This window comes from Malus sylvestris, chromosome 8, assembly GCF_916048215.2.
Source record: "Malus sylvestris chromosome 8, drMalSylv7.2, whole genome shotgun sequence".
Lineage (NCBI taxonomy): Eukaryota > Viridiplantae > Streptophyta > Magnoliopsida > Rosales > Rosaceae > Malus > Malus sylvestris.
The window spans coordinates 14,805,269-14,949,447 of NC_062267.1; the positions used below are offsets into that span (position 1 = coordinate 14,805,269).

The 144,179-nt window shown below is 36.3% G+C and overlaps 4 protein-coding genes, 2 long non-coding RNA genes, 2 other non-coding genes and 2 pseudogenes across 14 annotated transcripts; 8 read left to right on the forward strand and 2 right to left on the reverse strand.

The window, feature by feature from the left end:
• Nucleotides 1-6,585: 6,585 nt before the first annotated feature.
• On the forward strand, nucleotides 6,586-7,634 carry LOC126632917 (uncharacterized; annotated as a pseudogene).
• Nucleotides 7,635-13,876: 6,242 nt separating this feature from the next.
• Nucleotides 13,877-14,521, forward strand: LOC126632923 (uncharacterized). The gene is made up of 2 exons (XR_007626880.1): nucleotides 13,877-13,961; nucleotides 14,319-14,521. It is a non-coding gene; the product is annotated as an uncharacterized LOC126632923 (long non-coding RNA).
• Nucleotides 14,522-18,969: 4,448 nt separating this feature from the next.
• On the forward strand, nucleotides 18,970-25,268 carry LOC126632909 (replication protein A 70 kDa DNA-binding subunit B-like). Of its 7 annotated transcripts, none has more exons than XR_007626866.1 (12): nucleotides 18,971-19,189; nucleotides 19,662-19,723; nucleotides 21,174-21,331; nucleotides 21,723-21,996; nucleotides 22,094-22,190; nucleotides 22,400-22,524; nucleotides 23,060-23,141; nucleotides 23,257-23,389; nucleotides 23,522-23,679; nucleotides 24,185-24,340; nucleotides 24,436-24,598; nucleotides 24,688-24,811. XR_007626866.1 is itself a non-coding variant. In XM_050303446.1 (12 exons), exons 3-11 carry the CDS (start codon nucleotides 21,179-21,181, stop codon nucleotides 24,809-24,811), a joined length of 1,560 nt encoding a protein of 519 aa, XP_050159403.1. In that variant the 5' UTR covers nucleotides 18,971-19,189; nucleotides 19,662-19,723; nucleotides 21,171-21,178; the 3' UTR covers nucleotides 24,917-25,268. The 7 variants fall into 7 exon arrangements, 6 of the variants coding, with proteins under 6 accessions (XP_050159404.1, XP_050159403.1, XP_050159400.1 ...); XM_050303446.1 differs by adding an exon at nucleotides 24,917-25,268 and having other exon boundaries at nucleotides 21,171-21,331; nucleotides 24,185-24,598; XM_050303443.1 differs by adding an exon at nucleotides 24,917-25,268 and having other exon boundaries at nucleotides 18,972-19,238; nucleotides 24,185-24,598.
• A 4,480-nt stretch (nucleotides 25,269-29,748) lies between these two features.
• LOC126632912 (uncharacterized vacuolar membrane protein YML018C-like) lies at nucleotides 29,749-33,691 on the forward strand. The gene is made up of 8 exons (XM_050303450.1): nucleotides 29,749-30,226; nucleotides 31,239-31,640; nucleotides 31,902-32,116; nucleotides 32,304-32,374; nucleotides 32,474-32,575; nucleotides 32,722-32,839; nucleotides 32,953-33,088; nucleotides 33,301-33,691. The coding sequence occupies exons 1-8, from the start codon at nucleotides 30,143-30,145 to the stop codon at nucleotides 33,361-33,363; spliced, it is 1,191 nt and encodes a 396-aa protein (XP_050159407.1). The 5' UTR covers nucleotides 29,749-30,142; the 3' UTR covers nucleotides 33,364-33,691.
• A 6,815-nt stretch (nucleotides 33,692-40,506) lies between these two features.
• Nucleotides 40,507-43,104, forward strand: LOC126632913 (ER membrane protein complex subunit 7 homolog). The gene is made up of 7 exons (XM_050303452.1): nucleotides 40,507-40,832; nucleotides 40,933-40,979; nucleotides 41,538-41,646; nucleotides 41,803-41,866; nucleotides 41,962-42,078; nucleotides 42,174-42,282; nucleotides 42,741-43,104. The coding sequence occupies exons 1-7, from the start codon at nucleotides 40,522-40,524 to the stop codon at nucleotides 42,830-42,832; spliced, it is 849 nt and encodes a 282-aa protein (XP_050159409.1). The 5' UTR covers nucleotides 40,507-40,521; the 3' UTR covers nucleotides 42,833-43,104.
• Nucleotides 43,105-43,391: 287 nt separating this feature from the next.
• LOC126632916 (hydroxyproline O-galactosyltransferase HPGT3-like) lies at nucleotides 43,392-46,110 on the forward strand. Its single transcript, XM_050303456.1, has 5 exons — nucleotides 43,392-43,940; nucleotides 44,125-44,188; nucleotides 44,541-44,590; nucleotides 44,685-44,872; nucleotides 45,459-46,110. The coding sequence occupies exons 1-5, from the start codon at nucleotides 43,816-43,818 to the stop codon at nucleotides 45,548-45,550; spliced, it is 519 nt and encodes a 172-aa protein (XP_050159413.1). The 5' UTR covers nucleotides 43,392-43,815; the 3' UTR covers nucleotides 45,551-46,110.
• A 200-nt stretch (nucleotides 46,111-46,310) lies between these two features.
• On the forward strand, nucleotides 46,311-47,513 carry LOC126632921 (uncharacterized). The gene is made up of 2 exons (XR_007626877.1): nucleotides 46,311-46,993; nucleotides 47,239-47,513. It is a non-coding gene; the product is annotated as an uncharacterized LOC126632921 (long non-coding RNA).
• A 10,341-nt stretch (nucleotides 47,514-57,854) lies between these two features.
• Nucleotides 57,855-82,747, reverse strand: LOC126632967 (tricyclene synthase EBOS, chloroplastic-like; annotated as a pseudogene).
• A 24,377-nt stretch (nucleotides 82,748-107,124) lies between these two features.
• On the reverse strand, nucleotides 107,125-107,229 carry LOC126633623 (small nucleolar RNA R71). Its single transcript, XR_007627111.1, has one exon. It is a non-coding gene; the product is annotated as a small nucleolar RNA R71 (small nucleolar RNA).
• Nucleotides 107,230-125,415: 18,186 nt separating this feature from the next.
• Nucleotides 125,416-125,520, forward strand: LOC126633635 (small nucleolar RNA R71). Its single transcript, XR_007627117.1, has one exon. It is a non-coding gene; the product is annotated as a small nucleolar RNA R71 (small nucleolar RNA).
• Nucleotides 125,521-144,179: the final 18,659 nt, after the last annotated feature.

The following is a 144,179-nucleotide window of genomic DNA, read 5'->3' on the forward strand; positions in this document are numbered from 1 at the left end:
TATTATTTACCTCTAGCTTATTTGTTGATTGTGATTACAATTGTAGGAAGAAAAAAATAAGAACCATGTAAAAAATATCCAAAAATGCAAAGTAAATGAAATTGTGATCTTAGAGAATAACAAAGCATCATCATCCTTGGACAAACATATTCATGAGATGTAATGATATCAAACATTGTTAGTGTGTTTCTTTGTTAAGCATTCATATGGGAGCAGCTTGGAACATATTAATTACCCACACAAATGAGGCATTAACAGGTGTGCAGTATGTCTTTACAAATGACTTCAGGACTACTAAAACTCGATGAAATAGTGATATGCATGCTATTTATGTTTTAAAAAATTTACGCGATATGCGCACACTGACCCCCTAATATTATTTTTTGGCTTCACCACTACTTATAGGCTTTTTTTTTCAAACTTCCAGGTGATCATGGGACCAACTGGGTCCATATATGAATCCACCTTTGCTTGTGCCTTCAATTAGTTTACATATTGTTTTGTATTGAGACAACTTTATCTAGAAGTGTATTTTTTAAAACAACAATATAATTTGGTTTGGACTCCCTTTCAACGAAAATTAAAATTATGAACTCTCAATCAAGGATTTAAATATCAATAATATCGACGAAATATCGCCGATATTATCGTTTTTTTGAAGATCCGAAATTTTTTTAACTATCCAATTGATTTTCGTAAAAATATCCCGATATTATCAATAATATCACAATATTTTCAATATTTTCAATAAATATCGATAATATCGCAACATAATACTAAAAAATACTTAAATATGTTGAGAAAACTCAACATATACTTCACTTGATCATAGCCCAAAGGCCAATCAAGTTAGGATTTTCTCAGCTGGGGGAATGTAGATTTTATAGGAAAAATTGCTTGCTCACTGCCCTCACATGGGCGATGTGGGACTCCCCCAATGGGAGAGAAAATCAGAATTTTGGCCGAAATTTTACACCCACTTTAAACGGCCATAACTTTGTCAAAACTCAACGAACTCAAGCAAGACAAAGACGAATGTTGTAGCCCTCGAAGAGACGAAGAGAATGGTACCTCACACGACTTCTAAATCGTCGTGGTTTGGCCGGAAAATTCCTCGAAAGTCACTGAGATCGGCGGAAACTGGGTAAGATTCAAATGAGTATAACTTTTTTAATACTCAACGAAATTGAGTGAAACAAAAAGGAAAGTTGTACTACTCGACGAGACGAAGAGATTGATACCTTGTACGCCGGCCAACTCTCCGTGGTTTGGCCGGAAATTTCCTCGAAATCCACTGAGGTCGCCGGAAATTGGGTAAGATTCAAATGAGTATAACTTTTTCAATACGCAACGACATTGAGTGAAACAAAAAGGAAAGTTGTAGCCCTCGAAGAGACGAAGAGAATGGTACCTTACACGACGTCTGACTCGTTGTGGTTTGGCCGGAAATTGCCTCGAAAGCCACTAAGGTCGCCGGAATCTGGGTAAGATTCAAATGAGTATAACTTTTTCAATACTCAACGAAATTGAGTGAAACAAAAAGGAAAGTTGTACTACTCGACGAGACGAAGAGATTGATACCTTGCACGCCGGCCAAAATTCAATTGACACACTCCTGGCTTCCAAAATTCAATTCTTTTACTTTATATAAACTTGAAAAAACATAATCGGCATCCAAATTAAAGTTTAGTCTTATTCTTATGTGTAAGAAATTTAAAGTATCAAATTCGGCACATTATTCTTCATCATTTTATTCACTTCCCTTTTTTTTTAATATCCTAAATAAAACCTCCAAATATTGTACTAATTAATTATATATAAATGATTATGGTGTGTTTAAACTTCTTTCATTAATTACTACATATTTTCTATACTCACAATGTTTGCCAGCTCGCTATATAATCAACTTAAATCAGTTAAATCCATCATGCAATGCATTTCCTTCCAATTTTTTGTGATAAAGTAATAGATAATTGACTAAATAAACATCCTATAAAGTTTCATTAAAAATTTCCAAGTTTTTCTTACAATTTCCGTGGTTTCCATGTAATTTTTATCGATATCGATATTTTACCGATATTTCCATCGATATTTCCGTGTTTTCGGACTACCGATATTTCCGATATTACCGATATTTTCTTCCTTACTCTCAATCATAAATAAAGGTATCACTAAAATATAATACTAAGTCGTATATACTTTGGAACCCACTTCAACATCAGGACGGTGCATATAAAATATGTAACCAAAAACAAGAATAAATTATGTGACTAATTTCGTTTTTTTTTTCTATTACAAATAGGGTGAATTGCCAATTTAATCTCTGAATTATCACTTGATTGAAAATTAGGTCACTAAACTATTTTTTTTTTCTTCAGAAAAATCAGTCATTGAATTATAAAAATCTGCCAATTACATTCCTATCACTAGTACATAACAGCATATTTACCACATCAATTCCATCACGGGATTCAACAGCTCATGGTAGAACTATTTAATTACCACGGTTAAATGTAGCTCGTGGTAGATAATATTAATTCACTATGGTCAGATTTTGGCCCATTGTTAAAAGTGAATCATCTACAACGATTTTTAATTCCGTGATGGAATATCAAAACCACCATGCGATATGCTCGTTGTGGTTACTTCAAACAACCACACCGCCTTTTGAAAATTCACCACGCCATCGGCCCGTGGTGGATTTTTTTTGTGTTTTTTTTTTTAATATTTTGGAGGATATTAAAATTTAAAATCCCAATTATTTTCCCCCTTGCGTGATATCCATTAATGTAAATATTTTAAATTGAAGATCGAGTTCATTCATTGTATTCATATCGGGTCAAGAAGTGTAGCTGTAAAAAATCATCAAAATTGGAATTAAAATAACCGTTAAATCGGGATTTTTTGTTGATAATCGTCGAAAGGTTTTGTCCCGTTACTTGATCTCTAAATGTTTGTTTTTTGCGATTTTTAGCATATGTGATCTCGAAGTATATACAAACAAGTTTGACGATTGGATCGTTGAAATTAGTTTCGTAGAATGCATATCACATCAAAAAGATAGATTCACTAACACTTAAGAGTTTATTCACACTTTTATCATGTATAACATAAGATAATGTGGTATCCATTAATGTAAATATTTTAAATTGAAGATCGAGTTCATTCATTGTATTCATATAGGGTCAATGAGTGTAAATGTAAAAAATCATCAAAATCGGAGTTAAAATAACCGTTAAATCGTGATTTTTCGTTGATAACCGTAAAAAAGTTTTGTCCCGTTACTCGATCTCTGAATGTTTGTTTTTTGCAATTTTTGGCGTATTCGATCTCGAAGTATATACAAACATGTTTGACGGTTAGATCGTTGAAACTAGTTTCGTAGAATGCGTATCCCATCAAAACAATAGATTCACTAACACTTAAGAGTTTATTCATACTTTCATTAAGTATAACATAAGATTTTGTGGTATCCATTAGTGTAAATATTTTAAATTGAAGATCGAATTCATTCAGTGTATTCATATAGGGTCAAGAAGTGTAGCTGTAAAAAATCATCAAAATCGGAGTTAAAATAACCGTTAAATCGTGATTTTTTGTTGATAACCGTCGAAAGGTTTTGTCCCGTTACTTGATCTCTAAATGCTTGTTTTTTACGATTTTTAGCATATGCGATCTCGAAGTATATACAAACAAGTTTGACGGTTGGATCGTTGAAATTAGTTTCATAGAATGCGTATCCCATCAAAATGATAGATTCGCTAACACTTAAGAGTTTATTCATACTGTCATTAAGTATAACATAAGATTTTGTGATATCCATTAATGTAAATATTTTAAATTGAAGATCGAGTTCATTCATTGTATTCATATAGGGTCAAGAAGTGTAGCTATAAAAAATCATCAAAATCAAAGTTAAAATAACCGTTAAATAGTGATTTTTTGTTGATAACCGTCGAAAATTTTTGTCCCGTTACTTGATCTCTAAATGTATGTTTTTTGCGATTTTTAGCATATGTTATCTCGAAGTATATACAAACAAGTTTAACGGTTGGATCGTTGAAATTAGTTTCGTAGAATGCGTATCCCATCAAAACGATAGATTTACTAACATTTAAGAGTTTATTCATACTTTCATTAACTATAACATAAGATTTTATGATATCCATTAATGTAAATATTTTAACTTGAAAATCGAGTTCATTCATTGTATTCATATGGGGTCAAGGAGTGTAGCTGTAAAAAATCATCAAAATCGGAGTTAAAATAACCGTTAAATCGTGATTTTTTGTTGATAACCGTCAAAAGGTTTTGTCCCATTACTTAATCTCTAAATGTTTGTTTTTTGCGATTTTTAGCATATGCGATCTCGAAGTATATACAAAAAAGTTTGACGGTTGGATCATTGAAATTAGTTTCGTAGAATGCGTATCCCATCAAAATGATAGATTCGCTAACAGTTAAGAGTTTATTCATACTTTCATTAAGTATAACATAAGATTATGTGGTATCCATTAATGTAAATATTTTAAATTGAAGATCGAGTTCATTTATTGTATTCATATAGGGTCAATGAGTGTAGCTGTAAAACATTATCAAAATCGGAGTTAAAATAACCGTTAAATCGTGATTTTTCGTTGATAACCGTCGAAAAGTTTTTTTCCGTTACTCGATCTCTGAATGTTTGTTTTTTGCAATTTTTGGCGTATGGGATCTCGGAGTCTATACAAACATGTTTGACGGTTTGATCGTTGAAACTAGTTTCGTAGAATGCGTATCCCATCAAAACAATAGATTCACTAACACTTAAGAGTTTATTCATACTTTCATTAAGTATAACATAAGATTTTGTGGTATCCATTAGTATAAATGTTTTAAATTGAAGATCGAATTTATTCAGTGTATTCATATAGGGTCAAGAAGTGTAGCTGTAAAAAATCATCAAAATCGGAGTTAAAATAACCGTTAAATCGTGATTTTTTGTTGATAACCGTCGAAAGGTTTTGTCCCATTACTTGATCTCTAAATGTTTGTTTTTTGCGATTTTTAGCATATGCGATCTCGAAGTATATACAAAAAAGTTTGACGGTTGGATCATTGAAATTAGTTTCATAGAATGCGTATCCCATCAAAATGATAGATTCGCTAACAGTTAAGTGTTTATTCATACTTTCATTAAGTATAACATAAGATTATGTGGTATCCATTAATGTAAATATTTTAAATTGAAGATCGAGTTCATTTATTGTATTCATATAGGGTCAATGAGTGTAGCTGTAAAAAATTATCAAAATCGGAGTTAAAATAACCGTTAAATCGTGATTTTTCGTTGATAACCGTCGAAAAGTTTTTTTCCGTTACTCGATCTCTGAATGTTTGTTTTTTGCAATTTTTGGCGTATGGGATCTTGGAGTATATACAAACATGTTTGACGGTTGGATCGTTGAAACTAGTTTCGTAGAATGCGTATCCCATCAAAACAATAGATTCACTAACACTTAAGAGTTTATTCATACTTTCATTAAGTATAACATAAGATTTTGTGGTATCCATTAGTATAAATGTTTTAAATTGAAGATCGAATTTATTCAGTGTATTCATATAGGGTCAAGAAGTGTAGCTGTACAAAATCATCAAAATCGGAGTTAAAATAACCGTTAAATCGTGATTTTTTGTTGATAACCGTCAAAAGGTTTTGTCTCGTTACTTTATCTCTAAATGTTTGTTTTTTGCGATTTTTAACATATGCGATCTCGAAGTATATACAAACAAGTTTGATAGTGGGATCGTTGAAATTAGTTTCGTAAAATGCGTATCCCATCAAAATAATAGATTCGCTAACAGTTAAGAGTTTATTCATACTTTCATTAAGTATAACATAAGATTATGTGGTATCCATTAATGTAAATATTTTAAATTGAAGATCGAGTTCATTCATTGTATTCATATAGGGTCAATGAATGTAGCTGTAAAAAATCATCAAAATCGGAGTTAAAATAACCGCTAAATCGTGATTTTTCGTTGATAACCGTAAAAAACTTTTGTCCCGTTACTCGATCTCTGAATGTTTGTTTTTTGCAATTTTTGGCATATGCGATCTCGAAGTTTATACAAACATGTTTGACGGTTGAATCGTTGAAACTAGTTTCGTAGAATGCGTATCCCATCAAAACAATAGATTCACTAACACTTAAGAGTTTATTCATACTTTCATTAAGTATAACATAAGACTTTGTGGTATCCATTAGTGTAAATGTTTTAAATTGAAGATCGAATTCATTCAGTGTATTCATATAGGGTCAAGAAGTGTAGCTGTAAAAAATCATCAAAATCGGAGTTAAAATAACCGTTAAATCGTGATTTTTTGTTGATAACCGTCGAAAGGTTTTGTCCTGTTAAATAGAGTCAGTCTTTGGATAGCTGCTCGGACAAGAAAAAATGGTCAACCGGTAAATGAGATAGTGTCAAAGAAAATGGTACGAAGCTTCAGTTTGAAATTATCCTTGTGTTATTTTTTGTTCATTTTTCTTTTAATCTTGTAAATGATTTTTAAATGTATAGGATGACATTAAGTTGGCTAATGAAATGCCAAAAACACACAATGGTTCTATAAAAGATGATGCCTTATGACAAGCACTTGGACCTGAACATCGAGGTCGACTTCGTGGAGGTGGTTATGGGGTTACACCTTCTAGATATGATGCCCAAACATATGCCAGCATGAGTAATCGAGAGCTTAGAGACCGACTACAAAATGTCGAAGGAAAATTGCGGGAAGTGTTTGATCTTGTGTTGGCTAAACAACAAAATGAGGTAATTATATATGCAACTTTGTATATATTTATAAAAATGATAAAAGATTTACGGCATGATCAATTTGTATATAGTTAGAGCTTACTTGAGGGAAGCCAATGGTTCCACCGTAAATACCCACCAACACTGGATGAATATTTGTCAGCAATACTTGATACATCCAACTTTACCCTAGCAACCACATCTTTTATCGGAAGGGGAGATATTTGTTACAAAAGACTCATTGGATTGGTTTTTTAGTGAGTACAAATAAAACAACAACAGTCTAAAAAATATATTATAACTTCTAATCATATTGCTGCAGGGAAATGGTAAAGAAACTAATACCAATGATGCAATTCAAGTCTCCACAAATAGGCCTCAGGTAAAAATGTGTCATTAGTAAATATTGGTATTTTGTTGAATCTGAAATTGATCAACTTCTATTTCTTACGTATTCACTAGTCGCAGGGAGGCTGTATAGATCTCCAAAGAACTAAGAATGGTGTAAAACAGGTTCCCAATTCCAGTTACCAGGTTTCCAGATCATCTCCCCAGGTATGAAACTGATTTTGTTTAACTTGTCTCGATGTCTTCATCATTAGATAGAAAGAAAATAATGAACATGTTCACTTTCAGGCTTAGTTAGTCTATGCAGCTAATGGTATCTTTGCATCTATCTTGTTATCAGTTGTTTCATTTGATTTTGATTATTTGTATTTATCTTTTTATCAGTTACAATGTAATAAGAAAAGTGCACCAGAGGCTAACGATGGTTCTAGACACACTTCAAAAGCTAGTTCTCAGGTACATATATGATCCCAAGTATAGCACAGTGGAAATATAATAAGACATAGCAGATATTGATAATTAGATTGTTTTTCTTTTGTTATTACATATAATGTGATAGAAGAAGTGCACAAGAAGCTGACGATGCTTCTAGACAAGCTTCCAAAGCTAGTTCCCAGGTATACGAGAACAAGTACTAAATAGTTAGCTTATGAAACTTATGAGATTTTGATATAAACTGATCGAATTTTGTGTCTTCCATGTTTGGTTGTCACAGAGAAGTAGTCCAAACATAGAAAGAGACAACATTAAGAGAAAAGAAGGTTCTAAAGCATCTTCTCAGGTAGTAAACACACGCTTGATAATAATTGTTAAATAGTTTGATAACTTAATCATTTAAAATTGATGTTCTTATTTGATTTCTTTATGCTAGTTACAACCTGTTGGTATTTTACGAGGGTCTTCATGCAAGTTACTAAATTGGCTCGGAAATTGACAAGTTGTTGCAACTGGAGAAATAGAATCAACAAATCCTGAGGCGAAAGTTCATCACATGGTGCTTGGTCCTGATTGCTGGAAAGTTTGGGTAACTGTTGTCAGAGTGGAGAATATATCTTTGTACCGCCCTACAAGTGAATTTCGTGTCCTAGAGGATGCTGTGTCTAGTACAATTGCCTGGCCATCAAAGTACGTCCGAGTTGGAGAGTAATTTTAGTTCGTACTTAGACTAGAAAATGGTACTTTGACACTACATAGATAGTACTTTATGACTTCCGTTTATGTATTCATTAGGCACTACATGGATAGTACTTTATGACTTCCGTTTATGTATTCATTTGGAAACTCTAGTATTTTTAAATTATGCTATAATATTATCAAGTATTTTTTATGTGCTTATTATATTGTAGTAAATCTGCAATTTTGTTGGTTATTCTATACTAAAATATATAAATACAGATATATATATATATATATATTTGGTAAATATTTTTTTTAATTATGGAAAATAATTTATAACGGGCATTAGCTGTGGTTAATTAGTAATCGACAACGGTCATAGTACGTGGTGTTAGATCTCAATCTACCACGGGTACAATCCGTGGTCATATTGCAGTTGACAACAGGCATAGCCCGTGGTAGAAATGAGACTTTTTATCACATCCAGAATACTAACGGGCACAGTGTCCGTGATGGATTGCAATTTATCGCGGGTATTATCTGTGGTTAATTAGTAATCGACAACGGTCATAGCACGTGGTGTTAGATCTCAATCTACCACGGGTACAATCCGTGGTCATATTGCAGTTGACAATGGGCATAGCCCGTGGTAGAAAATGAGAGTTTTTATCACATCCAGAATACTAACGGGCACATTGTTCGTGGTGGATTGCAATTTATCACGGGCATTCACCGTGATAGATGAGCTTTTTTCTTTTAGTGTATATTAGATTCGAAGCTACTACGTCAATTTAAGTCACTTTATTTACATGTGATACACATTGGACGATAGATTGGTAATTTTACATAAAGAAATAGCATATGTAGTTAACTTTGGAGAGGAAATTAGACGTTAGTTTCACAATCTATATAAAATGTTATGGGCTCATATGCGAGAAAATGCCGGTATTACATTCTAAAGTGTGTTAAATGACTTAAGTTGATGAAAAATTGGATAAAATAGCTTTAAATATAATAGTTTGGATGAAATTAGCAATTTTTAATGAATTTAGAGACTTATTTTATTCAAAAAATAATTAAAAAACCTAATTTTTACTGAATTAATAGTTTAAGGACTAAGTCAGCATTTCATCCTTACAAATATAGTGAATAAATTAAGATCCCTTAAGATGTTTAGAAAGAAAACTAGCAAGAAAAGCCCCGCGCAATGCAGCGGGAATGAAAACCATACGTTACCCTAAAATCAAAGCCAGTTGAAGAATTTTCTTCGAATAGGGGGAACCGGGACGAGATTTCTTGGAAAACTATCTAGAGATATATATATAACACAAAATTCATTCAATTTGGGATTTCAAAACAAATAACTCAATGGACACAAAATTGCAACCCTTTTATGTGGTACTGAAGATAGTGGGGAGCAGGGCAACATACCATAGTGTCAACCAAAAAATATAAGATTTCTATGTTAAACTTCGCAAACTCAGCATGGTGGTTTCCGAAAGCGATGATTTCTGCAAGGTGGGGGCACAAATTTTAGCAAATCAATCATATTAAGTAGATAAACATCTAATAAAGATTAAAAATTTGTATGCAGAAATGCTGATTGTGAAAACATACTTAACTGTAGGACAAACAAATGTGAAGTGCAATAGATTAAAAAAGAGAGTCACATACTTCTTCCCAATGTATCAGAGAGGTTGACCTGAAATCCAAAACCAATTCTTCAATTTGCAATGAAACAAAGGGCTTTTTAGTTTGGAACCCCTTCTATACGAAGCACTTCTGCTAGAAGTGCATTTATTTGAAACATGTTTGAAGTTCCTATCCAAGTCCAAATGCTTCCTAAAAAACATAGAAGTACTTCTAGAAAGTAGTTATATAAACCTAAATATAAATTCCCAAACCGGAAAATCAAAATACAAAATGTGACTGCAAGACAATGCTTTTGTCTGATACAATATGGTCTTGGTTAAAATCTAGTATCATTTACAGAAAGGGAAAAAAAGTAGTAGTAATATTCCCATAATACACTGTAGCATGCTTGCATTTCTCCGCACCAAGTTCTCAAGGAACACCAACCTGTGGTTAATCATGTCAGCATCCAGAATCACAACTCTGTGCCTGATAAATAAAGCCAACCAGATACTCGAGATCAATAAAGGTGAAACTACATGCATAGAGAACTATAAATAAGATAACATACAAATGCAAAGGTGATATCAATTTTTTCAATTGTCCGAGAGGTATACAATTCTAAGCATTGGGTTTACTTCATATTGGGTGAAATCCTACTTAGAGAATGTGGATAATTGTTGGTCTAATCATTAATAACAACCTCCTTCCTAGCACTTTTTCAAGATGTCTAGAAGCACCCGGGTCCAAAGTCTCCGAACTCAAACACCATAAAACACATCATTGAAAAAATCACAACTTAAAAATGGTTGAAAAATTAAAACTTGGTAAGCAAAATCTACGAGGGCTAACAAATTACCTACACTTGGAGCAGAGATTGGCAAATCCGCCGAACTACAAAGATCAACCTTTCTTTCATTGGTGTGTATTGGTTGTTCTGCACAAATGATTCATGCAAACCTTGAACCGCATTGCCCCCAAATTCAAACTCGCCAAAACCCTAAAAGCAAATAAAACAGAGCAATCAAACCTAAATATCTAAACCCCTTTTGACCAAAATCCTTAAATTAGAACATAAAACCCAGCATTAACTTGGTTTTTTTTTTCTTCTCATTACTCATTTACAAAATATATTAAAATTCATATAAACTAATACAACCCAAAAAAAGGAAAACAGAGTTTGAAGTTTTTTTTATGAACTTACAACAAACAAAATAATTCTTTTTTCTGCAACCATGTGGAGTTTCTTGATTCAATCACATAAAACAAAATTCTTAAGTTAAAAACAAAAAAAATATTAGAAATTAAAGTGAAGAAATAGGAAGAATAAAGAAAGAAGAGCGTGCAAACAGAGGAGAATAAATAAAAGGGTAATTTTATTTGAACCCATATAACATATTTCTATATTCAGCTTACTCTTTGCACCCGTATTATTTTTAATGAAATTATTAATATCTCTTTAAACCCAAATTTACTACCTAAACCACCCTCACAAGCTTAGTTCAATAGGTTTACATTTATCTTTACACCCATTAAAAAAAAAATTAAAAACCACATAAATTCATTAAACTTTTAAACTTAGCAAGCTGACAATATGAAATTGCCGAAAAAGATTCATCTACCCAATAGATTAAAAGAACAAAACTAGAAAGTACGTGAAATTCCATGCCAAGAGTGAACAATTTCATTAAAATGTAAACAGAACTATTTCAAGAAAAAAAAAATTGATTCTGTCAACCTATCCCCAAACTTTGAAAAATGCTTTGTGCATCACTTTGGAATCGTCGATATGATTCTTGAGCACAAATCAAGAACTTTCCGCAATCACAAGATGCCACCACAGCTGCCATGAGGGCCTTAAATCTTGCATCATGCATTGCGGCTCTCAGACTGAAAAAATGAGTGTTCTTGCAAATAAACTAACACTAACTGGACTGGCCAAATGTATCACGAGTTTGTCCAGCACCCCTGTGAATCTGAGCTTAGGGAGGGAGATTGAATAAGTCAAATCTTACTGCATTAAATTTTTCACCACCAAATATGTGTTGTGGGATAGAGTTCATAACAGCTCGACTGTTGAGATCGAACTAAAGTTATCTGCATTTGTTGGTAACTAACTTACGTCGAATGACATAAAAAAAGGTCTATGTTGCTACTTACCTTTCCCTTCAGTTCTTCAGCTGTTCTTTTGGTACCTTTCCTTTCAGTTCTCCAGCTGTTCTTTCGGTCTTGATACTAGGATATAGGCAACCATTGCAATTCCAGGTTTGTTGGGTATGTTGGTGGAGAGCGGTGCGGACAATACCCTTATTTATGAGTGCATCTTAGGGTTTAGCCGTCATGAATACCCTTAGTGTCTTAGAGTTCTATACATCCATCTTTTCTCGAGGCATTTCTTTAGACAAAGACCTTATTTTTTCCTCTTTCGGATCGTAAATATTTCTTAGAACATGGAGTGTGTATCAAACCCATGTGCCTATGATAAAGATTGTGTGATGGGTGTGAGTTTATTGATAAATTTTAAATTTATTATTAATTTCATCTTATACTTGGTGGTAATTATGCAATATGGTAAAAAAGACAATTCATATTTAAAGTTTAAGTTGGGTGTAGAAAGAGGTTATATGCATTCAAATAAAATTTTCCTAAATAAAAACGAAGAAGTTCAAAATAAAATCATACAACAATCTTTAGATAGAATGAGAATGTAGGAATTAAAATTTGTAAAAATTTGGGGACAAATATTAATTAAACTACTGTAGCAACATGCTAAAAAGGGCGAAGTTGGAAATTCATGTAGCATTCGAAACGATCAGTATAATCGTTGCATGTCTCTTATCCTAATCTGCATGGAGGAAGCTGTCTCTTTTGCCCTTTGTTTCTGGGTTCTCTCTGTTTTCTCTCCCACCTATGCCTCTTGATTCAAACATAATGCTTGGAGCCCGGAGAGCAATCTGTGCAGGTTGATCAAGAGGTCACTAATTGGTTTTAGCCAACAGACAGTTAACCTATCACAAAAAAAAAAAAAAAAGAAAAAAAAAACAACGATAAATCATGAATTATATTAAATTTCTCACCTCCACCTCCACCTCCAGCAAAGCTTTCACATTCTCGACCTATCACAAAAAAATAAAATCAAATTCCAGTAAAAAAATAAAAAACACAAAGAGAGAACTTGAACTTCCAAATTAATTGAAAGAACTATAAAATGAATCGGGGGTTTCTACTGAAGTGAAAAGTAAGAACAAATAATTAATAAACATCATCCACATCTAGCGAAATAAAATTGAGAAATTAAATTATAAATAGGGAAACCAGAAAGATTGAAGGATGAGATCATCATCCATCTTGCAAAGGAATATGTATAGGGTGGAGTGCCTTCATCAAAGACAAATTCATCCTGCAACCTAATCCATTGTCCTAACAACCATAATGTGGAGAAATTTGTGGTGCTCCATTGCACATATGCAGCAGGCTGTTAAGTATATCAATATTTGCATAAGATGAACCAAAATTTGAAAAGTATAAGCAGATGGACCAACACAGAGAGAAAACATCTAAATTTACATCAAGATGAAAGCTTAACGAAAAAAAAAATTGGTAAAAAATACCTAAATTTACAAATATATGCGAAAATAGGTTGCAAACATAATGTGCCTTTTTTTTTAATGTGGGTCAGTGAGGGTAAGAGAGAGTGCCTTGGTGTTATCTCCCTCAGTGCGACCTTGCTTGACAGAGATATGAGACTTTACTTGACAGAGATATGACCTTACTACCAGAATGAAAAGAAGCCGGTATAACAACATTGGTACTTACATTGGATATATGCAACCTGCACTGGAAGCCATGTGTCCAAAGTGGCAGATCTCACCTACAAAAGCATCCAAATCATCAGAATAATGCAGAAAAAGATAGAACCAAAACTCATTAGCATAACGCATAAAATATGGAATTGAGTACCATACAAATAATAAAACGTATTTGAACCTTTGATATATGTACCCCAAGACTCCTATGGATCCCTGAACATTGCATGCATATGAAGATACCAAGATTCACGCTAGCCAATCGTGGAGTTTTGCACCAAAAAATGGAAACACTACAACAAATTAGAAAAAAAAATGTTTGACATATCTGTTGGAGGTTACCCACACGACATGCAATATGAAAATATATAGGATGTTGTTTAAATTGAAAATATATCTAGTATTGCTGCAATGGCATATCTGCAAATCAAAGTAATATTACAAAAATAAAATAAAAATTATATTTCACCCATCTTACATAAAAATAAAACTCTCTAAATTATATATATATATATATATATAAAGGAAAGCTAAAATTATATTTAAGACCTAATATCAATTGGCAACTGTTAACTGACTACTCTCTTTGATGACATGCTTCAACTGAAACAAGGGTTCTAGGCAATTACATCTTTTATATGCATGCCTCTATTTCTCCAAAGACCAGTGACGAAAAGCTTTCATCATCATTTGTAGATCTGTAATAGAAACAAACAATGAGAAACATGTCATTCAATTCTTGATTGTTACTAAGACAATTAATGAGGATGGAATTAGAAGTATGTCATTGCATTTCTCGATTGTCATTCCAATGTGAATGTTAATTGGACTCTATTAATATTGAACCTATCAGATGAGAAATTAAACAGAAGAAAAATCAAAAGTTTCTTAACTGAACATGCTCATGAATGGGTAATAGGTTGCTAATACAAAGAAAAAAAAACAGATTTTATATACACATCACCATAAGAAAGAAAACGATCACAAAGTACTTTTTTTCTTGGCAACTTCGTGGAACAGAAAGAAGCAGGATACATAAGAGGCAAAACAATCTTCTTACTTCTACATCAAGGCAAAGGAACAACCATTATATTAGTATGCCATCACCTTGTGCATGTGCACCATCAGCATGTCAAACATTTTCATTAAACATTTCTATTCCATTTGCAATGTCAGAAGTATGATCTTCTTGTATCCCCTGATTTCTTTTGCTATTTCTAGTTCTTTTTCGCATCATGTGCAAAAAAATTGTAAATGCCAAACTACAGATTGATAGCTAGGAAGAAAATAATGAAATTAAATTTAAAATTTTTCATCACACCTAAATTGTAATTAAATAAAGAAAATGTATAATATCATATCACAACCACATAAGCAAGAAATTTAAAATGCCACAACATTTAAATACTATGCATAATTTTTTTAGAAAGAGTATAAAACTAACCTGTCACAGCAGCTATTAATCACTCCTAAAAGTAGATGCTCAAAATATGGACAACAAGACCTATCCAAAGTAACAGAAGAAAAAGCTGACGGAAAATATGCAAAAATTTGCTTCAATAAAAGTAAGGCAGTGGTAACTTCTACCACATTATACTTTTTCTGATGCTCATAACTAAAATGTCATGGTCTAAAATCTCTCATGTTAATCATGGTCACAGCTATGCTAACCTTTGGTTTACAAATACAATTCTCTGTACTATCACAAATAAAAGGTGGATACATCCTTTATAATAATATTCATTCCTGGTTTTGGATCAAAGATGGATTGATACAAAACACATTGTAATTGTAATTGTAACTCTTTCACAGATTGTGATACTCTGCTCAGGATCCCATTTTGCGTATTTGGTGGCATTATTCTTAATTTTGCTTTTGATATTTCTTTTAATAGGATGTCATCTATTATTAAGTTTAAAGGTAAATTCCTAGGAAAACTTTCATATCTTTCTTATTTTTCTTTGTTACATAGATGCTGATTCTGCTTCATTTCAATGTCTTCTTTTAAGAGCTCAACCTTAATCTCTTTTATGGGCTCATTAGGCTCTTGTTCTATGGGTTCAATAATCTCTTTTTCTTTATTCTTATGCTGATCAATTTCTAAACCTACTTTTAATTCTCTTTTCAACGTGTCACTTGCCATTTGCTGCATTCTAAGATATTGGAGTTCTTGGTTCATTTTGGTAAACTTACTAAGTAATGACTCAAGGTCCCTAGAGATGACTTGAAAGTTGTGCTTAAGAGAATGAATATGCTGTTGGCTTTGATGGAAATTAAAATTAAAGCTATCAAACTCTTGTTCTAAGGCCCTAATTAATTTTTCATGACCTAACCTCATGCTTGATTGTTTAATTTGAATATTCCAAAAATTATCTAAGAGAACATGTTGCCTATCAGAAAGTCCTGGTACTCTTGGCCTATATTTTAGGGTTGGATTTCTGATTCCTTCAACAATATTGCCACTAAAGTTGAAAGTAGGTAATGCTGGTGATTCTAGTCTGCTTATGCTATTTTGAAATCCATTGAATGGTGGAGCTCTATGGTGCATCATTATGCTATTGAAATGTGATTTTCTACCTTGTGGTCTTGTGCTATTGAAGGATGATGGTCCACGATATTCCATTCATGTTCAACAAATTAATCTTGATAGGATATCGGCTAATGTATTGTCATTACCTTTTATATGTTCAAAAATTGGTTTAAAACCATTTCCTGTAATTGAATAAACAAAATTAACCCATTTTCAGGCTACTTGTTTATTAGCATGTATCTTGTTATAATGAGAAACTATATTTTAACAGTCTGTTCTAATCGTAAATATTTCATTATGTAAAAATAAAGAGAATGCTTCAAGTGAGTAAATTATTCCTAAAATTTCTAAATCTGTTGATAGTAATCTTGATTGTACATCACTAAATTTTCCTGATGAATATCTACAAACTTGTTCGTCAGACTTTTGTGACTCTTTATGCTTTTTCTGGTATAGTATGCATGCTCATCCTAATGATGAAGCATCTATTTCAACGATTTTGTAACTATCATCTAATGGTAATGTTAATGGCTTAAGTTGAGTAATTTCTTCTTTTATATTTTGAACTAATTTAATATCTTCACTATTAAATACTTTTGTCCAGTTTTGCTAGTTTGATTGTGTAACACTGATATTTTTCTTCCTAAATCAAGGATAAAATTTCTTGCATAATTTAACAATCCTAAAAATGCTTGTAACTGTTTTTTATCTTCTAACTTATCTGGAAATTCTAAAACTTTTTTAGCTATATGGTCTTGTAATTATATTGTACCTGACTTGATATACATTTCTAAAAATTCTATATCTTGCTTTTCTAATCCTATTTTATTTTTGCTAATCACAATTCTATTATTGATAAATTCTTTTAAAACTATCTCTAAGTGCTTCCTATGTTCATTTCTATTTTTACTATGTACTAAAATATCATCTACATAAACACTACAAAAATTATCATATTTCTTGAAAATTTGGTCCATCTTTCTTTCAAATATTGATGGAGCATTTTTTAGTCCAAATGGCATAACAAGCCACTCAAAATGTCCTTTTGGACAAGTAAAAGTTGTCCACTCAATTAATTCTTCTGCTAATCGTATTTACCAAAATCCTGATTTACAATCAAATTTGCTAAAATATTTACTCTTTTGAATTTTATTTATAAGCTCATCCTTATTTGGTAACTTATAACTATCTTCATATGTATTATCATTTAATCTCTTGTAATTATAAACTATTCTAGTCTTACCTTTCTTTAATTCTGAATATTTTCTCACAATAAATGTTGTTGATCTATGTTTAGACTTAGAGTGTCTAATTACTTTTAAATTTAACAACTCTTTTATTTGCTGCTCAAACTATTGTTTATCTAATAAACTATAAGGCATATCAGTTGTCTTAATGGTTAAATCTGAGCTAATTATATCTAATTTTGCTATTATTTTATTTTTACTCCAATGTAACTATGGGTCTTCTCCTATAATTCTACTTTGTTATGTTAATTGCAATAATTCTTCTAAACTCTTTGGTTTATCTAACTGTAATATTTCTATATTGGTTTATTCATCTAAAATTGGATATTCATGTTCAAATATTTCTTAATCAAACTCTTCTATGTTATTATGCTCTTTTGAGTTTTCCAAATAATAACTATTTTGACTACTAGATTCTTCTATACTTATGCTGTTATATGCTTCTACAGTATTATTTTGATCAGTTATTGTGATACCTCTTTTGAAAAATGTTATGTTAGGATTCATAAATAAAAAACCTTGTAAACTTTTCAAAAAGTTTCATCATACTGGTGAAACAAATGTTAATGGTAAATTAAATTGTTTTTCTACTTTAATAGACTCATTATTAATACAATGTGTTAAATAAACTGGTCTCTCATCAAATTGTGTTATTCTTACTAGTTTTGCTAATTTTTGTTTATATTTTTTTGGTATTAATTCTTCTTTTATGACACTCTTTGTACTCCCTGTATCTATCATATTTGTTGTTTGTATCTTATGTTCTTTTGCTAATTCTATTTCACAATTTATGGTAATTAAATAACTATTTTTTAGCTTTTCTATACTATGAAAAGTATTTCCTAATATTTTAGTATTTTCTTGTGATTCTGCTGAATTAATTTACTACACTTATAACATTTTTCTGGCCAACCTAAATTAATGTATTTTTACTCTTCTTCATGTTGTTCTTCTATGAATGCACACATTATCTATATACTAAAACCCGGTGGAAAAGCACTGTTCACGAGCAGTGTTTTGGCGGAACTGCCCTTGAGCTGCTGCCCATTCACAGCTATTTTTTCCGTTTTGTACAGTGAATTTACAATTTTACCCTTTGTATACACGTGTTGGTCGTCGTGGAAAAGAAACCTGCTTCTATGGGATCTCGACGCGTTGATGTGGTTCTAGAAATTCTGGTCCTTCTTTCGAAGCCAAACTCTCAGACGTTTGCTTCTTTCTAAAAAACCTCTAGCCCTCTCCTTCCCTAACAATTTATAACAGCCGTATGATTTATGAATGACAAAAATAAAATATTAAAAAATGTTGTGATAAAGATGCTGTGGTAAGACAATAACAATTAAAAAATGTGAAACGGCACAACAAATAATAAAAACTTATGAATGACAAAAATAAAATATTAAAAAAAAGTGAGTTGGCACGACAAACAATAAAAATTTATGTATGATTGCTCTTCTTCCCGACTTTTCATTGTTTGCTGTTTGGCTTTCTTCTCTGGGATACATCCACTTCATTGGTTTTTAAAACCCAAATCCTCTGCTGCATGTTCAGATGCTGTTTTTTAATTATTTTTTTTGTGGTGGATATGCCATACACGCCTCTCTTTATCCAATCTCAACATTTGTTTATCTCTCTTCTCTTTTCTATCCTTTGTTTTTCCTCCATCTTCCAGATGCTTTCTTGGTAGTATTTTTTAATTAATTTTTTGTGAAAAGGTGTGTATCATAGGTGCCAAGTGTCGATGATCGATGTGTTCTTTGTTGGGTTTGTTTGCTTTTTCTTTCCTAGATTTTCATTTCTCTTCTTGCTCTCACTTTCTTCTTTGTCGTTCTGTGTAGTTCTCAAAGGTTATTTCGTTTTGCTCTTCATTTTTTCTTCTGCTGCTCCCAAATTTTTGTTCAATCGTCGTTGTATTTTTGTGTGTTGCTGTCAGGTTTTTCGTCGGTGAAAAAAGGGCAGCACTTTAGGTTTCTTTCATTGCGATATCAGTTATTTAGAGTAATTTGTTTTTAAACTGTTTTTAAAAGGGCAGCACTTTAGGTTTCTTATAGTCACACGTTTATATATATTTTTGCCCATTTTTATCCTATTTATGACATTTTTGTGCTAGGGTTTTTGAGCTTTGTTACTTACCCTTTCGTTTTTTTTTTTTTTTTTTTTTTTGTTGTTGTTTGATTTGTTTTGCAGGTTGCATTTGCAAAGGGAGAACAAGATCTTGGATAGTCTCTGTGCTTATGAAACATTTGAGGGTAAGATTCACATGGTTATTTAAATCTGTGGGTTTTGTTTCTTCGATTTTAAAATGGAAAAAGCCTAACTTTTGTTTTCCTTAGATTTTAATTAGAATGTGTTGTAAAGCTTTTTATGTATTGATGTGGTTTATTGTAATAACTTGGCAAGTATGTATAATGAGCTATTAGTTTTGGATTTACAGAAATTAAGTGTTCAATTAGTTGAGGCTATTTGGTTGGCTTTCATTATTCTTTGTTCTTTTACTTTCTCTTATTGTCATGTATTTTTGTGGCTGATTCTTATTCTGCAGTTGCAGTATTATGTTAGTTTTGCATAACATTATTAGTTAGTCAATGATGGTGCTGTTAAAGCCCACAAAATGGTTGGCTAAAGTGTATTGAGAAATGGTCTTTTTTATCCATGTGTTGTAAATCTTTTTACATGTTGTTGTGGTTTATTATGATAACTTAGCAAGTATGTATAGGGGGAAAAGCTTTTGCCTTCCCCTGTTTCCTTTTTTTCGCAGAAAAAAAAAAATTCATGCAATATTTTTCTGTTTTTGTTAAAATAATGTGCTGCTGTGATTGAGTACCTAAAGCTTACACATTTGGTCTATGTTTTATACTCTAATATATTAAATATACATGAAATATCTAATTTATCTGATTTGTTGGCTATGTATATGTTGCTTAGCAATTTGATTACCTGAAAATTTAGCCACCAAGGCAAATTTTTTTTATACCAAAACTGTTGCACAAATGTTTGTTAACAAAAAGTGGGTCACTGTTTTCATCTTCTCAATTAACTTTTACAGAAAACATTTATAATTTTTAGAGGCATTATTTGGTCCTTTTTTCATTTAAGTTTTAATTGACATTTCATCTTTATTTGAAAAAAAAAATTTCATTTCAAATTAACATTGATGCTTCCCACTTGAATACAGGCTTTCTTTACAGATTTTCATTTTGTGGCAAAAACATTTCTCCGTGTACATTGTTGAATAGGTTGTTGAAACTAAACCAATTCATAAACTTTTACAAAAAATAGTTAGAATTTTTTTAAACATTATTTGATCGCTTTTCCATTTAAGTATCAATTGACCTTTCATCTTTATTTCTAAATTGATCATAAACTGTAACGAGATGCTCAAGGATTTGCACCAATTTGTTTAAAGTTTTTTTGGTTCAACTTCCTTTCCGATAATGCTCTCTGAGTTTGTGAACTATTTACGTGTGTGGTTAAACTCAATGCAAAAAAATGTTTGCTGCCAATATATAGTAGACAACAACCTACAAATTCTTGACCCTTGGCTAATAATAGGGGACATATTTTGGTCAATGTTTTTTATGCATTTTTTTTTTCATTTTCATAAACAAATTTTATTCTCTTTCATGATTTCAATGTTTCTTTTAAGTTTTCTATCATAATTATTTTTAGACTTATAAAATTTACATTTGGTTTTAGCAGCCTAAATGGAAAACACAGCTGCTACTCCTATCCATTTACTGCGCCCTTATACAAAAGTGCTCAAAATAAAAGTTCGAGTGTGCAGAATATGGAGACCAAGATTTCCTGGAAGCGTTGAAAAATATTCGGGCCTTCATTGTATATTAGTTGATGAAATGGTGAGAAGTCATTATTTTATTATTTTAATTAAAATTTATGATAAGAATAATTAACAATGGACATGACATTTTTCTTTTTTATCATTTTTTTACATATTAACCAATAAATTTTATGTTTTTCAAATTAATAAAAGATTTTTGCAAGTATTCTGTACTTAGTTTCAAGTGGTTGTTTGGTTTGGTAAAGTTAAGATTACAATTTTTTTTCGACGGAGTGGTACGCTGTCTTCAGTTTCAACCTGATTAGGAAAATCGTATACATTCTGTGTTTCTATAATTACTATTCAATGTATACATGCTAATGTTGTTAAAAACATTATCTTCATTTTATTTCGTTTGTTAATTATGCTTCTGACTTTTTTTCCTTTTTCTGCTTTAATGAATTGTAAAGCAACATGCTGTTGAGGCCTGTACAGCTAACATAGACTACGAGATCATAGCTTCCAAAATCGAAGCTGGTGGTTGTTATGAAATCATGGATTTTCATGTGAATAAAATGAGAGGTCAATATAGAGTTGTCCCGCATGACACTCAAGTTGTGTTCACTGGAAAAACAACTTTAAAAAAACTAACAAGTGTATTCCCGCCCATCCCTCGACATCGATTTTACTTGCAAGACTATAACAGTCTTTATCCTCGGCTGAATAGGGTTGATATTCTAACAGGTAAAAATAATAGATATATACATGTATTAAAACATTTTGTCTTTATTTTTTAAATGAATTTTGGCAATCTAACAATATTTATTTGTTAAATTACGAGATATCATGGGTCGTATAACTGCTGTACAACATCTGGAACAGAAACAAATTAATCAGAGAATCGAACCCAAGTGTGATATAATCATTCAGAATATCAGGTTACTTCTTCTTTTTCAATGTTGTATAAATTATTTTGCATATGTATTATATTCACAATACACCAAGTTTTAAATATTCTCTTACAATTCTAAATTATTAAACAATTATATCATCTTCATAATATTGACTTGATAGCTATTAATAGAAAAGCACACATTTTTCACTACCTCTAATTCAATTTTTTTTTTCAAATTTACTTCTCCTACAGGAGAGAAGAGTTGAGAGTTACGTTATGGGCAAATGTTGCAGAAAGTTTTTCTTCTTTATCAGCTGAAGCGTTCAACCCACCAATCATGATTGTTTTAGCAAGTTTGAAAGTAAAGTTGTACCTAGGTATTTAATTTGATTAAAATCCAATCTATTAAGTCTTTTTTTTTTATTAAGTTGAAATATTTTTCAATTTAGACTCTCTCAATGTTTTATTATGGAGCAGTTTAAACATATTTACTGTCTATGAAACCGGTGTTCATATTTTTGGTTTACAAATCGATAGTTGTCATCACAATTCTGACTACAATTGTTATTTTTTTTCTTGCTGCTTTCTGGCATTTTACTTTCGATTTAGTGATTTCTTTGTCTCTGAGTAATTGGCATAGAAGTATTACAGTGTATAGGTGCTTATTAACTATAGTTAATCATTTTCTTGGTTCCGTTAACTTTCTGTGCACCGTTAACTTTCTGTGCAGCTGTAAATACAAATTGAAATGCTGCTGATCTAATCAGTTGTTGCTCAGCATGTTATAATTATTTAGACAGGCGTTAACTTTCATGAGACAATTTTTATTTCGTTTTTAAAGTTATATAAACGTGTTTAAAGTGTCTGTTAATATTTTCTTCTTGCTTTTTACATTATTTTTTCGATGTGTAGATAACATTGTCTTGAACAGTACTGGTTCTTCACTCTTCTTCATTGATCCAGACATTGAAGAACTAAATGCTTACAAATCAGTGTGAGTGTATTTACCATTTTTAAAATGAAGTAAAAAAGTATTCATTATTTTTGTAATCAAAGACATGTTATTTTCATTAAAGAACTCAAATAATATTAAATTTTAAATTTTGCAGGTTTGCCAATTGCACAGAGGCTGTGAAAAAACTGCCACCCTCTTCAAAACATGCCAATGAAGCTAAAGTCTTACAGGCTGCCAAGAAAGTGACCATCGAGGAATTAGCTTTTCTAGATCCAGATTTACACAAGGTATAAAAGCTTTTACATCTCTATCTTTTTTCTTTTTTTTTTAATCTATAACTACTTTTTTTATATATTTGGTTAAAACTATGTATATTTTCAATTATCTTTATACAAATATTTTGTTAAAATATTTTACAGGACGATACATTTTTGTGCAAAGCGTGTGTAAAGCGTTTTGACACACGCTATGATTGGTGGTATAGCGCTTGCCCAAATTGTGCCAAACAAATGCAGAAGGATTCCACAACTGGGCAATTGGTTTGTCAAAAACATGGAAGCCAAATTCCGACTGCTTGGTAATATTTCAAATGCTATAGCTTAGTTTTGTTATTTATCATTTAAAAAATTTGCAATGTCTATTTTTTTTTCTTTTCAAACTTCTAACAATATGGTGAATCACTTATTTGTTTGCTGATTTCATGTAGATAACATTGCACAATTAACACATTGGTATAAAACATTCAAACTTTTTAAAATATTGTCCAAAATTGTAAGCCCTTAAACAAAATTAAAAAGTTAATCATCTACTCCGTTTGAAAATGCATGAACTCAACCTGTGTTCCAATTTTTTACCATCTTTGTCTACACATAATATTTGTATGGTTATGTAAAGTGATTTTAGGTGTTTAAAACACTTGGACAAAAATCATTTTCACCTATATGTTATTCAACTTAAAATTACTATGTGTATGCACATTTTATCCCATCATGCTTAATCATTTGTCACAGCTCTAGGTTTTACTAATTCTGCTTTCATGTACAAGCCGACTTGCAAAGGCTAATCATAATTTTTATACACAGGTACAAAGTCAACTTAGTTCTTGAAGATGAAACTAATGAAACAAATGCTTTGATAATTGGTAAATCTGGTGAAAAGCTATTTGGCTCAAGCTGCAAAGATTTAGTGATGAATCAAAGATTGGTGGATCAACAGCAACTCCCAAATGAATTCTTGAGGTTGATAGGACAAAAGAAAATTTTTCATCTATGGTTTGGAACTAGGAAAAATAATTTGAATACGAATGATGTTTTGATTTCCAATGTTTCTGAAGACACAACCGTGCAACCAACAACTCCACAGGCCTTGCTAACAGAAATTACAGTGTCTTCAACAACGGTTTCATCTTCTACTTCCACACCTGAAACAACTGCCCAATCGCATAAAGGAAAAAGAGAAGCAGTCAGAAGGTCTCTTTTTACCAGCAGTGAACAAAGGTTATAATCAAACAGTATTTTTTACAATGTTCAGGTTTTTAACTATCATGCATTCATATTTGTTAATTTTGCTTTTGCATTTAAATTAGTGACGTGGAAGAAAATTCAGAAGAAAATCCAACAGACATTGATGAAGTTCCAATCAAATTGTTAAGAAAAAAATCATCACTGATTTGTACAACGACAGATCCTCTTGCTTTAAAAAAAGACTAGGTAAATATCATTCATCCTTATTTTTTTTCTTTCGGTGTAAATTTATTCAAAAAATAAATTTGCCACATTGATCTAAATGTTTAGTTTTCATTTTCCTTTGCCCAGGTTGCTTTCCCAGTGGTGAAAAGTGCTTGACCAAAACTTCAGTTGTTTCAGACATCAAATTTACAGTCCTTTGTCAATATATGTATCAAACAATCTCTCTAATATTTTTGACCATGTAAATAGCTCCCTCTAATCTAGACAGCACAATATTTGTTGGTATGTAAATAATTATGTCTAACCTAGGGAGCATAATATTTTTTGCATGTAAATAGTCTAGCACTTTACAATCTTTAGTATCTAAGTGCTTTCATGCAGCACAATGGATGACTATTTTTTGTATGTAGATTACCAAACATTCTACAATCTTTTACCCTATAGATTACACATAAGCTAAACATTTTGTCTTTTAAAATTTTCCATCCTTTTGATTGTAAATAATTTTAATGCTGTTACACTGTTTTTACATGTTTCAAGCCGTGTCTGGTGCAATTGTTAATCCCGCAGCAACGCGCGGGTAGCTTTTTCTAGTATATTCTTTTAAATCACTATTTGTGCTACTTGAATCTTCAGAATTTGAATCTATTATATCAATACTCTCTATACTATAAATACTTTCATTATCACTTAAATCATCTAAGCTATATATTGGTTGTATATCTTCATCTTCTTCTAACTTAAACAACTCCATCAAATGTACTTTTTCTCTTGGCTGTTTTCCTAATTTTGGACATTTAGGTCTAATATGTCCAGCTTCTCTACATGAATAACATTTACAACTAGTCTTATCTTTTGGTGCTTTATATTTTCTAATCCAAGGTCTACCACTTTTTTTCCTAAATTGTTTTGGAATATATTTTCTCTTTCTATATGTTCTTGATGGTGTTATGCTGAAATTCTTATGTTGTTTGTAGGGTTTATATGACTTATATTTTTTTTTGTATATTTTCTTATGACAACCATAGTGTTGTGGTAAATCTATATTTTTACAACTCATATAAAATTGTTTCATAATTTGTCTCTTAGCTGTTATTTGACTACACTCTTGTCTAAGTATCATATACATGTTGAATCTTAGGTCCTATTGCAATATCATTTTTCTTTGGATGTTTTTGCCATTCATTCCAAACATTTTCTCCTATTGGTCCTTTTATTTTTGTCATATAAATATCTAATAAATTAATATCACTAATTCTACATGTTCTTCCTAAATATTTAAAGAAATCTGTGGTATACTCAGTTATATATTGTAAAACAAAACTTTGTAATTATTCTAAATTTCTAATTGCTCTTATTTGTTCTTGTTCGCTTCTGCCATCTAACATATTATGATCTAAAAATTCTTATTTAATCAAAGTAACAAAACCATCAATATTAAATTATGTTTTGGCTGCCTGATGCTGTTCTGGATTTTGAACTTTCCATGATTGAAAATAATAAAAAACTAAACCATCTAAAGTATGTTCAAAATAATCTAATATATTTTGTAAATTACTAAAATCTAACATTAATTATGCATGTACGCAACCTTTTTCCCATCTCTCAATCGTTCTTTCCCAATCTTGTGGATCTACGTTATCTAAGTTTAATATATTACCAGCTACATTAATTTATTCTAACCCCCTCAAATATGGAATCCTATTTTTTCTAGATGATTTTATCATACTTTCTTCTACATAATCTACTTTTGCTTTTTCATTATATTATTCATTTGTTGGTCTAAAAAATTGTTGGTCAGTTCTACTTGTGTATCCTGGATTTGGATTTTCTACTCCTTATGTGTTACTTTCTTCTGCTGGATTACATTTAGCTTTCACTTCTAATAAATTATTATATTCTTTTGATCCTAAAATATGTTCCTACTTCTATTTCTAAGATTAATTTTTCATCTCTTCGTCTGAAATTCTATGTAGTTCTAAATGATATGTCTTATATTTTTCTAAATATTGTTCTTCCTTCTATAAGCTTATCTACAATATGATCAAAATTTTGCTCAACTAAATTAATATCTAAATTATCAAAAGCCATATGAATACTCTCATTTTCGATCTCACTTTCATCTATTTTTTTTCTAGTTGCTTGTAATTACTAAACCTAATTGTTGCTTGACCTGTACTAGTTTCATATATTTGTACTTTATCTGGTTGTCTATTTCTTCCTACTTGTAAATTAGGTAATGTCCACTGAGTTCCTTCTAAAAAGTTATTATCTACGGATTTTACTTCCATCATATTTACATGTTTACTACCAAATGTTTGAACTAAATTTTGAAATTCTAAATTAAACTTATGATTATATCTATAAGACACTTTACCAATACATATTAAGCTAATCCACAAATTTTTATACTCTCATTTCATATTATAATTTTTTGTTCTTATGCTTACTTTAATATATTTTCTAAATTCATTAATTGTCATAACATAATTTGGAATACAACCTATGACTGCTAAGTTTGAACTTAAATCTAACTCAGCTGTTGATATTGCTGCTTGTTGGTGATTATCTCATCTATCGTCATATATGTATACTAATGCATTTATGCCTACTTGTGCTCTGGTTAATCCTGCTATTCCAATTAATATTGTTCCTATATGAATCTGACTAAAATGTGATTTTCTCAAATGCATAACTGCTTCTTTACTAATTAAATTAAGTGTGACTTCTTTATCAATGCAGCTAACTTCATGTTGACTGATGCTACTTACAATTTTGCTTCTATTTTCAAATAAACCTAATTGATGCAAATTATATTTATTTTTTTGTGTTCTCTCAAAACATCTTCGAATAAATTCTTGTGCTTCTTCCTCATTTGGATAAATATTTTTAGCTCTAACTACTTTTTTCCTTTTATCCTAAATAGTTCCATTTTCTATTATCAAAATGATTTATCTTAGGTCTTTTAATATGATTATTTGTACTTAAAGTTAAATTGTCTAATTTATCTAGCAAAGATGGTGGAAGTGATGAAGATGTGTTATGTAAAACTTGATTTATTTTTGTTATTTGTTCTTCAACTTGATCTAATTTTTCAGTAAGACTTAAAACTAATTGAATAATTAAATTATTTTGCCTAATGAGAATATTACTACTAGCTACTTGTGTTGAAAATTCTGTTAAACCTACTGGTTCTTTATCTAGCTTACTAATTTCTTTCAAAGCTTGGATATATTTTCCGCTAGTTCTAGAATCGGTCATTAAACTAATAATTTATCTATTTTATTATGTAACTTATCTACTTGTTCACTCAACTCTTTTTGCACTAATTGAATTTTTTGAATTTCGAATTTTAACTGCTCAACTATTTCTAGTAATCTAAGTTCTACTTATTTAGGCTTACTATCTATGAGGTCAATAAGTTCTTTTATCTCTCTTTTGCTAGGAAACCTTTGAATATTTTTATTATTATCTTCTAACTAAGATATAATATAGTATAAATTATGTCTAATTGTTTTTATGGAATTTTTCGGAAAATGCTCTAACAACTAGTTTAACAAATGATTATGCTTATTATTTTCTAATTTTATATTTTCTGCTTGACTAATAATAAGATCTATAATACTATTGGCTTGTGGATTTTCTTCACTATGCAAAATATGATTATGCTTTCTCAATGGAAAATAACAAACTAAACTATTTTATTCTAATGTTATTTTTCTTTTTTGTGGTTCACTAATTTCTAAATTAAGTTAATCTATCATAAATTACAGTCTACCTTTCTCTAAAGTTACGACTAACTGGTTTATTAGAAACTCTCTTTCTTCTCTCAAGGTCTCTAAAACTTGATATGTTGCTCTTTTTGCTTCTAAAGCCTTATGCTGCACTTCTGTGTTATTATATTCACGAATAAATGAAGGATGTTTAAGATAACCAAGATGAAACTTCAGCTTCTTCAAAGTCCTGCTAATTCTTTTGGATATATATGCTAATCTCCACTTTATGCTAATTATAGTTGGGTTATCTTCTCTTTATGCTATTTATAGTTGGGTTCCTAGACACCCAATAAATGCATGGTGGTTGTGGTTGACAAGGTCTACAAGGAAAATAATATATGTTGTTCATACAAAATAAACAAGTGTGATATCAGTTGTGTTAATGACTTTCGTCCTCAAGGTACTTTACTATTGTAATTATACTATTAAAATGCTAAACTTGGCTCTGATACCAGATTCGCAAAGCATGCCCGGTTAAATAGTCGGATAACCATTATAACAACTAGACATAAAACCTTGCACATGAAACTTGACATGTTTCAGTATGACGGCCACTCACAGTACAAGGCATTAATGATTGAACTCAGAGGTACGAAAGAACTCAGAAGTACCCTGGTTAATGTCCAGTTATTTGTATGGCAAGCATTTAACTATAATAGAGTGCTCGAACAAAGTATGATCGTCAGTTTAACAGGTTAATAATATAACTACAATAGTGTTTCCCTATTTTGGACTAGAAGTCTAATTAAACAAACACACTAAAGAAAGAAAAGAAAACTTACTTAAAACTTGAAGATTGCTTGAATATGTACACTTGAACTTTTATTGATATATAAAATGTTTACAAAGATAAATGTTTACAAGAAAATGTTTACAAGAAAATGTTTACAAGGATGCTACGAAGGTTACGGGTGAAGATGGTGTGAGTGAGAGTATGGTGTTCAGTCTTTGAGATGTTGAGAGGTTGAGGTGTTGAGGTTAAGAGGTGTGGAGGTGTAGAGGTGTAAAGGTGTAAAGATGTGTCTCTGCTGTGTTGAGATTTTTAGGTGTTCTGTATGGGAGGAAAAAGCTCCCTTATCCCTATTTTTTAATACGTACGAAACACGAGCTATATATTATTATACAAATAATTTTTTTTTAATGTTACTCAATGTAATGAGATAAAACGTACTTGCCGTATTTCAGAGAGGTTGAAAAATCTCTCATCTGTTAGCTTTCAAGTTTACGTTTGATCCCACAAGAGGAGGTTTTTAACCAAAAACAGCCAAAAACGTTTTCAGTTTTCTTTCCAATTTCGTCAACTTCCCTCCCCATTCTCTTTCTTCCCAAAGTTTCCGGATTTCTTTGTTGCAAGAAAACCAGCAGCCCCGCCCCAACCGGCTCTCTCTCTCTCCCTTTTCTATCACCTAAATACACGCCAGATATTGGAGTTAGGGACACCTTGTCACCCAGCACCCTAGATCTCACTGCTTATACGTCGGTGACGGGCAAAAATATCAAAGATCTGAGGAGCAACCACCAATCAATCAGATCTTTGAAATTCCTCTGATTTCTCTATCTGGGTTTTGCTGGGTTTATGATGGGGTGGAGATACAGAGCTGGGTTGTTCCTAATTGCTGCTGTTGTTGTCATTTGGGTCACCTCTGCAGAAGTTACCCAGGTTTGTTACTCCTTTCTTTTGACCTTTGTAAATTTGGAAACTTTAACATTAGTAATTTACTTTTGGAGTTTTGGGTCGAATTTGATTGATGGTAATGCATTTTTTCTGCGATTTGACTTTTTTCTCTGATGGTTTTGTGAGTTGTAGGGGTTGGAAATGATTGGAATTTGTTAAGGATTTGTACCCAACTGATGAACTTTATTAGAAGATTGTATGTTAGCTTGAACTTGTTTAAGACGATGTCGTCGGGCTTCACCCATTAGAGGAACATAGTTAAGATATTAGTTCAGTTATTGTTCATGAGTTAGTAGGGATCAAAAGAATAGTCAGTGAATGTTGTTCTTTTCCTTCGTTTTTACCCTGAGATCTATTGTAACCATGGGGTATAACTAATGGTTCTGGGTTTTATCAGCATAGGGAAAATACGAGTTGTTAGATTTCCTCTTTGCATTAGGTGGTGGTTCCATGGAGGACAGCCATTAGCAATACTAAGATTGAACTTTTTGAGTTCTTTGCCTTGGCTTAGCTGGTTGACACTGAGTTGAATCCGAAAACTCTATGTTTAACTGCTTTTGAGTCTCCTCCATGCCCTCACCTCAAACTTAGTAATGAAAGTTTTGATTGATTAGTTGGTAAACCAACTTTGTTTTTTGTTCTTGAATTGAGCTTGGAGTTTATGTAGTGGCCGAATATAATCCTTTAGTAAACAATTGTGACTATTTGATCATCTTTGACCATGGGGGAAGTGATGCTGCTCAAATTCGAGCTGCTTCCAAAAAGCTATGGTGAATTGAACCCTTTTAGAAGATGATTGTGATTGTATCTAATTGCTTCAATTGGAATCTTTCCGCATATATCCTCCTCAATAGTCGGATTTTTAGCTGCAAATTTAGTCACGCATTTTAGAAATTCTTTGATTAAGTTCTTTGATGTGGCGCATCCTATTTACCTATATATTTGATAATATTGTGCACCGTGAGGTTCTAGCTGACCAATATTGTGACTTCTGCAGGGTATATTTACGGACTATAAGCAGCCGTTTGCAGTAACATATCTTGGAGCTTCTCTTATGGTAGTTTACATCCCAATAGCATTCATTAAGGATTGGTTGTGTAATTTTCTAAAACGCCGCTCTTCTAAAAGTGGTAAAAATGCAGAAAGCGTGAATGAGTTTTCTGCTGGATTTAGTTCTTCTATAAAACTCAATGGATTGCAGAAAGAATTTGAATTGGAAATTCATGGGTCCTTGACCAGAAAAGACAGTGATGCAGAGCTTTCACCTCATATTGAAGAACAACCTTTGGTTTCTAAATACAAAGATGACTTGAATGTGCTGAAACATGATAAGGAGGTTACTACGAGGCAAATTGCTACTTATGGGTTTTACATTGCCCCTCTCTGGTTTATTACGGAGGTAAGGAACTTCCTAAAGCTACTCTTTTCAAGAATATATCCAATTGACTTTACGTGGTGTTGAGTCCGAGACATGTTTCTCATGGAATACACCCAAATCACTATTAGGATGTTCTCTTTTGCTTGCAGACAGGAAAATTTCCATATCAATTTTCATATTTATATGTGTTTATCATATGTGATACGTTTTTTTGAATTGATAATTCAAAATTATTGTGAAGGACATCAAGAAAATTCTTATTGATCTTTGTAATTGTTTCAGTACTTTTCAAATGCTGCTCTCGCGCGTACAAGTGTTGCAAGTACAACAGTATTATCCTCAACGTCGGGACTATTTACTCTTTTTGTTGGTGCATTCTTGGGCGAAGATTCTTTAAATATAGCGAAGGTGGTTGCTGTCTTTGTTAGCATGGCTGGTGTAGCTATGACAACTCTGGGCAAAACATGGGCTACAGATGATTCACAACTCAGTGCTGCGTATGTTTAATCAGTCAACCCTTGTTGTTCACGTCAAATTTATTCATGACTTACATGATATTTGTCTCGTTTTTTATGGAAGAAAAAAGATCTCTTTTTACATACCAATACCATTACCATTGTATATTATATCAAATTGCTCTTTGTAATGCATGTTTTGGCATTGACAGTTAATATTTTTGTTCAGCAATGGGAAACGCTCTCTTGTTGGAGATCTGTTTGGTCTTCTCTCAGCCATGTCATACGGTCTATTTACTGGTTGGGGAAATATCCTTTTTCATTTACTCCTTGGCACAAGTTTTTCATAGATTATTTTGACAATAATATTAACATTTCATCTTACTCTTAATGCTACAGTTCTTCTCAAAAAGTTTGCGGGCGAAGGAGGAGAAAGGATCGACGTGCAAAAGTTGTTTGGGTATATTGGATTATTTACACTTGTATCGTTATGGTGGCTTGGTAAGTGTTGCTTGAGTATTTATGATTCATTTCAGTTTTTCTCCTTCGGATCTGATTTCCAGAAATCAAGCAAGGCACAGTGAAAGGCAATCCATCACTTCTTTGATTGAATCATTATATTCTCTAATTTTTCTTTTATTTTCCAGTTTGGCCTTTGACAGCATTGGGCATTGAGCCCAAGTTTATGATTCCTCACTCTGCTAAATTGGAAGAAGTTGTTATTGCCAACGGCTTTATTGGAAGTGTACTCTCTGACTACTTCTGGTATGTTTAAACAATCATTTTTCAATCTGCGATCCACACACTTACGTTTTCACAGACTGGTTGCTTTAAACTTCAGCTTTCCTATTCAGCCAATAAATAGAAATTCCCTACAGGGCACTATGTGTTGTGTGGACAACTCCACTCGTTGCCACCTTGGGCATGTCGCTCACCATCCCCCTTGCTATGGTTGCTGACATGTTTATCCATGGCCGCCATTATTCAGCAGTTTACATACTTGGCTCTGCTCAGGTATGATGTTTTCATGAATAATTGTTATATTGTTGAATTATTTAGCATCTGTAGTTACCTTTGTGAAACTTTTTTTCCAGAAGGCGCTTTGTTTCAGCATTTCTTACTACCTTTGGGAGAAAATGATCTCTCAGTTGCAATATACTTATAAAAAACTTATGTCCTGTTGCATATATGAACCCTTTTTGTTTCTTCTGTGGTATATGTTGCAGGTATTTGCAGGATTTGTAATAGCTAATCTTTCGGATTGGTGCTCGAAGAAGTTGGGATTATAGCATTGTGTCGAAGACTACGTAATTTGTTTGGGAATCCTGATTCTTTTATGGGGCCATTTTCTCTCTTCTGTTCTGGTCGGACGTCAAGTTCTTAAGTTTACGAGCAGGAAGTTTGTCTCGAATAGGGGTGGTTGGTTTGTGGAGAGGGAGAGTGAGGGAACCGAATATAGTTGTATCATACTTGATTGTGTAAATCAACTCTGGGGTGAGGTTTGTTCTTTCACCTTCATCAGGTCCGAGTGTGGAGCCCTGAAATGTAATAAACCTTTTTGGGTTCAAAGTAAAATCTCACATCGCGCGCTCTGTTAACGTGTCGTTTGTTTCTGTATTCGTCTTGTGTTGATCACAAATCCTTTTTTTTTTAGGGAACTTTAATGAAAAGCATCCGGTACTGTTCACTTTAATGAAAAACCATATTTTTACACTAAAAAGTTAATCCTGGTACTATTCACTTTACCCTTTATTTTGTCCTTATCATTAAAATTCAAAGTTTTCAAGTTTTTTTCATTAGTTTTTCATTTTTTTTTAATGGGCCACTGCTAACAAATCGTTTTTAGACGTGAAAAGCGAGTAACGGATGCATTTATTGAGGTACCAAACTTCTAATCTGAGTTGAACTCTAACGGATGCATTTATTGAGGTCACTGGTTCTGTTTTGGCGGGGCTGAATGTGGGTATTTACTAGGATGTCATTCGATTTAACTGCGGTTTTTATTCCGAATCAATTTTTCATGCGAATGCACATCGTGCAAACAATTTGTGTACAATTTTGACAAAAAGAAAAACAATGTGTACAAATCTTTGGGGTTTTAAGAATGATTAACACGTGACGTTACAAACTTTGGGGTTTTAAAAAAGAAAAACTAATTAAAAGGGTTTGAAAATTTTAAAATTTAATGATAAGGACAAAATAAATGGTAAAATGAATAGTATCAGGATTGACTTTTTAATATAAAAATGTGGTTTTTTCATTAAAATGAATAGTACCGGGAACTTTTCGTTAAAGTTCTCTTTTAAAAATGATTAACACGTGATGGTTGCTTAGGCAGGAACTCCTAGGCCTCATTTAGCGGCTCGTATAAGGGATCGGATAGAATTAACAATCCAGATCCAGTTGTTTGGTGTTCTCTTGTATTAAATAGCCACCGGATTATTTAACCGGTTCCACTTATTTTGAACGGTGTATACCCGCTTAATAATACTGTCCAAAATGGTTGTATCATTAGTCAGGTCGCAATCACTTTCCTTCTCTCGCGAACCCTTCTGCACTGAAAAATTCATTTGCTGTTCTTCCTATTTCTTATCCGACCCAACAACAATTCTCTAGCTTTTTGACCGGCAAATTAAACCCAACCTAACATCCTACCGACCAACACACCAGAAAAGATCTTGAAATTCCTTGAATGTGTGTGGCCACAATCACGCCGCTCAGCAGCCACGCCGTCTTCGTTTTCACACCCATGATGGTGGATCGATAATTGAGAGATTTCATCTGGATTTTGGGATTAGTTGATGATAAATTTTGTTGTTGTAGGTAATTAAACTCAAAATTGGGAAAGTTTCATATGGGTTTTTTATTTCAATGGATTAGAAACCATGGAGAATTGGAGATGATAATCTGGGAGTACTGATTGGGAAGAGAGATGGAATATGAGCTTTGTTGGAAAATTAGTTAGTAGTTTATTTTTTGTTTATGGTTTTCTCGTGGGATAAGGATATTAGAATTTTCTATATCCTTTAAGGGTTAGGATTTATGGTTTATTAGAGTTTTTTATGTCCTTTAAGGATTAGGATTTTGCTTTAGTTTTCACTATATATAATAAAGCTTGTAATTTAGTTTTAGGCCCCGTTTGAGATTGAGGTGATTTTAAAAAAACCACTGTGAAAAAAAGCTGAGGGTCATTTTTGTGTTTGGTAAACTGAAAAAAAATGGCTTATTTTGGAAGCTGCTGTGAGAATAAGCTGAAAATCAAAGGAAAAGCTGAAGTTGCTATTTGCTGCTTTGAAAAAAAGCCAGTTTTTTCAAAGCACACGGAGCTACAATGCTCCTTTAATGAAAAGACACACTATCATCCTGCTTTTTTTTTTTCCAAAAGCACTTTCACAAAAAAGTTTACCAAACACTCTACTGACTTTATTTCACAGCCGCTTATTCTCACAGCAGCTTTTTTTCAAAGCACAGCAATACCAAACCAGCCCTTAATAAGTAAGTCATAATATAATCTCTTAGGGTTTTATAGCCGTTTCGTCATTCTCAGTTTGTTTAATAATATTATTATTATTTTGTTAATCTTGTTCGTTGCGCACTCTGATATTCAACTTGGTATCAGAGTAGGTTTGATCCTTCAGGATTTAACTTGCTTCGAGTTGGTATCTGTTTGCTTGTTCCGTTGTCGTTCGTGTTCAGATTGTTAGTTGGTTTGATTGTTTGCAAGAAGAAGGGACCACTCGGGTGACGTTACGAGACGTTACGAAAGTTGGATTTTTTGTTTTTTGTTCAAGTTTGTTCGAAAGTTGGAAATCTTGTATCGGCATCGGCATTGGCTGTGGCATTAGCACTGGAATTTGGAGTCTTGCATCCACATCTACTTGTTGGCAAGCTCATGACGTGTACCGCCATGAGTTTGACGGGGGGGGGGGTGTTGGAAAATTAGTTATTAGTTTATTTTTTGTTTATGGTTTTCTTGTGGGACAAGGATATTATAATTTTCTATATCCTTTAAGGGTTAGGCTTTAGGATTTATTAGAGTTTTCTATATCCTTTAAGGATTAGGATTTTGCTTTAGTTTTCACTATATATAATAGAACTTGTAATTTAGTTTTAATAAGTAAGTCACAATGTAGTCTCTTAGGGTTTTGTAATCGTTTCGGCATTCTCAGTTTGTTTAATAATATTTTTATTATTTTGTTAATCTTGTTTGTTGCGCACTCGGATATTCAACTTTGATTTCAATGGTATATGGTGGCGATGGTGAGTGCTAGGCGGCTGCCTAGTGTTGTTCTTCCTCTTTTCCGTGACCTTTTCTTCCTCTTTTCTAGGTTTTTTTTGTTGGTGTAACAATTTTTTTTAATTATTATGATTTAATTTTCTCTTTTTTTACTCCATTTTATCTTCCATGAGTTTTTGATTTTTTTTTCTTTAATTGTTTTTTCCATTTTATCATCAATTTTTCTTAAAAAAAAGAAAAAGAAATCTTCTTATCCGATGCAGTACCAAGCCAGTATAAATAATCTGTCGTTAGTTTGATACTGCACCAAACGCCCGATTATTTAGTTAGTACTATCTGATGTACAAATTATCTTATCCGACTGAAATAGTCAGTCCAGTCCGACCTGTCAAATGAAGCCTGAATGTCTTCAAACTTCCCAACAACTTTTGTCATGATATTGATGTGGCCATTGCTAGGTTTTGGTTGGGGGGGGCAGAAAGAAACCGAAAGACGTATCGATTGGGTTAGTTAGGCCATCTCCAACCGATGGCTAGCCATATAACTCGTTTTAGCCCTTTGGCCCTCCAAGATTCTCCAAGATATTAATATTTTAATGAACAGTACATGGTCATATTTGCCTCCATCTCCAATCGAGGGCCAGAAGACCAGAGGGCTTGTTTTAGCCCTATCACAAAAAACCGTCTCCAACCGAGGACCAGAGGGCCATAAGGCCAAACATAATTTATTATTTAAAAACTACAACTTAAATTCAAATCCAACGGCTCGTTTTTTTTATGTTGTGTAATTTGTATGTTGGTTAATGTTATTTAATGTTATTTCTGTTGACCCTAAAAACTACCAAGCCTACGTGGCGCGCAAGCCAAGTAATTAGTAAGTTAACTACGTCATTCGGTTGTATGCGGGGTGTGCTAACTCGTCGGCCGAGCTCGGCCGAGGAGTAAAATTTGTTGATATTGCGTTGGGTGCGCTGCTTACTTCTGAATCTCGCGACTGTGCGGAGGAAGGAACTTGTCTCGGCCTTCGGGTTCTAGAGCCTAAAGACAAGACTGCTAACTTAGCGGAGTTCAATATCAAATTCGGCTTTCAATGTGCCGAATGTAGTAACTTGTAACACCTCACTTTGCTGAAAAGGCTAATGAGATGACCTCGACCAATAAGGATTCGGAAATCCTTTTCGACTGAGACTTGGATAGATAACCAACCGTCCTCGCCGTAGTGCTGTTGATGCCAACGGAAGATGCTGCGAGATCGGCTGATTCTACGGTGACAGAGCTATTGATGCCAATGGAAGATGTGTGAGCGAAAAGAAAAAATAAAAAATCTCAAAGTTGTTGAGAGAGTTTGCGCAGGGCAGTTATGTATTGAATTGGAGGTCTCCTTTCACATTGCACATCGCCTCTGTATTTATAGAACTAAAGTCCTGGCTTTCCACGGTTAGATAATGTTGCAGAAACCGACTGAAACTCAAATTTGTAAAATGACTGATCCACGGCATAGGCGCTAAAGCCTATCTTTATATGGCTGACTTTTCAAAATAATAAAAGCTCATTCTGACTTATCTTATCATGACTAAAAACCTAGGCTAGCTAGGCTTTCCTATGTCATCATAACACCACCATAAAAAACCTAGTTTTTCTAGGTCTTGTCGCATCATCATCACCCAAAGTCACCATTTCCTTACCCATTGTCGCATGCAACCTGACCCTATGAATATTAAATTCACTTTTAATTATCACCATATTTAAATGGATAATAATCTGATCAGAATCCAATCCCCTCAGTAGTTTCCAAGTGACCTCATTTATCTGATGCTGTGCATATCTGTTAATCAAAACTGATCCAAACCACACTTCCACATCAACTTGAATTGTGTCGCCTGTTTAGCTTGGAGATATATTATTTTCATAAGAAAATGTCAAGATAAATCATTATTAAAAGATAATGTTATCTTTTAATATAAAATTATCTTCACTTTTCTATATAGAGGTATGCTTCCTCAACGGCCTCGATTGCTCGGGCCGATAGTGTAATTTTGGGTCTAAAAAGTTTCATATTGTTTAATGTTGTTTCATGTTACTTAATTTAATTTAATGTTGTATAATGGCTTAGGAAGTTATAGGAAAAAAATATATGAAACAAATTTTGTGAAATAGATGTTATAGAAAAAAAAAGAATTTAAAATAAAATGAAACAAATTTTGTGAAATAGAAGTTATAGGAAAAAATCGAATTTAAAAAAAATATATGAAACAAATTTTGTAAAATAAAAGTTATAGGAAAAAATAGAAGTTATATGAAAAATTTTGTAAATAAAAAATAATAATAAAACTGTAAAAAAAAATAATTCAAATGCAATGGCTAGTCAGCTAGCCATTGCATTTGATTGTTTTCTTAAGAAATCTTGTCGGTTATAACCGACAGGAAATCCGACACATTTAAAAAAATTCTGGCTAGCCTGGGGCTGGCTGGCTGGCTGGAAGTGGCCAGCCCTCTAGCCCTTTGGCCCTTTCTGATTCTGTGAGGCCCTCTCAGATTTCACAGCCCTCTGGCCTAGCCCTTGGTTGGAGACTGTTTTCAGGCTATTTTCGGCCCTCTGGCCCTTTGGACCTTTCGGTTGGAGATGGCCTTAGGATGCTTTGGGGGCCACAAAATGATGGGGGTTTGGGTTTTCAGAATTTGTAGTTCAACCTGGCTCTACTTGCTAAGCAATCTTGGTGTTTAATCCACAATCCTACCTCGCTTTGGGCCCGGGTTCTAAAAGACTGATACTTTCCCCAAGTATCATTTTTGGAAGCTAAAAAGGGTGGAAGGGCTTCCTGGTCTAGCTTGCTGGAAGGGAGAGATTTACTTTTGAAGGGAGCCATCGGCAAATAATGAGTGGTGATCAAACAAAGCTTGGGCTTGGTCTAGCTTGCTGGAAGGGATATATTTACTTTTTAAGGGAGCCATTGGCAAGTAATGAGTGGTTATCAAACAAAGTTTTGACTTGACAGGTAGGTCCCTAGCATTCCTTTAGGGGCACCTAACACCAATCCTTGGGACCATTGTTGATGTCAACCAACGAGTTTCCTCCATTATCTGCCATGAGGCTAGGTGTTGGCAGTTGGACAATATTCGTGACATCATTCTTGATGTGGTGTGTTCTACTATTTTTGACACTCACGTTAACAATTCCAGATGAAACGATCGGCTAATCTGGCCGGCAAATGTGGGGGGTCAATATACTGTTAAATACGGTTATGGGCGGCTTCATGCCAATGCTCTGTGTTGGACTAACATAAGTGGGACTCGCCTCGACTACGAGTCCCGCCGCACTTCACTAAAGCCGTTTATCTAATCCCAAGCTTTCGCTTGGTATTAACAGGGACTAGAAAGGAAATGAGGCCTACGTCCAATTCCCAATTTTTGCTTGCTAAACCCAGACACCCAGTCCCTCTGCGCTCGACCTTCTTCTCCGGCCCCGTCACCATAGCCAGGCTATCACCGTAAGCCTAGGGAGGACGACGACTGCCGCTGTAGGAAAACTTCGATTGATTTGGCGGTGTGGGTTTAATTTTGAGCACCGACCATGGCGTCCTCCTCGAGGCCTCAAGCGCTCCGCTAGGAAGATGCGCCGGCAAGTTTGTTGCTTTCTTCTGCAAGAGCGATTGACGTCGATTTGCAAAAATTGACGACGCCTCTGTAAATTGAAAAAAAAAATTGGGATTTTTCTGTGTTTGATTTGAAGAGAAATAAATTAAAAGAAGAGAAGGTTTGAATTGAAGAGAAAGAAAATGAAATGAAGAGAAAGTATGGGTTTGATTTTTCTGAGTTTGATTTTTAATGGGAATGGGAGCAATCTGGCATGCCAAGAACAGAAAACGTATGAAAGAAAGAAAGAAGAGAAGTAGAGAGACAGGGGAGAGAGGGAGTCAAATTAAAAAGGTGTGTATAATAATAATAAATTATTAAAAAAATGAATTAAAAAATGACAGAAAAATATTTGATCTACAAAAATAATTGAGTCCGTGATTTAGTCCGACACTGCACCAAACGCTTCACTAAGTTAATCCAGCTTAGTCTAGTCTAAGCCAATCCAGCTTAGTCCTTGAAGCTAGTCCAGTCCGAGATAGTCCGGCGCAACAAACGCCCCCTTATTGTATAGCATGTAATCAACTACTGCAAGATATTATTTATGTTTAATTTTAAATAAAATAATTTTAAATAATATGACCTCAATATGTGAGAGAAGAGAAGAAAAAGGAAGGAGGGATCCTACTCCATTCCGTAGAAGTACTCACCGCACCATTCGGATTAGAGTTAGAATAAACAAGTGCGGACCTGATTTCGCCGGCTACAACAAAAACACAGCAAGCTGCGTAACACCAGATCCTCAAAACTCTATCTCTATCTCTGAAACTCTCGCAAAACCTCTCTGTTTGGTTATGGCGCGGAGCTGGAGATCCAATCCGGTGGTTCTCGTGCTTTTCCTACAGCTCTTCTTGTCGCTCATCTCTTCGTCGCTCGCAGTTTCTCCCGGGTACGATTGAAAAGTTCTCTTTTATCCATACGAACTACGACTCACCGACGATTTCTGAAATTAATTTTGTTCAATATTCTAATTAAATTATCTGTTGCAGGTCTGCCGACGGATACACCATTCATGGCAGAGTGAAGATCCCACCCAGTAAGTCTTTCAATTGAATTTAGCTTCCTGTTGACTGTAATTTGTACCCTTTCGTTTTTACAGAAAAGTTTGAAAAATTATGATTTAGTGTGCAGTTTTTGGTGAATTTTTCGTGTTAGACGAATCAAATAGTTAGTTAAATTAAGAATAAGAATGTGAATTCAAAAAGACTGAAAATCTGAAATTTTGATTGATTTGTTGTTGTATTGGGATGAGGAGATAGATGTAAACTGTTTAGGGCTTGTGGAATAGGACTGGTTTCGTGTTAATTTGATCGGTTCGGGTAGTTTGTGAGGTTATGGATTTTTACCCTGATTTTGGACGAGTGGTTCCAGTGTGGACTCAGAACTAGCTAAATTTGTGGTAGAAGATTTGCTCTGGGAGGTTTAGTTTGGATTACCCTCTACACTTCAATCACCGATATTAAACTCAAATTTCTTCCAAGGAAAAAGTTCTTTTACTGTTGCATTCTGGCTATTAGTTAATCGGACTCTGTTTCTTTCTTCTATGACACAAGTGCGTAGCCCATGTGTTTTAAGTCATGAATTTTTTATTCAGGTCTCGGGGTGAAGGGGTTTGCACCTTACGGAAAAATATCAAATATCAAAGTCATACTAAATGGTGGTCAAAGTGTTACCTTTCTGAGGCCTGATGGATTTTTTACATTGTATCCTATTTGTTCTCTTGATAAGGATATTTCTAATGCTGTTTTTGTATGTGCCTTGTGCGTATGTGTTTGATATTATATCCCGTAATAGAGAATCAAAAAAATGATATATTGATTATTATGTATACCACGTTTCCTTAACGTGTGCGCTTAAAGCCATAATGTGCCTGCGGGGACTCATTTGATCGAAGTGTCTGCGATAGGCTATTTCTTTTCTCCGGTGAGATTCCTCTATATAATTGTCTCAATACTTTCTGAAATGGAAGGATCACAAATCTGATATCCCCATGTTTTTATTTTCCTAAAAATGTTAAGGTCCGAGTTGATGTTAGTGCTAGAAACCCAGGCAAGGTTCAGGCAGCACTGACTGAGAATAGGAGGCCTCTAAATGAGTTTGTTTTGGAGCCATTGAGAGAGGAACAGTATTATGAGGTTCGTTTTGGTTTTTTTCATTCTTCTTTTTATGTTCATCACATTTCTGTATTGTTATGACTGTTTCACTGCATGTCATGTTTGTGTCATTGCAGATAAGAGAACCCTTCTCCATAATGTCTCTTGTAAAGAGCCCCATGGGTCTGATGGTTGGATTTATGCTAATTGTCGTGTTCCTGATGCCAAAGTTAGTGGAGAACATGGGTAAGTGATGTATGCTTGTATAGGTTTTAAAATTTCATCTATAAGATTGAGACTCTGGTGTGCTTTAGATTTACTTCCATCAATAAGATTCGTAGGGACTCGGTATTCTCTTTTGAGAGTTATCTAGTCTGAATCCTCCCCTAATGGCATATAGCATGTTTTCTTACCTTCATCAATTTTTTACTTTTTACTCCTTAAATGACTGTACAGTATTTAAAATGCACTTGATTGTTACTTTTAACTGCTGATTTTTTCCCCTCTATATATAAGTGGCTTGCAATTTTATCTCCTCCAGTAATACCTTTGTTCAAATGAATGGCATCTGTTTTGATATTATTACACATGCCGTTCATATTCATCCCTTTTTGTGTCATATCATGCTTGTTGATGGTGGTGTGTTTTGGTAGAGTATACGTTTGTAAGAGTTGGTGAATAAATAATTTTTATGGTGACAACAGATCCTGAAGAAATGAGGCGAACACAAGAAGAAATGAGAAACCAAGGCGTTCCATCACTGACAAGTTTGTTACCTGGTGCTGCGAGGAGTTAAAGATTAAAATGGAGAAGTTGGAACCCTCTCTGCAATGGAGGACTTGTCTTTTCCTGTCCAGAAGCTGGGAGCTTGTGTATCTTTACGGTTACGAAAGAAATCCAAGAAATATTACGAATTGGTCTCTCTTTTTTATTTTTAGGTGTTCAAACGCTTTTTGTTTATGACATGTTTACTTACCAGAAATATGTATGAAATGTTTTTAATTGCTCGTAAACAGAATATGGCTTCAAATTTACGCTTTACTCCCAATGGAAGGTTCTTACGCATTACTCATTTTTTGCCACCAATATGTGAAATTCAAGACACTCTGACTGAACCTTTGAACTCAAAATTTGTATCTAACTCCTTTTTGTAAATTAGAATAATTTAGAACATAGCAAATGATGAATTGCCTTAGTGGTTAGAGGCTTAGAGCTTTTCTCTTCAACCCACTATGTTTGGATTTCAAACCCTCCCTTTTGCTCATAGTATAGATTAGTCTGAATATCGGTTGCACTAAAAAGAAATATAATTTTCTTGAACAAGATAAAGCTTTATAAAGCCTGGAGGCAACGTTGTCCATACCAAACTGCCTGGCAACTTAGGACTGCAGCTTAATATTATTTATTTTCACTGGTAAGTGAGATGTCTTAGTTTCGATTCATGTCAAAAAAATGAATTCAAACCACATTATTGCTAGGCGAGAGGAAACTGCCCACCCCGGATAATATGGATTGTTGAAAAAAAAAAAAAAAAAACTAATCGGCCCTAAAAGATAACCGCTCCAAATTTCCAACCAAGCCTCCACCCTTCTCTCTCTCTCGCGGAAAATTCAAAGTTTATGATTTCAGATGCCTTCCAAATTCCGCATAACCTAATGCAGTTTCAGAATCCCTGTCCGAATCAGTAAATCCGCCACTAAATCTGCCCCTCCGATTTCTCCACCGAATCATTGCTTTGCACTCTTCGCTGTCTCCGTCTCTGCTAATTCGGAATCGGGGATGGAAGGCTTGCCGACGATGATGAAATCAGAGCGGCGATGGCGATCGAAGCCGCTTCAGACCTCCAAGCCCTCCATTCTCATGGCCTTCTTCTCCTGCGTCGCTTGGCTCTACGTCGCCGGCCGGTACGTTATCTCCTTCCAAAATTGTTTCCAAAAACACACTCTTCCAGCTTTAAATATTCAAGTTTTACTATTCGAATACAAATTCCTGAGCTTTTTCTTCGATCTGGTACAATTCAGTGTCGATCGCGTGTTAAGAGTTCATGGTAATTAATTATCAAGTTGATGACTTGTTTGGGAAATGCAGGTTGTGGCAGGATGCGGAGAACAGAACAGTGCTTTCTAATCTTCTAAACAAGAACTTGGGCCAGGTTTGATTGCGGACCCTCTTTGTTTGGAATATTTTTTATTCGAGTGATATCGTAATTAATTTTATCTAAACTACGGGTGCGGGATTTCAAACTTGGGTGTATAGTTTAGAAGAACTCGGGGCAGGTTTGATTTTGGACCCTCCTTGTTTGGATTTTTTCTTTGTGCAATATTGTAATTAATTTAATCTGAACTACGGGAGGAGGATTTGAACTTGGGTGTAGAGTGGGCACGCAGCTCTTTGTTTTGCTTTTTTCGATTTTGATTTCCCAAGTTAATCCAACCCGTTGAGATGAAATTGCGAAAATTGGTGAATTTTGTTTTTAATTCAATATTACTTCTGTGATGTTTCAGAGACCAAAGGTTCTCTCGGTAGAGGACAAGTTAGCAGTGCTTGGATGCAAGTATGCCCCTACTTTTCGTTTCTCTTTAATCGGTTTATTTGAGTTGTGTGTAGTTTAGTGTCCGTATTAATGGTAGCGATTTGTAATTTTGTAGAGACCTGGAGAGGAGGATTGTGAAAGCTGAGATGGACTTGACGCTGGCCAAGAGTCAAGGGTACCTCAAGAACCACTTGCAACAAAAGGTGTCTTCTTCTGGCCGATTGCTCGCTGTTATTGGAGTTTATACTGGATTTGGTAGTCATTTGAACCGAAATATGTTTAGAGGGTCTTGGATGCCTAAAGGTCAGTTGGAATTTCTGATGGCAATTTATACAGATTTACCACGTGTTCTCTCTCTGACTAAACTTACAGTGGCATCGCTTGAATTCAGATGAAGTATTGATTCTCAATCTTTTTACATACACTCCTCTGGTTTGAGTTTTATGTTCCATCCTGTTAAAAGTAGCCCCTTTGTGAAAGTCAAGGTATTTTTCAATAATCCCGTAGTGTTCATTCAGGCACTCCCTTGGCCTAATTTGAGTAACCGATGTTAGAATGAGTTGTACTGTATGAATCAGGTTAACGCTGTTCGATATGCATACTAAGACAACCATTAAGGTGTAATTATTGTTGACAGTAATAACAGCTGGCAATGCCACATCAGCTTAGCTAATAGACTATTGGTGGTTATGTTGGTTAGAGGTGTTATAACTAACTGATATAGTTACTGATGTAAGTAGTGCAAACTATATAAGATGTAATGGAATTACTGTAATCTTCAAGTCAGATCAATACATAAGTTTCTCTCTCTAAACATTCATTTTCTCTCTAGAACTCTTCTTTCTTCTCCTTTTCTTGTTTAAGTATTCACTACAGATTTGGATTTCAGTATACGTTAACATGGTATCATCGCCGTGTACGTTCCTTGGTGGCTATCGTCTTCCGCTCATGGTGGTTGTTGCCGGAGATCTTTCTTGGTGACAGTCTGGAATTCGTGAAGCTTAATCAGTGTTGTGCGTTCAGTTGGAGGCTTGGTGTTTCTTGAAAGAACAGTATGTTTTCTGCACTCTATCTGTTTGTGAAAATGTCTCAAGGTTATTTCTTCTGGGTTTGTTGAATTTTGTGCGAAAGTAAACAAGGCCGATGCCATCTTTCTGCAATCTTGATTTGAGATATAAGGCCGAAGCCATTATCTCGGTGTAAACTGTTAGTTTCCTCCATAAGGCCGATAGCCGGAGTAACTTTCTTGCGAAGTTTGTTGTTTGTTGTTATTGGGTGCAACTCCATTAAGGCCGATTGCCGGAGTGTAGTTCTTGTGCAATTCTGTTCTCTTTCTTCATTAAAAAGGCTGATTGCGAAGAGAGGTGTATTTCTTGATTTCTGTGGTTATACAACTTGTTTGAAATCTTGGGTTGTACTTTTGATAATCTTTAGTGTGTGAAGATGGCTGAATCTAATGTTAGAATTGAGAATCTGTTAGGGATGTTGACAGGAAAGTTGCAAGATGATAATTTTGTGAAATGGAGTTATCAATTTTCATCTGTGTTGAGGGGGTATGATTTGTTTGATTTCTTCATTGGAGAAGCACCATGTCCACCTAAGTATGTGATTGATACAGAATCTGGGGTCACAAATGAAATTAATGCTGCTTACAAAGATTGGGTGAAAAAGGATCTAGCTTTGTTAAGTTTGCAAATTGCAACTCTTTCAAATGATGCTATGGAACATGTGATTGGAGAGATTGGGTGATAGAAAGAAATCTGATGGCCTAAGATTTGCTCCGTACTAGAGCCTCTCTGTGTGTTTGATGTCTGTAATACCCATATCTAGAGAGATTGTTTTTGTCAGTGATTTTTTGTAGAGTTATGTCATGTCTGGACTGCTAGTCCAGGATAAAACATTCTCGGTTTGATTGTTTTAATGCTGATTGAGAAAGACATAACCGTCCAAGAGCAAATTATGCATTATAAAGAGATTGACAAGTTTGACTATTCTGTATATTTCTAGTAAACATGTACAATACTGACAGGCTAAGAAGATTTTTGTTTAAATTTGACAGTTCTATGTACTGGTAGATTTGGTTATATCATTCTTACCACTTCTCTCCCTTCTAGGTACTTCCGACATGCAGGTGGTTCCCTCATAAACAGGTTTGTTCTCAATGCTATTGCTGGGGAAAAGGGTTCCCAATGTTATCAAGATGATCATATGCTTAGATTGTATTGCATTGTGGCTTGGGAGAGTGATTTTGTTGGACTTATTTATGCTTTCATTATCCTGTGACTTATTTCTGTTTCCTTTCGTATGCAATGCATCATTGAAGACTTATGCTCATGATGATGTATCAGTGGGTTCATGGATGATGGGTATCCAAGCCACTTATATAGATGACAACCGCCTTTGCAGCGGTTAGCATTAGACAAGGTAAATTCACTCCATCCTTTTTTTTTTGGTATAAAAAGTCGCCTATCTTGCCTGAACTGGCCTCGGTTTAGGAAATTTGAAATGATAAAAGTATGGATGCCTTTCAGGCCTTCTAGCTTGAAAGAAAATACTAAAACGGAAAGAAAAGGACACTTTAAATTGATGTAAAAGCATATGCTTAAATATTTGACTTGATGGATGCAACTTGTGTTGACAATTGCCATTTAACTCTTCCAATTTTGCAGACAAGGTGTGTTCTCTGGCTTGATCAAAGCGGAAATAAATCTTTCGGTAGAAGAGAAATTGATCTGTACATGCAACTTTTGCTTGAACATGAGAATGGTGTTTGAATCATGTTCATACTGATCGGCTGGAAATTTTAAACCGCCCGCTGCGGTAGGAAATAGCTGTTGAATGTGAGTGATAGCATGATACTTTGTAGGATGAACTTCATCTGTTCTTTACTCAGTGAATATATGATAGCTTGGTCTCCACGCGGTTCCATCTGGGCCGTCCATAAGAGCAATCCCCACCGCAGCTAAATCTTTTCTAATCGTATGTGATCTTTCATACTCTTTGTTCTTCCTCGCTGCATTTCTTTCCTCAATTTTTTGCAATACTTGACCTTGGGTTAACTTGGCACGCTTCAAGGCTTTATCCTTAAGCTCCTGCAGAAGCTGTAGCATAAAAAAGTTCAGTGTTGCAGAAAAAAATCGTATTCAACAGAAAAAATAGGCGTTCTGCGATAAGCCCAAGAAACTCATAGAAGTATCAGAGTACTGGGCTTGTTCGTAGAACCCTATCTAGATTTCTTGTGGCACCAACTTCTGTACCTCCGGCTATGTTATGATCTTGTCACCTTCATCACAAGTAACCAATTTGGGCGTTAATTTATAATTGTATGGTGTGGATTCTGTTTTAGTCATTTGGCTGTTTGTGCCCATGTGGCGGCTCACATCAGTGTAATGAGCTATTATATAAAGCTCCACTTTCTTTTTTTCTTTTTTTGAATCAAGAAAAATATATTAAAAGGAAAACTTCCGAGTACAACTGTTCCTTGTAGAATCAAACTAAAGAACATGAAGAGCAAATGAAGGAATACAATGATCCCAAATATGACAATCAATAATAAGAAGGCCTTGGCGAGCGAAGGCATCCGTCACAAAGTTGGCCTCTCTATAAATATGTTTCTAGTCAATGCAATCAAAATTGTTTGTCGTCTATCTTCAATAAAAGGAACCAGATTCTATGGCATGGCACCCTGGTCCAACACTGACTGAATGACTAACTTAGAGTCACTTTCAACCATAATCTTTGTGTAGCCCTTCCTTCGAGCAAAAGAAGGTCCTCTCTAAGAGCCTTAGCCTCCGCTTCATAAATAGTGGCACCATCTAGATTTAAAGCTTCACCTCCAATAATCTGTCTATTATGATTCCTTAAGACAAATCCCGCCACTGCTTGTCCCTAGCCACCGAACCATCAAAATTTAACTTAACAAAACTCTTATCCGGCAGATGCCTTTTAACAATTTTGGAAGTATCATAAGTATTTCTTCTCAAACCTTTACCATTGGCTTTAATATTTCTCTCAACCATAGATATAGCCAATACCTTAGATCTTGCTGGGATGGGAAATACATTTTTGAACACCATAATATTACGGTCATTCCAAATTTGCCAACAAAGGAGCAAACACAAGCTCAAATCACTAGGAACTTCCTTATCAACATGCTTTAAAGAATTTAGCCAGTCTATTGCCGAGTTGAAGTTAGCATTAGTGAAATTGCCTGGCTTAATTGAACAAAGGTCCCAAATCAATTTAGTGACACCACAATTAAAAAAATAAATGCATCTGGTCCTCGTCTACGGAATTACAAAAAGGACACATCTTATCACTATTAATTACAATATGACTTAATCTTTTTCTAGTTTGAAGTCTTTCACAAATGAACAACCATGCAAACATCTTAACTTTAGGAGGAATATTAAGTTTCCACATCTTATTAATTAACTTATGCTTTGTAGATTGAGTCAACGTCCCTTTCTGGATCCAAGTAGCTAATTTAACATAGAACTTACCATTTGTATTTGGACCCCAAACAAGCATATCTTTGGAATCCTGCAAGGGAATACAAATTTTCTTCACAATAAAGTTTTCTCCTATCCCAATAATAATTATCAATAAATTCATTAACTTTCAAGTCCCAATTAATGTTTTGGTTGTCAATATTGGGTAAGAGATGGAACAACAGGTAAGGAAAAACCCAATTGTGGGACCAGAACAAAATGTACTTACCATAACCCACTCTCCATCTCATACCCTTAAGAATAACATCCCTACTTTTCAAGATACATTTCCAAGTAAAAGAATGCTTTTGTCTAATTTTATTATCTAGAAAATTTTATTTTCTAAGATACTTACTTTTTACTAACTTCACCCACCAGTTATCCTCCTCAATCATTACCTTCCAACCCAACTTAGTGAGACAAGCATTATTAAAATGATCTAGTCTTCTAACTCCTAAACCTCCCATTTTCTTAGGAGCACAGACCGAATCACAAGCCAATAGAAAGATTTTCTTGTCCCTACCCCATAAAAAATCCCTACACTCTTTATTAAGATTATTGACAATCTTGTCAAGACACTTATAGCGAGACATAACATGATTAGGCATACCTGTTAGATTAGAGTTAATTAAAGTATGCCTCCTCGCTCTCGAAAGAGTGCTTGCTTTCCAACCAGCTAATTTTCGCTTAACCCTCTTAAGTAACTCATTACCATTAACTTGGTCTTTCCAGAAAACAATATTATGAATTCCTAGATACTTACCAATAGTACCTTTATGTTGAATATGTAAAATATTAACAATATCAATTCTAGTTGGAGAAGTGGTATTCTTGGAAAAATACTAGGACGACATATGAAAGTTTATTTGTTGGCCCGCCGCTTTAGAAAACATATTAAGGATTTGAAGAATATTCCTCGCACCCCTTGGTGTGGCCTTAGCAAACAGGAGATAGTCATCAGCAAACACTAGATTTGAGATTTTAAATCCTCTAGATGGGGACAAAATACCAATATGTGACTTCGGATGATTTTTTAGGGTATTGGGGTGTCTAATTAACTGTTTTATACAAATGATGAAAATATAAGGGGACAAGGGGTTCCCTTGTCTAATTCCCCGCTTCGGATAAAAATAACCATGAGGTCGCCCATTTATAAGCACAGAGAAGGAAGGAGAAGTAATACATTCCATAACTAATTCAACCCAATGATTATCAAAACCAAATCTAAGAAGAACATACCGAATGTAATCCTAGTTTAAGTAATCATATGCCTTTTCCAGATCCAGCTTGACACCCATAGCTCCAGTTCTTCCTTTCATCCTATTGAAACCAACAACTCAAGCAATAAGAATATTATCCTGAATGGCTTCACCCGGAACAAAAGCACCTTGATTTTGAGAGATGCAAAGATCTAACAAAGGTTTTAGTCGCTTAATGATGATCTTTGTGATAATTTTATAACTAACTTTACACAAACGAATAGGCCTATAGTTACTAATAGTTTCCGGATAATCTATTTTAGGAACTAAAGCGATGTTAGTATGATTTATGAGTCTTAAGCTGGAACCATTTTGGAATTTTTTTTTGACCAAACAAGAAACAAAGTCCCTAATTTGGTCCCAGTAACCATGAAAAAAGGCCACACTCAAACCATCAGGACCCAGGGCTTTAAGAGCTTTAATACTACTTGTAGCATCCCAAATTTCCTCATCAAGAGACAACAAACTTTCATTATGATGATTAGAAATACAAGGTTGAATGATATTCGCTAAATTACTTAGGTCAGCACCCAAGGGAGGACTGTCACAGGAAAAACGCTTTTTAAAATCGTGCACAAAAACCTGTTCAAGGCCTTGACCAATAGACCACCAAAAACCATCCTCATATTTGAATTTTGTAATTTCATTCATTTTCTTATGAATAGTAGCCTAAGTTTGAAAGAATTTAGTATTCTTATCCCCAAGTTGTAGCCAATTAGTTTTAGCTCTGTGGGCCTACATAATTTCTTCACAAAGTAACAAACACATGATTCAATTCATCTTGAAGAGATTTTTCCATCATCAAATCAAAAGAGTTGTTACTCATAATTTGCTTTTGAAGCTCATCAATTTCATTTAACAATTCTTTGTTTTTCTCCTTTAAATTGCCAAAAGTGTCCTTGTTCCATTTACAAACTAGAAATTTAAACTTACCAGCACACACTCTGAATTTATCTTTAGGATTAATAGTAGGGTCACAATGCCAAGAATTTTGCACAAACATTTTAAACTGAGGATGATTAAGCCACATAGCCTCACATTTAAACGAGAAGTAGTTATTCTTCTCCTCTTTAGAATTTAGAGATAATAAAATAGGACTATGATCAAAACAAAAAATAGGATAGTTATGCAAATGATAATTAGGGAACATATTTGACCATAAAGGGTTAGTCACCACCCTATCCAATCTCTAAAACATAACCGAATGACAGTATGATAATTAGTCCAAGCAAAAGGAACTCCAGACGCATTTAAAGACAAAAGGTTGCCACGATTAAGAAAATTGATAAAATTGTTCATGTCCATGGTATGGGTTTGATTACCTCCAACCTTCTCTGAAAGATCAACAATATTGTTAAAATCTCCAACTAAGCACCAATTGGATCACAATAAAAAAATATTGTCAAAATACTTGGAATAAAAGTTGCTAGGGACCTTATGAACAACCACCTTAATCTCCATCAAGCAAAAAAGGTCCAATTTAGCTAAACTACATATAAAACTAAAATTACTAGGAAATTCCTTTCTCCTAATACCCTTACAGTTCCATGCAAGACACTTCATCAATCTAATTCTTCAAGATAACTAAACTCTTCCTTAATTGCAATTTCCTCTTGGATTCTCTTTCTTGGACTTAGCATCCAACAGTGGAACAAGGGGCACCATCACTAGGCCCCACTTTAACAACATCCTCCTCACAAACTCTTTTCTTTGGACTCATCATTCCTATTTTGGGCCTTGCACTCACAGAGCCAACCTCTGCATTAAGAAAAGTAGAAACCATAATTCTAGTGTTCTCCTAGTTTTAGCCTCCTCACTTTTCACATTTGATATATCAACAACCAGGTATAAAGCAAGGTCATTCATAACATCAAAGAAATCAAAATTAACACTTTTATAATCACAAACAAGATTATTGTCACATTGCAAGATAAAGAACTCATCATCACCAAACATAGAATCAATAGAAGTAATACTAGAGATAACTATCCATCTATCCTCATTTTATCTAAAGATAAAAATATTAGAGATAGAATTTATAAACCCAGAGGAGCTGCAATTCACAAAGCTTACCCCCTAGTCATGTACCAGAATCCCCTCCATTACCTTAAGCATCCCATGAAAATTGAATCTTATTTTCACAATGTCGGGTTCCTGCATCAAACCTTCAAGGCTGCAATCATCTACTCTGCAATCTTGGTCATGGATCCCACCACAGCAACTCGGATTAAGATCTTTCAGGAGCTCGTCACATCTACGGTATGAAATGAATTAAATATAATTTTACCGAAACAAAAAACTGTTCTTCCTGCTACCACCTCCATTTATGTATCTCGCAGCTTTGATTAAGGTCGAATAGGCTCCCGGATTTGGATCCTATCATAGGTATCACTCATTTCCTCGATCTTGGTTTCCCCTTCCCTTGTAAGCCTCGTCATACCATCAACTCTAAACTCTCTGTTATGGACACTTGCGTAGCTTCCCTTAAAGCTTCCATGGCGAACCTTGACTCCAAAATCGATTTGGCAGTTTCCAACACCTTCGATACTTCGAGCAACTTTGTCATGAATTGCATTTTGGAGGTCATGGGGAAGGTCTTACTTCTATTGTCTTTGCAAACCCAGATCCTCAGGTTGTTAAGGAAATCCAACCACCTCATAGCTCAATCTTTGCATCTGGTGGCCACACGCCTCACCCGCAGTGGTCATCTCGAACTGACTTCCTTCATTTGTTGAGGGTGATGACTTATTAGCTTGGATCTTTAAAGCTGAGTAGTTCTTTGCATATTATCAAACTCCTGACTCTTAGCGTGTACTCACTACTTCATTTTGCTTAGATGAAGAGTCTTTACAGTGGTTCCAATGGATAGATTGTATCCATTCAACTCTACCTTAGGAGAATTTCACCAAGGCCCTGTGCAAAGAATTTGGGCTTGGAAATTCGAGGATAGTGCTGAATCTCTCATCAAACTATGCTAGACAGGCACTCTCAAGGATTATATCACTGAATTTCCCCACTTGGTTAATTGTACTAGTGATTTAGGTCCTATTTTAATCAAGAGTTGTTTCTTAGGTGGTTTGAGAAATGAATTAAAATTTGATGCTAAGCTGTTAAAACCTATCACTGTCTATAGGGCTATATACGTTGTTGTGTAGCTTGATTCTAAACTCACTTTGATGAAAACATTGCCACCCAAACCTTTCTAACCCACTAAACATCCACCCTTATTAACTGCACCCCCATTACACCCAATACCAAGGCAAGGTAACTTGGGTATCAAGAAATTATTTCCTAAGAAGATCCAAAAAAAGAGGGAGATAGGTAGATGCTGGTTTTGTCTTAATAAGTTGACTAGGGGTCATAAGTGTGGGCTTAAGCAATTGTTAATGCTAGATGTTAATGAAAATTGTTATGAGTCTGAGGAGTTCCAACTTGAGTTGCATCATATGCAACTTAGTGAGTGTGGGCACCACAACTAGACAAATAGTCCACACTATGAAAGTGCAAGGCATAGTGCAAGGTCAATCTGTTACTATTCTTTTGGACTCAGGTAACACTCATAATTTCATTGACTCTAAATGCTACAAAACGTTTTGAGGTTATGATAGTTGATGAAGGGAAATCAGAGCTCTAGTTACTGCAAGGCTATGAGATTAAATGTTGGATGTTACAATTGTGCGGGTTGATTTATATTCCTTACCCTTAGGTGTTGTGATATTGTTAGGGGTTCAATGCCTATCCATAGTCAGTCCAGTACTCTAGGATTTCCATTTACTCACTATGGAATTCTCCAAGCATAACCAACAATATAAGTTGTGTCTTAATAGCCTTCCATTTCACTGGTTCAGGAAGTATCTCTTCAGCATATTGACAAAAAGTTGTCCAATTCAAATTTGGGTTTGTTCTTATAGCCCATGGAGAGTTAAAGACTTGAGGCTTGCAATCTTAGTTATCAGCAATTGCAATAATTGCATACTTTTCTTGGAGATTTTGAAGAAATTGTTGTCCGACCTTCTAAACCACCCTTCCAGAACCCAGGATCATCATTTACCTTTATGTCCAGGAGTAAACCCCCTAATATCAGGCCCTACCATGAAGGTTAAAAAAAGAAGACACATTGACCTAGCCAAGGATGATGAGATTCGAAGTCCAATCCCTTCACGCATGAAACGTCGTTCAACATTAGATGTCAGTTCGGATGGTTAACTCAAGGTGAAACAATGTACAATCATACACACTAGTCAATCCTTAAATGCAACATCCCACATCGACCAATGGGGAGGGGGTGATGTGCCTTATATGTACATGCCCAACTCCTATAGCACGAGGCCTTTTGGGAACTCATTGGCTTTGGGTTCCATTGGAACTCCGAAGTTAAGTGAGTTCGGGTGAGAGAAATCCTAGGATGGATGACCCACTGGGAAGTTCTTGTCTGAGTTTCTAGAAACAAAACTGTGAGGGCGTGGCTGGGGCCAAAACCGGACAATATCATGCTACTGCGAAGTCGAGACTGAGATGTGACATTAAACCAATGAGCTGGAAAAGATGATGAAATGTGGTACTAGACGTCTACCATGTTGCAGTCAAAGAGGTCAACGAGGAAGAAGTCTTCAAATAAAACGTTCGAGAAACTCCACCACAACTCAATAACGGGAGGCAAGCAACTATCAACGACTTGAAGTAAGCACCACCACACTTGAAATGATGCTATGCTTAAAACTATGTATGACACAAAAAAATGAAATAAAAATGTCTGTTGAATTGAAAATCCGAAAGGGTGGCTCAAGAAAAATTTAGAACTAAAAAAAACCCTTTTGACTACGTGATGACTGAGATCCCTTCAAATCGAGGGTACATAGGCAGCTCGAACTTTCAATTTTGAGTCTAGTCACATTAACATAAAAGTAAGGGTTCATTCAGAATTGATACTTTTATTCTCACAAGGTTCGACTAGAAAATGTCAATCTTAGTATAAAAGAATGGGAAAATAAAAGGAAGAAGTACAATCAAGACACCATTCCACAGAAATTCAAAGTCAATTCCTTCCTCTTTGTCGTTGATGTCCCTGTGAATCCACTTCAACAAAATTTGTCAATGCATCATCCCAAGAAGAAAAGAAGCAGTCTATGCCACTTCCACAGAGCCATCAAGGTAGCAAGGTTGCAAGCAATATGCTTCAAGGCTACTAGCTGCAAGGCAGCAACAAAGCGACGACAAAGGTTGCAACGTAGTAACGAAAAAGCAACAGTGCAACAGACAATAACGGCAACGCGCATTAGTAGCAGTGCGGAGTGAGCAGCGGCAGTGCATCAGCAAAACAAAGCAATTTGCAACAAACACACACCTAGACGCTCAAACTTTCAAGCCCCAAACACTTTCAAAGACTCAGAAAACTTTCAAGCTCCAAACACTCTCAAACACTCGGAAGACTCAGAAAACTCTCTGTATTCTTCATCACACATATGAAGAATAATCAAGCACCACTGCACACGCCGATTGTGAAGGAAAAATTTGTGAAAACAAGTTCATTTAAGCAACATCTATGCATGCAATTAACAATTAAAGGCAGAATCATGCTTGTATCACTCAAAAACAAAACTTTACCCATGAAATTCAAGGCCTAGTAGTTGTGGTGAACCAAGACTCACTCAAAAACAAAACTTTCCTTTCTATAGCCACTTATGTTGAGCGGCATAATTGAAATTAAAACCAATTCTCCCTCACACTCTCTATGGCCGGCCATGTGGGTTCATTAGGCTTTCATGCCCTTTGTATTTTCAAGTTGTCATACAACTTGAGTTATTGGACTTGACATCGAAGCCCATTGGGTCTTGAGGCCTAAAACTAACCCGAGGTCTAAAATGAACTTATTTGTTTGATTAATTAACATATTAATTAATCATAGCCATAAGTAATTAAACCATTTAATTATCCTTATTCATCTCCGTTGTTTCTTCAATCTCTACCTTACTCGGTGTACGATCCATTAGGTTCCCTTTAGGAGTCAGTGAGCGATTATAAGTCTTCAAATTGATTGTGAATTGAAACTTACTTTTCAATTCTCCCTTTAGTGGTTATACACCTTTAGGGCTTCCACAAACCATGAGTGACACCAAGTAGTAGTCATGGCTACCCAAGCTAATAAGAAGAGGTGGAGAACCTATTCAGTTTGGGATTACAATGCAATATGGTATTTCTCTAATACAATGCTCTTGACCACATTGTTTGATTTGATAGTTTATTCATGTCTACTATCCAATGTGATTCTCTTACTTATATGATTACCTTGAATGTGATTTGGAAAGACTTCCTAAATCTCATTCATACTCTGGCCAGAGATTCTTAATCATATCATAGAGTATTCTCCCTCAAACAGTTTGAAGGTTAGAGATCCCTTGTTGGACATTCACTTGCCTCCATGGCTAAGTGGCTTAACCCTAACTATGCCGTGGACACCCTTATGAGTGACTTTGACATAGTAAAAAATCAAGGACCTAACCATAAGACAACTATGATGCCTCAGGTCAAAGGACTATTTTGCATTATCCCAACCATGAGTTTTAAAGTGACATGAGTATGAGAATTCCTCATTGATCGTGTTCAGTGGACTCATTCTCTATTGAGCATCTACATACTTATCTTGGTGTTAGTCACACCAATGACTCAAGACCAGTCACTCTCTCTAAGAGAAGACATAGCACGTACTGATCTTAACGGACTGTCAATGCCCAATTGTCAATCCTATGATCAGGAACATTTATGATATGTATACGAAAGAGAATGGTCTCATGAATCTAACTTTATTAGATCACATTCTCCCAATTACATATTCTTTTGACTTATCGTTTAAGCATATAACATTTATATGAGACGGCTTTAAACTATAATCTTTGCCCTTTATATTAAACTAGATTAGTTTAACATGTGAAATGTCCGTAAAGTATCATCATATGATTGGCTTTAGGGCACATTTCCAACACATTGTTCCATCGCCACAAGCCAAACCCTTGAGGCATCCATTCATCCGAGATAAATTCATCGCGACCCTTGGATCAACAACCATACACATACATCCTACAAACCCGGAGATCGAATTAGAGGATTCAAAGTTGTAACAGAGATTGTACCCCTAAACACTCATTAATACAAATTCTTTATTTTGTACACGTGTTTTAGTTTCATTCGTTTTAGGAATGTTGCGTATATGTATATATAAATATTCAATATCCAAATTATACATCTCCTTATATACAAGGACACATATAACTTAGGTAATGGATATTAATCTAGAGCACTTGGTAATGATTTTTCAATTTTTGTCAATTTGTTTTGATATGTAGTACCATCCAATCACACTTTTTGTATATATTAGTAAAACCAGTCAAATGGCTTTTAAGGGGTTAAAACGTTTGGAGCTTTGAGAGATTAAATATTAAATATTACATGACTTTTACATTGAATACAAACATTTTAGAAATGCCACTATGTTAGTGGCTAATAACAATCCAACATATATATGTGTATGTGTTATGGTCTTTAAATAGGATCAATAATCACCGATAGGATTTCATTCTTTGCTCTTGTGTCTGGAGCTCCATGCCCATCACCATATTGGTATATGCATTGGGAGATCCAAGCAAGGTTTATTGCTGCTTTTACAAATTCCTTGGTAAATGGAGAAGCAGAAGCTGCATCTTTGTTCAACTTCTTCCAACTATTTTCAACCAAATTACTTATATATTGACGAGCAGATTCCTCAGAAATATTCAGACTGCCACGCATCATGCATGAGATTGAGTTCGTAGTTTCTTTTCTCTCCACTTCTGCCTGCAGTGGGACAACAAATTAATACTTAAAATATTCAAGTGAAGATAAATTAATGCATGCATGATTAAAGTACAAATTAAAAATAAATTAAGGGATCGTTTGATAATTATTTCGTTTTTTGAAAATTGAAAACTTGTTGGTAACTTTTGTGAATTTTCAAAATGGGAGTTGTCTTTCACATTATTTTTATCATTTTCCTTAAATATTGGTTTGATTTTGATTTTGGGATTTTATTTTTTATTTAAAAACCTAAAAGCCGTAAAGAGTTCCCAAACAATTTTTTAATCTTCATTTTGAAAATGAAAAACTAAAATAGTTTTTAAACCGACTCTGAAATAAGTACATACCGCCGAAGTACTCAAATCATTGGAAAGCCGGAAAATAAGAGATGGCCAATGCAAGAGACCGTGGTGATTCTCTAAGCATTCAAGTCCTTGCTTTGTGATCTTTGGGTTGACGAGAAAATATGTATGAACTAATAGGGCCGGTCCAAAGATTTTTGAGGCCCAGGGCGACGTAAAAAAAAGTGCCCTAACTTCATGTAAGAAAATTATTTATTTTCACACATAAGACATCGAAAAAATTATACTTAGAAAAACACTTCAAACTCAATAATTTAGAAACACAGAAAGACTAATTTATTTTGTATTGAGAGAGGGAACAAAAAACTTCGAGCTTACAAGTAGATAGATGATGAGTTTTGTTTTCCATCTGAACTTTGAATGTGTTTTTTAATAAATCGTGAGATGTTTTTTTTTTCTTATTTACTAACCTTGTCAATATGGGACTAAACAATAATGATGTTTTCGAGTCTTTAATTGATAGGCATTATTAATGAATGGGCACTAAATTAAACATTTTGGTGACACGTAATATAATTTGCAAATTTGGTCTATGTATTATTCTTTGTTGAAGATTAGACTTGAATTAAAACAAATATTTAAAAACAACAACCCACATAGATACTCGATAGTAACTAAAAATAAATTATCAACCAAACAAAAATTTGTAAAAATTGAAAAAACTAAACATGCACATAGCATTTTGAACTTAGGACCTCTTGTTAATTGTAAACAACAAAAATCATTGTTTCTAATTTAACTTCTTGATCCTTTAACCAAATTTTATAAATTTATACTCTTATAAAAAGAAATTTGTAAAAAATGGAAAGTAAATAAGAACACATGGTGTTTTGAACCCAAGACCTCCTCATTATTTTCAAATGACAAACCACCACTTCTAGTTAAATTTCTGTGTCTTTAATCCAAATTTTATAAATTTATACTCTCATAAAAATATATATAAATATACCACCCTAATAATTTTGGTGCCCCTAATTTTTTTGGGCCATGGACGGTCGCCCTACCTGCACTGGGCCTAGGCCGGCCCTACTAAGAACACCACCCCTGAGACTGATATCCATGCATCGTCAATATATTTTTCAAATGTGGGTGTGTGCTTGTTATAACAGCATGTTGTCTCCTCTAAAAATGCTTTGCATAAATCAACCCACGATTTATATAATTCAAAAGATTGCAGTTAATTGACATTAGAAACTGAAGTTATAATTTAATTGGAGAATAATATGATATTATTAATGTAAAAGAAAATTGACTACACTGCACACATTCTCCAATACAATGGCTATATTGTGCGTTAATGTGGTTGATTTTATATGTCTAAGTAGCATTGTTGATGTATGATAAGATAAATGTAGTGTACGTACAACTTTTGTGACCTAAGGGAGGACGTTTTCTCCTTGCTCCTTTAAAGTTTCATAAACCATCTCATACACTGTGTTGTAAAGAGCTAGAAAACAAAGCTTCATGTAACCTGGGAGAATTTGTGTAGCTTTGATATCCCATCTAAGTACCATAAGTACGTAATTAAGAATTAATTAAGAAAATTGTTAATGAAACGCCAAGACATAAACACAAAAGAAAATTTCTAACCTTCAACAGCAGAAGTAAAAAGCTCTAGTTCATCCAAAGTACCATATACATCATAGACATCATCAATGGTGTTACCAGAGCAGCCACTTTAGTCAACCCTTTCCTGATATGACTGTGTTGAGGTTCAAAGATGATTCCAACCGACTAAAAAAAGCACTCCATCACTGTCTCTGGTGAACCTCAACTTTTTTGCTAACTCCATATCCACCCACCACCTAAATGAATTAATGAAGCAAACACTGATTGAATTAGGATTAATACTTACACTCCTAATTCTTTGTTTGATTCTCTCTTCCCAAATATTGCATGTATAAGAGGAAACTTGTTACCTTGATACTTCTTGAAGATCCCTTTGGAGTGTGCATTGCACCCTGTTAAAATCTCGCTTGGCAATTTCAAGTAGCACTTGATTTGCATCTGGCATTTTACTGTATGCCTCAATATACCGTCTAGCTCCTAATCTTTGCATTCTGTGGTGCAGTGGAAATTCCAGTGCATCACTCACTTGTTCTGCTAGTCCTTTGGTAACATTAACTCCACTGAGGTTCTTGAGATAAATGGTTGAGAACGCAAGGCTTTCATCCAAGGGGTTCTTTCCTTCGAAAGCAAAATATGAAGCTTCATACATACTCAACAGTCCTTTTATATCCTTACAAATCCATGCCTTCAAACTTCCATTACCGTACGTGAATCTGCTGAATACGTCTAGTAATTTAGATTAAGAAACTTTAATGTCTTAATTTTAAAATGACTAGAAGTAAATTTGAAAATTCGATGTTTAATGTCTTAATTTGTAGGGCATTTGTAATTTTGACGTGTTTTAGAATCACATTTCGAGTGCTTGAGCAGTTCATTGTTAGTGTTCTCTTCAAGTGCATTTTTAAGCATTAAGTCTACTACTATTTGTGCCACGTAGTACTACGGTTTAGTGGTATTCATCTTCACTGGTAACTGAGAGGTCTTAGGTTCGATTCTCACCAAATATGAATTTGAACCACATTATTGCTAGCCTATTGGGAGGCTAAACCCACCCCCCTCCCCTTAGCGTAGATAATATCGATTGTTAAAAAAAAAAAAAAAAAAAAAATCTACTACTATATTTAACTTAAAATTAGCGAATATAAACATATTGGAAGTGAGTTCATACATGGTACAGTGCTAATAACCAACACTGATGTTAGAGAAGCCCACATCTCCAAAACTATTTCTATTTTCTAGAAGCCTTGCACCTTATGTCTCGCATATGTATCAATCCTAGCTCGAATCCTACTAAATATAGTTTTAATGTAATTATACAGAATTATACCGAATGAAACTATGTGGTATCAACTGTAAACGATACAATGTATTTTTCTATACATCAATATATTACACTAAAACCTACTCAAACTCTTGAAGTAAAATTCAAATTTTAGGTTCCAAATCGACTCCAACTTGCTCCAATCCTTAGGGGCAAATATGAGTTTTAACCCAAAATTCAAATTTAGGCCAAGATTCTTCCCTGGGCCAGTGAGCTCACTATATATGTGTACTTTTTTTGTTTTATATTTATAAATGTGGATGCAAATTTCTTCCTCCTCAATCTTGGACAATTTTGTACCTACAAAACAACTAGCACCTTAGGTTAAGGCCAAAAGCCTCACGCGCCCACAATGAATGGGGGGGGGGGGCTTTGGCCAAAGAACCTCCAATGCCAAAGTTAGAATTTTAGAAAGAAAGAGTGTTTAGAGCATTTGGGATTTTTTGTAAGAGAATTGGAATGAATATTTGGTGAAAATAGGAGCCTATTTATAGGGCTAAGTTGGTTCACTTTAGAGAGGAAATGTGGCCGGCCACTAAGTAGGGTTTTTAGGTTTTATTTTGGTTTAATTAGATTGGCTAATTAAACATAAAAGGAAATGTTTTGGTAGTTATGGAATTAATTGGCTAATAAAAGGAAAGAAATGGTGAAAAAGGTAGAAAAAGTGATGGATTATGTTTTGAATGGGGATAGCCGGCCCTTTAGTATTTTTAGGTTTGAATTGGTGTTTCAATTGATAATTAAGGGATTGATTAGGTAATTAATCCCTTAATTAGTCAATTTTTAGGAAATATGAAAGGAATATATTATTTAGCTAATTGATTAGCTAAATAATGGAATATAAAACATATAGAATTGATAGGAGCATATTTATGCAACTTAATTAGCTTGTTTCCTTGCATTTACGTTGCTAGTACTTAGTAATTTTAGTATTTTAAGCTATTTTCGTGCAATTTCAGGTTTTAAGGACAAAGTATGCAAACATGTGCATTTTGGAGCCTTTTGGAGCAGTTTTGGGCATGGAATTGATAGCTTATGCTTGGAGCAAGGTGGATGGACGAAATTGAAGATCAAAGGAGGCTAGGAATGAATAATGAAATGAAGAAATGAAAATGAAGAACAAAGAGTTCATAATTGGAAACCAAAGTTTCTATTCTTGGAGGTTTCCATTCTTGAAAGTTTCTATTCTTGGCTTGGAAGTTTCCTAATCCTTCCTCACCTATGTTCCAGCCACAAAAGGGTTTCAAAACATGTTAGGTTGCCTAATTACATGTTTCTAGAAGTCCTAGAACTTACCCTAGATATTGCCGCACTATCCCTTTAATTTCTAGTTCTTTGTTGCACAAGACACAACCTTTCTTTCCTATTTTCTACACCTAAACCACATTCCTGTTTTGTTCCATCCCTTGCTGCACAAGGGAGAGATTCTCCTTCCTATTTTATGTCCTAAAACGTATTTCCTTTTCCCTAAAACCCTATGCCGCACCCTACATCTATTCTTACCTATTTTGTGCCTCAAAACACATTCCTAAATCTGTCCTACAAATTCTGCCGAATTTCCCTTTCCTTTTCTCTTTAATTCCTGCACCTTTCTTGCCTATTTTCTGACCCAAAATCACATTCCTTTTCCTACATAAATCCTTCCCTAAAACCACTTCAAATTCGTAGCCCTTCCTTCCCTTATAAATAAACGCCCTTGCTGACCATTCTAAGCACTCCACCCTTCACCATAACCTACCTACATCCATCCACCACCATAATTCACCACAAATCATCACCAAACACCCTTGTGTCGCAGCAAAGAAGAAAGGAGGAGACCCTTGGACGTGCTTGCCATTCAAGACGTTGGATTGTTGGAGCGTTTCTAGGTGTTTTCATTCTTTGTTTTCAATGTCTAAATTTATGTATCTTTGTTTTGCGTTTATGAGGAACTAAGCCCTTCTTAGTTAGGGGGTAATTCGAAACCATGTTCATGCTTGCAATATGAATTGATTACTTTTGGTTGTGATTTCATAAGTTGTGAATTCAATTCGTTTAACTGCTTGATTGATAACGTATTCGTGTATGTTTGTTAAGAGTGCACGCTTAGTTTTCATGCATGAATATGATGCTAGAATATAAGGGAGTTTCACCTAATAGTTACAAACTTATATTCACAAGTAGTGGAGGTCGCTTATAAACGATCGCGTTAAATGAATTCTTGGCATAAGTTTCATGCTCATCATAGTAACGAGTGCCTCGTCAATACTTATAGTTCTCATGTTGCTTAATGATCTTTGATTGTATCTTTATTGTGCTTTTCACGTAAAGGACTTTTGAAGAATGTGTTGAGTTGTTGTATGCGCTTTCCCATCCAATTCAATAACTTAAGGAGAACTTGAAGATTAATTTAAGTGGACCTAATTAACCTGGGGTGTTGAGTTTCATGATTTATTGAACGAACAACTGAAAATTGGTTTGTATGCAAGTGTGCCATGTGTGGAGAAGAACCCTCTAGCTAGCCCATCATCCATAGTTTGATCCAAATTCGTCTAGAATCTGTTTTCAATTTACAATCTGTTTTGCAAGTTTAATTTCGTACAAAATCAAACCCCCCCTTGACTTTATTGAGTCTTATTAGTTAGAAAGTACTTTAGTTTGTGTTTTTAAGTGTTTTGGTTCAAGTTATAACTCAATTTCGTCCAAATTAGTGTTAGAGTTCAAAAACTACCCAGTTTGTGTTTTTAGGCAGTTTTGAGTGTTTTTAGCTTGTTTTGAGTCTCTTGAGTTTGTTTTGAGTCTTTTGAGTCTAGTTAAGTGTTTTAAAGCTTAGTTTTATCTATCTAAGTCAGTTTAGAGGTTTTAGCAAGCCCTCCTAATCCCCGGTCCAGAACGATCTCTACTTATACATATACTACAATTGTCAACAAGAGGGTTTAATTTGTGTGTTAAGTTATTTTACGCATCAAATTTTGGCGCCGTTGCCGGGGATTAGCAACTTTGCTAATCCCTTGGTTCTTTTCTTTTTGTTTTGTTTGTTTCTGTTTTAGTTTCTGACTTAGTTTTGTTTTCCTTGTTTTGTGTTACTTTTGATATTTGATTTAGTTCTCTTTCTTTGATTTTAGGTACTAGAGAAGTAAGACATGGACTTTGCTAGCATTCAAACTCAATTGGCAAATCTTACTTCTCAATTGTCGCAGTATGCCGAAAGGACCACAATGCAAAGTGTCCCTACATTTGGTGCGTCTTATAGGCAAGGATATCAAGCCAATCAATGTCCACAAAGAGATTGGAGTGATCATTCAACTTCTATGTGGTGGGAATCTCAACAAGATCCACACGAAGGATATTGGCAGCCATATGAGGAGTTCTATTCAAGATCTATGCAATATGCTCAATCAAACTCAGGTTCGTCAATAGATTATAATCAAATTCTTAATGAATTAAATTCTTTGGTGCAGGTCTCACAAAATCAAGCCAAGGAGGCTCAACAAGATGCATATTGGCAGCCATATGAGGAGTTCTACACCACGCCTATGCAGCCACCACAACCTCCCCCACAACAATTCCAGTCAAGTTTAAGTATGTCCATGGATAATGATCAAAATTTTCAATTACTAACCTCTTTGGTGCAGGACCAACAAAATCAAGACAAAAGAGTGGATAACTTGAAGAATCAAATGGGAGAGATTATGGAGTTCATGGCACAAATTCAAGAGCAAAGTGAACTTTCCAACTCAACTATAGAAAATTTGAAGGAAAATTTTGAAATCCATGATGCTATCACTTTGGAAAGTGGCATGGAGGTTGGAACAAGCCCAAAAACGTCCAAACCAATCCAAAACATGGATGAACAGCTGTTGTTCGAAGAAGAAGAGGATGACAAGGCCACGGCAAGGGAAGAACCACCCTTGCCGCAGCCTCCCAATGCTCCACCACTGTCCAATACAGGTAAGTTGGGTCCAATTTTCGTTAATTCTAACCCTATTCCACCCAATGTCCCTTTTCCTCGCAGGTTTTTGATTCCCAAGCAAGAAGTGAGTGAAAAAGACATTGTGGAAGCTCTTTCCAAGGTGCAAAGTGATATCCCAATACTTGGCACACCAAATCAAGTTCCAGATTGTGTTGAAGTATTCAAAGAACCTTGTTCACCAAGAAGAATGATTCAAGAGAAAGTAGTGGCTGGAGAATATCAAGAATTCATCAAAGAGGACGTATTTGAAACAACAAAGTCCAAAGAAGTTGAGTTTGATGACACGGGACAAATCACAACCATCGTAGTAAATCTGGCCAAATTCAAAGTCCCTGAAACTTTCAAAGAAGTGGTGTTTGTCATTAAGTTCTTGTCGGACAAAGCAAGTAAGTCACCTTCTCCAATTTCCATTACGTTTTATACTTACATGTTGTTAATAATTCAGGCACCCACTCTCGAATTTAAACCATTGCCGGATCACTTCAAGTATCACCTTCCATTCAAGGATCAATTCCATGCTATGGGACCTACGGGAGCTTAAAGAGAAGTATCGTCCGGCTGCAAAACGTTAAAGCAAGCGCTTCTTGGGAGGCAACCCATGCATTCAACAAAGGAAGCCCTAGGAATCTCTCCAATTCCAGATTTGCGTTCCTAAAACCCTTCTCTTTGTTGATTCTTTCTAATCTGCCAGTTTATTTGTTTAGTTGCTGTTTATGTGTTTACTTTTATTTGGTGTGATTTTATGCTTGAAACATTGAGGACAATGTTTGATTTAAGTGTGGGGGGGGGGTAACTAAGTGTTTTTGATGCAAATTCGTGGGATTTTATCACCCATTACTTATAGACTTGTTTCTTGCTGTTTTTAAGTGTTTTTAAGCAGTTTTGGTGTGTTTTAGTGTGTGTTGACATAAAACTCCGAAAATCACATAAAATTTGAAAAAAAGTGTTTTGAAAAGCCTAAAAAGAGTGTTTTGAGTCGTTTTTGTGTGTTTGTGTCTAGGGTACCTTCCAACACAATGATGAGGATTCGGTTTGTAATTGCATGGCTGTTAAAAAGAGTTATTAATATGGATGGAAGTTTGAATTACTCTTTGCTTATGCTTGGTTGTGGTTATAGCTTATGAATTCACATGCAATCACAAAGGATAAAAATTAGTTTTTGTAACATGCTTGAAGGAAGGAACTCAGACAAACGCTACAACCTTGTGAGACTTGAGCTTAAACGTTTATTTGGAGAGTTATTAATTTGTGCATTCTTGTTTTCTAAAGTCGTTGCATGATCTCATCATTCTTTGCTTGGTTGCTACTTAGAATGCGTTTCATCATTATAGATCCAAATACTAGAACTCATGCCCGTTCCATTCAAAGCATGATATTGAGTGCATAACACATATTCAAGATGAAGTTGTTTAGTTACCATCAAAGCCAAAAAGCCTATCCCTTTTGTCATATGTTTTGTAGGTTTAACCCCCATTTGAGCCTTCGTTAGCCTATTTTCTTTGTTAACCACATTATCCCTACCTAGCCTAAATTAGGACTGTCCACACCCTTGTTCTTAAAGAATAGTGAAGCATGACTTAGAGGGAATTCCTTTTGATTTTTGCAGAAAAACAAGTGTGGGGGAAGGGTTTTCAAAGTGTGTTTTGTGTGCCAAAAGAAAGAAAAGGGCATAAAAAAAAATATTCGTGGAAAAAGAAAAAGAAAAAGAAAAGTGTGTGAAAAGAATGAAAAAGAGCTGAAAAATAAGTGAGAATGAACTCACATGTGTTGGTTGTTGAAGAAAGTGTCCAAAAGTTTGAATTTGACCCTAAGTGTTGCATGAATCTTCCCTTGTGTTTAAAAGTTGATTTTTGCATTCAAAAGTGAATTCTAAGTGTCAATTTCATTACTTTGCTTACTATTTCTTTAAGAACCTTTGTTTATCCCTACCTTCCTTTGTTAGCCAAAACCCTTAGCCCCGTTACAACCCTTAGACTTCAATCTTGAGTGTTGTGTATTTCAATATGTGGAGTTTGGAATTGGTATGAGCATATGATATCACTGGTTCTCGCTTCTAAGTAGTAGCATTCCGTTCATGAGATCATATATATACATGCATTAATAATTCCAGAAAAGTGCTTTCTTTGCTATAACATATGTGAGTACTAGTTTTCATGTTTACATCAATCTTCTAACATATACCTAGTGTAGGGTGTGTAATCAGAAAATCTGATTGAAAATTGAGTGCATATCTAGTAAGGAATTGAGGGAATTCTCTAAGGCATGTTACTACATTCAAAAATGTTGTTTTAATGGATTATATGTGAACTAGTGAATGGTGACTACGATTAAGTATGTGCTCGAGGGTAAGGATGACTAAAATCTGTGTAAGTAATGATTTTTAGCATGTCATATGCATTGGAAATCCCTAAGACAATTGTTGGAAGGTCTAGATTGTGTTTTGTTTTGTTTTGTTTTGCTCGAGGACTAGCAAAAGCTAAGTGTGGGGGAATTACCTTATAGAAAGGATTTGATGAAATAGGCTTTAAATTGTTACCTATTTTGGGCACTTTTGACTTGGTTGAAAGATGATTGCCCACTGCTTGCGCGTAGGAATCCCGGTATGCCTCAAGGGTAATTTTGTCCTCTTTTGTCCAAAAATCCACGTGTCGCTTAGTAAATATTTTTGGCTCCACAAATGCCCCCACACTTGTTGGGCTGCTTGCAAAAAAAGGGCAGCAGGTTTAGAGATCTTCTTCCTTTAGGAAACTTAGGAATGCTTCCTATTTTGATGTAGATTCTCTCTATAATAAGAAATTAGATCCTTCTAGGAAAGGGAAATAAATTTCTCTCAAAGTCTATTTAAGTCCACCTTAAGTGGGTTATTAAATCAACTTTGGAGAGCGATTTATTCTACCCTACAAGAGAGAGATAGCTTAGAGGATATTTGTTCCCCCTCCTCTAGCAATCTTCTACATCTTGCCCGTGCAAAGGACCGTTTTTTGTTGCTTTTTTCGTCTTCTTTATGCCACACTGAGGTAAGAAAAAAATTAATTTTCCTTGTCTTCTTCTTGGATGGTGCTATCGCGGAGCAGCTGTCGGGGTGGTGCGGCACGTCAGCTGGCATGGGCCAAGAGTCGGCTCGGCATAGGCCGATGAGGTATTGTGGCAGGGACCACTGCTTTAAGTTGCTTGACTTGGATAGAACTAAGGGCAGCTTGTGTGGCTGGGGCCGCGGATTGTGGTGCTGGGGCGCAATACTAGGCGAGTTACATGGCTCATGTTCTTTTAGGCTTTTGGACATGACGCGAGCTAGGCTGGTGATTGAGAGAAATGAAGAGGTTGCGGGCCTCATGAGCTGCTAGAATGTTGGGTTGAACTCCCCTGCTAGGTACCACAAATGGCATTGGCTACTTTAACTCTCTTCGTCAGGAGAAATGTGGGCTGCTCCCAAAAGAGGAGGTGAATAGGATCAAGACGGATGCATTGGCTCGTCCAATCACTGTTGTGGATCCTGCTGCAAGTGAAGGTGGGGAAAGAGATCTTCCCTGCCTGCTCAAGAGATGTCGGCTGAGAAAAAACCAAAGATTTCTTTCGCTGCTCGAGCGGGTTCACCGACTGCCTCCAGGCTTGTGATTGACTTGACATTTTCCAAGGGGATGAAAAATGAGGCTGCTAGATCTGAGCATATGGCGCCTGCCATGTCAAGAATGGCTAGTACGATTGCTGATAGGATTGTTCGGCATAAAGGTCCTACCATGCCCCTAGTGCCGAATTTTGTACCTAGACATCTGTTGGGAGCTAAGTCCGGTTCACCTTTGGAGAGGCTTGCTATTATGAAGAGCAATAAGGTGGACTCTGCTGCGAAAGTGATGCCAAGGCTTATTCCTTATGCTGTTGAGACTGATTCGCCTGCTGGGAATGAGGAGACTGCTCTCGTAGGCAGTTGTGAGAAATCCACTAAGCTTGCTTCTAGGGAGGCTGCTATGATCTATGTGCTTTTGAAACCATATCTCTTGAAAACATGTACGCTTGTGCCAAGTTTGTTGATGGCGTCAGAAAGGTGTTTGCCCAAGCTCATTTGCGAAGCATACGACCCAATATAGAAGGACTGCTCTACTTGCTATGATGCAGATATAGCAAGGCTGCTAAGAACATGGCAAATACTATGGCAGATTCTGAGCTCGTTGCTTTGAAGGGGTCTAATATTTCTGCCCTTACTTCTTTGCAGCTTGAGACCGCTCGCCAAGAGATCGTTGACTTGAAGACTAGGCTTGACGCAATCCAAGTTAAGCATGAAAATGCAGAGAAGGAGATCGGATCTCACATACCTTAGATTCAAGATCTTAAGCATGTCGTTTCTGAGCTTTGTTCTGCTATAAAGGATTAAGAGTTGATTGCTACTTATAACCAAGTGATCCACTTCAAGAGAATTATCGATATGCTTGAACCCCAAATGTTGGAACTTCAAGGTGTACTGAAGATCAACGAAAGTCTGAAAAAGGAAGTGGATAAGCTGTAGAGCATCCATGTTGGCCTGCTCGTGGAGGATGAGCAGCTGAAAGGTGAAAGGCTGGGCTCGAGGTTTCAATACCTTATCTATTTATCCTGAAGACTTGCTTGATTTTACTTTTGAGGCTTCCATTGGTGAAGTAGTTGGAGAAGTTAGTGCCCAGGCTGGGGCAGCCGGGGGTGAAACGCTAGATGATACCGCTACTAAGAGCGTCGCGGTTGCTGAAGGTGTGGCGACCGAGTAGTCGTGGGATGTCCAAGCTGCTATAGTCTTCTAGGTAGCCTTTAGGATTTTATTTGTTTTTCCTTGTAGCTCTTATTTTGCTTGAACTCATTCGGCCTTTGCTAGTTGTTTATAAACATGTTTTCCTTCACTTTTCTTCATCTTCGCTTCTTTTGTGCATGACCAGTGGCAGGCATGCTACTTTTTTATAAGCAAACAAGCCCGCATAGCTTATGCAGCCGTAGGTGTTGGTGTAGAACTTTGCAAAGTTGTTAGCCATAGGGTTGGCAGCCAGATGCCTTACTTATAGAAGAAAACAAGTTCGCGTAACCACTAGGCTGTTAACTTGACTTTCTCCAATTCCGTAGTTACGTAGCAAGTATCACAACACTTTAAGACTTGGTGTAGGTTGTTCCGCGCTTGGCAAAGGTGAAGTTTATCGACTACGTAGCATGTCGGCAATGGATAAAACTTCATATATGCGTGCTAGCTTGCCTAACCTTTCACAAGAATGTGTGGTTGTATAAGTCTAACGCGATTTTACTGCTCGAAGGGCAAGCCGTAGGCAGTCTTCTAGAATCCGTAGGCTACCTTAGTGCACTCGGTAGCAACTTTAGGATTCCAGGGCAACTGTCCATCGGATGTACTGCGTAATGTGCCCTTCCGTCTCTTGGGCCTGGTTCCCCACAGATTAGGCCAAGAGACCCAAAATCCTCAGTTAGATAAGCCTTGAAAAAGACCATTATGGCTACTTCTAGGAATCCCGGCGCAAGCCATCTGCATCTAATTATACTAGAGCAGCCAGGCTCATCCACGTCTGGATATTCGGAGTGTAGAGTTTAACGTCCCGTCTTGGAGAGCTGACCCATGTGGGTGTCGGGGAATTGGTTTACCCTCTCGTACTAGAGAGCATGGTTGGTCTCTCGGGGGGCGTAAGCGATCAGTTGTTGTAAGCATGCAAACGATCCAAGTTGTGATTACTTTTGAATTCCTCATTGAAAAATGAGTGAAACGAACGAGAACTTAGATGTAAGGTAGGAACTCCATAACAACTGGCTAGTTCTCGGCTTGTGAGGTGTTGCTTGTCGACCTGCTTGAGTTTTCAAACTTTGATGTAACGGGAGGTCACACATTGTAGTTCCTCATATTGTATGCGTTCCACTGCTTTTCAATCCTTTTGTCGCTTCATGTTGGCGAATGTGTAATTACTCTTGTCGCCTACTCTGCTGATCTTATACGAACCTTCCCAGATGAGATCCATCTTTTTGGACACAGATGGTCCCTGGCTTGAACTAATGGGATCCAGATTTGTATGGACTTCTAGAAAGGATGTTTCAGCACCAATTTAGGGGTTCTAGAAGGATAAGGGTGCAACATAAATGTAGGGAAAGGATAGGCCTTCTAGAAATAAGATATTTAGGTCCTCTTACAGCTAGATTTAAGGCACTAACTCATTTAGATAAGATAAGATAGGATAAGACTAGATTAGGAGAGGATAAGATAAGATTGGATAAGGTTTTGGATAATGTTTCTTCTTTTTAGCTGATTCCTTATCTTCTTTGTCTTGGATTTATTTTTGTCATCCTTTCAGCACATTCCTAGCCTCTTGAACTTCAAATTCGTCCATCTATCTTGCTCCACCCATAAGCTATCCATTTGATGCCCAAAACTACCTCAAAATGCTCCAAATTGCACTTTCTTGCCAACTTTGTCATTTGGACCTACAAAAACACGAAAATAGCTTAAATCACTATAATAAACACAAACTAACTACGAAAATGCAAGAAAACAAGCTAACTAAGTCGCATAAATATGCTCCTATCAATATTATTAAAAACAAGGATAGAAAACACCTTAAAAATAAACTTGAATTGTCAAAAGCGATTCTCCAAATTAGTGCATACCTAAGTTCTCCTCCAATGGCTAAACAGCCTTATTTTTATTGCTACAAAATAAAACCCTAGAGAAGGTCTTCGAATAAAACTAGGAAACAAAATAAATTAAAATAAACTAGGAAACAAAATTCTAAATTAACTAGTAAAATTCGTCCAAAATCTACACAGCCACGTTTTGGACCAATATCTGCTCCAAAAATGGCCCAAAGTGGATAGATTTAAAGCTTGGAATACTCTGAACACTTCTCCAGAAGGCCATGAACCCATTGGAGGTCATCTTGGGCTCCAAAAATTGCAATTAAGCCCGAAAACGTCACATTCCAGCAACACGCACTGCTTCTTTATTTCATCGCCAGAAAATAACCGCTTGGTGAAAAAATCTGAAACTTTGGTATGAACAACATGATAGACTCACAAACGTCCTCCAATTAAAATCACTCCAAAATTAGTCCATTTGGTCACGGTTTTTCCAAGAGCAAGTCAAAAGTCCTACATTGGAAATATATAACAAAGTATTAAAATTGTACCAAAATAACCAATAAATTATTACTAAGAATAGGGTAAAATATATAGTAAAATATCAACTCATTAATGACACCAGTTACTTATAAAGCCTGCACAAAGACATCCCCAAATGGTTACGTCTTTACCATTAAGGATAACACAATATCTTGGTGGTCCACTATATAGACATTAGTTGTGAAATCTTTGAATCGTTCCAAGACTCACCTCACTTCACTACGCCACACGTGAGATATGGTTAAGAGCTCTTGTTGAGCATATTCGAAGTACCTGCTGTTTTCATCCATCATTGCGTCCCAACTATGAAGCATGAGGACTATGTCGCATTTATCCACCCGACCAAGACATGATACATTGAAAAAATCAAGCCAAGACACATTGCGTCTACATCTATATCAACAAAGCATCAGGAGATTGAAGTCGAGCAATCTAATCCCAGGCAACATTGCTAACCTCTTCACGATATCACTGCATAAGTCTACCTTCCAGAAGATTGTCCAAGGAATTGATATACATAATTATCTTATATGCAATGTATGTAGTTCTCATTTGGAAGTTTTGTCAAACTCAGGGGGAGAATCCCGAAGTATACTCACTTGATCTTAATGTACTCTTTTTCTCATGATTAGGAGCATTTTCCCACTGTTTTTTGTTACATAACTAGGTTTTGATGAGACACCCATCCTAGGCTGATCAGACCCCTTGTGAGCTTGCTACTTGCGTCCAAAAGATGATAGTTTTGACTTAATGCAACTTCTCACATTTCTCCTTGGTTTAAGGGTTTTTATCCAACCTTGGGTTTTACCATAGCGAAGCTTTGTGAGTTTCTTTTTATGCGTTCTTCAGTTAATTTGATACTCACATTCGCTCATTGTACCGACAACTTCATCAACTGAAATTACTTCATCGTTGAAGACCTGATGTGCCATTTATTTGAGTATTTACACACTCAAGAGGGAGTGTTGCAGTCTTAATAGTTTAGAAATGTGATTGTGTAAATCCTATATTATCTTGGGATATCTTTGTGAGATTTTACCATATCTTTTCTTTATATATTATCCTATTATAGTTGTAATCTTATTGGTGTACGAAATCTACATTCCCTACTACTATAAATAAAGACACAATGGGATGAGAAATCACACTTTAGAATTCACCTAATTCTCTCCATGCTTGCCGCACCCTCTTTCTCAATCTCTATAATTCATCAGTCAAATAAACCTACAACAACAATTAATCTTTTAAAGAGTTATTTCTATTTTTATTGTTATTTTACACGTGTCAACGAGTAATTAGTGGGCAACACCACCTGTTATGCTTATGAGTACGTACCCGTCACCCTCAAAAACTCTTCCCAATGAAGTATTGAGTTAATTTAGCATTCAAATTACGAGTTACAATTCAAAAACAGTTTTATTTATTTTAACATCCTCCAGAGTGTTCAACATAATAATAAATACTTCTTGTTTTTTAACCTCAGTCATCCCACAGCTTTTATTCCAGCAAAAGAAAAGCATTAACATATATACACCAAAAGAAGAAGGAAAAATGGGAAGATTAAATAGTTCAACTATTGTTTTTATCCTCATTTTTGTGATTGAACAAGCAATGTTCATTCCAGGATTTGCAATCTTAGCACCTTCTCCGTCTAGTTCTGAGTTTTTAGAAGAATGCAGGAGACGTTTTTCTCCCAGTTGTGAAAAAGAAGTATTTGATTATGTACTCGTTAAGCCAGTGCCTGTGGATCTGCAGTGTTGCTTTGATCTCATTGACCTTGGTCAATCTTGTCAAAAAGCATTAGTGAATGAAGCTTTTCGCAAAATTCATGTCAAAGTCAACAATGATTATGCTTTGAAATTAAGTAGAGAAATGTGGGATGGTTGTGTTAACGACACAGATGCTTACTTGGGTTACCACTAATTCGATCATGGCATATATAATAAGAATCTTGCAATGGTATATTATCCTTTAACCAAGAATAATTAATTATGAGTTAATTATGTACTACATTTTGTATGAAGAAGGAAATACTTTTGAAAATCGGTAAATAAGTTTCGGTACGAATGTATTAGTTTTGGTACGAATGCATCGGTACATAAGTTTTGGTACGAATGTATCAGTACTTAAGTTTTGGTACGAATGTATTAGTTCATAAGTTTCAGTACGACTGCATTCGTACATATGTTTCGGTATGAATGTATCAGCACATAAGTTTTAGTACAAAAATCGGTACATAAGTTTCGGTACGATTGCTTCGTAATATAAGTTTTGGTACAAATGTATCGGTATATAAGTTTCGGTACGAATGCAGAACATATGTTTCAGTACAAAAATCGGTACATAAGTTTCAGTACGAATGTATTAGTACATATGTTTCGGTACGAATGTTTTAGTACATATGTTTCTATACGAATGTATCGGTACATAAGTTTCGGTACGATTGCATCGGTACATAAGTTTCAGTACGAATGCAACGATACATAAGTTTCCGTACGAACATATTTGTACATATGTTTGGGTACGAATGTATTAGTACATATGTTTTGGTACGTATGTATTAGTACATAAGTTTTAGTACAAAAATTGGTACATAAGTTTCGGTACAATTGTTTCGAAATATAAGTTTCGGTACGAATGTAGAACATAAGTTTCAGTACGAATGCATCGGTACATTAGTTTTGGTACGAATGCATCGGTACATTAGTTTTGGTACGAATGCATCGGTACATAAGTTTTGGTACGAATGCATCGGTACATAAAAAATTTAAAAATTTTAAATAAAAAAAAAACCATCAAACTTTATATGCGATACACTACGTAGGATTTATTTTAAAACTTCTAGGCCTAATTTCTGAAGCAAGGAAGATTTTTTGAGCAGACATTAAACAAAAAATAAATAAATAATTCTGCCCAAATTTTTACCACACAAGTTTTCTTTGGGGATTGACCAGGGACCATCTGTGTGCATGGAAAATTAGTTGTGATAAGAATAAGGCATGCCACACTTTTCTTTTTCGATTTCGTATTTTTCTTCTTGACTGACCATAAGTTTCGGTAGATTAGTTTCGGTACGAATGCATCGGTACGTAAGTTTCGGTACAATTGTTTCGGTACGAGTGCATCAGTACATAAATTTCGGTATGAATGCATAACATAAGTTTCCGTACAAAAATTGGTACATAAGTTTCGGTACGAATGCATTGGTACATTAGTTTCGGTACAAATGTATTAGTACATATGTTTCGGTAGATAAGTTTCGGTACGAATGCAACGATACATAAGTTTAAGTACGAATGCATCAGTACATAAGTTTCAGTACGAATGTATTCGTGGATATGTTTTGGTACGAATGTATTTGAACATATCTTTACGTACAAATGTATTAGTACATATGTTTCGGAAGCTAGGAAGATTTGTAGGGACTTCTAGAAAGGATGTTTCAGCACCAATTTAGGGGTTCTAGAAGGATAAGGGTGTAGCATAAATGTAGGGAAAGGATAGGCCTTCTAGAAATAAGATATTTAGGTCCTCTTGCAGCTAGATTTAAGGCACAAACTCATTTAGATAAGATAAGATAGGATAAGACTAGATTAGGAGAGGATAAGATAAGATTGGATAAGGTTTTGGATAATGTTTCTTCTTTTTAGCTGATTCCTTATCTTCTTTGTCTTGGATTTATTTTTGCCATCTTTTCAACACATTCCTAGCCTCTTGAACTTCAAATTCGTCCATCTATCTTGCTCCACCCATAAGCTATCCATTTGATGCCCAAAACTACCTCAAAATGCTCCAAATTGCACTTTCTTGCCAACTTTGTCATTTGGACCTACAAAAACACGAAAATAGCTTAAATCACTATAATAAACACAAACTAACTACGAAAATGCAAGAAAACAAGCTAACTAAGTCGCATAAATATGCTCCTATCAATATTATTAAAAACAAGGATAGAAAACACCTTAAAAATAAACTTGAATTGTCAAAAGCGATTCTCCAAATTAGTGCATACCTAAGTTCTCCTCCAATGGCTAAACAGCCTTATTTTTATTGCTACAAATAAAACCCTAGAGAAGGTCTTCGAATAAAACTAGGAAACAAAATAAATTAAAATAAACTAGGAAACAAAATTCTAAATTAACTAGTAAAATTCGTCCAAAATCTACACAGCCACGTTTTGGACCAATATCTGCTCCAAAAATGGCCCAATATCATCTCCGGGCTTCAATTGCCGATTCTTGGCTCTTTTGTTATAGTTAGTGAGGAGCTGATGTTGGTAAGCTGCGATACCGGTGATGGTCTGCTTGCGCTTCTTCTCTGCCATATCTAAGCTTGTGGCCATCTCCTTACTATTATGCTCAATGCTTGGTAGAAGAGTGATGATACTTGGCTTGATGACATTGGGATGAGTGATTGCTTCCTAGCCAAATGCCGAAGAGAAAGGAATCTCACTGGTTGCTCGTCTTTTAGTGGTACGATATGCCCATAGACATCCGGGAGTTCGTCTGGCCATTTTCCCTTCTTGTTGGTGAGGGATTTCTTGAGGCAGTCGATGATCATCTTGTTGGATGCTTTGGCCTGCCTATTGCCTTGAGGATATCTCGGCGTGGACATGTGCTGCTTGATGCCGTACTTTTGGAAGAACTTCGCTAAATCCTTGCCCACGAATTGCGGGCTGGTGACAATGGATTGAGGGATGCCAAATCAGCAAATGATGTTCCTCCATATGAAGCGCTCTATGTTCGTCTGAGTCGTGATCATCATAAGCTCGACTTCTACTCATTTTGTGAAGTAATCGGTTGCCACGATCATCATACCTTTTTCCCCAGTAGCAGGAGGCATTGGCCCTACCAGGTCGATCGCTCACTGCATGAATGGCCTAGGACTCGTCTGCGGATGTAGTTTGTTGGCAAGCAGTGCTGGTACCGGCTTGTAATGTTGGCAGCGATCATACTTTAATATTAACTCCTTAGTATCTGGATGCATGGTAGGCCAGTAGTAGCCTACGTTAAAAGCCTTCTGTGCTGAGGATTGGCCTCTGGAGTGATTCCCACAAATGCCTTTGTGGATTGAGCTTAGAACCTTTAAGACATTGGTAAGCGCTAGGTAGCGGAGATGCGGCCCAGTGTAGGATCCTCGAATAAGAATGTCCAAACGAAGTTGATTTAATCCCCTACTAGTAGAGCCTCGTACTCTTCTTTGTTGTTGGATGCTTTGAAGCTTAAAGTGATCGCCTGCTCGAGCATTAAGCCGTCTAGGGTGACAAGGATCATGCCTGCTCTCGAGCCTTTGTAGTTGGATGCGCTGTCGACATGCAAATGCCAGAAGTCTCCATCGGGTGGCGTAGGCGTGGCTAGAGTGTGCTCGGCTACTTCTGAGGCATCGTTGGGTTGTTCTGTTGCATCATCTAGGCTCGGCGTGAAGGCGCAGTAAGGAGCTGTGGAGATGGGGCCATGTCATACGCAGCAGGAGATGCTCAACTGCCGGTATTGGGCCACTCTAGAGTTGAATCATTGAATAAGTAGGGCCGTGTGGTACGCAGCAGAAAGTGGTACTCAACTGCCGGTACATGTTGCTCCTATGTAGAATCTTTTAGGGTGACGAGGACAAAACTTGCTTTCGAGTGTGTCCTTCCAGTGTTCATCTACCCTTGGCGTGTTTTTTGGGCCGAGTTGTTGTGTTCGTCATAAAACTTTACATTTGCCAGAGTCTACGCCTTTATCGTTGCGCATCTGGATTGGGCAGAATAGTACGTCATGAGGATGACTGCGTGTGTTTGAAAGTAAAACTTGTGCTTCCGGGTTGCAACAACTATCGCCAAAGTTAGTTTTTGAACATCAACAAAAGCTTTTAAACTGTTGAATACAGCTCATAACATCGAGGAGAGCTTTTAAACTATGGACTACAGGTAGTCGGGCCCCTAGGTCTTCTCGTATGATGGTAGAGCTTATTTCTGCTTCAGATGCGACTACTCGTCCAGTCAGACTTTGAATCTCTTTCAGAGTAATGAGGAACTTCATATTCAAGATCGCTTAGATAGGCTTTAAATGGGCATCGGCGAACTTCGTCCCAAAGTGCATGCTTTTCTGCCAGAGCGAAAGAGTCTACCAGAGTTAGATTTTCTTTCATTATCAGTTTTCCAAACAATGGGTGGTCTGCTGGAAGTCTTTTTTGGAAGGCTGCTCTAGCTATCGAGTCGTTGCATTCGACTATTTTTGCCTTCTTTACTTTGAACCTCCTTACATAATCGCGAAGTGACTCCTTTAGGTTCTTCTTGACGTCGAACAAATGGTCAGACTTCTTTTTGGTCGAGCGATAGGATGAATATTCTTTGGTAAAAACCAAAGAAAGTTCGCCAAAATTTTGGATGGATTGTGGCGGCAGGGTGTGGAACCAATCTTGCGCCTCGCCTTGTAAAGTGGTGGCGAATATCTTGCACATGAGATCATTGTTGTTTCGATAGAGGATCATTGTGCTTCTGTAGTGCTTTAAGTGTCTCTCCGGGTCTTCATCCTTTTTGAAAGATGTGAAATGTGGCATGCTGAACTCGTGTGGAGGCTCTGCCTGTTCGATCTTGTTCGTGAAGGGTGACCTGCTTATATTGGTCATGTTCCATCATAGTGCCTTATCGGTGACCTCATTACGTTGGAAATTGCGTAATCGCTTGGTCAAGAGTCTCTCTACTTATTCCTAAATTTGCCTTTGTTGGGGGTAGCTGAGCTCTCGGCTGCCTCTAGCTGTGACTTGCTGGTTTAGGCTGTTCTTCCATGTGTTTGGCTTGTCTATGCCGCGGATACAATGCATGTGGTGTGTTCCTAGCAGGCGAGCGAGTTCTTCGCAGGCTGCCTGTTGAACTTGAGCCAGATTGAGTGACTTCTTTTCTCCGTCCGTCGTGCTGCCTACTCCGATGTGAGATGGAGGATGATCCTCGCGGGCTTAGCCGCGAATGAACACTTCGCTTGGAAGGTTGCTCATGTTGACTATCAGAGTGTGACCCTAACCGTGAATGTATGATCACCTGTGGGCCTAATCGAGAATGCACGCTTCTCCGCGCTCTAAGGCGGGAGTATACGTTATCTCGAGGGCCCAATCGGGAGTGTACACTACTTGAATGCTTGGTTTGTGGCTGGTTGAGTGACTGCTTGCCGGGACGTTGCTGGAGAGGTTTTTTGTCTGCCTTTGTCCTACTTCGGGACATCTCGTCTAAGGCACGTTGCATCTCAGTGCGCTGCAAGAGCTGGTTCACCAAGGTCGTCTGCTGTGCGAGGGTACTCGTCAATTCTATGACTTGTCAAGACAAGTGTTATTTGCCACTTGGATTGGAAAAGCTTGGAAGGAATGTGCCTCCTTGGGCAATGGAAGGGTGGAAGACTTCGGGCGCGAGATTTGAGTTGGGAAATGTCAAATCCGCGAAAAAATGTGGTGAGAATGCCCCCGGCTCGATGGTAGGTTTGGATGGTTAAGATAATCTTAGGCCAACTTGGGCTGCTTGGAAGGCCACTAGAGCAGATTGGGCCGCATGAGCAGGTTAGGCTGCGAGAGTAGGCTGCTTGGCGGGAGTAGGCTGGCCCACGGGAGTGGGCTGCTCGGCGGGAGCAGGCTGAGCCACAGGAGTGGGCTGCTCGACGGAAGCAGGCTAGGCCATAGGAGTGGGTTGCTCGGTTGGAGCAGGCTGAGCCATAGAAATGGGCTGCTCAGCGGAAGTAGGCTGGGCCATAAGAGTGGGCTGCTCGGTTGGAGCAAGCTGGGCCACGGGAGAAGGCTGCTCGGAGTGTGATGCATATGGGTGCGAGGCTTGGGCTTGGCTTGGCAACGCGTTAAATTCGCGTTGGGCTTTGAGTGACAGGGCTTGGGTCGTGGCCTTGGCGCCGTGAGCCTTGGATGGCACGGCTCAGGCCGTGGTGAAGGCACCATGGACCTCGCCACGGGTAGCTACCGAGGTGGCCACCGCGGTGGTTCCCGTGGTGGAAACTTGTGGTGGTGGTGCCGCTCCACTTATTGTCGCATTTAGCCTCACGGATCTCCGCAATCCCATTTCTTGAATATTAGAATTTTCACTTGTGGAATTTTCTAAATTTCTAGCCATTATATTTTTCTTATACGTTTTATCAAAGAACCTTTGCAAGTAAAAAATTCTAATAATAAGAACGTATGAAAAATATTCAAATGGACTAGAAAATAAAGTAAAAACCTTTTTGTGAGAGTCTTCTACAAGTATGGATTTCAACTCTCAATGAAAGCACCAATTTGTGGATGCAAATTTCTCCTCCTCGATCTTGGACGATTTTGCACTTACAAAACAACTAGCACCTTAGGTTAAGGCCAAAAGCCTCACGCGCCCACGATGAATTGGGGGGGGGGCTTTGGCCGAAGAACCTCCGATGCCAAAGTTAGAATTTTAGAGAGAAAAAGTGTTTAGAGCATTTGGGATTTTTTTGTAAGAGAATTGGAATGAATATTTGGTGAAAATAGGAGCCTATTTATAGGGCTAAGTTGGTTCACTTTAGAGAGGAAATGTGGCCCGCCACTAAGTAGGGTTTTTAGGTTTTATTTTGGTTTAATTAGCCAATTAATTGGCTAATTAAACATAAAAGGAAATGTTTTGGTAGTTATGGAATTAATTGGCTAATAAAAGGGAAGAAATGGTGAAAAAGGTAGAAAAAGTGATGGATTAGGTTTTGAATGGGGATAGCCGGCCCTTTAGTATTTTTAGGTTTGAATGGGTGTTTCAATTGATAATTAAGGGATTGATTAGGTAATTAATCCCTTAATTAGTCAATTTTTAGGAAATATAAAAGGAATATATTATTTAGCTAATTGATTAGCTAAATAATGGAATATAAAACATATAGAATAAATTAGGTTTTGGGAATTACCTTATAGAAAGGATTTGATGAAATAGGCTTTAAATTGTTACCTATTTTGGGCACTTTTGACTTGGTTGAAAGATGATTGCCCACTGCTTGCGCATAGGAATCCCGGTATGCCTCAAGGGTAATTTTGTCCTCTTTTGTCCAAAAATCCACGTGTCGCCTAGTAAATATTTTTGACTCCACAATAAGTTCATTGAATCCAATGGCTAAAATCTAATATGATCAAATCCAACGAGACAAAACAGATCTAATGGTCCAATTTAAATTCAACGACTAAAGTAATTAAAAAAAAAATCTTTCATGTGTTTCATATTCTTTCATAGTGTTCCACGAATTTCATGTTGTTGGTTTAGTGATTTTTAAATATTTATCGCAATCTAAATATTTTTAGGTTTATATGTTCATAAAATTAAATTAAGATAGTCTACATAATTTTTTTTTTAAAGTTACTTTAAGGAAAAATTATCCTAAATTCATTCTTTAATAATCTCGGGTTAAAAATTTAACTGAGAATGATTGGAACAAAAAAACTGTTAAAGAGAATAAATTAGTTGCAAACTCTCCTTTTTCGCACCGAGAATTGAAAATGAACATCACTATATCCTAGTATTGAGTGGCAACGATAAAAAGATATTTGTGGGTGTATCTTGTTTAGATTTAAGGTAGGTGTTAGTACACAAATTAAGTACTTTCATGATTAAAATCCTATTAAATAATTTAGACGAATTTAGTATAAATTATCTATTGCTTGTAACAATAAATAACAAAACGTTCACATAGTACAAAACATGGGAGACCTCAAACCCATGTTGTCTAAGGAGCCTGAAGCTGAGAGCAGTGAGATGGAGACTCTGGTTTGTTCCCTGGACATGAATGTTGTTCAATAATTTATCAAGAACTCTTGTTATGCCCTCTTCAAAGTGATATCCCAAACCTAACATTTGGATGTCATCAATAAATTTAAGCGTAGTCAGCGTGTTGATATCATCATCTTCGTAATCAATCATATGCTTAACTTTCTCCTCAAGGAACTTCAACTCATCCTTGTATACTTTATCCTACAAAAGTAATCAAGTGTAAGTAATACATCTTGATAAAATTTGTATCATATATACTACATTTTCAGAATCCGTCTAGCGGTCTATGACTAATTACTTTGATACTATGTTCAATTTTAATCATGGATGTACAATTCAATATGTATGAGCAAAATGCCTCAACGTAAAACAAAATTTAACGTCACGAGATTTCTGATCAATCACCTGTAGGGTATTATCATCAATCTTCAAGGACTGAATAAAATCGTAATTCCATATGCTTGGCTTGTTGGCTCCAGTGCGTCGAAGAGGCGCATTATTATGCATCGAGGAGCAAAGTGGTTACATGCAACAAGCTGAAGCTACGAGAATTAAGCATGTGAATTTGATATCAAACGATGGATATATATGTTTGCACTCAAAATATACCAATTTTTACTTATTTGGGTAATTTGGGTTAAATATGGCATTTGGAGGATTAATATGCAAGAAAGCTAACTTGGAGAGATATTTGGTGCAAGTGGGATAGGTTTTACACTATAATATTGTTTCTCCTATTTGTTTGGGTGGTGGAGGTTTGTCTAGCCTTTGTTTAATCAAGATACATGCATGTATGGCAAGTAGATGGAAAGGCATCAGCAAGCTTTCGGGCAAGGAACATGTGAAAGAAGCCAACTTGCTTCTTTTAAATGTTAGTTTATTACAAGTGGGAAAACATGTGCTAAAAACATGTGGTGGAGATGCAAATCCTCTTTTAATATTGTTTCTACATGCAAGTTGGCAAAAGGAAATGCAAGCTGCCCAAGCTTCTTTCGGGCAGGTACAAAACCTCAGCAGGAGGGTTTCCTCCAGACCTCTATAAAAAGGAGCAGATGCACAAGGATTATGGACACTCAATCAAACAAACAAACAAAAGCACAAACTCTGCTCAAACCAGATTTGCCAAAAGCCTTCTTTTATCTAGTTTATTAGCTCTGCTGCTCACTTGCGGTATCGATCTCATTTGTAGTTTTTATGTACTCATTTCCAGTCATATAAATTACAAGCAATATGCAATATTAGTCACTTTCCTCTATCATTTATATTTCCAAGCAACCTTGTCATTTACATATTGTTCTATCTCTCCATATAAGTAAAGTCCTTATTTTCAAGGCAAACAAAGAACCTTAATTTGAGCAACTCCCACTCAATGGCACAATCTCTTGGTTCGAAGTCAAACTTAGGCGCAACCTCAATCATTCAAAACCCGTCTACTAGCGGCATCTAGTAGTGGCACGCCCGCACCCACCAATCTCGTATGTGCAGTAAATCCCCGACTTGCCCGCAAGGCCCCATGGCGGATTTAGGGAGCAAACAATATATATATATATATATATATATAGGTAGTGATGCAGGGTATGCTAGTTTGTCGTGTTTTATTGGTTCAGTTTATTCTGATCAAATTCTATCATGCTTTTTGTCGACATCTCCTAATTGCTAGGACATGACATGTAGGCCAGTTTATGTGACATTTTATTGTAGTTTTTCTTTGCAGGGCATGTAGGCCAGTTTATGTGAAAAACATGTTGCATGCCTTTAACGATGAAACATAACAATGTGGGATGGCCAAATGAAAAGAACGACATAAATATTTATATGCCTTTTTTTCGGTTTCACTTGTTATGCGATTATCTATAATACATTAAGGGGGTGGAGAAGTGGGCTAGCTTTACAATGGACTAATCAAAATAATGTGGTTCAAATTCGTATTTGGCGAGAACCTAACTTAAGACCTTATGTTCAAGTGAAGAGAAATACTACTAGACCGTAATAATAAGTTATTGACATTTGTTTAAAAAAAGAAGGCATAATATGATACAAGTCCATACTAATATTTGTTGACCTCCCATTTTTTTAGTGCTAATAAAGCAAAATGGTGAAATAAAATAATACAATACAATATTGCCTACCCGGTTTTCCTAGTGTATTCAAATTTTTCATGAGACAAATGAGTAGGTAACCTAGCACATAAGGCAGTATAGTACAATATTCCCTTCTTTATTTGCCTAAACCACTGAAGACGCTTGAACAATGGTTATTTTGCCCCTTTCTTATGAGGTGTAGAAAACTTGGTGCGTAGGTATCATGGTCTAAAATATCCATAATATCCTGATATTTTTTATCGAAATTTCCGTGTTTTTTTACTACCGATATTTTTTTGGACTACCGATATTTCCGATATCATCGATATTTTAGACCTTGCTAAGTCACTCATGTATCTTACCATGCAATGTATAAAGTGTAAAATATTGTACTAATTCATTATAAATAAATGATTATGGTGTGTTTAAACTTCTTTAATTAATTACTACATATTTTCTACACTCACAATGTTTGACAGCTCGCTATATAATCAACTTAAATCAGTTATATCTATCATGCAATGCATTTCCTTCCATTTTTTGTGATAAACTAATAGATAATTGACTAAATAAACATCCTGCAAAGTTTCAATAAAAAATTCCAAGTTTTTCTTACAATTTCCGTGGTTTTTATTCAATTTTTATCGATATCGATAATATCTCGATATTTCTATCGATATTTCCGTGTTTTTGGACTACCGATATTTCCGATATCATCGATATTTTATACCTTGGTAGGTATGCATGTCGACATTTTAGTTAGGGTATTGAATTTTAATCTTTGCTTTCTCCATATGTACTATTTTTTAAAATTTTTTCCTACCTTATTTTCTTTTAATTTATTCAATAACAGGTTAAAACAAATAGGAGCGCGTGGAGAGAAAGTGGGGTGTGAAAATCACTTTACATTTTAAATTTATCCAACAATCTCCACAAACACCAAAGAAGATTTGGTCTAGATCATACATTAGGCTAACCATAATTAGGTATTGAACTAGACACAATAGCTACTCATCCAACATAATAGGAGACAAAATAAAAATTAAAGTTATATTCATCGCATGTGGTCTAATATCCCATTTGCTATCTTCCTAATCCTCACTAGTCACTATCATGTCATCAACATAAATAATCAATGCAGTTAGCTTACTGTTTTGTCGCTTTAGAATCAAAGTATTATCCGAATGACTTTGAAAATACCCAAACCTCTTCATTCAACTGGTAAACCTCCCAAACCATGCTCTAGGAATTGTTTCAAACCATACAAAGCCTTTCACAATCTGCACACTGATGCGAGAATTACTTGACACACAAATTAAACCCTCTTTTTGACAATTATAGTATAGATGTAAGTAGGGTATCGTTTTAGGCCGGGGATTAGGAGGGATTGCTAATCTATTCTAAATTAATTTAAAAATATTAAACAAGACTCAAGGACACAAAACTAGGCTAAAAACTCTAATAACTCGAAACACACTTAGAATGACTCAAAATAATGAAAACAATCAAATTAGACACTAGGAACTGAAATAGACGGAAATTGAATTAAAAGACTAACAACAATGAAAACTAACTAAATAATATAATTTAATAATGGGGGGGGTTTGGTTTTGACGAGAAGTAAATTAAACTTAAATAAATTACAGAATTGACAAAAGCATGAAATTAAGGTGAAAGGATAGGTGACAGACTAGCTAGAGGGTTCTTCTCGACTAGCTAGAGGGTTCTTCTCGACACATGACATATATGCAACCTAAATTGATTTTCAGTTGTTCTTTCAATAAATTGTAAATCTCAACGCCCCAAATTAACCGTGAATTGCACTAATTAACCCTCAGTTTTTCCACAAGTTATTGGGTTGGATGATTGCATACGACAACCCAAAACATTCCCTACAAGTTCCCTACATGAATTGCATAATAGAGATACAAGCAAGAATCATTAAGTTCTATGAAAAACATAAGCATTGACGAGGCACTCGTTACTATGATTTGCATGAAACTTCTGCCAAGAATTTACTTAACGTGATTGTGACTAGCAACTTTCACTACTTGTGAATATAAGTTCATAACGATTAGGTGAAATTCACTTATATTCTAGCATCAAATTCATGCATGGAAATTAAGTATGCATTCTTAATCGACATACAAAAATAAGCTATCAATCAAGCAGTTAAGCAAATTAAATCACAACTCAGAAATCACAACTGAAGGTAATCAATTCATATTACAAATATATACATGGCTTTGAATTAACCTCTAGCCAAAATAAATTTAGTTACACATTATTAAAACAGAAATAAAATATAAGTTTGGAAAGATTTAACCGAGAGAGAAGAGTGCTTCAGTGCTCTGTCTGTCCGTGCCTTTGAACCCCTGCGAGCTCACGCTGCAAGGCAGCTTTCTGCTTCTCACGCTGCAAGGCAGCTTTCTGCTTCTCACGCTGCAAGCCCGTCTCCTCCTTCTCTCGCTGGCGCTGTCTTTCAAGGCAGCTCCTCCTTCTTTCGCTTCTTATCTTCCCTCTCCGCCCAGCTTTCTTTTTTATTTTTTTTTATTTTCTTTTCAGTCAGCCTGCCCTTCTTCCCAATCCGTGCTGCTGTCTCTCTCTGACCTGCGTCTTATTCCCCCATTTCCTGCGCCTCTCTCCCCCTCGGTTTCTGCTGGTCTCCCACTTCTCTCCCCGTGTCTATCCCCCTGCTTATTATTTTTTCCGCACTACCTCAGTGCTCTCTCTCCACTCTGTTTTATATTCTTTCTTTTATTTTCTGCCAGTTTTTATTCCTCTTTTTTATTTCTTTTGCCGTTCCTCCACTAGTCCATGTCTTCTCACTGTTTTATTTTCTTATTCTTCTCCATCATTCCATGTCTGCCATGCCATGGATTTCTTTTATTCTTTTTCTTACTGCCATCTTATTTCTTGCCGTGTCCCTCTCCCACTTATTCTGCACCTCACTCTTTGTATTTTTTTTTTCTTTTTCTTTTGTTTCTTTTATTCCTCCATCATTCCATTATTTCTGTGAAAACAATGCTAACACAAAATTAACTGTACATTAACACAAGGTAAGGTAAGTTGCTACAATTTTAACATAAAAACATCACAAAAACTTTAGAAATGGATGGTATAAATGCATGAAATATATGAGTGATCACACACAACACCTTTTTCAGGAGATATACCAATACCAGGTGGGAGATCCATATAAATTTCCTCCTTAAGATCACTATGAAGAAAAGCATTCTTAACATCAAATTGTAATAGAAGCCAATCCTTGTTTGTTGGCAAGGACCAAAAGAACACGCACAATTTTAAGTTTGGCAACAGGAGCAAAAGTCGCCGGATAGTCCACATCATAGGTTTGAGTATAACCTTTAGCAACTAATATGGCTTTGTACCGGTCAATAGAACCATTTGCTTTATGCTTAATAGTGAACGCGCATCAACATCCAACAACTTTATTCCCGTTTAGCAACAGGACCAAATCCCAAGTGGAATTCTTTTCCAAAGCTTCCATCTCAACATTCATGGTAGTAAACCACTTAAGGTCAGACGAAGCATCCTACAATTTATGTATTTTGTATTCCCAAAATTTGATAGTATTTTCGCAAATTTAGATGAATTTTAGATTTTAATTACTTAATTACAAAGTTTGAAAGTTTGAAAATAACTATTTAAAATTCGTAGACCTTTAGGGGTCGTTCTTAATGTTTTTGAATTGAGCTTGACTCCACGAGCGCGTAGGCAAAGGCTGTTCGTGAGTCAGGACGAGAAAGGAGAAGTTATCAATGTTAGAAGGCCTATTTAACTGAAGAATTATGGAGAGAGGAAGAAGAGCAGCAAGCAAAAATAATTGGGTGAATTATGTGGTGTGTTTTCTTACCCCACTGTGCCTTTATTTATAGTTGTAGAGAATGAACAATCCTTAGCTTTTAGGAAATACATTACAATCAGGAAACAATCTAAAAATATATTATAGAATCCCAAAAAGATTTACTAGGATTTACACAATCACGTTCCTAACTAAATTAGGAATACAACAAAAGGAATATATTTAGAACTGATTAAATAAGTTTTCCCTCTTAAAATTGAAATATATTGACATGTAAATCATTTAATATTCAAACAATGATTTCGAGAACTGTTGATTAAAAATGAAAAAGAAATAAGATTTCAATGGGTTTTTCTAACAAATGGTCCTTGAAATTGGCCCACACCTTCGAAATAGTTCACGAAACTGAAAATCGATCAATGTAGTCCCTAAAAATAGGTGTTATCAATGTGGTATTTCCATCATAATTTAGTAAAAAATTCTGCTATATGTTGATGTTGCACAGAAATGGGTCCTACAATATTTAAGGGTTTGTATCAAATGGTCCCTAAAATGGACCCATACCATAAACATGGTCTTTGAAATTGAAAGTCAATGAAAGTAGTCTTGAAAATAGGTGTTGCAAATCAATATGATAATTCCACCACAATTATGTAAAAATTATGCTATTTGCTAATGTGGGTTTAATAGTTTAATAATTAATTAAAAAGTTGTCAAATACCTTCTTGCACAATGAGATTATCTCAAGACAGAGCTTGTTCTTCGTGTCACCAAGATTGTGGACGCAAATTTCTTCCTCCTTGTTATTGGACAAAATTGCACCTACAAGACAAATAACACCTTAGGTCAAGGTCAAGAGCCTTACACGCCCACGATGAAGGGGGGGGGGGCTTTGCCGAAGAACCTCCGATGGAAAAGTGTTTTGAGAATTTTGAGGGAAAAGTGTTTTGAGAATTTTGAGAATTTAGCAAGAGAATTGGAATTGACTTTTGGAGAGAATGAGGGTGTTTATATAGGGGTGTGGCTGGCCTCCTTGGGAGGAGAGGGACTGGCCACTTGGATGGCTTTTTGGGTTAGGTTCTTGATTGGTAGCTAATTAGTAAATTAATTGAATAATAAATCAATTAATTATCTAGTTAATATAATTAAAAAGGAATGATTTGGGGGTTACCTTGTGGAGAAGATTTGATGAGGATGGATGAAATATGTTTTGAATTAATACCTATTTTGGGGCACTTTTGACTTAGTTGAGGGATGATTGCCCACTGCTCACTCGTAGAAATCTCAGTGTGCCTCGAAAGTAATTTTGTCATTTTAACCCAAAAATCACGTGTCGCCTCTTGATTATTTTTTGGCTCCACAAATGCCCCCACACATGTTGCGCTGCTTGCAGAAAAGGGCAACATGTTTAGAGATTTTCTTGCTTTAGGAAACTTAGGATTGTTTCCTCTTTTGATGTTGATTCCCTCTTTAATAGGAAATTAGATCCTTCTAGGAAAGGGAAATAAATTTCTCTCAAAGCCTATTTAAGTCCATCTTAAGTGGGTAATTAAATCAACTTTGGAGAGCGATTTGTTCTACCCTATAAGAGAGAGAGAGCTTAGAGGATATTTGTTCCCCCTCTTCTAGCAATCTTCTACATCTTGCCCATGCAAAGGTGAAGGAAATTTTTTTTCCTAGCTAAGAAATGTGAGAACATTTGAACACATAAGAAAACTATTAACACTTTAAAGTAGGCATGCATTCAAAAACAATTCTATAATCCATGACTTTCAAAGCCTAGTGAATGGTGAACCACAAGACTCTTTACAACATTAAAGAGAAGAAAGGATTTTGAGATTCATTACCCTTGAAGTTCATCCTTGTTTACACAAGGGATTCACCTTAGTGGGGGGCCTACAAGTCACCTCCTAGCTCCTTAGATCTTCCTTGTGATTTTCTTCCCTTTTGATGCTCCTCTTGCTCCTTGAGGATGTGAGGAAAGGAACTCCAAAAGTACCAAAGTTTTGGTACCTCTAAGTCTCCACACCAAGGATGATGGTGTGAAGATGAAATGGATTACCTAGAGGAAGTTAGATGCTAGTAAACTCCCCTAGGAAGGCCGGCCTCTATAGAGAAAAAGGAGAAAATGTTTCTCTTCTTTGCCTCACGAAAATCCTAGTGAGAGAATGGCTATAAAGATGCCTTAATACCACCTCACATGTTAGTGGCAAACTTGCAAATAACCCAAGTTTGCTACCACTCACCCTTTTGCCGGTTTTGACTTTGTATTTGGGTTAATTCCATTTAATTTTAGTTGTCACACAACTTAAACTCAATGGGCCTTGTGGACCAAAACCCTGTTGGGCCTCGAGACCCGAAACTAACTTGAAAGCCCAATACGAACCTTTCGTATAATTAATTAACTAATTAACTAATCTTGACCATTCTCAATTAAACCATTTAATTGCTTATCCATCTTATTTATATTTCTTCACTTTCATCCTTACTCGGTGTATGATCCATTAGGTTCCAATTAGTGAGGTAGTGGGCGATTGTTATCTTAACGATTGATTGTGAATTGAAACTACATTTCAATTCTCCCTTTGATAAAGATTAGTGTTTGCTAATCTTTAGGGCTTCCACAAACCTGATAGGAGCATATTTATGTGACTTTGTTAGCTTGTTTCTTTGCATTTAGTGAGTTAGTTTCTGTTTATTATAGTAATTTAAACTATTTTCGTGTGTTTGTAGGTCCAATTGGCAAAAGTGGCAAGAAAAGGCAATTTGGAACATTTTAGAGCAGTTTTAGACTTGGAATGAATAGCATGCGTATGAAGCAAAATGGATGGACGTTTTTGAAGTTTAAAAGAGGCTAGGAATGTGCTAAAGAGTTGAAGAAATTAATTCAAGACATAGAAGATAAGGAATCAGCTAAAAGGAAGGAACATTATCCAAAACCTTATCCAGTCCTGTTTTATCTCAAACTAACCTTATCTTATCTTATCCTATCCTAATCTTATCCTACCTTATTTCTAGCTGCAAAGGGGACTCATTTTCATATTAAACCACCTCTTATCTGATTTTTAGGAGTCCTAAAACAATGCTAACTACTAATCATTTTCCTCTACAACCTTTGTGTCGTGCCCTAGCCCTATATATACACCTTTGCCGCACCATTCAGAGTACCACATACACAAGAGTCTAAAATCAGAAAAATACACGAAAGAGTGCCGTTGCTTTGCAAGGAAGGAAGGAGAAGAAAAGCTTTGTGCCGTGCCTGCCATCCAAGGCCATTGGAGTGCTGGAGCGTTTATAGGTTCTTTCTATCCTTAGTTTTAGTTTAATGTTTAAATTAGATTGGTTTTGTTTACTTGCAAACATGATGAACTAATTTCGTTTTAGTTAGAGGTGAATTCAAAGCCATGAACATATATGTGATATGAATTGATTACATCCAGTTATGATTTCATAAATCGTGAATGCAATTTACTTATCTGTTTGATTGATAACTTATTCTTGTGTGTTGATTAAGGATGCATACTTAGTTTGCATGCAGGGATTTGATGCTAGAATATAAGGGAATTTCACCTAATCGTTATGAACTTATATTTGCAAGTAGTAAAAGTCACTAGTCATGATTGTATTAAGTAAATTCCTGGCAGGAGTATCATGCAGTTCATAGTTACAAATGCCTTGTCAATGCTTATGATTTTCATAGAACTTAATTATCTTTGATATGTATCTCTATTATGTAGTTCATATACGGAACTTGATAAGAATAATTTGGTTGCGTTGCTGAGTCCAATTCAATGAATTTAGGAAAATCAGAAAATTAATTTGTGCTTTTCACGATTAATTTGGGGCAGTGTCATTTATGGTTTATAGGAATAATAACTGGAAATCGATTTGTATGCATATGTGTCACGTGTGGAGAAGGACCCTCTAGCTAGCCTTTCACCCAATTTTCGTCCAAATTCACTTTGTTTATGCAATTTAGTTGTTTTAGTTCAAAATTCATCCAAAAACCCCCCTTAGTTCTTATTTGTGTTAGTTTAGCCTAGTTTTCAGTTTTTAAGTCTAATATGTGTTGATTAGTAGCCCTTTTAATCCCCGGCCTAGAACGATTCCTACTTATCCATACTACAATTGTCAAAAAGAGGGTTAAGTTGGAGTGCTAGTTTAGATCACATCAAAACCATGAGTGACACCTAGAAGTATGTCATGGCTACCCAAGCTGAGTAGAAGTGGTTGGAGAACCTATCCAATTACAATTACAATGCACTACGATCCTTCTCTAATACAATACTCTTAATCACATTGTTTGAGTGATAGTTTGTTTCATGTCTACTATCCAATGGGATACTTCTCTATATGATTCTGTTGAATATGATTGGGAACAAACTTCCTAAGTCATAGTGGTATGCTTTGGCAAAGACTCTCGAATCATATCTCAGAGTATTCTCCCTCCACCATGAAAGGTTAGAGTCATATGCCTACATGACTAGATAGCTTAACCCAACAATGTCATGGACACTCTCGATGGAATGCCTTTGACATGATCAAAGATCAAGGACCTAACCATTGGACATCTATGATGCCTTATGTCGAAGGACTACATTGCATATTGCAACTTATGAGTTCTTACATGACATGTATATTTGAACTTTCGTTTGATTGTAGTTCAATGTACTCGATTACCTTTTGAGCACCTATGTGTTTGTCTCAGTGTCCAACACTAAATGACTTGAGACTAGTCATACTCACACTTGAGTTAAAATAACACATACTAACCTTAGCGGATTTTCAATGCCCAATTGACAATCCTATGGCTAAGAACATTTTAGGAATGAACATAAGAGAAAGGTCTTGTTAATCTAACTTACTTAGATCACTTCTCTCTTAGATCAAATACATTCTTTGGATTCCCTTATTGCTTAAACACATAATACAATAAGTAGTGATTAACAATAAGCTTTGCCCTTCATTAAACATATAATAGTTTAACACAAGAAGTATTCCAAAAGCTATTACATTAAATGAGTGGGCATACTTCCAACAAAAGGATCGTCTTTCGTTGCTTGCTTCATCTTCTCATTACTTCTAAGTAAGAAAAAAAAAAATTTTCTTGTCTTCTTAATTTTTGGGAGCCTTGGGGATTGAAATTTGGCTCGACGAGGGTTGAGGAAGCTTGAGAAAACTTGGGAAAGCTCATGGCACAAGGGCTGCCGTGGGTGGCCTGGTGGTCTGGGCTTGGCGCGGGCTAAGCGGGTTAGAGAAGACAGGCCAGGCCATAGAGCCTGGCATGGGTGCTGGGATGCTACGGCTTGGGCCTTCATTAATATTTTTTTTTAGCATTCTAGGCTTGGGCTCGTTAATGTGTGAGGAAGGGGAGAGCAGCAGGCCATTACGTTGGCTCAGTTGGCTGGGTTGAAGGCTGCTTTGCTTTTTTTTTTTTTTTTCAAGCAGCTATCTAACGAATGTTCCTTGCATCTTTGTAGAATTTGTTCGAGTATTTCTTCCTCGAACCACAAGAATGATGATGGTGTGCCACCATTGTACCATCAATCCGGATCTTTAAGCAAGGTTGGTTACTTCAAGGCTGCTCACTTCAAGATTAGCTCCGATGACTTGTTTAGAGACTTCCTCGAGGCATATTGGCACGCCATTATGTCGGGAGTGCGTGTGAAGTGTGTTAAGGATGGTAGCAGCCGTGAGCCATGTGATAGTGCTTGGAGAGCCATTAAGTTCTACCCCTACTATTTTGTGTTAGGGTTTACTTTTCCTATGCCGTGTTTCTTCCAAGAAGTGCTTTCCTCCATGAGCTATACCCTCGCCCAATGTTCTCCGAATGTGGTCCATGTGATGGTGGGATTCCACAATATAAGCCAATTCTTTGACTTAGATCTAACCATCAATGAATTTTGGTACTTCTTTGACATAGGTCACATTGAGGGAGTTGGGCAACTGCGATCTCGCCATAGGCTTTTTGATAACTCGAGCAAAGGAGATTATGACTGGGCCAAGAAGACTTTGGAGATAAGTGGAGAATGAGAGTCTGATTCTTCCCCCGAGCTGCATGTTCTAACGGTCTTTATATCCGATAAGTAATTGCTTGATCTCTTGGCTGTTTTGTATTTGTGCTAAGCTGCTCTTTAATTTTCTGATTGTCTCCTGCTGCTTTTGTAGATTCAGAATTCGGCTCCACTCTTAAGACTTCTCCGGACATGAAGAAAGTGCATGTCGCTCTAGGTATCCCCTTTGAGTATCGCAAGTGGCGTTGGCTGCTTAGTCATCTTCGTATGGAAAAAGATGGGTTGCCCCTGATAGAAGAGATAAAACGAATAAAAGATGAGGCGTTGGCTCGTCCTATCACTGTGGTAGAGCCTATTGTAAATGAAGGTGGGAAAAAGAGACTTTCCCCGCCTGCTCAAGAGATGCCTACTGAGAAGAAGCTGAAGATTTCTTCCACTGCTCACGAGGGTTCACCAGATGCTCCCAAGTTTGTGATTGATTTGACTTCCTCCAAAGGCAAGAAAGAAGAGGCTGTTAGATCTATGCCTATGGAGCCTATCGTTTCGAATGCTGCTAGTTTGATTACTGATATGATTGCCAGTGTAGAAGTTCTTCTATGTCTCCGGTACCAAAATTCATGCCAAAATGTCTGTTCGAGGCTAAGTCTAGTTTACCTTTGGAAAGGCTTGCTACTATAAAGAGTGACAAGGTGCCTTTGCCTGTTACAATGGTGCCAAAACCCATTCCCTCTGCTGCTGAGACCGATTCGTTCGCTAAGAAGAAGGAGACTGCTCGTGCGGATGGTCATGAGAAATCCACCAAGTCTGTTTATGGGGAAGTTGCTGAGATTTGTGCACTTTTGAAACCAGGTCTGCTTATGGACATGGATGTATGCGCCAAGTTTGTTGATGGCGTCAAAGGGGTTGTTAGCCTAAGTTCTTTAATAAAGCATACAATTGAGTATAGGAGGACTGCTCTGCTGGTCATGATGCAAAAAATGACGATTCTAGTAGTCAAGTCTATGCTTCTTGATCAAGAGGATACAAGGGCTGCCAAGGAGGTGGCAAGAACTGTGGCAGCCAAAGCTTACTCCTTGGCCAAGAAAGTAAAGAAATTGGAATTTGAGCTTGCTACTTTGAAGCGGTCTAACATCTCTACCCCCACTTCTCTGTAGCTTGAGACCGATCCCTAAGAGATCGTGGATTTGAACACTAGGCTTGACACGATCCAAGTAAAGTATGAAAGTGCAGATAAGGAGATTGGGTGTTACATACCTCAGATTCAAGATCTTGAACATGCCATCCTTGAATTCCGCTCTGTTGCTTATGCAAAGGATGAAGAATTCATCGCTGCTTACAACCAACTGATCCACTTCAAGAAGGATGTTGATAGGCTTGAGCTTCAAGTGTTGGAACCCCAAGGTTCTTTGAAAATTAACGATAGTCTGAAGAAAGAAGTGGACGAGCTATAATCGGTCAGTGTTTGTCTGCTTGAGGAGAATGGGTAGTTGAAGGGTGAGAAGGTTGGGTTCTAGGCTTCGCTTACTTAGAGTCAAGTTGATTTCTACAAGCTGGGTTATGTAGACCATTTATTTAGGCGACCGTTTAACTTTGAGTTTTCTAGTAAAGACTTTGAAACTTTCTCTGTTTCCCCAGAAGACTTGCTCCCCTTCACTTTTGAGTCTTCTAATGGTGAAGTAGTCGGAGAAGTTGGTGCCCAGGCTAGGGCAGCTGGTGGTGAAACACTGGATGGTGCCGCTGCTGAGAGCTTCGCGGCTATTGAAGGTATGGTGACTGAGTAGCCATGGGATGTCCAAGCTGCTGAATAGTAGTCTTCTAGGTAGCCTTTAGAATTTTCTTTGTTTTCCTTGTTGCTTTTGCTTTGCTTAAATTCCTTCGGTCTTTGCTAGTTGTTTATCAATTTTGTTAGAAAATTTAATAAACTTGTTTTCTTCGCTTTTCTCCATCTTCACTCATTTTGTTCATGCCTTAACCTTTAGACTTTATAGGCTAGTGGTGGGCATGCTACTTTTCTAAAAGCAGACAAGCTCGCGTAGCCTATGTAGCCGTAGGTGTTGGTGAAGAACTTTGCAAGGTTGTTAGCCATAGGGTTGGCAGCCGGACGCCTTACTTACAGAAGCACACAAGTTCGCATAACCACTAAGTTATTAACCTTGGCTTCCTCTAATTCTGTAAGTTGCGTAACAAGTATCAGAACACTTTAGGACTTGGTGTAGGTCATTCTGCACTTGGCAGAGGTGAAGCTTGTCAAGTACGTAGCATGTCGGCAGTGGATAAAGCTTTGTATATGTGCACTAGCTTGTTTAACCTTTCACAAGAATTTACGGTTGTATAAGTTTAGCACGCCTTTACTGCTCGAAAACCGTAGGTAGTCTTCTGGAAACCGTTTGCTACCTTAGTGCACTCGGTAGAAGCTTTAGGGTTCCAGTGCAGCCGTCCATCGGGCGTACTGCATAATGTGTCCTCTTCGTCTCTGGGGCCTAGTTCCCCATGGATTAGGCCAAGAGACCCAAAATCTTTCAATTAGCTAAGCCTTGAAAAAGACCATATGGCTACTTCTTAGAATCTCGATGCAAGCCATCTTGCATTTAGTTATACTAGGGCAGGCCGACTTATCCATGTCTGGATATTCGGAGTGTAGAGTTTATCCTCCTGCTTAAGAAAGCAAACCCATGTAGGTGTCAGGGAATTAATTTACCCTCTTGCCCTTGATAGTATGGTTGGTTGCTCGGGGGGGGGGTGTACGGTAAGTACCTAAGAAGGGCACGATCTTCTTTTGAAGTGCAGGAAAGACAAGTTGTTTTAGACATGTAGTCAAGCCAAGTTGTAAATTATTTCTGAATTCCTCATTGAAAAATGAGTGAAACAAACGAATAACTTAGCTGTAAAAGACCGAATAACAACTGGATAGTCCTCGACATGTGAGATGGTGCCCATTGAGCTGCTTGAGTCTTCGGGTCTTGATATAGTGGGAGGTCACACATGGTACTTCCTCAGGTTGTAAGCATTCCATTACTTCTTCATCTCTTTGTTGTTTATGGTGGTGAGGGTATAATTACCCTTGCCGCCTACTCTGTTGATCTTGTACGGGCATTCCCAGATGGTATCCATCTTTTTGGAGCCTTCTCTGCGGGTAGTGATGAAGGCTTTTCTTAGGACTAGATCTCCGGGTTGGAACTGCCAGGTCTTGGCCCTTTTATTGTAGTTGGAGAGAAGCTGCTGCTGGTAGGATGCGATGCAAGTGATGGTCTGCTCGCGCTTCTCCTCTACTAGATCTAAACTTATGGCTATCTTATTACTGCTTTGCTCAATGCTTGGCAGTAGAGTGTTGATGCTTGGCACGATAATGTTGGGAGGAATGATTGCTTCCGAACCAAATGCCAAAGAGAAAGGGTTCTTACCAATTGTCCATAGACATCCCGGAGTTTGTTTGGACATTTTCCCTTCTTGTCGGTGAGGGATTTCTTGAGGCAGTCGATGATCGTCTTGTTGGATGCTTCGGCCTACCCATTACCTTGAGGATACCTCGGCGTGGACATGTGCTACTTGATACCATACTTTTGGAAGAACTTCCCCAAATCTTTGCCCATGAATTGTGGGCCGTTGTCGATAATGATGGACTGAGGGATGACAAATTGGGAAATATGTTCCTCTATATGAAGCACTTTATGTCCGTCTGAGTCGTGGTTGACATGGGCTTTGCTTCTACCCATTTAAAGAAGTAATTGGTTACCATGATCATCATGCCTTTACCCCCAGTAGTAGGCGGCATAGGTCCTACCAAGTCGATTGCCCTCTGCATGAATGACCAAGAACTTGTCTGTGGGTATAGTTCATTGGCAAACAGTGTTAGTACCGACTTGTAGTGTAGGCAGCTGTCGTACTTTTGTACTAACTCCTTAGTATCTTGGTGCATGGTAGGCCATTAGTAACCTACATTAAGAGCGTTCTGTGCTAAGGATTGGCCTCCGGAGTGGTTTCCATAAATACCTTCATGGATTGAACTTAGAACCTTCAAGTTATCAGGAAACGCTAGGCAACGGAGATGTGGTCCAGTGTAGGATCTTCGGATGAGAATGCCATTCCACATGTAGTAGCGTGCTGCTTTTATTTGGAGTTTTCTATACTCCAACCTTTTCATGGGGAGTGTGTCGTTGACCAGGTAGTCTATAATAGAACTTTGCCAGTTGGGAGTTATACTAACTTGTGACACCTCGGCTGCTGGCTTCGCCTCTGAACTTGAGTGAGAGTGTAAGTCTGAAATGCCTCAAGTTCCTTGCGTTATTTAGATATTTCACCATCCTTGGATGTTTTTCCGTGTACAACCCAGTAGTCTGGCTGGTGATTAGCTGGGAATCAGAATGAATTGAGAGCTTCTTCATCGTAAAGTCTTTTGCCATTCAAAGGCCTGCTAGTAGGGCTTTGTACTTTGCTTCATTGTTAGATGCTTTGAAGCCTAGAGTGATCACCTGCTCGAGCACTGAACCATATGGGGTAACAAGGACCATGCTTACTCTCGTGCCTTTGTAATTGGATGCGCCGTTGACATGCAAATGCCAGAAGTCTCCGTTGGTTGGAGCAGGCACAGCTAAGGTGTGCTTGGCTGCTTCTGGGGCATCATTGGGCCAATCTGTTACGTCGCTTAGGCTATGCGTGAATTCTGCTATGAAGTCTACCAAGGTTTGGGCCTTTATTGCCTTGCGAGGTCAAAAAACTAATCCGTATTGGCTAAGTTCCAATGCCCATTTCATCACTCGTTGAGAATCATCTGGACTATGTAGGATTAATTGCAATGGATATTAAGTCATGACGATGACTGTATTAGCTTGAAAGTATGGTCTGAGTTTCCGAGCCACAACAACTAGTGCCAAATTAATTTTTCGATCTTTGGGTATCTAGTTTCCGCATCAAGAAAAGCTTTAGAAGTGTAGAATACGGCAGTTGGGCCCCTTGCTATTCTCGTATGAGGGTAGAGCTCATTGCTACTTTTGAGACTGCCAAGTAGATGTATAAGTCATCTGCTGCTTCAAGCTTGGATAGTAAGGGAGGTGATGTGAGATACTTCTTCAGGTCTTAGAAAGCTCTTTTGCACTTTTCACCCCATTCTCATTGTACCCTCTTGATGGCCTTGAAAAAGGGCTTGCATCGTTCGATGGACCGTGAAGGAAAGCGGTTGAGGGCAGTTGCTTGTTCAATCAAGCTTTGGATCTCCTTCAAGGTAATGGGAGATTTCATCTCTAGGATCGATTGGATTTCCTTGGGATGTGCTTCGATTCCTCGTTAGGTTACTAGGTAAACTAAGAATCTGCCTGAAGATACTTCAAATGTGCATTTGGTAGGGTTGAGCTTCATCTTGTACTTTCTGAGGTTGTTAAAAGTTTCCACCAGGTTGCGAATGTGCTCTGATCACTGCTTGCCCTTTACAATGATGTTGTCGACATAGACCTCCATAGTTAACCTAATTGGCTTCTTGAACATCATGTTTACTAACCTTTGGTAAGTGGCTCTCGCGTATTTAAGGCCAAAGGGCATAACCTTGTTGCAGTAGGTGCCTCGCTTGATCACGATTGCAATTTCCTCCTTGTTGGGCTCGTACATGGCTATTTGGTTGTAGCTGGAGTATGCATCTAAGAAGTTAAGCAGCTAGTTCCCAGAAGTTAAATCTACTAGTAAATCGATTTGGGGAAGCGGATAAAGATCTTTTGGGCATGCTTTGTTGAGGTCAGTGTAGTCTACGTAAAACCCTTCATTTGCCTTTCTCTTTCTTCATGACTAGTATGACGTTGGCAAGCCATGATGAGTGTGCTACCTCTTCTATGAATTCGGCCTCCAGTAGCTTATCAATTTCTGTTTCAATGATTGTTACTTACTCGAGTGCGAAATGTCTTCTTTTTTGGATCACCAGTTTGGCTGCAGAGTCGACGTATAACTTATGGCAAGCTATCTTGGGATTGATGTTGGGCATGCAGGAAGGTGACCATGCAAAGATGTCTTGGTTTTCCATAAGGAAAGTCATGAGTTCTTCCTTCTTGGCTGGGCTTAGACATGAGCCAATTCTAGCTGTCTTTTCCAGCTAATGGGGATCAAGAATGATGTCTTCGGCGTCTTCTTCGGGTTTCCATCCTATCTCGTCTGCTTGGACGCCATCTTCTTGATCCGCATGTTGTAATTGCTATTTTGTAGCTTCTTCGTCCATTTGGACCTCGGTAACCTCTACAGGGGTAAAGGTTCTCTTATTTGACTCATTCAATACTTGCAAAGTGCATAATTGAGATGTGGCCTGATCAGACTTAATCTTTCTGACTCATCATTCCGGGATGCGGAATCGAATCTTTTGATACTTGACGGAAGTGACGGCATCTAGCTTGATCAACCAAGGTCTCCCAAGAATCCTATTGTAGGGAGATGGGTCGCTTATGATCGTGAACGTCTACTTTGAGATAACTGGTGGTGCTTTCACGTCAAGGTGTGCTCGTTAAATCTGGGGAGTACCTCATGTCGACATATGGTTATGCTTTCCAGGCCTATCTTTTGAATGACTGAGAGTTGAAGTAGATTGACTACACTTCCATTGTCAACCATCATTTTGTCGACTATAGGATGGGCTAATTAGACATATACTACTAGTACGCTGTCATGTGGAAAGTCGACGCCTTCTGCATCCTACTCAGTGAGGCCAATAATGGGTCCATGTTGGGTATCGACTGCTTAGAACTGTGAGATTAGTAGAGCCTACTAGATCTTTCTCTTTTTGGAGTTGTTGGTGGCCCCCAAGTGCTCGGATTCGACGAAGATGCCATTGATCCGAATCTTTTTTGTTAATGGCTTTTCGTCATCGTCTATATTCCTTTTAGGCTGTGCAACTGGCTTGTCCAAGTATATGTTGACCTTACCTTCTTTCACGAGTTTCTCTAGGTAGTTCTTCCAAGTGTAATAGTCGTCGGTTGTGTGATCGGGACCTCGGTGGAATGCACAGTATTTGGTGTGATCCAACTTAGAAGTATCTCTCTTTGATTGGTTCGGCAATTTGAACCATGGCTCGTTCTTGATGTTGCAAAGGATTTGGTGGATCGAGAGTAAGAACTTTGAGTAGTTCTTGGTCGTCGGCCCTTCTTTGGTCATAGGTCGATCCTTACGTTTGGCCTCTTGCCTTCTTTTGTTGGACTGCTTTCCATCCTCTTTCTTTTGAGCCACTATCGACTCTTTTCGAGGCTACTCGGGCACCTTGTCTGCTCATCGAGCCTCGTCCTAAAGTGCATGTTTCTCTACCAGAGTTAGATTTTCTTTCATGATCAATTCTCTGAACAATTGGTGGTCTGTTGGGAGTCTTTTTTGGATGGCTACACTTGCTATTGAGTCATTACATCCGACTATCTTCGCCTTCTCTGCTTTGAACCTTTTCACGTAGTCAAAAAAGCGACTTATTTGGATTCTTCTTCACGTTAAGCAAGTGGTTGGACTTTTTCTTGATTGAGCAGTATAATGAGTATTCTTTGGTGAAAACCAAGGAAATATCATCAAAACACTAGATGGATCGTGGTAGCAAGGTGTGAAACCAATCTTGCACCTCGCCTTCTAAAATGGTGGCAAATATTTTGCACATAAGGGCATCGTTATTCTGATAAAGGACCATCGTGCTTCTGTGGTGCTTTAAGTGCCTCTCCAAATCTCTATCTCCTTTGAAAGATGTGAAATGTGGCATGCTGAACTTGCGTGGAGGCTCTGCCTACTCAATCTCATCCGTGAAGGTTAACCTGCTCATGTTGGTCATGTCCTATCATAGTGCTTCATTGGCCACTTCATTACAAAGAATTTTCTTTTGATAGGGTAGCGGAGCTCTCGGCTGCCCCTGGTCTTAGCCTGCTAGTTTAGGTTGCTCTTCTATGTGCTCGACTCATCTATGCCACAGCGGCGGTGCATGGGGTCTATTCCTGGCAGGCGAGGGAATTCCTCGGAAGCTGCCGGTTAAACTTGAGCCGAATTAAGTAACTTTTTCTCTCTGTCCGTCTTGTTGCCTACTCTAATGTGATGTGGAAGATGCTTCTTGCAAGCCTAGCTGCGAATGAATGCTTCACCTAGAAGGTTTCTCATGTTGATTATCAGAGTGTGGCCCCAACCATGAGTGTATACTTGTCGGTGGGCCTAGTCGAGAGTGTATGCTCCTTCGCGTGCTAAGACGGGAGTATATGCTATCTTAGGGGCCTAATCGGGAATGTACACTGCCCGAACACTTGGTTCGTGGCTGGTCGAGTAGCTGCTTGCCAGGACACTGCTGGAGAGGTTCTTCATCTGCCCTTGTCCTACTTCGGGACACCTAGTTAGGGGCACGTTGTATCTTGGTGCGCTACAAGAGTTGATTCACCAAGGTCATCTGTTATGCAAGGGCGCTCATCAACTCTATGACTTGTCGGGACAAGTGTTGTTTACCATTTAGATTAGAAGAGCTTGGAAGGAATGCGCCTCATTGAGCAATGCAAGGGTGGTAGACTTCGGGCGCTAGATTTGAGTTGGGAAATGTCAAATCCGCAGAGAAATGTGATGAAAATGCCCCGGGCTCAATCATAGGTCCTGGAATTTGAAGTCGGGAAGGTTGAGCTAATCTTGGGACGACTTAGGCTGCTTGGGAAACCATAGGAGCAAGCTGGGCCGCGGAGTGGGTTGCTTGGCATGTGGTGCACGGGGTGCGAGACTTTGGCTCAGCTTGGCAACGCATTGGGCTCGTGTTGGGTTTAGGAGGCACTGGCCAGCTCGACTAGGGCTTGGGCCCTTGAAGGTTGAAGTGGCACAACTTGGGCCGTGGCCTTAGAGCCGTGGGTTTTGCCAAAGGTAGCTTCCGTGGTGGTTACCACGGTGGTGCCGCTCCATTCACCGTTATGTTGAGCCTTGTAGATCACCGTGGACCTAATCCTTGAACATTGGAATTTCTGTTCGTTGGGGTTTTCGAATCTCTTGCTAGTGTACTTTTCTTTTACGTTTTATCAAATAATTTTTAGAAATAAAAATTCCAAGAATAAGAACGTACAAAAAATCTACAAAAAAGCAAAGAAACAAAAAACCTTAGATGCGAGAGTGTTCTACGAGCGTGTGACTTAACTCTCAATGAAAGCACCAATTTATGGATACAAATTTCTTCTTCCCTGTTCTTCGACAAAATTGCACCTACAAAACAAATAACACCTTAGGTCAAGGCCAAGAGCCTCACGCGCCTACGATGAATTTGGGGGGGGGGGAAGGCTTTGTCCGAAGAAACTCCGATACCAAAGTTACAATTTTGAGGGAAATGTGTTTGGAGAATTTAGGAAGAGAATTGGAATTGAGTTTTGGAGAGAATGAGTGTGACAACCCGTCCCTAGTTCTACGATTGTATAAATTTTAAAAGAATGAATTTACGAAAATGCCCTAGAGGTGAATGTTTTGACCTTCATTGACCAACGTATAGAGAAACGTATGACTTATTCACTTAGCGCATTTGTGTAGTACTCGTTGGTACAAACGCATAGGTGAAAACCGTTTGCGAGTCCAGATTATATTGGTATAGTTACAGACATTTGAAATTGGTTATTTAAAGTTTAGTTATAAATTAATTCAAACTCCCACCATGTAGGAGTGGTAACCAATCAGTTTTAAGAGAGGAAAATGAGAACCAATCAGGAGGGGGAAGGAAAAAAAAAAAAAGAGAAGAAACCTTCCCGTCGGGCAGTGCACCCTAATTTCTGCCATTTTGTTTCGTGGAACACTATATCCACCACCTGCAACATCTTCCCCAATCTTTCTTCTTCCATCTTCGCTCAAGAATGAAGAGTTCTAGGCCCAAAAAAGTAAAGAACATCACCGGAGCACCGGAGGTGTTCGACGGTGATTCCTTCGATCCAGCGAGTTTCACCACCCACCACCACCCTTAATCAACTCTTCTTGGACCCAGGAACAAGACCCAAGCAGTTGTAGGGGTGTTGGTACATCGAGGAAGTCGAATCGAAGAACACCCATCTTAGGGTTTACGGCGGGTTTGAGTGAAATTAGAGCCTTTCCCAGCTAAATTGGACTTAGCCACAGGTATAAAACTTGTTCTACTCATTGAGATCTTCATTTCTGTAAAATTTGGTAATTTTTAGAAACAGTTGGATTTTCCGATGAGTCGGGGCGGCCGATCGCCACCCATGGCGATGCGTGCGGCGACGCATGGCCAGGGGGCCATCGATGTCATTCCTAGGCTAAATTACATGCCTTGAGTTCTGTCTTGGTTGCTGTATGACTTAGGTTGATGGTTGGAACCTAAAGTCTCTACGTCACGTTATTTGGTAAAAGTGTGAATCGACAATCCGACTGTTGGATCGTCACCAAACTTTAATACATTATAGTACGTAATATTTGAGGACCATAGAAACTTACAGATCGGGAATCCAACGTACGGATCTTCTCGAATTGGATTTGTAAGTTCATAAAATAAAATGTTGACCGCCACTTGGTTTTGGCCATTGGCGGAGATCCGACTGTTGGATCATAATGAAATATTAGGACGTGGTTCTAGGAACATAATGTGAATCCTTGGAAGTAACGAATCGGAAATCCGTGATGTAGATCTTTCAGAGTGAATTAGGGAGGTGTTTTTTCTGTAAATTATGTATTCTATCGGTAAGAACTCTGAGACGTGATTTGATAATTGTTCTAGGCGACATTGGTTTGTGACGTCTTGATATTCGTGCCAGGGAGTCGTAGCGCGGACCTTAGGTGAGTGGGTCTTTTCCTTTCTATCGTGTATATTATATATATATATATGATTGATAATTCCACAAACGTTTTTAAATTGTTTTATGCATATGACCTACTGATGAGTAGATTTTATATTATATATTTTACCCTAATCTTAGTATATTTTGGTTAATATTTTGGAAGAATTTTGATACTTTGAATTGTATTTTCAATATAGGACTTTCGACTTTCTATAGAGCAAAACATGACCAAATTGACGAATTTTGGAGTAATTCTAGTTGGAGGATGTTCGTGAGTCACTTAACGTGTTCATATCAAAATTTGGGATTTTTCTACCAAACAGTTATTTTCTGGCGATGGAATAAAGAAGCAGTGTGTAGTGTTGGAAAATGACGTTTTTGGGCTTAAATTGCGTTATTGGAGCCCAAGATGACCTCGGATGGGTTCGTGGCCTTTTGGAGAAGTGTTCAGAATATTCCAAAATTAAATCCAGCTATATTGGGCCAGTTTTGGAGCAGCTTATGGGTCCAAAACGTGGCTGTTCAGATTTTGGACGAATTTTACCATTTTAATTTAGGGTTATGTTTTTTTTTTTTTTTTTTTTTATGGGGGATTAGGGTTTGTGTTGTGGTTTAGCAAATATATTGCTTGGCCGTCTATAGTTTTTGGACTAGGCTTTCTTTTATGCAATTTTGGAGACAGAGAGAATTGCTAGGGTTTTGGAGATTTTCTACTTAAAGGTGCTTTCAATCATTTTCTTAAATATATTTTCTATGATTTTAATTATGAATATGTGTAACTAATTTCTTTTGCTAGGGTGAAGCCTTAAGCCTTAACATGAATATGTGATTTTTATTTAATTGCTTATGATTGATTGCATGCATACTTTGAATTATTAATCATCGGGATAAAAACTATCTAATTGTCTTAATACCTGATCACCATTAGGATCTTTAGAAAAGTAATTTGATGCAATTTTGGTCGGAAGGTTCCCTGAAGTTAATGCTGGCTTCTTGGGATTAATAATTGTAATTTCACTTAGGATGAACACCACGTCTTAAGGGTTGCATGGTTTTTCAAAGGATTTTCATAAAGCATAATGAGTCTTTTATATTCAGATTTGATCCGAAAGTCCGGATGGGTTGCATGTTAGATATACGTTCTATGTTGGAGGTTCCAAGTAGAATATGAATTAGGAAAATCTAACCTTCAAAGTGGCATGTGTAAATCATAAGTAATTGATAAAAGTTCATAGGATTGCTAGGTGACGGTGAAGCCCTAGTGCTTTCTTAATTTGATTCTTCCAAAGACTGTTTTCTTTTTCCCCCTGTTCTAATATTGCAGATTGTTTATTTTAATTAATTAATTTCATTTTTATTTTAAGTAGGTTATAAAATCAATCACCTCAATTTCTACTTTACAATAATTAATTGAAATTTGATTTGTTTCGAATTATTTAATAATCCCTGTGGAGAATGACCTTGCGAGATCCGTTTATACCACAACAACCTTGTGATTCTTGCAAGTATTATAGGAGTTTTTATCGCATTCACATGAGTAGTAAAATCCCTATCAAGAAAATGGCACCGTTGCCGGAGATTATTTAAAATAATCCCTACTAATCAGATTTTCAATTAGTTATTGTTGTTTATACATATAAAAAATTAAAAAAAAATTTATTTGACTTTGGTTTTTATTTTTTTTATTTTTGCAGATTACAAGGATAGTCTGTGCATGGTCAGCACCCGTACAACAGTGCAGAAATTGCTTCATTTCGATCCAGAACTTGAGCAAACTGTACGAAGAGGACGCCGGGAGAAAAATTTGCAGTGGATTCCGTCACTACAGGAGACTTTTCTGCAATCTTCATTTTCTGGGGACTTGCACAGTAAAGAAAAAATGGCATTTGTAATTCCAGAGGCAGGTCAACCTTTGGGTGAATCTTTAACAGCCCATACCACAAATATACCAAGTTGCATTACTTATTCAGCAGTGGAGGAATGGTCTACATTGGAAATAAAGCAGCACATGTTGACTATTCTACCTACATTTCATGGGTTATCATCTGACGATCCAAACATGCATATTGCCGAATTTTTAATGGGATGCAAAAATATTTTGGTGAGGGGATTCTCAGCCGTTTCTATTAAGCTGCGTTTGTTTCCATACACTCTAAAAGATCAAGCAAGAAGATGGCTCCTCACACTCCCATTTGGTAGCATTAGTACTTGGGCCCAACTTAGTGAAAATTTTTTAAACAAGTAGTATCCTGCTTCAAAGACTCTTGACATGAGAACTCAGATTTTATCTTTTGCCCAAAAGCCAAATGAGGAGTTTCATGATGCGTGGGAGCGGTTCAAAGAGTTGATTAGAAAATGTCCACATTCGGGTATTAACACTACTGATCAAATGCATATATTTTTCAGAGGGTTGAATATGACTACAAAAACTCTTGTCAACTCTTCATGCGGAGGTTTGTACAAAGATAAAAATGCACAAGAGGCTTGTTTGTTATTTGAAAAAATGGCAGCAGATACACAACAGTAAGTAGTTGAGCAGCCACAATCTAGGTCTGTTTTTGAGATGTCTAACGGTTCACCATATGTGTCGACACAAATTGAAAAAATGGAGAAAAAGCTTGAAAGATTTGATGCAAAATTTGACATGCTATTACAAAGAATACCAGGTTCACAGGTTGCTGTATAACAACCCTTACAAGCTGCCTGCAGCATTTGTAACATGATAACTCATGATTTTATGAGCTGCCCACATAGAGATGTTTGTCCAGATTTTACATCAGAGCAGGTTAATGCATTTAACAATTTCCAACGTCCCATATATGACCCCTATTCAAATTTCTACAACCCAGGTTAGAGAGATCATCCTAATTTAAAGTGGGACAAAGATCAGCACTCGAGGCCTCAATTTCAACAGCAGGTACAACAACCTGCTGCACCTAGGCTGCTTGGGAGGTTGCAATTGAAAAATTAGCGAATACGACCACTCAAGAAATCCAAGATCTACAGGCAACAGTGAAAAACATGGAAAAACAAATGGGGCAGATTGCTTTGGAGGTTTCAGAAAGGGCTCCGAGTACATTTCCCAGCCAAACCCAACCAAATCCAAGGGGAGGTGCAGATTGCAAGGCAGATAGAGTTTTGCGTTCTAGCAAAAGTTTTGATAATAGAGTTGAAAAACAGATTCAGGAATTGTTGAAAAATCTGCCAATTTGAAAGATTCTGAACAACCCTTGAACAGTTCCGAAAATGGTGCGAATATTGTTGCGGATCGTGTATATGAGCCACGTATGCCTTATCCCGAACGGTTGAAGCCTAAAGTTAAAGATCAACAATTGACAGATTTTATGAAGACCTTGTCTAAGGTTTAGATTAATCTACCGTTAATTAATGCCATCAAGAATATTCCCTCTTATGACAAGTTTTTGAAGGATGTTTGCACAAAGAAAAAGAAGCTCGAGGATTTTTAGAAAGTGATTCTTACAGAACAATACAGCGCTGTGATGTGCAAGATTGTATGCGTGTTGATGTGCTTGACAGCGTATTACATGTTGAAATTATGCCACGTTTGACATCTGATCCATTGTTAAATGTGTTGCATGGGTTTAAGAATAAAAATACAGAAGATGAAGAGGTGTTTGAGTATGTTTCAGCTTTGGAAAGTGTTCCTTTTCAACCCCCCCCCCGGTTGGAGGCACGTTTTTGAGAGTTTGGGGGAACCTAAAAAACTGTTGCAACCTTCCAAGGTACAGCCACCTAAATTGGAGTTAAAAATGCTTCCAGAACACTTGAAGTATGCTTATTTGGGTGCAGATTCTTCGCTGCCAATTATTATTGCTGCTGATTTATCATCAACAGAAGAAAATAAATTGTTACGCATTTTAAGGAGCTATCAAGATGTAATTGGTTGGACTACAGCTGACATTAAAAGGATCAGCCCTACAATTTGTATGCACAAATTTTGATGGATGATGGAGTAAAGCCTGCCATTGACGCTCAACGTCGATTGAATCCAATTATAAAAGAAGTTGTTCGTAATGAAGTTATGAACCTTTTAGATGCTGGGATGATCTACCTTATTTCATATCGTAAGTGGATTAGTCCAACTCAAGTGGTGCCAAAGCGGTCTGGTATTACAATTGTGAAGAATGACAATAATGAACTTGTGCCTACACGTTTGACTACTGGGTGGCATATGTGTGTTGCTTATTGATAAGCTCATATTTATATATATTTTACATAAAATTCACTTGTCTTTTCTTAGTTAGTTCCTTATATTTTTGAGCTATTTACTATTTTTTTTGTGTTTTGTGTGATTTATCAAGCAAAGAAAAGAAAAGTAGCACAAGTGAGATATTAAGTAACAAATTCGTCAAAACTGCCTGTGCAGATTAGTTGACTTTGGAACCATGTTACGAACAGCTCAGAATGAATGAGAAAATGAGCCTTATATGCTTGGAAAGCTACGGATGTTTATTTTCTGCAGAAATTCACGGATTGTTAATATCATTTTTCTAGAAGACGTTATGGGCATTGTAACATTGAAAGGTTCAGAAAAGGGCTAAGCAGATTTGGCTAATAAAATGAGAAAGTAAAGGCACTTGTTTGGTGTTTTGCTTTGTCATCAACACTCAGCAGAAAATGGGGTTATGATTGCACTCATTTGGCTTTGGAGCAAGTGGAAACATGGACAGCTACACACATGCAAACTGCACCGCATGGAGGGCTTGGCATGGGCAGAAAATGGGTGGATTGTTGGCTGAAATAATGAAGAACATGTGTGTGCAAATGTAAAGGGAAAACACACACACATGGGCAAAGGAAAGACACACACATGTGCAAAGGAAAGACACACACATGGGCAGAAAATGGGTTGATTTGTGGCTGAAATGATGAAGAACATGTGTGTAAATATAAAGGAGAAACATCGCAGAAAATGTGTTTGTTTTGTGGCTGAAATGATGGAGGTCATGTGTGTGCAAATGTAAAGGGAAACATGGACATCACACACCCATACAAACTTCACATGCAAGGAATTGAAGTGGTCCTCTCTTTAGCCTATAAATACATCCACCATTCCCCTTCCTAAGAACAATCTTGATCCATAAAAAATGAGTGACATTCACAAACACAAATACCATCTTCATCCATTCATTCCCACTTATCCATACACATCCTAGACATTTGTGCTACAACAAGGTGGTGAAAACAAAGGTCCTTGGCGTTTCAAGCTTGGAAGATTAGAGCGTTTTAGGTGTACTTCATTCTTGCTTTTAATGTCTACTTTGTTATTTTCTGATTTTGTTGCAACTATGAGTGGCTAAACCCCTATTTAGTTAGGGGGAATTTCAAAACCATGACTATATTTGCAATATGAATTGATTACTTTCAGTTGTGATTTCATAAATTGTGAATGCAATTTACTTAACTGTTTAATTCAAAACTTATTCTTGTATGTTAATTGAGGGTCGACACTTAGTTGGCATGCATGAATTTGATGCTAGAATATAAGGGAGTTTCACCTAATCGTTATGAACTTATATTGACAAGTAGTGAAGGTTGCTAGTGACAATTGCGTTAAGTAAATTCTTGGCATAAGTTTCATGCAATTCATTGTTACAAGTGCCTCGTCAATGCTTATGATTTTCATAGAACTTAATGATCTTTGCTCGTATCTCTATTATGCAATTCATGTAGAGAACTTGTGAGGAATAATTGGGGTTGTCGCATGTAATCATCAAATTCAATGAAAATAGGAAAATCTGAAGGTTAATTAGTGCAATTCATGGTTAATCTGGGGCATTGAGATTTATGGTTTATTGAAAGAACAACCGAACATCAATTTGTATGCAAGTATGTCATGTGTGGAGAAGAACCTCCTAGCTAGCCTTCCATCCATTCAATTTACTCAAATTCGTGCAGATTTCATTAGTTCTTTAATTTACTTATTTTGTTTTCAAATTCATCAAAACCAAAACCCCATTTACCTTGTTGAGTCATATTAGTTAGAAACTGATTTAGTTTGTGCTTTTAAGTATTTCAAACCAAGTTGAAACCAAAATTCGTCCAAAAGTGTGTTTATAGTCTAAATCTGCCCAGTTTGTGTTTTTAGGCAGATTTGAGTGTTTTTAGCTTGTTTTGAGTTCTTTGAGTTTGTTTTGAATTCTTTGAGTCTAGTTTAGTGTTTTTAACTTTTTTTATATATTTTTAAGTCAGTTTAGAGGTTATTAGCAAGCCCTTCTAATCCTCGGTTTAGAACGATCCCTACTTGCATTTATACTACAATTTGACAACAAGAGGGTTTAATTTGTGTGTTAAGAAAATTTTTGCATCAAATTTTTGGCGCCGTTGCCGGGGATTAGCAATTTTGCTAATCCCTTGTTATTTTTTTTTTTTTATTTTCATGTGTTTTTGTTCCTAGTTGATGACTTTACTTGTTTTCTTGTTTTAGGTGGTTTATGACTCGAAGTTCTCAACCTATTCATAAGCACATCCGTGACTTTGACTATGATTTTGAACGAACTTTGAGATGAGCAAGGAATCAATAAGAACCCCAACCATCTCAACCTACACCACATCTTGGAGAAGACAAAGTAGAAGAGCAAGAGGAGCCCACGGCACAGGTTGTAGAGGAAGATCCCAACATGGCAGCAGACAATCGAACAATCAAGGAGCTTTCCGCTTCAGGATTGGACAATGTCGTTCCCCTATACATCCAATACCCCATGGCTGCCCTAGGGAAGATGGATGAGTTTGAATTGAAATCAAGTTTGTTGCATCACATTCCTAAGTTCCACGAGATGTCCATGGAAGATCCTAATAAACACTTGAAGGAGTTTGAGGTTGTTTGCTCGAGCATGACCCCAGTGAACGTTGATGGGAGCATTCTAAAAATGAAGGCTTTTCCCTTTTCTCTCTTAGAAAAGGCTAAAGATTTGTTGTATGAGCTAGCCTCCGGAACTGTCACATCATGGGAGCATATGAAACGGGCATTTTTGGAGAAGTTTTTCCCAACCTCTCGAGTCATTTTACTACGCAAAAAGATTAGTGGCATTCAGCAAAACCAAGGTGAATCATTTCCCACTTACTATGAGCGTTTTAAAACCCTTGTTGCTTCATGTCCACAACACCAGATGAAAGAGGAGCTTCTTCTTCAATATTTCTACGAAGGGCTTCTACCAATTGAACGCTAAATGCTAGACACCTCAGCGGGAGAAGCTTTGGTGGATAAAACACCCATGGCTACCAAGACTTTAATTGCTAACCGAGCATTGAATGCTCAACAATATGAAGGCGTTGGTCAAAGGGACACCCCATGGCAGCAAGTGAATGAGGTAAGTTTCACATCCGACATTCAATCATAATTAGTTAATCCAGGTTGGAGAGACCATCCAAATTTCAGGTGGAGGGAGCCCCAACAACCCCAACAACAAGGAGGCTTTAGGTAGCAACCTCCGGGCTTCTATACCAAGCAATGCACACCAACACAAGTCCCACAACAACCTGCCCAAAATACCTCAAGTACATCTTTAGATAATGAGACACTTCTTAAGTTACTCACCAATTTGTCTCAGGGGCAAGAAAATCAAGCCAAAGCAATGCAAAACCAAGAAAAAAGGGTTGACCAAATGGAGAAGAAAATTGGGCAGATTGCGGAGTTTGTAGGACAGTTCAGAGAGCAAGGTAAGTTTCCTAGTTCAACCGTTGTCAACCCGAAGGGAGGATTCGAATGTGCAAAAGCCATAAGTTTGCGAAGTGGAAAACAAGTTGGATCTGATCCCCAACCGTTGAATTCACGTTCCAATGAGGTTGAAGAGTTGATAATTGAAGAGGAGGAGCAAAGCACCCCCACGGAAAGGGTGGAAACACCTTTGTCGCAGGCCCCAAAAGCTCCTAAACCATCCAATTAAGCCAACGAAGGTAAGGAAGTTCCAATTTTGATTAATTATAATGTTGTTCCTCCAAATGTACCCTTTCCTCGTAGGTTTATGCAATCAAAGAAGGAGGAGGCTGAAAAGGATATTTTGGAAACGTTTAGAAAAGTTCAAGTTAATATACCACTTTTGGATGCAATTAAGCAAGTTCCAAGGTATGCCAAGTTTTTAAAAGAACTTTGCACAACTAGGAAGAGAATTTCGAGCAAGGAGGTTGTCAAGGTAAGTGAAAATGTCTCAGCTGTTTTACATTGTAAACTACCCACTAAATGCAAGGATACGGGAAGTTTTACCATTCTTTGTGTAATTGGTAATACTCGTTTTGAATCGGCCATGTTAGCCTTAAGTGCATCTATAAATATCATGCCTTATTCAATCTATGCATCTATGCACTTAGGCGAATTGAAAAATGATGGTGTGATTATACAATTGGCCGATCGTTTTAATGCCTATCCAAAGGGAGTTTTGGAAGATGTTTTAGTGCAGGTCAATCATTTAATCTTTCCGGTGGATTTCTACATGCTTGAAATGGACGAGTCAGCCACTCCCCTACATTGCCCATCCTCCTTGGACGGCCATTCATGAAAACGGCTCAAACCAAGATCGATGTAGCCAAAGGATTAGTAACTATGGCATTTGGTGGTGATATGATTAGCTTTAATATTCCTGAATCTGTTGAGAATACTAATGATGTTCATTTTTGTTGTGCCATTAATGTGATTGAAAATATAGGGCAGAAACGTTCAACATTAATAAAAAAGAAAGTACCTCGAACCACCATCGAGGAGGAAATTGGAGTGAACAACAAGGAGTGCACAACCACACCTCTCAAAACCCCAATTCTGACCGAGAGCAATCCTTGTGCATTTGTTGATAGTGCTGCCACTTTATTGCAGCACATTGGTACGTCACCTAACCCAATTTCAATTCCCATTTCAACTAATAAGTTGTTACCTTCTATGGTGCAGGTACCTAATCGAATGCAAGGTAGTAGGGAAGGTTACATCGATTGTTGGAAGCAACACACCAAAATCAGGAAGGACTACCATCCCGTTCCGTTCAAGGATTCAATGTGTGAGCACTTTAAGGAGCATGTCGTGGAGAATGTACCCCTCCATGCCGTGGGCCCTATACAAGCTTAAATGGAGGTATCGTCCGGCTAGAAGACGTTAAAGCAAGCGCTTCTTGGGAGGCAACCCATGTATTCAAATAAGGAAGATTTTTGAATTGCTCCACAATCAGTTTTGCGTTTCTAAAAACCTTCCCTTTTCTGTAGTTTTATTTTGCCATGATTGTCATTTTTATTTGTTGCTTGTTTAATTGTTTTTGGTGTGGGTTTATTTTTGAAACACTGACAGTTATGCAAGGTATTTTTACATTAATAAAAAAAATGAACATTAAGCAGATAAATACAAGAGGGAGTTTTCACAAAGGCTGCTTAGGAGAAGTCTCAATAGTCGGCGGAGCCCGAGAAGGAGGAGGCATTAAGGGTTGATCATTTGGAGCTTCATTATGCGATACAACCCCAGAAGACAAAGGCAAATGTTGTTGAAACAAACCCATAAACCTCTGATGATCAAGTAAAATCTGACCATCAGATTCCTGCATCTGGTCAAATTTCCTCTTCATGTTTGTGGCATAGTTGTGTGCGAGTTTGTGCAACTGTTTAGTCTCATGCTTGAGCCCTCTAATCTCTTGTTTGAGACTCATCACTTCAGCCGCCAATGATTCAACTTGACGGGTTCGAGCAAATAGGCGTTGGGCCATATTGGACACAGAACCGGCATACTGCACACTGAGAGCTAGAGAATCTTTAACAGCCAGCTCATCAGACCGTTTGGAAAGCAGTCTGTTATCTTTAGGAGTGACAAGGTTCTGAGCCACCACCGCAGCAGTCATGTCATTCTTCATCACCAAATCCCCAACTGTAAGAGGACCAGTAAGGGATATGAAGGATGGGCGCCATATTTTGTCTGGAGAAGGCATGGCAGCCTTTTCACCAAGGTTCAAGTCAAAACGACGGTCGGAAGGGCCAGACATTTTCAAAGGTGTTGAAGAAAGAAGGGGTCGGACAAGTCAAGATAATAGAAGTGCAAGAAGGGAGTTTATACAAGCGCAAATTCAAGTGTGCTTTGAAATGAACTGCGTGCCTCTATAAAAATCAACACTCGAAGGGATTTCAGATATCGAAGAGGCGAGCTCAGAATTCAAAGAGGCCAATTCAAAAATCGAAGAGGCGCTAGCTTTCTTAGAACTCGAAGAGGCAAGCTCAGAAATCGGAGAGCCATCTGCTTTTCCAGACGTGTCAGCATCTCTCACATGCATGCTCAGCTTTGTGGAAATCACGGGCAGTTTGTCGAAGCGCTGATTCCAGATATCGAAAAGGCATTGGCTTTATCCAGACGTGTCAGCATCTGTCACATGCACGCTCAGCTTTGCGAAAATCACGGGCAATCTATCGAAGATTTCTGGTGAAGTAAAAAGCATGTGAAGTTTACTGTTCAATCATCCAACGGTTGCCAACAAGAGTGAAAGAATAGTACCGGTTATTATTTCTTATAAATGTCGACCTTCACCCTCCATAGCAAGGTAGACATACATAACCTTCCGTCATCTCCGAGAATGCCTTCCCTATGAAGCCTCTTGAGTCACTCAGTGTACCTTATTCCTTGGGGTACCTCTACAAACAACTCATCCAAAGAAAAAGTATTTCATATCATGAAGGTTGAAAGCAAGAGTATCTCATATCATGCTTTCTCCATGTCCTTCTCCTTGTCATTGTTTTCATCTGCGGGACAAGGAGAAAGAGAGCAATCAGCCAGCACTTGGTATCAATCTTCCAATCTGGAACCGACTGCCTGGAACCCCTTCCTGATTGCTTACCTAGCCCTGCTCTCGAGTACTTATCTTCAACATCTTATGCTTCCTCTTCGTCTACCACATCTACCTGGGGAACAAATAAAGGAAGTGAAAATGATACCTCGAAGTATGTGGAGACAAGGTACTAATTCATCCTCAACTAGGGATAAGGAGAAAGAAAGCAAGAGGTAGGCACTTGGAAAGATTGAAGAAAGAAACAGACCAACACCTCTACCTCGTGCCTGTCTGCCGTGCAGAAGAAACAAGCAGAGAAGAATGCAGACTGCACAATCAAATCAACCCAGCAGAAGGAGTCTGATTTGAAACCAACGAACTCTCATATTCCTCGCTCAGAATTCCAAACTAGTTCGAGATCAAAGCTGTGGAAAGATAGCAAGATCATCTATCTCCATAACCAGATTTGCGTTCTTAAACTCTACTCTGTCTAATTTTTACTTTGCCATAGTTGTCATGTTTATTCGTTGTTTGTTTGTGTGAGTTTATGCTTGAAACATTGAGGACAATGTTTGATTTAAGTGTGGGGGGGTAACCATTGTTTTGCATGAAATTCTTTGCATGAAATTTGTAGGAGTTTATCACCCATTACTTCTAGTGTTATTCCTTGTTGTTTTAAGTGTTTTTAAGCTGTTTTGGAGTGTTTCAGTGTGTTTTGACATAAAAATCCGAAAATCTTATAAAAATTTGAAAAATTGTTTTGAAAAACCCAAAAATAGTTGTTTTTGTATGTTTATTTGTGTCTTAGGGTACCTTCCAACACAATGATGAGGATTTGGTTTTTAATTGCATGACTATTAAAGAGAGTTATAAACATGGATAAAAATTTGATTTACTCTTTGGTGTATGCTTGGTTGTGGTTATAATTTATGAATTTACATGCAATCATAAAGGAAAAATCAGTTTTGTAACATGCTTGAAACAAGGAACTCAAATGTACGCTACAACCTTGTGAGACTTGAGCCTAAACGTTTATTTGGAGAGTTAATAATCTGTGCATCATTGTTTTCTAAAGTCGTTGCATGATCTCATTATTCTTTGCTTGGTTGCTACTTAGAAGGCGTTTCATCAGTTAGTTCCAAATGCTAGAACTCATGCCTATTTCATTCAAAGCATGTTATTGATTTGCATAATACATATTCAAGATGAAGTTGTGTAGTGACCACCACAGCCAAATTGTCGTGCCCTATTTCATTATGTGTTTAAGTTTAACCCCATTGAGCCTTGTGTAGCCTATGTTCTTTGTTAACCCACAATATCTTCACCTAGCCTAGATTAGGACCATCCATACCCTTGTTCTTGAAGCATAGTAAAACATAATTTAAAAGGAATTCCTTTTGTTGAACTTTTGTAGAAAAACAAGTGTGGGGGAAGTGATTCTTATGTGTGTGTGTGCGCCAAAGTCCTTAATAAGGCACGGGTAGAAAAGAAAAAGAAAAAAAAACATTCGTGGAAAATAGAATGAAAAGAAGAAAAGTTGTGAAAAAGAGCCCTAAGTGTTGCATGAATCTTTCCTTTGTATTTAAAAGTTGATTCTGCATTCTAAAGTGAATTCCAAAGTGTCTATTTCATTGCTTTGCTTGCTATCGCTTTAAGAACATTTGTTATTCCTATCCTTTCTTTATTAGCCAATACCCCAAGCCCCGTTACAACCCTTGACTTCTATCTTGAGTGTTATGTGTTTCAATTTGTGGAGTTTGAAATTGGTATGAGCATATAGTGTCACTGATTCTCGCATCTAAGTAGTAGCGTTCCATTCATGAGATCATATCTAAACATGCTGAATAACTCCAGAAAATTGCCCTCTTTGTTATACATGTATGTGAGTGTTCGTTTTCATGTTTACATCAATCTTCTCACATATAACTAGTGTAGGGTGTGTAGTCAGAAAATGTGTGTGAAAATAGAGAATATCTTGTAAGGAATTAAGTAAATTCTCTAAGGCATGTTATTACATTCAAAACATCGTTTTAATTGGTTAAATGTGAACTAGTAAGTGGTGACTGTGATTAAGTATGTGCTCAAGTGTTAAGTTGACTAAAATCTATGGGAATGATGATTTTTAACTTGTCATGTGCGTTGGAAATCCCTGAGGCAAACGTTGGAAGGTTTAGGTTGTGTTTTGTTTTCTTTATTTTGCTCAAGGACTAGCAAAAGCTAAGTGTGGGGGTATTTGATAAGCTCATATTTATATATATTTTACATAAAATTCACTTGTCTTTTCTTAGTTAGTTCCTTATATTTTTGAGCTATTTACTATGTTTTTGTGTTTTGTGTGATTTATCAACCAAAGAAAAGAAAAGTAGCACAAGTGAGATATTAAGTAACAAATTCGTCAAAACTGCTTGTGCAGATTAGCTGACTTTGGAAGCATGTTACGAACAGCTCCGAATGAATGAGAAAAATATCCTTACATGCTTGGAAAGCTACGGGTGTCTATTTTCTGGAAAAATTCACGGATTGTTAATATCAGTTTTCTAGAAGAAGTTATGGGCATTGTAACATTGAAAGGTTCAGAAAAGGGCTAAGCAGATTTGGCTAATAAAATGAGAAAGTAAAGGCACTTGTTTGGTGTTTTGCTTTGTCATCAACACTCAGCAGCAAATGGGGTTATGATTGCACTCATTTGGCTTTGGAGCAAGTGGAAATGCACAGCTAGAAATAGAAGGCATGGAACATGCAAAAGAGAAACATGGACAGTTACACACATGCAAACTGCACAGCATGGAGGGCATGGCATGGGCGGAAAATGGGTGGATTGTTGGCTGAAATAATGAAGAACATGTGTGTGCAAATGCAAAGGGAAAACACACACACATGGGCAAAGGAAACACACACACATGAGCAAAGGAAAGACACACACATGGGCAGAAAATGGATTGATTTGTAGCTGAAATGATGAAGAACATGTGTGTAAATGTAAAGGAGAAACATGGTAGAAACGGTGTTTGTTTTGTGGCTGAAATGATGGAGGTCATGTGTGTGCAAATGTAGGGAAACATGGACATCACACACCCATACAAACTGCACATGCAAGGAATTGAAGTGGTCCTCTCCTTAGCCTATAAATACATCCACCATTCCCCTTCCTAAGAACAATCTTGATCCATCAAAAAAGAGTGACATTCACAAACACAAATACCATCTTCATCCATTCATTCCCACATATCCATACACATCCTAGACATTTGTGCTACAACAAGGTGGTGAAAACAAAGGTCCTTGGCGTTTCAAGCTTGGAAGATTGGAGCGTTTTAGGTGTACTTCATTCTTGCTTTTAATGTCTACTTTGTTATTTTCTGATTTTGTTGCAACTATGAGTGGCTAAACCCCTATTTAGTTAGGAGGAATTTCAAAACCATGACTATATTTGCAATATGAATTGATTACTTTCAGTTGTGATTTCATAAATTGTGAATGTAATTTACTTAACTATTTGATTCAAAACTTATTCTTGTATGTTAATTGAGGGTTGTCACTTAGTTGGCATGCATGAATTTGATGCTAGAATATAAGGGAGTTTCACCTAAACGTTATGAACTTATATTCACAAGTAGTGAAGGTTGCTAGTCACAATCGCGTTAAGTAAATTCTTGGCATAAGTTTCATGCAATTCATAGTTACAAGTGCATCGTCAATGCTTATGATTTTTATAGAACTTAATGATCTTTGCTCGTACCTCTATTATGCAATTCATGTAGAGAACTTGTGAGGAATAATTGGGGTTGTCACATGCAATCATCCAATTAAATGAAAATAGGAAAATCTGAAGGTTAATTAGTGCAAGTCACGGTTAATCTGGGGCATTGAGATTTATGGTTTATCGAAAGAACAACTGAACATCGATTTGTATGCAAGTGTGTCATGTGTGGAGAAGAACCTCCTAGCTAGCCTTCCATCCATTCAATTTACTCAAATTCGTGCAGATTTCATTAGTTCTTTAATTTACTTGTTTTGTTTTCAAATTCATCAAAACCAAAACTCCATTTACCTTGTTGAGTCATATTAGTTAGAAATTGATTTATTTTGTGCTTTTAAGTATTTCAAACCAAGTTGAAACCAAAATTCGTCCAAAAGAGTGTTTAGAGTCCAAATCTGCCCAGTTTGTGTTTTTAGGCAGATTTGAGTGTTTTTAGCTTGTTTTGAGTTCTTTGAGTTTGTTTTGAATTCTTTGAGTCTAGTTTAGTGTTTTTAACTTTGTTTATATATATTTTAAGTCAGTTTAGAGGTTATTAGCAAGCCCTTCTAATCCCCGGTTTAGAACGATCCCTACTTGCATTTATACTACAATTTGACAACAAGAGGGTTTAATTTGTGTGTTAAGAAAATTTTCGCATCAATTATAGAAAGATCAATGCGGGTACTAGAAAAGATCATTTTCCATTGCCATTCACTGATCAAATGTTTGAAAGATTGGTTGGTCGTGCTTTCTATTGTTTCTTGGATGGCTATTCAGGGTACAACCAAATTCCAGTTGCACCGGAGGACCAAGAGAAGACAACCTTTACTTGTCCTTTTGGTACTTTCACATACCGAAGAATGCCTTTTGATTTGTGCAACGCGCCTGCCACGTTTCAGTGATGCATGATGAGCATATTTATTGGGTTAGTTGAACATGTCGTTGAGGTATTTATGGATGACTTTTCTATTTTTAGGGATTCTTTTGACCAATGTTTGCAGAATTTATCTCTAGTTCTTGAAAGGTGTATTACGACCAACCTGGTTTTAAATTGGGAAAAGTGTCATTTCATGGTTAAACAAGGAATTGTCCTAGGACAGTTGATTTCTAACAGGGGTATTGAGGTTGATAAGGCTAAAATTGAAGCAATTGAAAAGTTGCCACCCCCGACAACTGTTAAGAGTGTTCAATCTTTTCTTGGCCATGTCAGGTTTTATAGACGGTTCATCAAGGATTTCTCCAAGATTAGCCGACCATTGTGTAATTTATTGGCTAAGGATGCTCCTTTTGTTTTTTATGAGGCTTGTTTGGAGGCCTTCAAGAAGTTAAAGACACTCCTCACCACAGCACCCATTATTGCAGCCCCTAATTGGAGCTTACCTTTTGAATTGATGTGTGACGTGTCAGATTATACAGTGACCATTCACCTTGAATGTGTTGCCTTGAGCCTTATTAGTTATTTCAACTACCCGATAAGAAAAGATTTTAGTAACCAGATATGGCCTTGTCCAGCGAGATTTTAATTTCCCTGGAAACAGCTTTAGACGTGAACTGAATAGCAAAACCTTTTGCCCTGGCTAAAATTCTTTCCGTAAAATTTGACTATCATGAAATGCCTTAGTTTTTTCTTTGTAAATGCGAGAATTTTCATTAGCACCCTGACGAATTTCCTCCTGCTCATTGAGCTGCAATTTACGTTGTTCCCCAGCTGAGTCATACGAAAAATTTAACTCTTTAATTGCCCAGTAAGCCTTATGTTCAAGCTCTATAGGTAGATGACAAGCTTTCCCATAAATGAGTCGAAATGGTGACATCCCAATAGGAGTCTTATAAATTGTTCTGTAGGCCCACAATGCATCATTTAATTTTAAACTCCAATCTTTACGTGATGAACCAACTGTTTTCTCCAAAATGCGTTTTAATTCTCTGTTTGAAACTTCCACTTGACCAAATGTCTGTGGATGATAAGGTGTAGCCACACGATGATTAATCCCATATTTTGCCAACAAATTAGCAAATGGTTTATTAATAAAATGCTTCCCCCCATCACTAAGAATAACATGTGGAATTCCAAAACGCAGAAATATAACCCCTTGGAGGAACTTCAGGACCACTGATCCTTGATTAGTTGGTGCTGCAATGGCCTCAACCCACTTAGAAACATATTCCACAGCAACTAAAATATAGTGGTTCCCATGAGAAGATGGAGATGGTCCCATGAAATCAATACCCCAAACATCAAATAATTCAACAATTAAAATACTTTGTTGGGGCATCTCGTTCCTTTTGGACTGGTTGCCGACTCTTTGACACCTATCACAAGCCTTGCACCAATTTTGTGCATCTTTAAAAAGTGTAAGCCAAAATAACCCACTCTGCAAAATCTTCTCTGTTGTCTTTTTCTGCCCAAAATGTCCCCCACATGCAAAATGATAAGCAAACTTTATAACACTTTCCTGTTCTGCTTCAGGAATACACCTACGAATAATCTGGTCTGGGCAATACTTATATAGATATGGCTTATCCCAGAAATAATGCTTTACATCAGATAAAAACTCCTTTTTCTGCTGAAATGTTAAATCTGGATGCACTACACCTTTGACCAAGTAATTAACAATATCAGCAAACCAAGGTGTTCTGATTTGGACTGCAAATAGTTGTTCATCTAGAAAACTCTCACTCAATGGTAGGGAATCCTCTTCGGAAGCTGTGGGAATAATTAGTCTAGATAAATGGTCAGCCACCACATTTTCACTACCTTTTTTATCTCTAATTTCTAAGTCAAATTCTTTCAATAAAAGAATCCAACGAATCAATTGAGGCTTAGCATCTTTTTTAGACAACAAATATTTCAAAGTTGCATGATCTATATAGACAATCACTTTAGCCCCAACTAAATATGAACGAAAATTTTCCAATGCAAAAACTACTGCCAACAATTCTTTCTCTGTGGTTGCATAGTTGAGTTGTGCATCATTAAGGGTTCGACTAGCATAATAAATAACTTGGGGAAGCTTATCTTTCCGCTGTCCAAGAACTGATTCCACTGCATAATCTGACGCGTCACACATCAATTCAAAAGGTAAGCTCCAATTAGGGGCTGCAATAATGGGTGTTGTGGTGAGGAGTGTCTTTAACTTCTTGAAGGCTTCCAAACAAGCCTCATCAAAAACAAAATGAGCATCCTTAGCCAATAAATTACACAATGGTCGGCTAATCTTGGAGAAATCCTTGATTAACCATCTATAAAACCCGACATGGCCAAGAAAAGATCGAACACTCTTAACAGTTGTCAGGGGTGGCAACTTTTCAATTGCTTCAATTTTAGCCTTATCAACCTTAATACCCCTGTTAGAAATCAAGTGTCTTAGGACAATTCCCTGTTTAACCATGAAATGACACTTTTCCCAATTTAAAACCAGGTTGGTCTTAATGCACCTTTCAAGAACTAGAGATAATGGTCTTAATGCACCTTTCAAGAACTAGAGATAAATTCTGCAAACATTGGTCAAAAGAATCCCCAAAAACAAAAAAGTCATCCATAAATACCTCAACGACATGTTCACCTAACCCGGTAAATATGCTCATCATGCATCGCTGAAACGTGGCAGGCGCGTTGCACAAACCAAAAGGCATTCTTCGGTATGCGAAAGTACCAAAAAGACAAGTAAAGGTTGTCTTCTCTTGGTCCTCCGGTGCAACTGGAATTTGGTTATACCCTGAATAGCCATCCAAGAAACAAGAAAGCACGACCAGCCAATCTTTCCAACATTTGATCAGTGAATGGCAATGGAAAATGATCTTTTCTAGTACCCACATTGATCTTTCTATAATCAACACACATATGCCACCCAGTAGTCAAACGTGTAGGCACAAGTTCATTATTGTCATTCTTCACAACTGTAATACCAGACCGCTTTGGCACCACTTGAGTTGGACTAATCCACTTACTATCTGAAATAGGGTAGATCATCCCAGCATCTAAAAGCTTTATAACTTCATTACAAACAACTTCTTTCATAATTGGATTCAATCGACGTTGAGCGTCAATGGCAAGCTTTACTCCATCCTCCATTAAAATTTTGTGCATACAAATTGTAGGGTTGATCATTTTAATGTCAGCTGTAGTCCAACCAATTGCATCTTGATAGCTCCTTAAAATGCGTAACAATTTATCTTCTTCTGTTGATGATAAATCAGCAGCAATAATAACTAGCAGCGAAGAATCTGCACCCAAATAAGCATATTTCAAGTGTTCTTGAAGCACTTTTAACTCCAATTTAGGTGGCTGTACCTTGGAAGGCTACAACAGTTTTTTGGGTTCCCCTAAACTCTCAAAAACGTGCCTCCAACGGGGGGGTTGAAAAGGAACACTTTCCAAAGCTGAAACATACTCAAACACCTCTTCATCTTCTGTATTTTTATTCTTAAACCCATGCAACATATTTAACAATGGATCAGATGTCAAACGTGGCATAATTTCAACATGTAATACGCTGTCAAGCACATCAACACGCATACAATCTTGAACATCACTTGGCCTTTTAGTTGCTTCAAATAAACTGAACACAACAGATTGATCTTGCACTCGAAGTGTAAGTGTTCCAGCCTCTACATCAATTAACGTTCGAGCAGTTACCATGAAAGGACGTCCCAAAATAATTGGTGTTTGCATATCTTCATCCATATCTAAAATCACAAAATCTGCAGGAAGATAGAGATTATCCACTTTAATAATTAGATCTTCAATAATTCCCCTAGGATAAGCAACTGAACGGTCCGCTAGTTGTAGAATTATTGATGTAGGCTTGATTTCTCCTTGTCCTAGTCTCTGAAAAACAGAAAAAGGCATTAAATTAATACTAGCACCTAAATCTATTAAAGCACGGTTAAAATTAGAATTTCCAATTGTGCATGAAATTGTAAAACTCCCTGGATCTTGTTTCTTTGGGGGAAACTTGTGTAGTAGAACAGCGCTGCATTGTTCTGTAAGAATCAATTTCTGAAAATCCTCAAGCTTCTTTTTCTTTGTGCAAACATCTTTCAAAAACTTGGCACAAGAGGGAATATTCTTGATGGCATCAATTAACGGTAGATTAATCTAAACCTTAGACAAGGTCTTCATAAAATCTGTCAATTGTTGATCTTTAACTTTAAACTTCAACTGTTCAGAATAAGGCATAGGTGGCACATATACACGATCCGCAACAATATCCGCACCATTTTCGTAATTGTTCAATGGCTGTTTAGAATCTTTCAAATTGGCAGATTTTTCAACAATTCCTGAATCTGTTTTTGGCTATGAAGCCACCTGCGAATTTTGAACACCATTTTCAACTCTATTAGCAAAACTTTTGCCAGAACGCAAAACTCTAACTGCCTTGCAATCTGCACCTCCCTTTGGATTTGGTTCGGTTTGGCTGGGAAATGTACCCGAAGCCCTTTCTGAAACCTGCAAAGCAATCTGCCCCATTTGTTTTTCCATGTTTTTCACTGCTGCCTGTAGATTTTGGATTTCTTGAGTGGTCGTATTCGCTAATTTTTCAATTGCAACCTCCCAAGCAGTCTTAGGTGCAGCAGGTTATTGTACCTGCTGTTGAAATTGAGACCTAGAGTGTTGATCTTTGTCCCACTTTAAATTAGGATGATCTCTCCAACCTGGGTTGTAGAAATTTGAATATGGGTCATATCTGGGATGCTGGAAATTGTTAAATGCATTAACCTGCTCTGCTGTAAAATCTGGACAAACATCTCTATGTGGGCAGCTCATAAAACCATGAGTTATCATGTTACAAATGCTGCAGGCAGCTTGTAAGGGCTGTTGTACAGCAACCTGTGAACCTGGTATTCTTTGTAATAACATGTCAAATTTTGCATCAAATCTTTCAACAGACCTAGATTGTGGTTGCTCAACTGCCCACTGTTGTGTATCTGCTGCCATTTTTTCAAATAACAAACAAGCCTCTTGTGCATTTTTATCTTTGTACGAACCTCCGCATGAAACGTTGACAAGAGTTTTTGTAGTCATATTTAACCCTCTGAAAAATATATGCATTTGATCAGTAGTGTTAATACCCGAATGTGGATATTTTCTAATCAACTCTTCGAACCGCTCCCACACATCATGAAACTCCTCATTTGGCTTTTGGGCAAAAGATAAAATCTGAGTTCTTATGTCAAGAGTCTTTGAAGCAGGATAATACTTGTTTAAAAAAATTTCACTAAGTTAGGCCCAAGTACTAATGCTACCAGATGGGAGTGTGAGGAGCCATCTTCTTGCTTGATCCTTTAGAGTGTATGGAAACAAACGCAACTTAATAGATTCGGCTGAGAATCCCCTCACCAAAATATTTTTGCATCCCATTAAAAATTTGGCAATATGCATGTTTGGATCGTCAGATGATAACCCATGAAATGTAGGTTGAATACTCAACATGTGCTGCTTTATTTCAAATGTAGACCCTTCCTCCACTGCCGGATAAGTAATGCAACTTGGTATATTTGTGGTATGGGCTGTTAAAGATTCACCTAAAGGCTAACCTGCCTCTGGAATTACAAATGCCATTTTTTCTTTACTGTGCAGGTCCCCAGAAAATGAAGATTGCAGAAAAGTCTCTTGTACTGACGGAACCCACTGCAAATTTTTCTCCCGACGTCCTCTCCGTACAGTTTGCTCAAGTTCTGGATCGAAAGGAAGCAATTTCTGCACCGTTGTACGGGTGCTGACCATGCACAGATTATCCTTGTAATCTGCAAAAATAAACAAAAATAAAAACGAAAGTTAAATAATTTTTTTTATATGTTTAAACAACAATAACTAATTGAAAATCTAATTTGTAGGGATTATTTTAAATAATCCCCAACAACGGCGCCATTTTCTTGATAGGGATTTACACATGCCACTTTGAATGTTAGATTTTCCTAATTCATATTCTACTTGGAACCTCCAACATAGAACGTATATCTAACATGCAACCCGTCCGGACGTTCGGATCAAATCTGAACATAAAAGACTCATTATGCTTTATGAAAATCCTTTGAAAAACCATGCAACCCTTAAGACGTGGTGTTCATCCTAAGTGAAATTACAATTATTAATCGCAAGAAGCCAACGTCAACTTCAGGAAACCTTTCGACCAAAATTGCCACAAATTACTTTTCTAAAGATCCTAATGGTGATCAGGCATTAAGACAATTAGATAGTTTTTATCCAGGTGATTAATAATTCAAAGTATGCATGCAATCAATCATAAGCAATTAAATAAAATTCACATATTCATGCTAAGGCTTAAGGCTTCGCCCTAACAAAAGAAATTAGTTACGCATATTCATAAGTAAAATCATAGAAAATATATTTAAGAAAAGGATTGAAAGCACCTTTAAGTAGAAAATCTCCAAAACCCTAGCAATTCTCTCTGTCTCCAAAATTGCATAAAAGAAAGCCTAGTCCAAAAACTATAGATGGCCAAGCAATATATTTGCTAAACCACCACACAAACCCTAATCCCCTATAAAAATTAAAAAAAAAAAAAAAACATAACCCTAAATTAAAATGGTAAAATTTGTCCCAAATCTGAACAGCCACATTTTGGACCCATAAGCTGCTCCAAAACTTGCCCGATATAGCTGGATTTAATTTTTGGAATATTCTGAACACTTCTCCAGAAGGCCACGAACCCATCCGAGGTCATCTTCGGCTCCAAAAACGCAATTTAAGCCCAAAAACGTCATTTTCCAGCACTGCGCACTGCTTCTTTATTCCATCGCCAGAAAATAACTGCTTGGTAGAAAAATCCCAAATATTGATACGAACACGTTAAGTGACTCACGAACATCATCCAACTAGAATTACTCCAAAATTCGTCCATTTGGTCCTGTTTTGCTCTAGAGAAAGTCGGAAGTCCTATATTGAAAATACAATTCAAAGTATCAAGATTCTTTCAAAATATTAACCAAAATAAACTAAGATTAGGGTAAAATATATAATATAAAATCTACTCATCACCTACATATAATTACTGTGAATACGTTGAAGTACTAGTGTGAACTACAAATGGCTTGATCCCTGTTTAGGGTACGTAGGCTGACACACCCCGACCGAGATCAAGGCATGATGGCCATCACGTGAGAGTGACGTAGCCATGTGCACAGTGCGGAAGCGATAGTGAAAAGAAATATACGAATAATCAAAAACCAATTTACGAGAGTGCATTACTAAACAGGAAGTGATAGGAGTTAGTTACAAACGTAAATACTCATAATCAGAGCATAGTAAGTCTAGGTGCAGTCCAGTAGGACAAGTACTAGTTATACAATACCAAAAATGTCCTACTATCATTTGTGATAAAAACTCGATTTCAATTAATGAGAAAGAAGTTGAGGGATGAGAAGTGATTTGTTAACCGTTTGGAAGTGGTTTGTGACCTGGAACAGTTGGGGACTCTTTATGTGCTTGTCAAAATACTACTTTAAATCTTCACTCTAAATGATTTATCGGTAGCTTGTGAAAGCTATTTCTCCACTCAAATTTAGAGTGCAGGCTTATGTGGGCTTTAATGCTCGAGATCATAGGATTGTATAAATTATAGAACTTAATAAGCTTTTTTAATTGACGTACAAGATAGCGTAACTTGATATCCAAGATAACATGTGTGATAAGGATAAGCAATAATTAAGTCCTAACCCTGGGGTATAGAGGCTTTTTTTAAGTATATGACTCCATCTCGCCACTTAGTACTATGATTTAGTAGTTTTCTTCTTTACTTGTAAGTAACGGGTCATGTTTGCAATGTTTCGTGTCATTTTCGTGTAACACTTGTTATCTTAACGGGTTATGTCATGTCACACCTGTTATCTTAACAGGTCCTTAGCAGGTCAGGTTACTTTACCCAACAGGTAAAATGATCCGACCCGTTATGACCCCGTTAAGAAAAATATTTTTTTTCTTAAATTTGCACATGCCACATTACCACATAAATATTACTTCAAAACAGAAAAACACATTTGTCGTTAAGTACAACATTTACACTCCAAAATAAGAGCCCAATAAAAAAGTACCAATACACTAATAGTCTACTACAAAATAACAAATGTGCAAGGATTTGCAAAATGAAGGAGTTTTTCCCTTTCGAGGTTGTGAAGCATTTATCAGAAGTTAAAACCTTGCCAATGAAACTCAAAGCTTGCATATTAGTCCTTTTACAAAATTCTTCAATTTTCATTGATCATCATGGGGAAATTGTATTGGAACTTTGGCTTGATCTATTGCCTTCAAGAGTTATGTTGATAATGTTTTCTGTAAGATTTTTTACATCAGAACTCTTCTCCGCATAAACTAAGTATAGAAAAACAAACATTATAAACCATTCAAATTATGAGAAGTTTACTAGAATAATTATGACAAGAAATAAAACAATAGTACTATACCTATAAAAATATATTACCTCATTTTCTAAATTTTCTAAATATAATATAATATATATAATTATTATAGTTTTTTAGGGGTATAAAATTATTAAATTAATATTTTACTTATCGTGTATCGGGTTACCACATGTATACCTGGGCCAACCCGTTATCTAAATAGATGCTTATCGGATTACCCAATAATGACCCAATTTGTTATCGTGTCGACCCGATAGCCTGTTAATTTCGTGTCGAATTAACGGGTCGTGTTAGAAATTGTCAGACCGACTTGTAAGTGTGAGGTTTTAAGTTTGATTCTCGCCAAAGCCAAATTTGAACCACAATATTACTAGCCCATTATAAGACTTAGCCCACTCTCCCGCCCTTTTAATGTAAATAATATCGTTTGGTAAAAAAAAAATATGACTATCTGTAACACTAGGGTTGGGGGTTTATGCCTCAAAAGATGGAATTAGGGCTTGGGTTTGGATCACTTCGGTTTCGAAGTCCTGGGTTTCGGTCTCGAGTCCACGATCTACGCTCGAGATCCAAGGCTTGGGATAGGTCGAACATAAGGAGTGGAGTGAGTACCTTGGTTACATGATTACAGTGTATTCGAAAAAGACTATACAAAGTAACACTGTTAATTAAATTTTTTAAAGTGCAAATAATCATTTAAATTCATGCATTCCTTCAATTTCGTTTTACACAAATAAATTCCACTTGAAATTTTGGTAAAAATTAGAATTTATAAATTGACATACACAAATTCTCTTGTTTAGATTCATAAACATAGAAATTTAGAATTTTCGCGTGGAAAAATAATTTGGAATTTGGGACCTCCAATTCCCAAGTTCAAAGTCCATGTAAATAGGTGTCATTTCCCAATTTCTATGATTGAGAGTTTAAAAATAACAAATTCCGTATTCAATTCTATTGTTCTTTCAGATTAACCAAACAAGAAAATTTACAAATTCTAGAAAATAAAATCTTGTCATTTCAATTTCCGTCATTTTAAAATTCTTTAGTAATCTTAAATTTCTTTATCCAAACATAGTGTTAATTATTATTTTAATGTGGGGCCTTGACTTTATCCTTCCGTTGAGTGTATTGGCAAGATTCATTTTTCTCTATTGCCAATTCAATTAAGATTTTAGAGGATTTTAATTCTTTTAATGAATCTATAGGTATTTAATTAGGATTTTAAGTTATTCTTTCAAATTCAACCTGTATCCAACATGATTTTAAGATGATTTATGATAATCCTTAGAAATCGGGTGTATTTAATTAGAAATTTAAAAAGTATATAACATTTAATGTGTATTCAATTAGAAATTTATTTTAAAGAATTTTGAAAAGTTGATGACTTTGAGGAATTGGAGAAATTTTGAGTGTATTTTAATCATTCACAAATCTCATCTCTCACCCTGATATTTTGAGGGAATTGAATCAAAATTTTACATGAAAACTCTATAAATCAATTAAACACAATCAAAATCTATAATTTATATATCTTAAATTCCTTCAAAATCTCAGTTAAATACACCCTTCTACATTTACCTTCTCGTTCAAATATTTTAAATATTCATTGATCACGAAAGATTTCAAGTATTAATGCATTGATATCTATAGATTTTTCGTTTCCCTATAAGCCCTTATAAATTGAGTTAGATTTCTCTAACTTTTACATCAAATAACAAGGGCCGCCAAGAGCAAAACAAAATTCTGGTTTCTGTCTCCAATCCAATGGCATCTAGATTCGTGAACTTTCTCTGCTTGGTTTTCGTTTGCAGTCTCATTGTAGGAGGTAAAGTTTTACCCTTTTTTTTATCCAATGTTACTATTCCTTGTAGTCTTGCTTAACAAATGATCTAGTTAATTTTTAGCTTATGCATCTGGCATCTTATTTTTTACTTTTTATATAAAATACTTGGTGGTAATAACAATTTATATAATTTTCCCTGACATTCTTTTTTAAGTTTTTCTCTTCAACTCACTATATGTTATGAGTTCAAATCCCTCCCCGCAGTTTAGAAGAATTAGTGTATAGTATTTTATTGTCAATATAGTAGTTTACCAACTTTACATATTCGATTATTGCAGGAAATTGCCAACCCTGCACGGTAGACAATCTTGAAATTGCACAAGGGAAGATTAGCGATGACAAGTGGAATGTAACAATTACTAATGACTGTCCATGTTCTCAACTGGATGTGAAGCTTAGTTGCGATGGATTTGATCAGTCTGCAGTTGATCCTTCAATTTTGTCAAAATCTGGTGGCGAGTGTTTGGTCAATAATGGTCAACCAATCTATGGAAATAAAATTTTCAATTTTGCCTATGCTTTGAAAACTGAGTTTCCTTTCAAGCCACTCTCCTCCCAAGTTGCTTGTTCTTGAATGAAAGATGTTTGGAGAAAGATTAATTTAGATTTAAATAAAAGAGCTGAGCAGTTTTGTGGAACGAATTTCAGAATCTGTCTGTTTTTATGAACTTTTAATCTTTTCTTATTTTACGTTATGTTATCAGATTGTCTCCTAATAGTATCTTCACCAACCATTAATTAGTAAATCATGTTAAAAATAGGAATGATTTTGTCTAACCTTTATCATCATCAAATTGTTTGACGGATTCTATGAGTAAAATAGATAATGGTTTTATTTGAATTCATTAAAACAGGTAAAATCAAATGATTAATTTCACTAGTATAATTTTTTTGAACAAACAATATTATTACACTAAGTTGGTGGAAGAATGGGCTAAGCCTCACAATGAACTAGCAATAATATGATTCAAATTCGACTTTGAGTAGAAGGTGATGTAAAACATCTTGGCAGGAAACTGTAAATAAGATCTCAAATTTACAACAATAAAACTAAAAAGAAGACCAACTACAATAATCGCAGTCAGGGATTGCAAATTCAGCTAACAGCGATTAGTAACAATGTTTCAGATCATCTTAATCTCATCGAACCAACCTTTTAACAATACTTGCATACAATTTCATAAGCAATGTTGTTACGCCATGAAACAACAGAGGCACCTCCTCAATCCCACACCACGGGAAAATATTTACAAGACATCGTCATATCGAAAAATATTAATTTATACATGAGATTTGAGTATAATAAATTAGAAAAAAATATGAGACAATATTTTCTCTTATATTACTCAACTATGTTGAGGGTTTAAGTTGCCTAAGCTACAAGAGGGAGAAGGGAATCTAGCCCAACTAGACCTTTTCCCCAAAAATCTGATGAAAAAAAAAATCATTAGTAACATTGTTTGGGTAAATATTTGAACATTGGACCAAGATAAAGGAAAGTCCAAATATGCTAACTAAAAGGGGATTTGCCCGAAGCCCAACACCAAGCCCAGAGGCAAATTGAAGCCTTCTCAGCCAAAATGCAAGCCACGTTCTTACTATTGAAGTGACAAGTGATGAAGACTAACTTACTACCAGCCAAATAACACTTTCTAGTGGTATTCCAAGTAAAATGTTGATGACTCACTACTCTCCAAGTGCTTTCGGGTAAGAAAAAAGTTACAGCAGTCGAGCTAATTTGCCTATAAAAGGAGGAAGAGGCCCCAAAAACAAGGACACTCAACCAATCAAACAAACAAACATACAAACTCTGCTCTCAAACTAGATTTGCATCCAAAAGCTTAAATCAACCTAGATTCAATCCTTTTTAGCAACAAGCTATCTCTTTCCCAATTTAAAGCTCTGCTATCTCCCTTAGTGGCATAGTATCCATTCCCTTGTGTAAACTTGTTTACCATCCATCCCTTTTTAGCATATAAACCCCTGTTAATTCAAAGAGAAGTGATTGCAAGAGGTTCAACCTTGACACACAAGGTGAAATCTTGCCCGAAACTCTTTGTTTGTTTTCTAAATTTGTAGATCTATTACTTAATTCACTCTCCATTATGTATTCAAGTAATATTCACCTGTTTTCCTACTTTAAGAGTCTTAGTTGTAGCTGGATTCGGCTAGTTTAATGGACATATTATCATTAAAAGCAATCTAGGTCCAAACAAATGACTTAAGATGATCTGGACTCCCTTCATTCAAACATATAAGACTATGAACTAAAAGTCTTTGTTTACAAGGCAAGAAAAAGAACTTAATGTAAACTTAACCCATCCACGACAATCCTTTGATAACAAGAAGTCCGAGTAACTTGGGGCGTAAGTAATCAACTTAAAACACTCTTCTACATCTACTATACTGAGATAGCAGTGGCACGCCTAGCACGCAGTTAGTTTTGATTGTGAGCCTCAAGGCCTACACCTAAGCCCCACAAAGGCACCTTTCAGAACTAACTTTGTCCTCTTCTTATAGCACATCAACAAGAAAGAGCCCTACTAGACATCTAAAGTGCCAATCCCTTGGAGCTCTGTGCTGATGTCTGAGGATCCTTCCACAGAGAAATCTTCGCCATGAACAAACATCTTTCTCACCCCTATTTGCTTAGTTGATTAGAGCAACCTTTTTGAGTTCAAAAGCGAAAGACTCATATTTACTCTTCGTATATTTCTGACTTTACTTTCATGCTGCTTATATGTATGTTCCATAACATTGTAGTTAACAGCCAACGTGGCTTTAAGCACAAGTATCTTTCAATTACAGAGTCTCCAGCTCAAAAGTTAGTCCAAAATAAGAAAGTGGACAGTAAAGATCCCTAATGACAGATTGTTGTTGTCTCGAAGAAACAAGGAATAGAACATAGGAATCACTCAACCAAGCACAACGAAGCTTGCTCGATGTCGTTGATAGTGGATTAGCTCACACAACCAAGCCAAAGGCTTGATTGGAGAAGAAGAAATCACTCACTTTAAATGCACAAGGCAAATAAACTATTTTTTCATTAATCAAGTCTACCCAAATGCTTGTATTACAACATAATTTTTTTTTTTTTTAACAAACGATATTATTTTAGTAAAGGAGAGGGGGTGGGCTTAACCTCACAATGGGCTAACAATAATATGGTTTAAATTTGCTTTTTAGCCATAATCAAACCTATGGCATCATAATTTAAAGAAATTCAAGACAAGGAAAGCATAAATGTTAAAACTTCCAAAAGGACTCTCATCATAATCTAAATGGACTTAACAAATTGCTATGTAATTCAAAGTAAACAACCATTATTATTCTGAATCCAATGCAACACTACTACAATATTAACTTTAGGTGGCGGATGATGGTGGCGGAAGAAAAATTTTGTCGGATAAAATATATCTGACACATCATTTAATTAGTGGCAGATATTAGAAAAATCATGTCGGTTATATCCGACATAAAGTCCTGGCGGATATTTAATGGCAGATATCAAAAAAATACTATCGGTTATAACTGATAGTATTTTTGAATCCTTTTTTAAAAATATTTTTGAAGATTCTGGCGGTTTTTAAGTTAATGGTGGCGGTAATAACCGACAGAAATTGATTATTTTATTATTTTACTTTTTAGCAGTTATTATTTTAGTATTCTAGCTGTTATAACCGACATAAATGAAAATTTTATTATTTTAATATGTTATATTGATTAAAAATAAATAAATGAACACATATTTTAAATATATTTTTTTTCACTCATGACCCTAAAGTCTAATGAACCCAATTCCCACGAGCAATAAATTTTCTGAGAGAATAATATTTTTTTTCACTCCTTGAGCGTACGGTTGTCCATGGCTATACCTTGCGCTTCTCCACCCACTTGTGCCGTGGGATCCTCCTTGTGCTGTTGTTTCCTCCTTCTTCTCAAAGTTCTCTCGAAGTTGTCGTCAAAGTCCAAAATATGCCCACGAACAGGTCGGGAACTTCGAGTCATGCACTAGTACCTAAAAACAAAGAAAACAAAACAAATCAGCAACTTAAACAGAAACTTAAACAAAATACAATAATTCGAAAGAAAACAATCCAAGAGATTAGCAAAGTTGCTAATCCCCGGCAACGGCGCGAAAATTTGATGTTAAAAATAAGTTAACACACAAAATTAAACCCTCTTTTTATCAATTGTAGCAAAGTATGTAAATAGGGATCGTTCTAGACCGGGGATTAGGAGGGATTGCTAAACACTTGAAAACTGACTTAGAAATGTAAAAACAAAGTTTAAAGCACTAGATTAGACTCAAAGAATGCAAAACTCACGTTTAAAATACTAAAACAAACCAAAAACTCAAAACAGCAATCAAAAGATTCAAAACTGCCTTAAAAACACTTTCTGGGCAGTTTTGAACACAAAGCATCAAATTGGACGAATTTGGGTTTTAACTTGTACCAAAACACTTAAAAACATAAATCAACACACTTTCCAATTAATCTAGGAATTCAAAATAATTGGGGAATTGATTTGGACGAAAATAAACTTAAATGGCAGATTGTAAGAGAAACAGATTGTAATACAAAGTTATGAAGAATCAATGGATGATGGAATGGCTAAGGGGTTCTTCTCCACACATGAAATATATGCAACCTAAATCGATTTCCAATTATCAATTGAATAAGTTATGAATCTCGACACTCCAAGTTAATTAGGTCCGCTTAAATTAACCTTCAGATTTCCCTAGAATCATTGAATTGGATGAATATGCATCGCAAACAAATTATTCCTAACAAGTTCTTTATATGAACAGCATGATAAAGACACAAGTTAGAATCATTACGTTCTTTGGAAATCGTAAGCATCGACAAGGCATTCGTAACTATGAAAAGCATGATACTCTTGCCAGGAATCTACTTAACACGATCGTGACTAGCGACCTTCACTACTTACGAATATAAATTCATAACGATTAGGTGAAACAAATTTATATCCTAGCATCAAATTCAAGCATGCAAATTAAGCGTGCACTCTCAACCAACATACAAGAATAAGTTCTAAATCAAATGGTTAAGCAAATTGTATTCACGACTTATACAACGATAATTGAAAGTAATCAACTTATTTCACATATATAATCATGGTTTTGAATCCACCCTTAGCCAAAACAAATTTAGCCAATCATACTTAAAGCAAAACAAAGATTATATGAATTAGACATTGAAATATAAGATAGAAAACACCCAAAATCGTTCAAAAACTCAAAATGAAGAGCCAAACAATCGTAGTGAATCTGTCCCCTTCCTTGCTTGCGGCAGATTGGGTTGTGAAGATGTTTTGGGTAGTTTTATGGTGTAGAATGGATGGGGAATGGTATGGAGAGGTTTAGGGTGAGTATGGAGGAGTGTTTGATGGTTGAAGGATGGTAGAGAACTCGGCAAAGAGGGTGGAATAAGGTGGAGTGGCTGTTATGTTTTCTGGGCACTAAAATGGTGTTTTTGGGGTGTTTTGCTGCCTAGGGTGAGTATGGACGAATTTTCTGCATGAATGATGAATATGGGAGGTTCAACCCTTTGCCAAGGGTTGTAAACATGTATATATAGGCCCCAAAAACCCTAGAGAATCAGATTAGGCAGTGGGGGAAATGCACAGCAAGGAGGGTGAATTTGTGGTGTGCAATGGTCCAAGGATGAAAATGGAGCAATGATGCAAAGTATGGAGGGTAAAATGGAGTGGTATTTCAGCTAGGGAGCATGAATGATTGTGTTCATTGCATGGAAATGAAAAGGGGAGGTGAAATGTTTCAGAAATTAGTCAAAGGTGCAGCAACATGTGTTGCACACGGCATTGGATCCCAAATGTGGATGATGGAGCATCAACTGGTGCATGGAATGGTTGTGAAAGTTGTGTGAAATTTGATGGGTGAAGGGAACAAGAGGTATGCAGCAATTGAGTGTGATAATTGAGTGTTTTGAGGCATGAAATCAGAAATATTTTAGGGGACAAGGATGATTAAGCATGCATGGGAATCCAAAGGGAATGCTATGTGGATTGCACGGCAAGGATGTGTGTCCTTTTGTGGCTGAGTTCTTGATCCTTTGTACACTAATTCTTCACATTCTTAGCCTCTTTAAGTCTTCAATTTCGTCCAAACCTTGGTTCCAAATATGTGACATGCATTCCAAGCTCCATTTTGCTCCAAAATGCTCCAAAATGCATCTTCTTGCCTACTTTGTCCTTAAAATCTGAAAACACACGAAAATGACTTTAAACATTAAAATAACTAAGGAAACCGACATAAATGCACAAGAACAAGCCAACTAAGTCGCATAAATATGCTCCTATCAATAAACACACATGAACATGTGGTGTACTCTATCATGTTTTATTTTATTTGACACACCCCGACCCAGAATGTTCACTAGGACTCCAAATCGAGCTGTGCTGGCCGACACCTGGAAGGTGACGAAGCCATAAAGTGTGATGATGTGGAAAAATGTGAATAAATTTAAACTTGAGAGTGCCTGAATACCAGAGTGCACCGGTGATCAGGAATGAACCCATTTCACACGTGACGTTAGAGTATAAGTAAGTACAGAAGAGTGAATGAAGAATCGTACCCTCGAAATAATCTCCAATACCAAGAATCGCCACGAATCTTCGATGATAAGAAAGCTCAGCTAATAAAACCTTGAGGGTGAAGACAAGACAAAAGTGAGTGGCCCTGTAAATAAAATTTTAATAGAAACCATATAAAACATTATAACCCTTCGCTACAACACCTGTATAATTTCCAGAAAATATCATAAATATACCACAAGACAGCATCTCATCAGCAATATCAAATAATCATGTGATTAATAACTCATACTAGTACGCAAGTCAGAGTCACCTATGGTGACCTATACAACTTACCCATATCTCATCACATATACTAGTTCATCATATATTTCATCGCATATGCTAGCTTATCGCATATTCATCACATATGCTAGCTTATCGCATATTCATCACATATGCTAGCTCATCGCATATTCATCACATATGCTAGCTGATCACATGTTCATCACATATTCATCACATATGCTAGCTTATGACCTATTCATCACATAGGCTAGCTTATAAGTCGAAGTCACCTCTAGTGACTTGTACGACTTATCCGTATCTCTTCATGTATCTCATTAATCATTGCTAGCATATACGCCGGAGTCACTAATAGTGACCTGTACGACTTTATTTATATCTCCTCATATATCTCATTCATCATTTCTAGCATATGAGTCGGAGTCACTTATAGTGACATGTATGACTTTATTTATATCTCCTCATATATCTCATCAATATACTAGCTGGAGTCACCTCACGTGACCTATACGGTTGAATCAATATCTCATGAACATGCTAGCCAATTAATATCTCATCACATATCTCTTCAATATACTAGCTGGAGTCACCTCACGTGACCTGTACGGCTGAATCAATATCTCATCAACATGCTAGCCAATCAATATCTCATCATCCATATCTCATCACATATCACATCAATATTGATGTCGGAGTCAACCCACATAACCTGTACGGTTGAATCAATATCTCATCATCATGCTAGCCAATCAATATCTCATCATCCATATCTCATCACATATCTCATCACCATCACTATCATCAACATGTACTCACCTGAAGCTTACCTGGGCGTCCGTAAAATCAGTTGGCACTTCGAAGCATTTACAATAATTAGGTTCAGGTAATACACATATAAATATGTCATGATGCAATCTAAAACTCAACTATAACATAGTATTTTCAAGCATATATATAACATGGCGTGAAATGCATAATCCGTAACGTCCTACTCCCGAACTACTTATTTTCGGAGATAATTATCAATGATAAGCCCAACTAGATACTAGTTTAATTAATTATCGTTACTTACGTTTCCTTACTTCAAATTCCTGATTCTTCATACATTGATTTATGACCAATATTTAACCACCAAATCATAAAGTTATATCTTATATTTTCCACCAATGTCCCTCACATTACTCAATTCCCTAAACAAGGCTCTTGTCTCGATTATTTAGTCTGTTTTATTGTATGGTTGCATCTAACGTCTCATTAGACTGCCTACATACCCTAAATAGGGATCAAGCCATTCGTAGTTCACAATAATTAATTGTAGGTAACATGGATAATTCACTTTAGAAGTGTTTGAGGAACTATCAATTATATACCTATGATAAAAGGAAAATACCCACTCACCTGGAGTCCACGCTATGATTCTCTAGCACGCGCATCAAGGTGTCTCGAATGATTGGCGCCTAGAACAATTATAAAATCACATCTCAGAACTCTTATCAATAGAATACGTAATTCACATAAAATACATCCTCAAGGACATTCTAAAATAGTTTGAGACCCATAGACCATAAGTTAACCGTCGATCAAAGTTCTACGGTTGGGTCTACAACCCTGTAAACTTGCTCCAGAAAATCCGCATATCAGATTTCGAATCCGAAACTTCCAAAGGTACACATTATGCTTCTAGAATAACATACTAAAATTTCATTACAATCCAACGGTCGGATTTTCATCAATTACCAAAACTAAGTGACGGTTAACATTTATTTTATAAACTTACAAATCTAATTCGGGAAGATCCGTACATCGGATTCCCGATCTGTAAGTTCTATGGTCCTCAAATATTACGTACTATAATGTATTAAATTTTGGTGATGATTCAACGGTCAGATCGTCGATTCATATTTTGACCTATTCACGTGTCGAAATGAAACTAAGCCCAAATAATGAAATTTCATACGGATATCAATTATGAACCCAGGGCATCTAATAATACTTAAACAAAACATCATTGGCCCACAAGCCTCGTGCCCCTATCTGTTATTTTCTCGCAAGAAAATTCAACTATTTTTAAAAATTCTAAAAAATTGCAGAATTGAAGATCTCAAAGACTAGAGTAAACTTTATACATGTGGCCAAGTCCAATTTGGCCTAGAAAGGCTCCAATTTTGCGAAAATCGTACGAAACCCTATAATTAGGTGTGATTCGATTCGACCTCCAAACTTGCTTCGACACCTACACCACTGCTTGGGCTTTGTTCCTAGGTTCTAGGGGAGTGTTTTGGTAGTGGTAATTGAAGGAAAACGTTTCACAAATTGGTGGATTTTGAGTAAACTTCCTGCAGCACCCATGGGTGTTCTTCTTGAAATTTCTACCATTTCATTCGAATTTTGGTTAGAATTGAATGTTGGGATATGGTGATAAGGTTTGATGGTGGTGAATAGGTGAAAATCACTTGAAAAACGGGTGAGAATCGCCGGAAATCACCCCGGGTCATAACTGGGTTTTTGGGTGTTCGAAGGCCACGGAAAGAAAATAATGGGAGGGAGGCTAAGAGCTTCCCTCTCTCCTCCTAATTGGTTGCTTCAAATCTCCCAAATTTCTGATTGGTTCCCCTTCCCACAAAGTGGGAGTTACACTTATAATCTTAAATATAATTAACTAGTTTCAAAAGTCCGTAACTATACTGTTATAATCAGGACTCGCGAACAGCTTTTGCCTATGCGTTCGTACCAACGAGTACTGCACAAATACACCAAAATAATAAGTCATACGTTCCTCTAGGCGATGGTTGATGGAAGTCAAAGTCCTCTCCTCCAGGGCATTTTTGTCAATTCACACTTTTAAAATTTATAAAATTGTAAAATTTGGGACGGGTTGTCACATTATTATTTTAAAATGTTATATTGATTAAAAATAAATAAATAAACACATGTTTTAAATATTTTTTCGTTTATAATCGGAGCTATAAAAAATCATTAAAATCTTTAAAATTGTGATTTTTCGTTAAAATCATTAAAATTGTGATTTTTCGTTAAAATCGATAAAATTGTGATTTTTCATTAAAATCGGGTTGAGGAGTGTAGCTGTAAAAAAATCATTAAAATCGGAGCTAAAATAACCGTTAAATTGTGATTTTTCTTTTATAACCATCGAAAACTTTTGTTCCGTTACATAATCTTTTAATGTTTGTTTTTTACAATTTTTTACATATGCAATCTCGAAGTGTGTACAAATAAGTTTTACAGTTCGATCGTTGAAAAAACTTTCGTAGAATGCATATCGTTTCAAAACGGTAGATTAAACAAACACTTAAGAGTTAATATTATACTTCCATCAAGTATAAAGTAAGATTTGTGGTATCCACTAGTGTAAATATTTTAAATTGAAGATCAAATTTATTCATTGCATTCTTATAGGGTCAAGGAGTATAGCTATGAAAAATCATCAAAATTGGAGATAAAATAACCGTTAAATTATGATTTTTCATTTATAACCATAAAAAACTTTTGTTCCGATACCTAATATCTGAATGTTTGTTTTTTGCGATTTTTTACGTATGTGATCTCAGAGTATGTACAAACAAGTTTGAAGGTTGGATCGTTGAAAAAAGTTTCGTAGAATGCGTATAGCATCAAAATAGTAGATTAACCAAACACTTAGAGTTAATGTTATACTTCCCCTTCAAGTATAAAATAAGATTTTGCGGTATCCACTAGTGTAAATATTTTAAATTGAAGATCAAATTCATTCAATGCGTTCTTATAGGGTCGACGAGTGTAGCTGTAAAAAATCATCAAAATCGGAGCTAAAATAACCGTTAAATTGTGATTTTTTGTTTATAACCGTCGAAAACTTTTGTTCCGTTATGTAATCTCTAAATGTTTGTTTTTTACAATTTATTACATATGCAATCTTGGAGTGTGTACAAATAAGTTTTGCGGTTGGATCGTTGAAAAACGTTTTGTAGAATACATATCGCGTCAAAACGGTAGATTAAACAAACACTTAAGAGTTAATATTATACTTCCATCAAGTATAAAGTAAGATTTGTGGTATCCACTAGTGTAAATATTTTAAATTGAAGATCAAATTTATTCATTGCATTCTTATAGGGTCGAGGAGTGTAGCTGTAAAAAATCATTAACATCGGAGCTAGAATAACTGTTAAATTGTGATTTTTTGTTTATAATCGTCGAAAACTTTTGTTCCGTTACGTAATCTCTGAATGTTTGTTTTTTACGATTTTTTATGTATGCAATCTCGGAGTGTGTACAAATAAGTTTGATGGTTGGATCGTTGAAAAAAGTTTCGTAGAATGCATATCGCGTCAAAACGGTATATTAAACAAACACTTAGAGTTAATATTATACTTCCATTAGTGTAAATATTTTAAATTGAAGATTAAATTCGTTCATTGCATTCTTATAGGGTTGAAGAGTGTGGCTGTAAAAAATCATCAAAACCTGAGCTAAAATAACCGTTAAATTGTGATTTTTCGTTTACTACCGTTGAAAACTTTTGTTTCGTTACATAATCTTTGAATGTTTTTTTTTTTTTTTTTTTGCGATTTTTTACATATGCGATCTTGTAGTATCTATAAACAAGTTTGACTGGTTAGATCATGGAAACTAGTTTTGTAGAATGCATATCTCTGTTAAATTTGCCTAAATTTTGAAGTGGGAAAAGTAATTTGTGCTAAATTTTTATTTATGTTTTTCAAGTATTGATTAGACAATATTTAGTTTGTGTGATGACATTTTCATTGTACAATTATCTTTCTGATTAGACAATATTTAGTATGTGTGATGGCATTTTCATTGTACAATTATCTTTTTGTTTCTTTATTGCATATTTTACATGTGTTATTATCTATTAAACCAAACAATTATTTATTTAATTTTAAAAAACCTATTTAATTTAAATACATATTATTTATTTATTTATTGAACCAAACAATTATTATTTTATTTTTTAAAATAGAGACAAAATTTTGGAAGGGAATTTAAAATTTTGGGAGGGAATTTTGGTGGGATTTTTGTCGCCATTTTGTTTATGTCGGTTATAACCGACAGTAATGAAAATGTTTATGTCAGTTTTTATTTAAAAAAATATTTCTGTCGGTTTTAACCGACAGTAATGAAAAGATTCCAAAATAAAACCCTTCCCCCTTCCCCCTTCCCCCTTCCTTCATTTCCCATTTCTGTCGTTGAGCTCTTATCCCCTCTTCTCTCTAGCCTTGAGCCTAGAGCTATGAGAGCTCTCTCTTCCTCTCTCTTCATTTCTCTCTATAATCTTCAGCCTCATATGTCATCCCTCCTCTCTAATCTTCTCGGCCTGCAACCCAAAACCAAAACAACCCACACCCCCATTTCTTAGACATCTCCGTTTCCAGTTTCCTTTTTTATTAGAAAATAGACGAAACCCTCATGCATGTGTGCTTTCAGTGCAGGTTCAACAATTAGCAGAGAGGGTCAAGAACACGAATAGAGCGACTGCAAAATTTCAAATCCTCTTGATACAAGCGGAAAAATCGAGGTTCTAGATCTGCAAGAAAAGGTATAAGGCCTCCTTCCCCAAACTCGAGCTCGATCTTGTGCATACCATATCTCGAGTTATATCTATGGAATAATGGCAATATCTTCGTTTGTGCATGCATGCATAAATCAAATATGTTGTTCAATATGCTCATGAATCTGTTCTTGTTCACTTGCATGTACCCACCAATACATTCTCGAGCCAAGCATGTGCATAATTGAATCAGTATTCTGCCTTGATGAGCCGTGTCCTCTGTGCTACTTAGATCCCCAAAAAGTAGAATGCGTGTATTAGGAATTTGATGAATGGATCTAGTGGCACAGAAGCTTCTCAGTAGAGGAATGGATGATGAATGTGCTGGGGTGAATAAATGTTAATTGCACGCCCGTAGTTAGGATTAGGCCGAATCAGCTCCGACTTGAATACAAAACTCTGTGTTGATATGGAAAATGAAGCTCGAAATTATTACACAAATGGCGGAAAAAAAAAAGCTCGAGTGTGAAGTTTCACTTACTAGTATATGGCTTTTGAAACAGGGCTATCCAGACTGCAGAAGAAATCCATGGCTTTTGGAAGAGGGGCTGTTCCAAATCTATCGTCTCTCTCCCTCTCCATTGTTCTTCGAGGCGTTCTTGTGAAGTAGAAAGTGGTTTATATTTTTTTTATTATTAATATATTTTCTGTCGGTTTTATCCGACAGAAAATGCTTTTATTTATTCTTATTAATAAATTCTTTGTCGGTTATAGTCAACACAAATTCTGTCGTTTTAGTATTTTTTGTCGGTTTTCACCGATAGAAATGCTCTTATTTATTTATTATTAATATATTCTTTGTCGGTTATATCCGACAATTTCTGTCAGTTTTAGAGTATTTTTTGTCAGAAAATTCACTTCCTGAAGTTGGCAATTCTGTCGCTTATTATATCCGCCACTGCATCCATTTTCTGTCGGATTTTGCTTAAAATCCGACAGTAATATACATTTTTTGTCGATTTTTGGACTGCCAGTTATAGATAATTTTGTAGTAGTGTAAGTGAGCAATTTCCAAGTTGTATGCTGCTCCTGCATCATATTGTACTCGGCTGGATACTAAAGCTAACTTGCGATAGATTTCAAACTGCTGAAACATTGATCCTCCAATCTTAATCAAATCTGGTAGTGTTGATAACAGCAGCAGCAAATATGAAATGAACCAGTGAGAAACGAA

Bases quoted from the DNA above. Each gene is read 5' to 3' on its own strand.
- LOC126632909 (XM_050303446.1), top strand. From the start codon at position 21,179: ATGGAAAACACAGCTGCTACTCCTATCCATTTACTGCGCCCTTATACA. The intron at 23,390-23,521 runs GTATAAAAGCTT...AATATTTTACAG, and splicing joins TAGATCCAGATTTACACAAG to GACGATACATTTTTGTGCAA. The intron at 23,680-24,184 runs GTAATATTTCAA...TTTTATACACAG, and splicing joins AGCCAAATTCCGACTGCTTG to GTACAAAGTCAACTTAGTTC.
- LOC126632912 (XM_050303450.1), top strand. From the start codon at position 30,143: ATGATGGGGTGGAGATACAGAGCTGGGTTGTTCCTAATTGCTGCTGTT. The intron at 32,576-32,721 runs GTAAGTGTTGCT...TTTATTTTCCAG, and splicing joins TGTATCGTTATGGTGGCTTG to TTTGGCCTTTGACAGCATTG. The intron at 32,840-32,952 runs GTATGTTTAAAC...AATTCCCTACAG, and splicing joins GTACTCTCTGACTACTTCTG to GGCACTATGTGTTGTGTGGA.
- LOC126632913 (XM_050303452.1), top strand. From the start codon at position 40,522: ATGACCTCAATATGTGAGAGAAGAGAAGAAAAAGGAAGGAGGGATCCT. The intron at 42,079-42,173 runs GTTCGTTTTGGT...GTGTCATTGCAG, and splicing joins GAGAGGAACAGTATTATGAG to ATAAGAGAACCCTTCTCCAT. The intron at 42,283-42,740 runs GTAAGTGATGTA...TGGTGACAACAG, and splicing joins AAAGTTAGTGGAGAACATGG to ATCCTGAAGAAATGAGGCGA.
- LOC126632916 (XM_050303456.1), top strand. From the start codon at position 43,816: ATGGAAGGCTTGCCGACGATGATGAAATCAGAGCGGCGATGGCGATCG. The intron at 44,189-44,540 runs GTTTGATTGCGG...GTGATGTTTCAG, and splicing joins TAAACAAGAACTTGGGCCAG to AGACCAAAGGTTCTCTCGGT. The intron at 44,873-45,458 runs GTCAGTTGGAAT...TTTGGATTTCAG, and splicing joins AGGGTCTTGGATGCCTAAAG to TATACGTTAACATGGTATCA.